The sequence below is a fragment of the Mercenaria mercenaria genome, chromosome 7, assembly GCF_021730395.1.
Source record: "Mercenaria mercenaria strain notata chromosome 7, MADL_Memer_1, whole genome shotgun sequence".
Classification (NCBI taxonomy): domain Eukaryota; kingdom Metazoa; phylum Mollusca; class Bivalvia; order Venerida; family Veneridae; genus Mercenaria; species Mercenaria mercenaria.
In genome coordinates this window covers 29,538,516-29,682,694 of record NC_069367.1, presented here as the reverse complement: position 1 = coordinate 29,682,694, position 144,179 = coordinate 29,538,516, and the positions used below count along the sequence as shown (strand labels likewise).

General features: G+C 34.4%; 5 protein-coding genes and 1 long non-coding RNA gene across 7 annotated transcripts; 4 read left to right on the top strand and 2 right to left on the bottom strand.

Moving 5' to 3' along the window:
* The first annotated feature begins 10,984 nt into the window (after positions 1–10,984).
* Positions 10,985–16,637, top strand: LOC123554656 (uncharacterized). Its single transcript, XM_053547943.1, has 2 exons — positions 10,985–11,115; positions 14,932–16,637. The coding sequence occupies exon 2, from the start codon at positions 15,129–15,131 to the stop codon at positions 16,263–16,265; it is 1,137 nt and encodes a 378-aa protein (XP_053403918.1). The 5' UTR covers positions 10,985–11,115; positions 14,932–15,128; the 3' UTR covers positions 16,266–16,637.
* Positions 16,638–22,298: 5,661 nt separating this feature from the next.
* LOC123551172 (uncharacterized) lies at positions 22,299–31,023 on the top strand. Its single transcript, XR_008371663.1, has 5 exons — positions 22,299–22,437; positions 24,058–24,120; positions 24,759–24,778; positions 25,293–25,346; positions 29,123–31,023. It is a non-coding gene; the product is annotated as an uncharacterized LOC123551172 (long non-coding RNA).
* A 13,549-nt stretch (positions 31,024–44,572) lies between these two features.
* On the bottom strand, positions 44,573–48,658 carry LOC123555535 (hemicentin-1-like). Its single transcript, XM_045346146.2, has 2 exons — positions 48,506–48,658; positions 44,573–46,604 (listed from the first exon to the last, which is right to left on the bottom strand). The coding sequence occupies exons 1-2, from the start codon at positions 48,561–48,563 to the stop codon at positions 45,247–45,249; spliced, it is 1,416 nt and encodes a 471-aa protein (XP_045202081.2). The 5' UTR covers positions 48,564–48,658; the 3' UTR covers positions 44,573–45,246.
* Positions 48,659–68,257: 19,599 nt separating this feature from the next.
* Positions 68,258–112,012, top strand: LOC123555976 (uncharacterized). Its single transcript, XM_053547940.1, has 4 exons — positions 68,258–68,308; positions 71,505–71,840; positions 106,039–106,233; positions 110,806–112,012. Exons 2-4 carry the CDS (start codon positions 71,546–71,548, stop codon positions 111,594–111,596), a joined length of 1,281 nt encoding a protein of 426 aa, XP_053403915.1. The 5' UTR covers positions 68,258–68,308; positions 71,505–71,545; the 3' UTR covers positions 111,597–112,012.
* LOC123557675 (mucin-5AC-like) lies at positions 80,512–89,420 on the top strand. The gene is made up of 4 exons (XM_053547942.1): positions 80,512–80,791; positions 81,885–82,052; positions 82,742–82,931; positions 87,515–89,420. The coding sequence occupies exons 1-4, from the start codon at positions 80,612–80,614 to the stop codon at positions 88,156–88,158; spliced, it is 1,182 nt and encodes a 393-aa protein (XP_053403917.1). The 5' UTR covers positions 80,512–80,611; the 3' UTR covers positions 88,159–89,420.
* Positions 112,013–124,227: 12,215 nt separating the features above from the next.
* LOC123554658 (uncharacterized) lies at positions 124,228–132,657 on the bottom strand. Of its 2 annotated transcripts, none has more exons than XM_053547939.1 (2): positions 132,475–132,657; positions 124,228–128,764 (listed from the first exon to the last, which is right to left on the bottom strand). In XM_053547939.1, exon 2 carries the CDS (start codon positions 128,729–128,731, stop codon positions 127,007–127,009), a length of 1,725 nt encoding a protein of 574 aa, XP_053403914.1. In that variant the 5' UTR covers positions 128,732–128,764; positions 132,475–132,657; the 3' UTR covers positions 124,228–127,006. The 2 variants fall into 2 exon arrangements, with proteins under 2 accessions (XP_053403914.1, XP_053403913.1); XM_053547938.1 differs by having other exon boundaries at positions 132,479–132,656.
* Between the last annotated feature and the right edge of the window lie 11,522 nt (positions 132,658–144,179).

Genomic DNA, 144,179 nt, shown 5'->3' with positions numbered 1-144,179 from the left:
ATAAAATTATAACAACTCATCTTTCAGACATTCCTTTATCCATAATTAATTCAACTGTAAGCTTTTCGTATTCATTAGTGAACATTAAATTTGAATCGAGAAACTTGGCTCGTAAGATTTTCATTACAAGAAGTCAACTCCAAAGTATGTCAACCGCCTCGATAGCCTAGTGGTAGAGCGTCCGCTTCGAGTGCGGGAGGTCGTGGGTTCGATCCCCGGCCGCGTCATACCAAAGACGTGAACAATGGTACCAGTAGCTCCTTGGCTTGGCGCTCAGCATTAAAAGGGAAACTGGCCTCTTCTCTCATACCCTCCTGGCGATGGATTCCATCAGGAATGAGGTGTCGAGAGTGATTAATACTGCCTTCACAATCGGCCTAAAATAAATTATGTATAAACTAAAGTATGTCAGCATAATATGATTTGTCAATGTGTATAAACATGCAATTGTGAAATTTTAACTCTCATATAAAACTAATCAGCATCACATTACTCAAAATTCAATTCTATAAGCTGTTTGTAAATGTTCAACTCCAAGGTATGATGATAAACGTTCAACTTCAAGATATGATAATGATAATTCAACTCCATTCAACTCAAAGATAGCACTATTATAAACAGGATTAAAGTATTGTATAAAAATTATAATATACAGCACGTTTAAGTTCAATTTAACTGTCACTTTTCACTATGTTTAAAAGCTTAACATTTAAATCAAAACTAAAGCATTAAATCCATATAATATCTAGAATGCAGAGTATCAATATTTACTTATCTGTAATTAATAAAGAAAATAACAGTATCATTGCATAAGATGTGTGCAATGGGAGTGGGCACACGGCAAAACATTTGTACTCGGTTAATTTCGAACAGGACTGTTTTATCAATATAAATTATTCTAAAATGTGGATACTGCATGTACTTTCAACTTCCAAACATGCCTTATTAAATTTGCTTTAATTCAATTTTGCCGATTTGTAAATATCAACGTCTTTTCTGGTTCCTTTTCATGATCTGTGTAGTCAAACAATAGCCCCCAGATTAAAGATCAACAATAGCCAGATTATGATTAATTAAGATGAAAGTAGTTTTTAACTGGACAACAATGTGCAGTATGACCAGTGACAGTGTGTATCTAACTCCCCTAACATGTTACAGCAGCATAGATATTCAGCGGCAAATGGTTCGTACAAATTATTCAACCCAATATTCAACTTCAAGGACTTCCCAAGAAATGTCCAGGGTTCAAAAACTTGAATTCAATCTTTTTTTCTGCATTGCCAGTTTATATTCCGTGCAACAGCGACAGAAGTCGTTCAGAGTTCATGCCTTTGAATACTCTTCATTCGTACCAAAAGAGAGTCGTTCTCAGGTGAAAAATGCGATAATTTTATAGTAATATTTTTTTTCGGATTCTTTAGATAACAGCTAAAACATTTCAGCTTCAGAGATGTTAATGTGCTGTTGCGGATTTCTCTAAAGTAAATAGATGCGACCATCAGAAAATAGAAATAGCGCCAGACCAACTTTGCTAAATAAATAAATAAGCACTTCTGTGAAGATAATCAAGAATCTTCCTGAAAATGAAATTCATCTTTTAAAAGATCTGTGCGAAACTTGCAACAGCAACGCACTGCAAATTACGCCCGGTCATATGACAATGCAACAAGTTCAAGCTTCCTTCCAATATGGCGGCTTCCAGTCAATTGATCACATCTTTTTGTCCTGAGACTTAGCATCTGTATTAGTACTTGTTTTATATTTCAAAATAATTAGCTTTTTTTCTTGGCTTATTAAAGCAAACAAAAAACTGTTAAATGCAGTTTATTTTACATAGTTCAGTAAATTTACACATTTTTTTTGTAGTACATTTTTTCGTATTTCAAAAGCGTTCATGGAACTCTTTGTTTAAGTTCTCACCATTTTCACTGTCAGATTGGAGAATCAGGCAATTTTGCCGATTCAATAATATGTTCGTATATCCTTCCATAACAAAAGCGCTTTTGAATATCATGACTTGGAAATTTCATCCAGCCTGTTTATTATTGGAAGAATGGTCGTTGGCTTCTTTCCTACTTTCTTTCTGCTCGTACCACCTTCCCTTGTCAACAAAAATGACAATGTCTGTCTTTCCAACCAAACACCTAAAATGATAAAAATGACAAGTAGTTAATTTAGTTTAACTTTTCATAGGAAATCAGTAACATTATTTGAAACATATTATTATGGAATTCTATATAAGAATGTAAATTTTAATTGAAGTACTGCTCCTTTTGTTCGGTCAAATGGTTCAGTTTTTGACATCAAATAAAAATATATGTACAGGTAACAAGAGCGGTAACAACATTCATTTCGCATTTGTTATTGCCCTCGGAAACTAGTCAAACTAATCCGATGCATACAGTTTGTTTTATATTGTGACGGTCAAGCTGCAAATATCAGAAATTAAAAAGCAGCCAACGTTTCAGCTCAAATACTGAATGCTCATTTATATCACTTGAGCGAAACCTCGCCTCTTGGAACACTGGTTTCCGTTAATTTTATTGAGAATAGTTTTTCAGAAGTTTCTATCGTATTTGTCATACAATTGAGATTGTGTGTATCAAGTGGTACACATAACACGTATTGATGACGTCACTAGCGATTGCAATTACAGGTTAGAAGGGGTTAAATGTCTCCGCTACTATTTTCTATGTAGAAATAACAATTTATAACATAATTTTATCAGCATTTCTAGCCTTTCACTTCCTTCGAGACTACCCTTGCTTTAAGTACTCAAAAAATACCAAACAAAATATGGGATTGACCATAATGCAGTGAAACCATGATCACGTGACTGAGACACGTGATGAAAACGCTAATATTGCGTAGGTAGACATCAGGAAATACCTACTTTCATTTTCATTTTACAAAACACCTTAGACTCAATTTTTGAAGCATATAACGTAGCTTAAAATCATCCGCAGACATTTCTCTTTGCAATCAAGCATCGATAAAGCTTATATCTGGCATGAAAATGGCCTTTACTAGGCGGGAAAATTGCACTATATATTGATACATGTATATGGACTACATTATTTGGTTTCTAAAAATAGCCGTAAATAGGCCATGTTCATGCGCTTTGTTGTGGCTGCACTTATTTTTCAGAGGATGTAGAATCTGGAGGATGTAATTTGCCGTTTTGCACTAAAAAGTGCAGTGAGTTTCATTTTCCTGTCTCTTATTCCATTGGAGGCGGAGCAAAGCCCCGCCCCAAAAATCGATTGGAATTAAATGCATGTAAATGAGAGATATTTCCTGATATATATACGTTTTAAGTTTAAAAGCTGATTATAATAAAATGTAAATGCTGTTCAAATAGTCGAATACGGAAATGAGAGGAAAGAAACAAAACTAGTGAAACAATCCGGAGAACGTTTGCATGTTATTGAATTACGTAGTATATGATTTCCTCAAAAGTGTTTAAAGGCAGCAGCTGCAGTAAATCAAGAACGGTTGCACAAATCAGATTACAATTACGTTAATACACTAATACTGTTTTAAAGCTGTACACATTAGCAATCGCAAATTGTATTATGTTTTGACCTGAAAGTATGTATAGTTGTATAGTACTGTATTCCATTAAATATCGTTTCATTTGTGAAGCCCCTTCAGCATTGTACGGAAAACTTTGATATTTCAGGGATATTTTCCATTGTTCTATACATTTATGAATGGTTTATAATGAAGGCAATGAGTACAGAGGCTTCCATAACCTCAAATCCCCTCTCTAAATTCCAGTTTGTTATGTTCTGCCCACTGTTTTCGTGTTTAGGTCAACCTCATGACCATACGCCGCTTTTCATGGAATTGCAGTCCGTGTATTATTGAAGGTTCCATGTACGCCGCCGTATGAATACACCTGCGGGTGCCTCTAAATTTTGTTTCTGTACTTGCAACATGTGTTAATTTCGAGTTCTGCTCAACCCAGAGCCAGAGGGCGTGGACGTTAGCTTGCATTTCCACTACCGTCCATGAACAGGCTCAATCAAACCTAGTCTGCAACATTTACATTTATGTCGTGTTGGCCAATCTGTGGTTTTGTGCTTTTCCAATTCTTAATATTTAATTGTTTTCAAGTTTTCAATTTTCAAGCCTCCTTGTGCAGAGTCAAGACCATATAAGTAATTCCGTAGGACAAGAATTTTTTTCCAGATCCGGACCTGAAAACCTAGAGTTGAAATATTTAACCTTATTACCTCATTAATTGACTGAGCCACCAGCCCTTGATACATTGAAACAAGCTGCATATTTGAATGAAATATGGATTAAAGTAAGCATTACCTAATCAGGAAACTGAAAGCAATCAAGACATCTGCAGTTGATATTAACCTTCATCCTGCTAAATTCCTAAAATGGACTGGTCCATCATCAATTTGGGCATTACCGTTTATTATTTGAATGGGTGTTCAATTAAAAATTACTGACTGAATAGCGAACAGTGCAGACCATGATCCGTGCAGACTGATCATGGTCTGCGACTGTGCAGGCTGATCATGGGCTGCACTGGTCGCAAAGGCAGAAGGCAGGCTAAAGGTTAAACACTCTATTTGCGACTGGGTTTGCCACTGTCATTTTCAAACAGTGACGTTGCTATCAATATTTCAGAATGTGATGGCTCATAATTATGTACTTTAGTATTGCTGCTATTTCGTCAAACAAGTGTGTTAATTAAAACGAATTTACACACTTAAGTTGAAACCGTTTTGTAACGCTTATTTCGGAATAAAATTAGTTGTAATGAACAGCCTGAGAGGAATCAATTTAAATAACTCATTGCTAGAATTAGAGTGTTTACGGTGTTTCTTCAATACGTTTTTGTGGTTACGTAATTGTACATGATTTACCATACGGTATGGCATACCTTCATTAACTATCTATGTGTTCAAACTAAAACAGACTCTTGTTCAAGTAATAACTGAAGATATAAGTCGAAAATCTTTTTGTGAATTTCCATATAGGCATTTGAAAATTAAAATTTGTACAAAAGATAAGTGTACAATTATGAAAAGTTTCTTCTTGTTATAACGTAAACCTGTTTTGAAACCAACAATTTATTTCTGTGAAAAAAGTGAAAATATTTCCATTCCTCAGTAGAGCCCAAAATACCTGTTCAATATACCAGATGTAAATGTTTGAGGATGCTAAACCGATCGAAATTGAACTAAAAGAATCATTTATAAATGTAGGCACTCAATCTATAATTCCTGACCTGATTCTGTCAGCAAACCTTTTCAAGGTGATATACTTCTTTAGATTTGCATGGTAAAGAAGCGTCATTGATTGCTTCTTCAGGACACATTTGCACTTCTGAGATGAATTAAACCAATATTTTACAGACTGTCACCCTGATGTTAATTTCAGTTTCTACTCAGTGAAAGTCAATGGTATCATTTGATCTATGAACAAGTTAAAACCTAAATCTAAGCATATATATACTATGAGAAATCGTTTTAGATTTATGTTTAAAGACAGTGCAACTAGACACTGTTGCCACAATACAGTCAAATTCTTCACCACCACTCCATGTGCAATAAGTAATTTTTATAAAGTTTTTACTGGTCAATAGCAACGTCTTTGTTTCATGTAAATGAACAAGAATGAAACCATAAGTGAGGTTTCGATTTCAGCTGGACAACATGTAGATACAAATTTACTTGCGATACTGGCTACATAACCTTTCAAAATTATGACACACACAGAGAAGATATATCTGCACAACATGTAGCACGTATTTGATAATATGCAGTATTAACGTAACATAACAATAACTTAGAAGTAGTGATTTATTCAGTAAACTAAATGCAAAAATAGAACATAATGTGGTGTATTTGTACGCCCATTATTGTGTTGTTTCTTCAATCAAATTATTGTTGTAATGTTCACAATAGAGAACTGTAAATTTTCTCACAGCCTAGCAACATGCAAGGGTGACATATATTAAATGTAATATGACAACTATACTTATCCGTTCTCCATCTGCAACGAAATGTCGAACAATTCACAAACAGAGATTATGTTGCTATTGATAGTAGAACTAGTTGTCATAAAAACTTGGGTAAATTGCTTTACAAAGTGGACAACACACATTTTCCTAAATTAGTTCGGTACTTTTTATTATTGTAACTTCAAATGTCATTTAATCTAGATATCATAATACTATTCGTCCACTACAAATATGTAAATGTATATATATAATTTATATTTTGGGCTAGATGGAAGATGTAAGTTAACAAGTCTAACGTACATTTGTGGATTAACCTTAAAACGTCTACAAATGTAAAAGAAAACTAACAATAAACTTACAAACTGGTACACTACACTTGCAGCGTATACCTGATATTTAAACACTCTTTATGAATATAAGCATTTTTACAATAACACCGCTGAAAAACAATAAAATGCGACTTACATAAATAACCATTTGGCGAATAAAACAAATATGACCTTGACATATTGGCCATTGCATAGGATATTTATATTTCAGTGTATTTGATATTCAGCTCGATTTAAATGTTTGCTTCAAATGGCCTTGACATGCTGGCAGCTGCGTGGGCTGTTTCTATTTTGTTGTACTCTACATTCAGCTCGATGTTTTTGTTCGCTTCAGACAAAACAAATAACAATAAAGTGCCTTTTTGTATTAAATAAGATAAGTAAGATAGCTTGGGGGTCTTAGTAATTGTGGAAAGATAATTTGTGCCGAAATTGGCAGTTTGTTAAGCACTTCCAAAAGAATATTATTATTTTCTAAAATACCGGTATTGAACATTGAATACATGCCCGGGAACGATGCTAAATGATGCCATTGGATAAATAAGCAAATTCAGACTTGTCAATGAAACGGTATAACTGAGCAAAACGAATAAAGGGTGTAAGGCTATGAAACTAAATTTAAAGACCAGTCTCAGATCATAGAAAATGTTTTCTCAAAAATAGAGTTGTAGATATTTAATGGAAAAGTAATGCATTAGGCCATTTACAGTCTAAGTACTAAAAAGGCACTTTAAATATCTGCCGTTCCGTAATCCGTTTTTTAATTTAAAAGCTGTTTATAACAAAATGTAAATGCTGTTCAAACGGTCGAACTTAAAAATGAGACGGAAGAAACATAAAACTGGTAAAGTAATCCAGGGAACGTTCGCATGTTATTGAATTACGTAATATATGATTTCCTAAAAAAATGTTTAAAGGCAGCATCTGCTGTATTTCAAGAACGGTAACACAAATTAGATTTACAAATACGTTAATAAACTAATACTGTTTTAAAACTAAATAAATTGCCAATTATAAAACTGTCTCGTGTTTTGACGTGGAAGTATGTACTGTATACCATTAAATGTTGTTTCATTTGTGAAATCATTCAGCGTTGTAATGAAAACTTTGTTGGACATTTCAGGGGTATCTTCCATTTTTCTATGAATTAATGAATGATTTATAGCTCTGAAGAAGTGAAGGCAACGTTTACAGAGGCTTAACCGTTTTCAATCTTCTCGTAAACAAGCTTCCTTGTGCACAGTCAAAACAATAAATTATACTAAATTTCGTAAGATAAGATCATTTTCGAGATCCTGACCACGACACCTTTGATGGGAAATATTTAACACTGTTTAACTCATTAATTGACTGAGCAACCAGCCCTTGATATATTGAAACAAGCTACATATGTGAACGCGATATGGATTAAAATAAGCATTGCTTTATCAGGAAACTGAAAACAAATCCAAATAATTACAGTTGACATTAAAAACCCTACATGCGACTATGTTTTCCACTGGACATCATATTTCAGAATGTGATGGCTCATATGTTCTTTAGTATTACTTATATTTCGTCAAGCATGTGTGGTAATTAAAACAAATTTACACACTTATGTTAAATAGAAAAAGTTGAAACTCCACAGGTCGCTCAACACGACAAAAACGAAAATGTTGCAGGGTCGGTTTGGTTGAGCCTGTTTATGGACGGTAGTGGAAATGCATGCTACCGTCCACGCCCTCTAGCCCCGGGTTGAGCAGAACTCAAAACCTTCTTGTACTGCTTATTTCGGAATAAAATTAGTGGTAATGAACGGCCTTGAGAGGAATCAATTTAAATAACACATTGGTAAAGTTAGAGTGATTCGAAATCCTGAGAAGCAAAGACATAAATACAATTTGACAAATTAACACTTTACGATGTTTGTTCAAGACGTTTTTGTGGTTACGTATTTGTGCATAACGCACCATACCTTCATGATTTATCTTTATGTTCTAGCCAATATAGATTCTTGTTATACCAGTCGAAAATCATTTTGTTCTTTTCATTTAGGAGTTTAAAAATTCAAATTTGTAAAAACGATAAATGTACAGTGATGAAAAAGGTTCTCCTAGTCATAATTTAAACCTGTTCTGAGACCACCAATTTATTTCTGTGAAAAAAAAAGAATATATTTACATTCTCTGAAGAGACCAAAATACGTGTTCAATGCGCCAGATGTAAATGTTTGAAGTAGAGGATTCTAAATTGAACTAAAATAGTAATTTATAATTGTAGGCACTCAATATATAATTCCTGACCTGATTCTGTCAGCAAACCTTCCCAAGGAGACATAACAATTCTTGTAATTTGCTTAGATTTGCATGGTAAAGAAGCGTTATTGATTGCTTCTTCAGGACACGTTTGCACATCTAAGATGAATTAAACCAATATTTTACAGACAGACTGTCACTCTGTATTTCAAGTTCAGTTACTATTCAGTGATAGTCAATGGTATCATTTGATCTATGAACAAGTTAAAGTCTAAATTTAACGTAAATATACTATGAGAAATCGTTAAATCGTTGTGGTCAGTGAAATGAGCCATTGTTGCGACAAGGCAGTGAAAGCCTTAACTGCTCCCTGCGCAGTAACTACTTTATAAAATGTTTTAATGATCATAGGCAAAGTCTTTGTTTCATGTAAAAAATCACATTAAGTGATCAATACCAAGCTTACTTGTGCATGGTGCATGTGACGTTCTTTCAGAAAAATATTCTGCAGAGTTATTTGGCCTGGTTGTTGTTACTACACTATATACATAGAGTCTATTTACATACAGTCCACATAATTATGCCATCTTGTGTGAGTCAAATTGCAATGTATTGTGTCAGTGCTTGCGGGGGGTACACTCTAGTTATTATTACGTCGACTATCGTGAACTGTAAATTTTGCCACAACGTAACAACGTAGAAGTAATATAGATTAAATGTAGCATAAGTATTTGTTGTTGGGAGGTTGTTGTCATGACAATGCGAAAATGTTCATATACATGTATATATTTGTACCTGTTTATACAAATGTTGAAATCGGGAATAAGGTAAGGTCACGCCTTTCCCTTTCATCAATACATGACATTGAGAAGCAAGGTATCACATGACTGATCATGTCAGTCAGATGTGTTATGCAGGATTGCTAAAATAGAACAGTGGGAATTTTCTGCTTGTTTAAATTTAGCACATTGTTGTTTCTGAGAGGGAAATCGTGTCGTTCGGGTTAAATTCATAAAAGCTGTTTGGCGTTTCTTGGCAAACATTTCTCATGAGATTGTATGTATTTCTACCTATCACAAGGTCCTGGAGAACCCCGTACAACAGGGTGTAAAAATGGTCAAGCACGAATGAAATTTGACCGAAAAAAGATCGACAAATGAAATAGGGAGGGTCCTGAAATAAAGCTATATACTGTTATACCGCAAAGTAAATAAGTACTTAATCAAAACGGACAATACTAGAGTTGACATACATATAGCATATAAGTATATAATCATGTATAAGAATTGTCCGTTGTGGGGACTATTCAATGTATCGTTGCTCACCCTTTCAAAGTCAAATTTAAAAAGCCTAAGTATCTTGGGAAAGTGCATGTGATAAGCTATAATATGATACCTGTGAAATGGGGAGGGTCCTGAACTAGAGCTATATACTATCATACCTTAAAGTAAAAAAGTACTTACTCTAAGGGTTGATAAATCCTGATATCAACCTATGAAAAAGTCGATAATTGTGTTATATCCTCACAGTTTTAGACAATATGTGTTCTTTATGGAATAATTATGTTCTTTATGCGAATATTCAGTTTATTGATTTGACCCCTGGCACCAGACCAGAAAGAATATGTCATTGTACATGTTATACCCTTCCCCTTAGAACCATAGTTATGAACGGCAAAATGCACTAACCCGTTTTAACCGTACATTTCTCACTAAAACGCGAAGTTCGATAAATGAGTATCAAGCATATGAATCGGTAATTTGTCTTCCATCGTGCACCAGTCACATTGTCTCGATATTTCATATTGCAGAGATTCTCCACATATTGGATGCTTCCGACAACGTTGCTTTATTAGAGAAGTTCATCCAATATTTTTCTGTAACGTTAATGAAAATATAAACTGCGCGTTTCTTCTTTGAGATAACAAATATTGAAGGTTTGTGACAGGTACACAATGAAAGATAAATTACCACTTATTCAATATTCATAGTACACATACCGAACTACCCTTTTTAGGTTAGAAATGCGCTATTGAAATGGGTTTTCCCGTTCATGACCATGGTTCTTATAGGAATAGGGTATAACATTTGCAGTGGAATTTTCTTTCTAGTATCGTGCCAGTGAACCTAGCCAATGTAATATTTATACTTCGAGGCCTTCGCGCGAAACTATTGTAACTGTAAATAAATAAAGAACATGATTTAATAGCTTTTCGCTGGGCCAACGAATTAAACTTCCTGACGCTACCGTAATCTGATTGGTGGCGTAAGTTCCTGTTTATCATGTGTGGTTTCATGGAATAATAATCCCACTTAGATACTCATAATCACACGTAAATTTCATATTATTTATACATCGTCTTTCGACTTTTAAGTTATACCGGAGTTTTTCCTTATGCTTCGTTTCACCAAATAATGTTTACTACAGAATACCGTATCGTGGATAAACTGAACGATATACTTTGCCAAGGTTACGCAACAAAAATAGTTCAGTGTAATAAAACAAACCATGGATAATTGTTTTCTTAGAGGGATATTGATATATATAAACCTCATTCCAGTTATTGGTATATTTCTATAATTTATATATGTTTTTAATTTGTAATGTATTTATTACTACAATTTCGGTTTTAGAACAATTCTAACGAGCTTCTTTTGCTGGCAGTAAGGATATCATCACTTATTAAGTATGTTCAAAAATAATATATTGCGGTTTCTGATTTATGATTTTAAAATGATATTATATTATAATGTCAGACATTAGTTAAGTAATTGCACTGCCTTGTACGTAAGAACTTTAAAGTTTAATACAAATTGTATATTATATTAAGCAGTACATAACGAGAAAAACAATCAGTATGATTAAAACAACCAGCATCATAAGAGTGCAATAAAATTAAGCCGCATATTTAAGAAAACCGTGTTTTATTATGTTTAAACACGACGAACAGGTTATAGGAATAGTTAGTTGCGGCGCCACACGAATAAATAACTTTTCATGGTATATAACCGATAAGTACTACACATTATTTCGATTTTAATATGAATTTGATGTCAAAACATAGATAGATTTCTCAGTTCACGTATAAAGCCAACTATAGTATGTCGATGTGACGTCAACGTGGCGTCAACGTGACCGTGTTTTAATGTAATTTTTATCACAGCAAAGAGGTTATAATTTCCGTAGAACAATTTAGAAATGCATGACGTCTTGTTAATTCTTCTGTGCGCTTAATTTTACCGATGCAAAGTGTGTGGATTAATTGTAATATTGTATCTATTGTACAAAACCGTAGATCAAATATAGTATTTAGCACTATTTCTCGGTACCAAATGATACGTCAAATTGGCTTCAATTTTGCCTTGTTTTAATTTTGATATAATATCAATAATTTGACTTATTAAAATTGAAAATCTAGCATATTATATATAGTTATCTTCACGAAAAACTATCGACACATCGTAACGTTTTATCATCATTCCAACTTTGATACGACCGACAATGTGATTAACTGACATATTTAATTATGACCTTTAAGGACGTATGCTAGAATTTGGTGCGAAAATTTTCCCAATAACAGAATTTCTTCAAACTTTGGATATTGAAGGACAATCATCTAAGAAACAAAAAAATGCAATAAAAATCATAGGTCACCGGATTCGAAAAAGAGTTATCTGCCCTTGAAAACGGCATTTCCACCAAAAATGACGTTTTCAAGGGCAGATAACTCTTTTTCGAATCCGGTGACCTATGATTTTTATTGCATTTTTTTGTTTCTTAGATGATTGTCCGTCAATATCCAAAGTTTGAAGAAATTCTGTTATTGGGAAAATTTTCGCCCATCTCATATACAGGGAATTCTAGCTAACGCCTTTAAACATATGCTGTTACTAATTAGTTGCAAAACATTTTTGAAGTATTATCATATGACCTTGAGCATTAACCCCGATAATCAAACAATGAGTTTTAGGTTTACAAAAGTGTGTCAGTAAACGAAACGATTTGTCAACAAGTATCAGTAAAATTGAAATTACACTAAAATTAACATTCATTTATTGACTACTCTATCAACTGGCTGACTCATTTTAGGCGGTGTTTTCTCTCAAAAATCCACAAAATGTTTGTACTGTTACACTGACCAGGTACAAACTAATTGACATAATATATATAATTTGTATTTTTGCAAGCTATCTTGACAAATAACATAAAAAGTGGAAAAAGGGGAAAGCGTTGCAACGCTTTTGATACAATAGGGAAAATCAGCATTCTTTTTGCATTTTTATTAACCCTTACCCGGCTAAATTTCTGAAATAAACTTTCAATATGGACAGTACCACTACCTGTTAAAGAAAGTGCTTACCAAAAAGATACTGACTGAATGGCGAACAGTGTAGACCATGATAAACCTGGACGGATGTGCACGCTGATCTTGGTCTGCACTGGTCGTAAAGGCAGAATTACAGCAGGGTAAGGATTTATATCTGACATTTATTTTCCCTAACCTTGTCATGTTTCTGTGTCATACATACACCCTTTACCAAACTTGGTAGAAATGAACGACTATGGGTGAGTAGCTTAGAATATAATGTACATCCAAGTGATCCACTAATGCTTGCTTATTGATGCTCTCCAGATCTAGTGACCGTACAGGGTGATTTTGCGTTAAACATAACAGAACATTGTATTCATCAGGATGGCTAACCCATGTTACTTCTCTATACCGTACACATGGAGAGAACGCCCGAATTCAGGTAACATTTTGCCAATATTTTCCTTACTACTTGTCGGATTTCATAAGATAAAAAGCGTCAAAGATAGCAAAATGAGTGCTTTCCTTCGCACAAAGCGTCTTCCATCAGTTCTCTGTATTTTTCAAAAATACTTCGCCCACAGTCAAAATTGTGTCTGACTACGTTATCTACACAGCTTTTATTTTTTCCTAAACAAACAAACGCAGTTGTTTTAATGGTGACATTATTAGTATCACTTAACCATCTTTAAATCAAAAGTGCAAGATGTTTAATATATTACATAAGGGATAAGATCCATGTTGTACATAACTACTGAACCTTTTACTCTAAACGTTAAATAAAGTAAATTATCACGGCATTAAAGTTCCATAAAGCTTTAAATGCTATGAGATAAACAGGTGAAACAGCTCTAAAATAGTGTATGTTATTATAATATTCAAACCCTAGTATAAATACAAATACTAGAGAAAATAATAATAGGAAGTAGGATTTAACAAGAAAGTATAATTTGATAAGTCCAAAACAAAACATGTCACATTATAAACAAAGTCAATGTGAGCTTTTAACTATTACAGAAATAGCCACTTCCAACGAATATTTTTCCCATATATCTTTAAAGATATCCAATGCCGCTAAATATTTTATCTGCAAATATTTACGTCAACTAGAATTATCTTAATGAATATTTAGATTAATTCAACATGTAAATGTAGAGTTACATTCATGATTAAATGTCACGCTGCAACAGTCGATTTCTTGTCCACATTTATACTGTATTATTATATACATTGTGTATATTGCCGGATGATACTGTGAATACACATTTTTATTATGTTATATTCCAATAACGGTGGTTGCACCTGTATGATATATCAAATCTGATAAGTAGTTTTTATAAGGCGTAAAAAAAAAGATGTTTGTTTCCGGTATCCCGACCTACCCTAAATTTTTGGTCCGACCCTAAATGTGTTTATGGCCTTGGAGAATATCTTTTTGATTTTTTTTCCCTTATTTGTATTTATTTTTGACACAAAAATAATTTCCGAAAAGTCTCCCTTGATAAAAAAAAATCCAAAAAAATATATTTCCGACCTACATACCCTTTTTTTGAGCATGTTACCGGAAACAAAGATTTTTTTAGGCCTAAACATAAACGTAAGATCACTTCCACTTGTTTTATATTTTACGTTATTACGTTTTTGTCAACAAAATCAGGTTATCGGCTTTTCACTATATAAATTATAAATTTGTACTTAGTATACCTTTAACATTTGCAAATACGTGTCAGCTAAGACAACAAACAAATGTTACAAAATACAACTTCAGTCTTTTATGAACAATGAATGCTTGCAAACCTGATTTCTTTTGGCCGCTTAATATTCGCAGAAATTTTAACATTTGGATGTTACAGTTACCAGGTTTGTACATTCAATCCCAGTCTTCGAAAGAGTTTAGTGGTTTAAGTATTTAAATAACTTTGAATTTTGAGAAATTAAACAAATAAACATCTTCTTAACAATCCTACTGACAGATTTTGTCCATAATTGTTTCCTGCAGTAAACACGTGTTGGTCAGTTGATATTATGGAACTAACAGTTATTTTCATTCAATTTACACATCTTATTTTTCAGCAAAGCTGTCAATAACAATGCATAAAGTTGACATTACTCATGTTCTGGAAGAGCCAATTAAAGTATTTGACGGAGATCATCTTCTCCTTATCTGCATTTCTGATATAAGCAACGCGACAATCTCCTTGGTCAGAAAAGACGTTGTTGCAGTAAACAACACTTAAACAATAGATAACGTTCGTCTAGCAGATACAGGAATGTATTTGTGTACAAGTATAATTTCGGATGTAGTTGAGACGCAGAATGTTTCTGTTATAGTCCTTTATCCACCATCTTACCCAGACATCGAAGGGACAACCTCAGGACTCATAGGCGAGGAAGTAACCCTAAAATGCATTTCAAATGCAAATCCACCGCCGACGTATCAATGGAAGCGTTTTAACCAGAATGGCGTTGTTCTGTCAAGAAATCAGACATTGCAAATATCTATTTCAGAAGAAAATTCTCGTGTTGTTTGTGTAGCACAATCTCTTATGGTAACAACACTCGGAAAATCTAAAAGAGCTGACGTAGCTCGAGAAGTGACTATTTTTAGTTACGTTGGGGCCATCATACATGCCATTGATAAAGGTTCCAATCTGAAACTCATTGAAGGTGAAGACATTGACATTCTCTGTGACGCTATTGGAAGACCTGTACCAGATGTATGGTGGACTAAAACAGGGAACAAAAGTTTCAGCTTTTTTGGTAAAAGGCTCATAGGATACGATATTGACAAGCATTTTCCAGGGACTTACGTTTGCCACGCAGGAAACAATATCACATCAGTGAATAAAACAGTCATTGAAACTTACACCACAAAGTTAATTTACGTTAAAGTTACCGAATCTTTGGTTTCTAGATTGGCATGTTCGTCTGTAGAATGTGCAGGGTACTATGAACGAGATTTGTCTACAGACAATACCACCAATGGTAAAACAGACTTCACGTTAGACGATACAATTAACCCTGAGGAAAAAGATAAAGAATTGGTTTTAATAATAACTGATGTAATAGGATGGACAGCTTTAGCAATTAGCATTATCATAAATATTTGGTTTTGCAAGGTCAATAAGAGGAACACTGAAAAGCTTTCGACAATTAAGACTCAAACTGAGCAACCATCGGAAATGTCCGCATACTCGTACGCTCGGAGTTTGCCGGAAAGGCCATCATCTTATATTACAGAGGTCAGACTTCCGGAACACACATATTTCGAACTAAACAGTGGTGATATGATAAATTCTGGACAGAATGACAGCTTTGATATAAATCTCACTGGATCTTATCCGTCAGTTTCGTCAGACTCGTCTTACTTGGAACCGATATACACATCTTCCCACCCAAGCAATTAGTTTTCTTCAAAAGGCGGAATGTAAATTAGTATCATAACTTTTCGAATGAAATCAAATTTCAACAAAGTCATTTTTTAATCAGAGAAAAATTATTTTTATATGAATCATTCGTTTGCAGCGGATGGATCAGAAGTTTGAAAAACATGTTTACATGTATCGAAAAATTGTTTAATCAAACATTACTACTCCCAAAAGCAATTATGTTTAAGTGATTAAATATCATATTCGTGTCATTTTATCACAAATAGCTTATCCGGACCTTTTTATATTTCGTTGTATAAATGTTATCTGCTTGCAAGTTGGACATTTCTTGTGATTCCTATTTGTACATTCATTCTACGCCATTTCTGACTGAATATGTACATATTGATACGCAGCTGAAAAAATAAGTGCTAAAAGACATTCGCTATATAGACTTTTTTTCTTTTGTTTTGTAAATAATAGTATGTAATGTGAGAATATAAAGCCTAAATACCGCAAAATGTTGCCCTCGACTCGAATATTCTACGAGTGTAATTTTTTTTATATTCTATAATCTACGTTTAAACCAAGATTATCCAGTGTATTTTTGTTTGTTTGTTTTTGTACAGGTAATATCCTGAGATTCCCAGCTTTTTACTGAGAAAGATTCCAGGTGGCTCTCTGGGCATTATTTTATCACGAGTGAGCACATGGGTAGAACCAAGTCAGCTGGAACGCTTCGTCATATAAAGAAATCTACACACAAGGCGAATTTTAGAACCCACATACTGACCTTAACCATTAGATCACGAATGCTCCTACAGTGCTTTTATTTTTAACTGAGAGTGGGGTGCATACTCCAGGTGAGATACGATACTTCTTAATCTAAGCAAATCTATATCATTTTTGTCCTGTTGTTTCATGTTCTATTCAGTCCTTTTCTGTTACGATTTATACCTCTCATATCTTAGTGCCTTATTCTGTCTGGAATGTGTTACCATGAGAAAGCGTGTCTTGTAGATATTAACGCTTAACTTGCCTATCCTGAACTTGCGCAAATTTAAGAATAGATTTGCATTAATCTCGCATGCCATAACATGTATATTTTAACTTCAAATATATCACAGGTTCTGCTTAACGTTCCTTGCAATACATACTTTCATTATCCGTCTTGAATCATTGGAGAAATGTGAAAAAAAAACACGTTGCATGTAAAGCGCCTTTGAACGTGTTTATCATGACAAGGGGACTATATAACTCTTGTAGGAGGTATATTTAAAGGCCCGTTCAAAATTTGTACTCAGTGTATTATCGATACTCTCATATGTCTTATAAACAAAAGTCTTATTATTCACCCTTTCCAATTGTGCGGGAAAATGCCGACTTAAAACCTTTTCACAAATTAAAGCTGGTGATCATGAAAATGTAAATAACTATCTTCTGATAGTTATTCTAAATCGCACTTTTGATATCAGAAAAGCTCCACAATGTATTTTAAATGTCGTTTTCAATCATGTGGCCAAATAAAATGTTTAGGTTTGTGAGCTTAAGTTTTCATATTTCGCCAAATATCGATTCGATCTATCTTGATATTATCTTTTAATTGACAGGCAAATTAATTACTAACAGTGTAAAATACTATATTATTGATACAAAATCCCCCGCCGTTACATAACTGAAATACTGTTGAAAAATGCCAAATCTCAACTCTAGACAGCTACAACTACTGTAAATATGCATGTAAAATACCCCAAAAACAGTTAGATTGTATTGATATTTTCGTCTTTTTTGTTTTGTTGTTGTTGTTGTTGCTGTTATTGCTGTCGTTGTTGTTTTTTATCAATTTTGCAATGAACGCTTCTTTTTCTATCAAAATTAGATGGTTCCAACATTGGTAGCATAATGCTTTAAATAGTTGTAATATATTTATTCAACTGCTTTTGTCTCAAGACCATCATGTTAAAGCTCTACTGGAAATTAATCGTACTTTTGGACCATATAACATTTAAGCCGCTTTTTAATTGCTTAAAACACCAAATTCCTAACAACTGATACACGGTTCGAGCGATCAAACATATTGCTTCAGTTTTGCGATAAAGATATTTTCTTCTAATCACTGTTTGAGACGCAATCGGCAATATATATCGCAGCTGGGAATGAGTCATTTGATATTTACATATTGATATTCGCTTTACAGTTTAGTCATACGGATTTACTTTTTCATTCATGTTGAAAATTGTTTCATGTCATTTTGGTTACGCTTTGAATCACTAATTTTAATTTACATAATTTCCCACGATAGTAGTACATCTTATTGTAGTGAAGTGAAAATTTGTTTTGTTTTGTAAAAATAAAAATGAATAATGATGAAATTAAGATGGATACTTGTATTTAAACATTTTCATCTGTTTAACTGAAATCTTTATTTTTTGTAATTTATATTTTTAAGCTATATTGGTGTTATAACAATAAAGGAATTGCTGTAATTATTATTACGTCTGGTATATTCTCTTAGCTATGGACATGCATATACCAACTCAAGCCATATAGAACCTGTAATAAATTACACATATATATAATTATTCTATAGTGGAATTATTAATGTAAAGCCATTTTCGTGACATTGTTTACCTGATCTAAGAACAATTTACTATAGTTCTCATGTTTGTTTTGTTGGAATTTTAGTCAAGCCGTTACAGTACAGGTCACGTGACGGTTTTTCAGCTCTTAACGAAGGGGCAAGTACCCAGGTTTTCCTCCTGGCATTATTTAGGTACGGACTTTGTAAAAAGAAGGCCCTACTGCAAGTCAGCTGAATGGGTTCTTTACATGATTTGATTCCACGGGTATGTAAGGATTCACCTTAATCACTTAGTCACGGAGACTCCTAGTATTACATTTTACTTGTTTCAATATGCATGTCTTTCGTTTTATTCTTTTACCATCAACTGACTGCAATTTCTTGATCAGGTAACTAGTTTATCGTGTCAGTGGTTTGTGCATCAGCCGTTATTGCAGCTTTTAGTTCGTTATTGTTTTGAACGATTTCGTTTTGTTTCTCCTGATGAACGAAGTTTAATGTTTAAAAAGTGCCAGGATGTTTTTAATTAAATAAATCCACGTACCTTTAAAGTTATATTTTAACCTACAGGGAGTCAACTGAGATATAGTTGTTTTAAAGTTATCACAGCCTCACATCGTAAAGCACCTGACTTATGAATTGAAACTACATTTTTGTACAATGACTGCATGGGAAAATTACAGCAAGCAGAGCGTAGCGTAAAACTTCATCTAGATGGCTTGCTTGTCGGTGATTTTACCCCGATACTCTCCCATGTGTGAAACATAACAATTGCATCTCAGAGGCATTTTTATATACACCTAACATTTATTAATCTTATAACATTGTAACATTGAGCATTTCCGGTTTCTCCAGAAATCTTGGACAAGGTACCTTTTAATATTGACATGTGTTTAAAAGGTTTACAAGGGTCCTGCTCTACCATTAAAGTAGAAAGGAGACGTATTACCAAGAAGGTGTAAATGATAGTCTTTTTTGCAAACGTCATTCCAGCTGTGTTTAAAAGTGTAAGTCGGGATGAATATTATAGTTACATATTAATTATTTACGCATTTCTATCGTCATTAACTGCACTTTCTTTAATGTATTAAATGTTTTAAATTATTACTTTTAAGATCTGTTTGTATGTTATCGTTTAAGCCTGTTTGATAACAATAATAAGTAAAATATCAAACTAATTAAAATAGTGGTTTCAACAAAAAATTCGTCTTAAGGCTGTAAGATCAATTCTTTTCTACAGTTAAGAATTTAAGAGCTTGAAGAACATAAGTTTCTAGGACAAATAAGGGTAAAAAAGGCACAGGTCACAGAACTTGTTTTTTTTAGGCCTTTTTCTTCATCCACTATATTTGCATTTCTGAAATTAAGTAAAATTGAAAATATGGGGGTACTTTATAAAACATATAATATCCCACTTAATTTTAAATATATTTCAGGCCTTACAGGTTACTAAGAATACAAGGTGATATCTGTATTATATAAGTCACTATCAAATCTTTTTCGTTTTTACATGTCGGCATAATTACCCCCATCCACTTTTTAATAGAAAAAAACGTACTTAAATCTACAAAAAAAAATCTCCTTTTAAGATTTTAAAAATATTTTGCTACTTTTATGAGACACAAAAATGCTTCAAAATGGAAAGAAAAAATGTTGGGGTCACCGTGCATCTAAGACAAATATTTAGAAAAAGAAACACCTTTAAAAACTGGTGAATTTTGATATACTAGTTCTTTTTGTTTTAATTTATACTTCCTAGATAATATAAAGTGCTATGTTGAGAACTTTTATTTCAGTTGTAGCCAACATGATCAACTTTAATAGATATTTGAAATTACCGACCCCTACCGCACTGTATATCTTACATCAATTTTAGGCAAATACCAGCCAAAAATAAGGGTGAAAAAATATTTTCGCAACAAGTAGAATCTGTTTGGTTAAATGGTACATTATTAGCCATATTTTAATCATTTAACATTAATGTTTGGCATAAATTTTATTTCGAAAGAAATTTTCAAAGAAACATTTTTCAAAATGGCGGATATTCTGAAGAAAAAAGACGCTCGTACATCCCTAAAGTGGTTATCAGTTTTAAGATAGTTCATCATCGAAAGAGGCTTTTGAGTCTTGCGTTTCCAGCAGGTATACAAGTTTTACACCATACAAATGTACCTCCTCTTGTTTTTATTCCGATGTATATGAATGTGATAACAAAACGTTTAGTCCTGTTTGGTGCCGTATAACCTATACTGTGTTAGTGCGCAACAAAACATAAATCAACAAATCAAGGTGTTTCAAATCTACTGCGTATGATTGTTCAGTGCTGTTTTCAGTCTATGTTGTGGTTAACATGTTGTCTTATTTACTTGTATACAAAATGCGGTTTATTTGTTTTTATGCTTTATCAGTTTGCCTAAAAACACACAGTCAACAAAAATTGGAATAAATATTGCCATACTGAGCAATAGACGAATACTTATATATGCTGTTATTCAAGATTATTGTATGCCTTCATTTACGATTCTACTCTTGTCAGATTTATATATGCAGCAGGTAGAATGATTTGCAAATATCACGTACGATGTATTATTCCAAAGTCGTGTTAAAATGGTAAAATTTAAAATCATTTTGTAATAATTTTGTTCATCAGTGATGGGCAGGGCATACATTGAAGAATATACATGTATTCTATCTTAAATACTGCACAGCCGAATCGGCAATTTCGTCACCCCGACCGACTTAGCCCTTAGAGTCAGTTACTGACTTACAAACCCCTTATCAATCAGAGGTTGTTCGAGGAGACACTTGCTACGGACATGGGAAACAACGGTGCCCGTAAAGTGACATGTGGAACTTTTTTTTATTTCGTTTATACGAAATAAGATTTCGTGTTTACGAAGAAAGATTTTGTAAAAACGAAATGTTATTTCGTATAAACGAAATGTTATTTCGTAAAAACGAAATCTTATTTCGGTAAATACGAAATGTTATTTCGTAAAAACGAATTCTTATTTCGTAAATACGAAATGTTATTTCGTAAAAACGAAATGAGATTTCTTAAAAAGGAAATGAGATATCGTAAAAACGAAATCTTATTTCGTAAAAACGAAATGTATTTCGTAAAAACGAAATGTTACGAAATAACATTTTCGTTTTAGTTAAAATAACATTTCGTTTTAACGAAATAACTTTTCTTTTTACGAAATAAAATTTCGTTTTCACGAAATAACATTTCGTTTTTACGAAATACATTTCTTTTTTACGAAATACATTTCGTTTTTACGAAATAAGATTTCTTTTTTACGAAATAAGATTTTGTTTTCACGAAATACATTTCGTTTTTACGAAATAAGATTTCGTTTTTACGAAATAATAATTCGTTTTTACGAAATCGTATTTCGTAAAGACGAAATCTTATTTTGTAAAACCGAAATCTTATTTCGTAAAAACGAAATAAAAAAAGTTTCACATGTCACTTTCGGATTAACATTTGATAGCTATGCAGTTTTCTAGCTTCGGCGCTCCTCGGACAAAATTTACATTCGGATACCCTCGGTAGCACATGGGATATTTTGGCCGCCATATTGCGCCTTTGCCGGCTGCAGAAATTAAGCGTAACTGGCTTTTATTGTAAGTTAAACTGTGTTTGATGCGTAAATGTGGTAAGGAAGTAATAGATTTAAATCACTAATTGATTTTTTAATGAATATGGAAGAAGGTGTTAAATTAATTGCCATTGACGCAATCCAAGAACCTAAATCGTACAATGTACCCCACCCATAATTTTAATGAATAATTTCATATTTGTAACTCTGTTCTTGAAATTATAGGAGTTTTGTGTTGGCTCAAGGTTTTTTTTGTGCAGATATGTCCGCACGGTATTGAACTTCTGTGTTTAGGCTTGTTTTTACAACGAAAAATGTTACAGAGAAACTTGTAAAAACAAGACCCAGTTAACTAGGCTAATTCCAGAAAAATGTATTATTATATCCCCTCAACCGTGTTGAAGCAGTTATTTAAAAGAGAAATCCCCCCCCTAACCCCCTACCTCCTGCAGACATTTAACCCCGCTTCCACACCCTTTTCCGTCTTAATACCTTCTTTCCTGTCCCAAAAATTACCACCCTCCCCATTGGGTTCATTCCTTTACCATTTATCAGTGAAATACCCCGTCCAATCAGTGAAATACCCCGTCCCCTGCTTCGGAACTGCTTACACAGTGCACAGACAAAATTGAAACCCTCCTTCCATATAGACAACCCATTGCTCTATGTACCTGTTAATCCCCTTTTCCACAAAAATAGCTTGTACAAATATGCCCACACATTATTAAATATCTTGTTTTTAGGCTTAAAGTAAACCCTGGGAGATAAAGTACTCGGGTCCCTATAGGGGCTTGAACCCCGGACCTCGAGATCTGTAGGCGGACACTAACGCTGTCCCTAAAGGGTGGCCTATATACCTATTATCACTAAAGGCTTGTTTTCATAATGAAAAATGTTATAGAGACTATAAACAAGACTAAAAGAGAAATCCCCTCCCCCCCACACACACAAACACCTGAAGACATTTAACTCCTCTTCCACACCCGGTTACCTCTAAGTACCTCCTTAACCTTTGTCAAAATAACCACCCTCCCCATTGGGTCCATTCACCATGTATGTCCTGGACAAAGGGTAAAAATTTGGGAAGTTTAGCTCATAATCCCTGAAATATCCTGAAAAATAATGGTATGTATGTATGAGACACCTAGATAGTCTTTGTTTTTATGGGGAAAAATACCAGAAATTTGGCATATGTGTCAGTCCTGAGTTTAGGGTTTGGTTAGTAATATTTTAAATCAGATTTATCTCCCTTTATTTTGTTTAGTGTGCTTCCATGTGCATTGACAATAGGTCAGAATTTTTCCCAAGAAATGCTTCAATTTTATGGGTTATGCTTTGATAATATACCTGTTAATTATCTGGATATCCATGTAAGTGAATACATGTATTGGGTTTTTAAAAAAACAGCTGGATTAATTAATATTGGATTAAATACAGGTTTGTTTAATTCTGTCATTACAGTTTGTAATTACCAATTCAAAGGTCTCGTAAAGTGTTCTGTAATGATTTTATCTCTTATAATTTTGGCACATTCTGTTTATACAGTTTGTTAATATTTTGAGTAGTTACGTCTTTAAAAAATGGCAGTCTTGTATATCACTGTCTCATTCTCTGTTTGCACTTTTAACCGTTTAATCATTTACAGACCTCTAACCAGATCATATTCCTGCTGTGACATATGGACAGGTGTATTTAGGTCCGCAACCTGGTAAGTATAATTTGTATTTGCAACTTGTAATTATTAGCATAACTATGTACGTGTAGTTTACACACTACCTGAAGGATATGTATTTTTGCTGTAATACGCCACTACAAACATAGGTATATGTTTGAGCTTGAAATATACTTGAATAAGAGATATACCTAATATGAATTGCATGGTATTTTGTGCAACAAATTATCTGTCTTATTACATACCTAAAAAATTTTTTTATTGAGTTTCAATGGACTGCCATCATGCAATATTTTTCCATAATGACGCGGAAGGCTTTCATATTGGACATGGAATGTTTACTTAAGTTGTAATGGAAAGAATTGCGTGACATCCATGTATTTTTGTATTTTTCCTATTCTTTAGTTACAGAATTAAAACAATGTAAGCATGTGATGATTTGGTGATGTCTTTTACTATAAAAATAGAATTTTAGGTCATCATATTTCAGCATTGTTATTAATTGAATACAGCTGTGCATACACAGAGAACTGGAAATAAGTTTCAATTGAACGTGTATTATAATTTTAATTCTGTAATGTATCTAGACCTAAAATACATACATAAATGTTTGTTTACCGGTATGAGAATGTATTTTTATAACTTATTTATTGTTGTGGTTTGTTTATTTTCAGGTCAATATCCCAGTAAGCAGGTAATGGTGTACATGTAATGATCTTTACAGATTTTTGTGGTATGGTGACTGCTTGAGGTCAAAATTTAATCTGTCGGTGAAGTACTGAAGGATCAAAGGATGTTGAAGGATATAGGATAGAATTTTATCTTCTAATTAAATAGTCAACTGAAATCCCTTCAGTTTCATATGCAGTAACACATATTTCAGTTTGTTTTACTCCCTGGTACAACCATTAAATAAGCACTAGATTTACATATTATTTTGAGTCACTAGGGATTCAAACCGCATCAGATTGCACTCTGAACAGGAACAGCCATTATATTTCTACAAATATTTTTCATATATATTAAGATGCGACATTTTTTCTAAATTTAATGCTAAATTTGAAGAAATCTGTGTTGATTTTTAAAGAGTAATAAGCTTCAGTCTGTTATTCACTTATTGTCAGTGTACTAGTGGAAGTTGATATGGGTAACTTTAGTTTATATGTCTTCTAATCATTAGTAAATGCCATGTTCCTCTTTTTGAATAGTTTGAGACAGACCAAAGGTCACCTAAAGAAAGAGAAATTTCAAAGGTTGTTAAGGTATGTATGATGCTTGCTAGGTGACATAACAAAAATGTCGTTACATGGTCAGTGTTTGTATGTTATGGAGTCAAGTGTTGTAAGAAATAAATGGCAAACTGTAAATAGTGAGCCTTATTTTTTTCTTGGCACAAATCTACTAACATTATCAGATAATGACCATGTGTTGATACCATTTTCAGAGATGGAATTAAATCCTTTGATGAAATTTAATAGATAGTGCTCATGAATTTTAATTGTAGAAATTGTGACATCTTGTTATTTGTGTGGAAAATTGTGTATTTCCCATGTATCATGGGGTTATTAATGAGCATGAACCTGTTGCTGGGGATTTAAACACTGTTATTGCTAGAAATCACCTTTTTAGCTCGACTATTCGAAGAATAAGTAGAGCTATCCTACTCACCACTGCGTCGGCGTCACACCTTGGTTAAGTTTTTCGTACCAGTCCACATTTTGACAAAGTCTTTTGAGATAAAGCTTTGAAACTTTCAACACTTGTTTACCATCACCATGACCAATTATAGGCAAGAGCACATAACTCCATCAAGGATTTTGGCTGAATTATGGCCCCTTTTGACTTAGAAATCATGGTTAAGTTTTTCGTACCAGTTCATATTTTGACGAAGTCTTTTGAGATAAAGCTTTGAAACTTTCAACACTTGTTTACCATAACCATGTCCAGTTATAGGCAAGAGTACAAAACTCCATCAAGGATTTTGGCTGAATTATGGCACCTTTCGACTTAAAAATCTTGGTTAAGTTTTTCGTACCAGTTCATATTTTGACAAAATCTCTTGAGATAAAGCTTTGAAACTTTCAACACCTGTTTACCATCACCATGTCCAGTTATAGGCAAGAGTACATAACTCCATCGAGGATTTTGGCTGAATTATGGCCCCTTTTGACTTAGAAATCTAGGTTAATTTTTTTCGTACCTTGTGTAAAGTGTTTGACGTATGGCTTTGAAACTTATATCACTTGTTCAGTATAATAATCTCTCTCTGTAGTTCCTGAAAGAGTACATAACTCTGTTATCTATTTTGGCTGAATTATGGCCCTTTTTTGGACTTGGAAATTTGTTCTGTTTTCATAAAAGTCCACGTTTTGTCAAAACTATTTGACATATTGCTTTTAAACTTTGAACACTTGTTTATCATCATGATTTCAACCTGTTGGCAAGAGTATATAACTCTGACAACTATTTTGGCTGAATTATGGCCCTTTTTGGACTTTGAAATTGGTTCACACATTGCCATTTAGTGCAAGACTTATCGAAATCCACAAATACAGGAACATTGTCTAATCTTTTTTTTTCTTTTGTCTGAATATCTTTTGTAATATTTTGACCCCATTCTTGAATCAATTCTTCGAATAGTCGAGCGCGCTGTCATCAGACAGCTCTTGTTTAAAAGGGCAAGTAAAGTTTTAGGGTTTTACAACCTCAAATTGAAACCCATTTTACCTAATTATTTACTTCTGTTGAATTTTAGTTACCTGTTTCCTAGTAGGTTTGTCAATGATAAATGTGTCAGCTAACAATGGTGCAAAGTGCTGATGTTAGCTTTTGTGATCACTCATTCTACGTGTACCACCAGTATAGTTCTTTAAACCTGAAATGGGAATATTATTAGTTGTAACACTGCTTGTTGTGGACTGGACGAAGGCCAGCTTTTGATATGAAATCCATTTCCAAGTCCTTGAATGTAATATGGATTTTTTATCCCTCGACACAGTTGTATGGGTAATAGAGTGGTCTCTTGGGAATTTGGCAGTTACTTGCAGGTTTGTAATGGTACATAATCCAGGAACACTGGTTAGGTTAACTGCCTGCCGTTACATGACTGAAATACTGTTGAAAAACGAAGTTAAAACCCAAAACAAAACAGTAACTTAATTTGAATATCATGATGAATCTTTATCAAACTTGGTAAGTAGCACCACTAGTAGTTTTGTTAAAATGGGCAAGTCTGTGCTGCTCTGGGGGAAAATATAAATACCGTAAAATGACTTGATCTCATGAACCTATTGACGGATGTTCATCAAACCTGGTGTAGAGTGGCATTGTAAAGTCCTCTAATGCAAAATTGACCAAATGGTTACTCTCAGTCACTTTTGGAGGATAACCGAAAAAACAAAAAAAGAAATATTTAATTTACTTCTTATCTTTAAGTCATTCCAATGTTAACTAATGAGCTGTCATGTATAATATATATAAAAAAAACATCTCTAAGTCTAACTGGGTCAGAAGCCATGTCAGATGGTCAATATTAACTTCAGTTAAGCTACTTCAGTGCATTTCTGCCTTCTGTTTTAAACTGTTTGCTCTTAAGATGATTGGTAAGTGCCCTAACTGTGCATATTGCTGTTGTTGGTATTGAACCTAAAGTCTGTGATTTCCTTGTATACCTTGATCCCTTCATTGCTCATGTATGGCCTTAACAAAAACATTAATAATGATGAAAGGATTCCTGTCTTGTGCATATTCAGGTTCTTTGGTTTATAGTTGTACAGACAGATGTTGCACTCAACCATGCATCTGCATCGGATTCTCATTTTAGTTAACTTTTTAGCTTGACTACTGAATATGGAGAGCTATTCTACTCATCCCTGTGTCTGCGTCCAGTTTCGTCACCTTGGTTAAAGTTTTGATGCACTTCCTCCAGACCTTTGTTATTACTTCATTGATTTGCTTCAGTCTTATAATAATTGTTCCTCATCATCACCGACATCATTACGCACATGGGTCATGACTCTTACACCAATATTTCATGAATTATCCCTATTTTCACCTAAAATTTCAAGCTAAAATTTGGATGCACTTCACTTCATTTCTGTTATTATTAAATGGGTTTAATTCAAACAAGAGATATTGTTTGACATCATCACCCACATATGACACAATGTCAATAGCTCCGGTACCAATTTTTCATGAATTATGCCCCCTTTTACTTAGAATTTTATGCTAATTTTGTTTCATTAGTTCATCTGTTTCTTGAAAAAAAATGATGAGTTATTGTCACTTGATCGGCTGGTAAAATTTCACCATCAATAGCTGACCTTGGACTTGGAAAATATCATAAGCTGACTCTGTACATCAACAAACATAACTCTATCCTGCTATTTGCAAGAATTATGGCCCTTTATGGCTTGCATACACTAGAGGCCACGTTTTTGCTCCAATCTTCTTGAGAAATGTCATACTGTTCGCTTTCTGAAAATTTTGGAAAAGTTTGACTCTGGGTCATACAGTAAAAAACCAGGTTACTAGGTCAAATCAAAGAAAATGCTTGTTTACATTCAAGAGGCCACGTTTCTTGGTCCAATCTGAATGAAAATTGGTCATAATATTTGTCTCCATGAAATCGCTAGGTAAAACATGTTTATACTGTTATGGTGTGTTACACATATGAGCGACCTAGGCTGGCATGTCATAAACAACCTGTGGAAATGGTAGATACAGATGTCAATACTCGTGTTTAATTATCTTAACTCTGAATTACTGAGTCTTTTGTGATTATCTTATCAATGATGTCTTTCCTAATTGATATAAATATGGTGGTCATCTACTAGGCTTTTAACTATTTTGATTTCATATTAACATAAATTGCATCAGTTCTTGCAGGGCATAAAAGTTATCATTGGATCGATAGTCTTCAATTATTGTCATTTTATAATATTTTTGTTTATGGTTTACTTACTATTTCGACATTTCTGTTTGACCCAGTGAGTCAAGTAAGCTCAAACTGAAATAATTTCAGAATTTTCTTTTTCAGGATAAACTACTGTCCACTGACCAAAAAATTGAAATTTTAATATATTTTTTTTTGCAAAATATGGCTGAGAGTGTTGAAAGTAGTCGGCTATTTCGTGCCATTGGAAAGTTTCTTGAGTCCAATCCAGGACGGTCCAAGTCACCTAAGTATGAAAGGGTTATAATTCTTTCTGATAGCAAAGGTAAATATTTGCAACATGAGCATGCTGCAGTTTCTTCCTTGTTAAAAATTCCAAAAATTGAATACTGGTACTTCAATGGTAGGTCTACTCATGATGGAGTTCAATATTTGATCAGTAACATTGAACTTCTAAATAAGTCATTGCAGAAAACCATTGTTTTATTCTGGCATTTTACCTGTGATCTCACCCTGATGCCAGATAAACATGGTCATCGTTATATTTTACCCAGGTTTCCTTCCTTTGAAGATATCAAAGTCCATCTTCAACCTGACTTGGACAAACTTGTCGCATTAGGTCATTCCAACAAGTTTGATGTTGGAATTCTTGAAGTACCACCTATTTTCTGCAGCTTGTGGAACAGAAGAATAGGTGATTTGGACAGGCCCGATATAGAAGATAGTTCTTTAAATAATCATGTTATTCTTGTTAATGAATATTTAAGGGACTTGAACAGTTCATTAGGATTTAACTCTCCTAAGTTTGAACAAGATTTTGCTATGTATAGGTCTAAGACTACAGGTAATAATGCATATAAATCAAAGGTAACGTTCACCAGTTCTTTACTTCTGGATGGTGTACATCCTCACCCATTAGTTGCAAGGAAGTGGTTATACCGAATTTGTCAGTCAGTGTCTGAATAGTTTTTTATCTATACCTGAGAATCTGTTCCACAATTATAAATAAAAATTGAGCTACTAAATAGTAAGTCCTGCGATGGAAACCTTCACAATGTACTGGACCTCCATTATGGGGGATGTTACACAGTTATTCACATGTCAATTAAGTAATGTTGCAAAGTAGAACAGTAACTTAGTTTTAAGTATTGTCTGATCCAAATGTGTAGTTTTTAATGACAGGTCAGATACTTTTGATGAAGTGTACAAACCTGGAAATGGTGCTTTAATATGTACTGCGTTGTGTAGTCTGAAAAACAGGCACTGTTTTTTTCCTGTATTTATACAAGCAAGTCATCACACCGGTAATAATTAGTTGAAAAAAAAACTTCTTTATTTGAGAAGCATGAACTTTTTCAAAATTGTATTTGTTATATATTACTTAGTGCAAGTTACATACCTGTTGTCATGATAAATTTTTGTTTGCTTTGTATTTTATTTTTCAAAATGGCACTGTCTTGCTTACCGACTAAACATTATTGTCATAATTAAGAAGTGAACTTTTTCTAACAAACCCGATAACATGATGAAAATGAATCATGACCCTCGTACCATTCGTGCATAAATTAACATTTCTCCATTAAATAATAAGTACTGTTTTTGGAGAAGATTGTTGTTTAAATACAATCTCCAGCGTTTTACTTAGACTTAGATTATGCATTTCAAATGTAAAAAGAATAATCTTATATTCTGTTTATGTTATGTTATTAAATGTATTTATATCAGTTGCGATGTACCATTATTTGGTTGACATGTGAATTTTTTTGTAACTATGTCCTAATGAAATGGCCCATAGCTTTCAACACTCTTATCCGCTAATAACTTTTTATTTTTAAACAAAAATTCAGATTTATTTTATTTGTGAAAAGAGACGAAACTTTAACAAATCTCAAAAAACAAAACCAGCTCTCAATACCTAGAAGGTCGTTATTGGACAGTAGTTGAACTGGAGTTGTCCATGTGGGAACCAAGAAATAGCCGCATTGTTGTGGAAGTACACTGATGTCATCCTTCTGCAAAGTTCCAAATGGTAAACACTTCTAACATCACATCTTCTTTCCTACCAAGCTAGGAACAATAATGATATAACTGGAGTTGAATGCCTGGGCCCGTATTCATAAAACTCCTGAGGAGAAAACTTAGGAAAATCCTTAACTTTGTAAAATTTCCTAAACAACACAGCACAAAGAAAAGTGTAAACTTTATAAGATTTATTGATAATCTTCATTACTATGCTAGACTCTATGAGACAATATTGTTAGACATTCCAAATATCTCGACGATTGTCCACAAAATGCTTTGGAACTTTTCCCTAACTTAGTCCCTTAGGGAAAATTTTCCCTTAGGAGCTTTATAAATACGGGCCCTGATCTTTTGCAGGCCTGGGATTTTTCAAGACTGGTCCTGATTTCAGGCTTTTATTGGCAATAATTTAACTATAACTATTGAAAATGTGGAATTCAGGCTAGAGAATGTAGTTTTTCAGGCTTTCAGTTTGGACTGAATCCCAGGCCTGCTTTTGCTTCTTTTAAATATATCAGCACAACCCATGCGACTTTTTAAAGTACAGTGTCATGGTAGGAAAATGATGTTACATGTCTGTATGCAAACAGATGTTTACACAACCTTCTTGATACTATGAGTTCATATATCTCATTTTTATATGCCCGTTTGAAAAATGGGACGTATTACGGGAACGCCCCTGGCGGGCGGATGGGTGGGGGGCATCCACAGACTTTGTCTGGAGCATATCTTCTTCATGCATAGAGGGATTTTGATGAAACTTGGCACAATTGTTCACCATCATGAGACCGAGTGTCATGCGCAAGAACCAGGTCCGAAGCATTTCTTCTTCATGCATGACTTTGATGTTGTTTAAAGGGCCACATAAAAATTGATGTGTTATGGACATTATTTCACCTGTGCCAAGGTGACCGTTTGTGAACGCCCTTCGTCCGTTGTTATCCGTACAGAATCTCTTGAGATCACATAACAGACCACATCTGCAATCAATTTTAATCCAGTTAAACCACATTTTGCAATCATTTTCTATCAGATTTGCCTACATGTTGTAAAGGCGTAATATTTCTGATCCTTTTGAAAACTGACAATTTGACCATTGTGCTGTTGACTGGTATGAAAACTTTCTTGCATGTATAGGGATTTAAAATAATTATTGAGACTTTATTTTTCACAACACATTATTTTTTATTTCTTCAAAAAAATATACTTCTTATACCAAGAGTTATAATGGTAGTATTTGGTTACCACTAAATTAAAATACTTTTGCATAATTATGAAATTTTTGATACCATCCAAATTAAAGCAATACAGTGCCAATAGGAAGTAATATTTGTGACTTTCTACCTAGGTTAAAGTATATTTTAGAATATATATATATAAATATTGAATGAAAATAAAACTATTTAATCCGGTACAGTCTAACAACAGTGTTACGGAAGGCCATTGTATATAGTAATACAAAGCTTTCTCAAAACTAACTGATAAGTTATTCAGTACTACATTACCCACCAACTTTAGTGCGTTATAAGTGAAAATGCATGTTTTTGACACATACATTTAACTTCATTCTTTGATATCAATAATATATATGATTGGCCAAATTTTACTCTAAAGTTAAAATTCAAATGATCATCATATATACAGCGATTAGTGAAAAAAAACTAACTGCAATTAACTTTTTAAGAAAATACATTGGTTTTAACACCTTTCTCATGACACTTCAGTGGGTAATCTAGTATAGAATTACAATATAAATAAGAAACTTCCTTTTCTTCTTGCAATGGTTTCCATAGTCCATAAACTGTTTACACATGGTTATGGTAAACAAGTGTTGAAAGTTTCAAAGCTTTATCTCAAAAGACTTGGTCAAAATGTAGACTGGTACAAAAAACTTAACCAAGATTTCTAAGTAAAAAATGGCCCTAATTCAACCAAAATACTTCATGGAGTTATGTACTCTTGCCTACAAATGGACATGGTGATAGTAAACAAGTGTTGACAGTTTCAAAGCTTTATCTTAATAGACTTTGTCAAAAAAATGAACTGGTACGAAAAACTTAACCAAGATTTCTAAGTCAAAAGGGGCCCTAATTCAGTCAAAATGCTTGACAGAGTTATGTACTCTTGCCTATAACTGGACATGGTGATGGTAAACAAGTGTTGAAAGTTTCAAAGCTTTTTCTCAAAAGACTTTGTCAAAATGTGGACTGGTACGAAAAACTTAACCAGGGTGTGACACCGACGCCGTGGTGAGTAGGATAGCTCTACTTACTCTTCGAATAGTCGAGCTAAAAACAAAGTCCTGATCACTTGTGTAAAGTTTCATTAATTTGTATGCAAGGGTTCGGAAGATTAGGCACGCACAAGATTGCATATGCAGACTGTATGTACATAGTATGTTAACAAGAAACAAAGTCCCATAACTCTGCACATTTTATCATTGAAAGAACCTAACATGCCGCATGCACAACTACTGTTGATACTAATCACTTGTTTGAAGTTTCATTAAATTGAATCAAGGGGATGAGGAGAGATGGTGTGCACAAGATTGTGTCTATGTATATAGTAAAGTAACAAACAAGAGCTGTCCATAAGACAGCCAAGCTCGACTATTCGAAATATTGTCCCAGAAGCAGGAAAATACTACCCAAAGAGGTTAAATTTCAAAAGAGTTTTTAGTTCAAAAGGGAGAATAATTTGACCAAAATGCATATCAGTTATGGGACTTGCTGCTACCAACTACTAGTTTTATAACCCCGAAGACACATGTGAAGTTTCAAATTAATATGTGCGTTAGTTTTGGAGATAATAACTTGCATGTAAAACTTTAATCAAAATTTTCTAAGTCTAAAAGGGGGCATAATTTGCTCAAAAAAAATGTCAGAGTTATGGGACTTGACCCAGTGAGGTTGGTAATTGATCTAGAAAAAGAAAAAATAAGTTTCAAATCTATATGCCTTTTAGTAACAGCTGTATGTACTTGCATGCAAAACTTTAACCAGAATTTTCTAAGTCCAAAAGGGGGCATAATTTGGCCAAAATGAAGGTCAGAGTTATGGAACTTGCTGCTATCAACTAGTTTTATAACCCCGAAGACACATGTGAAGTTTCAAATCAATATCTGCATTAGTTTTGGAGATAGTAACTTGCATGTAAAACTTTAACCAAAATTTTCTAAGTCTAAAAGGGGCATAATTTGCTCAAAATACATGTCAGAGTTAATAGTCTTAACCCAGTGAGGTTGGTAATTGATCTAGAAAAAGAAAAAATAAGTTTCAAATCTATATGCCATTTAGAAATAGCTGTATGTACTTGCACGCAAAACTTTAACCAGAATTTTCTAAGTCCAAAAGGGGGCATAATTTGCCCAAAATGAAAGTCAGAGTTATGGGACTTGCTGCTATCAACTAGTTTTATAACCCCGAAAACACATGTGAAGTTTCAAATCAATATCTGCATTAGTTTTGGAGATAGTAACTTGCATGTAAAACTTTAACCAAAATTTTCTAAGTCCAAAAGGGGGCATAATTTGCTCAAAATACATGTCAGAGTTATGGGACTTGACCCAGAGAGGTTGGTTATTGACCTAGAAAAAGTAAAAATAAGTTTCAAAGCTATATGCCTTTAACTGATGGCTGTATGTACTTGCATGCAAAAACTTAACCAAGGTGTGACGCCGATGCCGACGCCAGGGTGAGTAGAATAGCTAGACTATTCTTCGAATATTCGAGCTAAAAACAAAATTATGAATACCGGGGACCATAATGATGATGACGTTGTTAAAATGACCTGATTTGCGTTATGCTTTCTGTGACCTTTTCCGCGATTTTCGACATTCTATAAATTATGCCACAAAATAAGAGTTTTACACGTGAAATAAAAAGAAAATTTGTTTGTGACAGTGACATATCAATCTTATTTCACTTGTGAGCACCAAAACAAGTCATTTTCACTCATGTCTATGCCACTCGTGTAAAATATCAGTTTTTGATGCTCACTTGTGAAATGAAATTGATATTTCACTGAAACAAACAAATATCCTATATACGAAAGATGAGCAATCACAACACCTCACCTGTGAGAGGTTGGCTCAGGTGAGGTAAATTTAATAAAAAAAAACATTTCATGGCGATTCTTGAAATTTCTTCATCATGTCTTCGTTACAGCACCAACAACAGCACCTGTAACACAAAATTTATATTCTTTACAACATACATGTAAAATAAAGTGTAATCAAAATGTCAATACATTTTATGGTATCAATTCAATAAATTAAATGTACTGACATTGCACACTGACTAAGCAGAGCAATAAATTCCACATTTTGTACTTTGAGTAAACCAGTTCACACAATACACTGCTTTGTATATATTCAAGCACATGCTAAGTGGGCACAGAAAAACTGTTAAATATAATTATGAATTCTAAGAAAATAGTTTAGAAGACTTACAAATAATAACTACCAACTTCTGCAAAGCAAATGCTCTGGTAAAATTTCAAACTGAAATCAACAAACTAGAATAGAATAAAAAATTTACAAACTGTCAATTGCTGGTTTGCCAAGGTTGCATATTAAAACTTTAGAAGACATCTGATTTAAATCTTAACAGATGCCATAATAAAGTCAAACAGCAGCTTCAGCTCAACGTTCTCCTCATTTGCAAACTTAGATTTCAGGAACAATCTAAGAAAACAAATCAGTGTTTGTCCTTTATGGTATCCATCTTCATTGCAGGTACCTTCTACAAAATAGGATTCACCCTCATGAGTCATGTTGTAATAATAAATTAAACACTAAATATAATTAATTTTACTAGCAAAAGACGTAGCATTTCCAACATTTAATGATTTGCTGGCATTAGACAAAGTGAATAGACAGTAATTTGATAATATAATTTGTGAACAATGCTTACAAGTTTAAATTAATATTATACATATTACAAGTATTTAAGTTCAAGTTAACTTCTGGATAAAAAAGAACATGAAACTTTAAATTGCAAAATGCTTTTCATCTGTAATGCTTTTGCTATTTAGTCTGAATACCTATCTCAAGTCATGGCCATGTGGAAATGTATTACCTCTTCAGCTAAAATTATTCAACATATTCACCCTTACAGCATACTTATCTCTTACCTGCATATTCTGCAAAATGAAGCATGCATATACAGTCATCTAGTAAAAACTTTTAAAAGGACAATTCTACCACGATCTGATTCATTTTCCTATTAAACAAAGAAGGCAGAAAACAGTGAATTATTATACAACAAATTACTGCTCTGACGTCAAAATTATTACATAATGGCATCAAACGGCATAGCGGCACGCTGAAAAGAAACCGATTGAAAATAAATAGCATCGAGGATGTATTTAAAAATCCTTGATAACGTGTTAGAATCAAAATAATATATCTCATTTATTGATTTGTTGTTGAATAAATCATTGTCGTTCAGATGCGTATTATCATATCACTCGTGCTGCGCCATCGTGATATAATTCCTTCGCATCAGAACTCCAAACAATGATTTATTCAACAACAAATCACTGGAAGAGATATACTATTTCTTAAGCAATTCTTACATTTGAAAAATGAAATAAATAAATAACATTAATCTTACATTACTTTAACATTAAAGTTATATTTAGTATGAAGTAACTCAATGAAATAAATAATTAATACATTCATTACAACAATAGTGTCAATATAAGTGCTGCATACCATCTGCAGTGAATTTTCCATCACTGTCCTCAGTTGGGCATCCTGTAATATTATACAAATGAAATTCAAACCTTAAATATAATATTTTGATACATTTATTGGCATATACAGTGTTTCCACTGGCATTTAAATTTGGGTGTAAAAACTGAGTTTTTCTTGCACTTTTGCACCCCCTCACTATGAGATATATAACAGCTGTCTCTAAAAGTGGGGGTGCAAAGTACCATTCTGCGGGTGAAAAACCCCCATATGGGGGTTTCTGGGAACACCGATATAATATAAACACAACAGTAACATTTAAATACTGTGGCGTCTTTCGTATGGAATGAGCACATACATTTAAAGGAAAGCATTTTGAGCACATGATATTTTGTGGTTTCAGTGCATATTTCATTTGTCCAGTAAGATCCAATGATTTGCCTTCAGCAATTTGGGATATCAATAAGACGCTTACATACCTGTTATTTTTGAAAAAATTACATGTAAAGTAAGCCGAGACATTTATATCATATTATACATTGAATTAACTGAATCCAGTAAACAGGAAAAAAGCAATATATTATTTCAACAAACTTACTAGCATGCCTGGCAGAACAGCCTCTTCAATAGTACAGCTTGCCGGTCCGGCAATGAAAGCAGCTACCATCTGCAAGAGAACAATGTCCAATTTTATGTCAACTACACAGTAACTCTGTATAATTTTTTATCCTGTCACTTGCAGTATTTTCGACCCGATATCAGGGTGCCGTATATCTTTCTTGATATACCGTCAGTTGATCATGTGACCAGTGATATACGGTCAGTTGATCATGTGACCTTATGATCAATATTGTTGTCATAAGAAATTTTGCAACGAAACCATCATCATTGTGTTGGAAATGTCCGAACTAAGAAAATGAGTGGTCAAATAATGAGTTTCTATTCAAAAACGAAGAAGTTATTGCGATTTTGCCGGTAATCACGTCATTATATAAGTGACGTCATTACGAATATGACGTCATTAAAGCGGTTGTCGCACACTTATTTTTGTAAAATAAATTGCCAAATATCGGAAAATGAAGTAATGACAAGATAAATAGAATAATAGGTTAGTGCCTAAGATGGAGAAAGTTTATCTGGCTCGGCTCCGGACGTTATCAGGTTCGCCTTCGGCTCGCCCGATAACCTCCTCCACCTCGCCAGATAAACTTTCTCATCTACGGCACTAACCTATTATTCTCTATATAACCTGATAAGAATATTATATGCAAAAGGTGTCTATGTCATGTTGTAGAGATTGACGACAACATAGGTGGTATACACCCGGGTATCCGTGACAAGAGTGGTTACAGATGCTGACTCACATGCCATTCATTGATTAAGTTTGAACCTCACTTGGCCTTTGATGATTTATTTTATTTATTTTGTTGGGTTTAACGTCGCACCGACACAATTTTAGGTCATATGGCGACTTTCCAGCTTTAATGGTGGAGGAAGACCCCAGGTGCCCCTCCGTGCACTATTTCATCACGAGCGGGCACCTGGGTAGAACCACCGACCTTCCGTAAGCCAGCTGGATGGCTGGCCTTTGATGAAGCCATCCAACTGCCTTACTAAAGGTCTGTGGTTCTATGTAGGGGCCCAATGGAGTGGTAACTAGAGATCGTCGCCTGATTCTTATAGTGCTCTATCTCCATTTTTTGAAAAAATGAGATTTTTACATCATTTTGTTTGTCTCGCCGAGCTCTATCGTTCTGGAGCAAGAAAACGTAACTTTTGACGTCATAGAGAAAGATCCTGCGTAATACTTTGCTCTATGTCCTCTGTTTGAATGTAACAGTAACGATTAAAGTACTCCATCTCCAGGACTTAAAGCACTGTAATGTTTAAAATTATTCTGACCAATCATACACATAAATTAACATCATGTGATCATCATTAGACTTTGTAAAGGAGTGCTCTATCTCCATTTAACTTAATCCAGAATTGCTCTAACTCCATTTTAACCAATATAATGCACAGTTACATGCATGTGATCACAACAAAGTATGGCGGATAGGCATAGTTGTAGCATATTTGAAATATACTTAGAATGCCTATCTACACGACATGCATAGGTGAGATTGCTTATACAGGTTATTTTATCATTTTATTACTTTTACGAACATATAGCATTGTCAATTAAGCTATAGAAGAAAATACATGCAAGATTTGCAACAGACCTGTATTGATGTGTATTTCGGATAGAAACTATTTTCGTCATTCTGAAGCTGTATCTTAAGAAATACCACTGAATATAACAATGGTATTTGAAAACATGTTTCCGAGAAGCAAATTTGCGATAATAAGTTATTGTCTATTAAGAGCAATAGAAATAAAACCAAAAAACAGAACATATTTTACTTTACAAAGTTACAGTAAGGCTCCAACTAATTTTCTTGTTGATCACTTTTTTTAGCTATGCAAATTTTGCTGAATGCAGTATTCGTATGACAACAAGAACTGGCAGTACAATATCCCTACTTCCAGATGCAAAAATTCTATCGTTAAACTTGCAACCCTTGACAAAAGAGAAAATTGAAAATTAAATACTTAAAAAACAAGGACAAATATCAAACAAGGAATACAATGCTGAAATTCAAGTCACTAAATGAAAGTACGTATATGAAGAAACTGTGATGATTATAAATAACGATTGTGTTTGTGAGAGAAAATATATATATATATATATATATATATATATATATATATATATATATATATATATATATTTCTTAGAATTTTAAGTAGTCAATACTTATTACAAATGGTTGGTGTGAATCAAAATCATTCGAAAACTAATTAAGTATCACATGATGTAACTTACCGAATATGAAACATGTGTGTTGTGACTGCAACTGTTTAGTTGCAAAATAAATGCTATGAATTCTTGTTATGATACTCAGTATTAAGTTGAAATGTATGCCACCAGATTTGAGAACGACATGCAGAAACTAAATGGAATATATACAGTAAGATTAGTATGAAAGGTATGATCGGGACATATTATTTACGATGTAATATTTTTGAGCCTTAAATTAATTGTCAGAATTATGTGAAAAGTTAACAAGAGGGCTAAATGGGCCTTAGTCCTTCAACTGAAGAAAGTCTAAACTATCTGACTTTGCTTCTAGCTACGTTTGGTGAAAATCCTTTAGCCTGTTCATTATTTTTATTATCATTTTGCTGTCACGCATCAAAGCAAATAACCTTCGAAAGAAATCATCTAAAGTTATTTCTTTTTCAACACAAGTGGCCCCTAAAAGGGCCAAAGTGTCCCTATTTGAATAGATTTGATATAAGACATAACATGGTAAAGGACCTTATAATGATGCTCCGGACAAGGTTTTATGAAGACCCATTCAGGAGTTAGAGAGGAATTTAGTAAGAAAGTATCTCTATTTTGCAACTCTAGCAGCCCCTAAAAGAGGCCACACTAACTGAATAGATTAGTTAAATAACCTAATAAAAGTTTGATGAAGATCCATCAAGCGGTTGAGGAGTAGTCATTTAAAGGCATTTGTAGCTTTAGGTCTAGTGCCCTTAATCCAACAAATTTGAGAAAGGACTTTATACTGGTCTCTAGACCAAGTTTGGTGAATATCCATCAAATGGTTCATGAGTAGTCGTTTAAAGGTATTTCTATTTTGAACTCTAACAGCCCCTGAAAGGGACCAAGCGCCCCTAACAGAACAATTTTGGTGACGATTCTTATAATGATGCTATAAATCAGGTTTGAAGAAGATCCATTGAGTGGTTCATGAGATAAAATCATTTAAGGGAATTTCTAATTTTAGCTCTGATAATCCCTCAAAGGGGCCAATCGTCCCGATCTGAACCAGTTTGGGAGAGGATGTTATAATGATACTACAGACTATGTTTGATAAAGATCCATCAAGCGGTTCATGAGAAGTTCCTTAAATGTTTTTCCTATTTTGTTTGCTCTATCTGGCAGTAGCTGCCCTCAAAGGGGCCAAGATTAACCATTTGTTCAACCTTTATAGAGATCTATCCCAAAATTCTACTGACCAAGTTTTGGTATAAATGTAACAAGTAGTTTCAGAAGAGAAAATTTTAAGTACAATGTTGACGCAGGAAGACAGACGATGGACGCCGTACAATCCACCTAAAAAGAGACATGAATATAACATTGATTGTGTTGTGTAAAAGAGAACTGGTATGACTGACAAGAACAGTTAAATGCAAAAATTGAACATAATATAAAAACTGTTGTTTTGTGAAATAATACAGTTATTAATGAAAAAATTTAGTTGCAAAGACAATGTCATTAGGTATTATTATAATGCTTAGTATTATGTATTATGTATAACTTAATGCCAACTAATAACTAAACACGGGAAATCTTACTCAGTGTAATGAAAAGCTAGTTGTATTTGGCAAATAGAATAGTTACGACTAAAAATATTTTAGATCTTTGTTCATTGCTGACAATAATTATTGCGGTTACTGAGTAATTAAACTTCAAAATCTTTTTGTTGCTGTTTAACACAATACTACGATATGGTTTACGAATACCCATCTGCAAATAAGTAGGACCAATGTGCCTAGTTTAATAGCCAATTATGTCTATAGCGTAGCAGTTCAGTTAACCCTGAACAATACGGACAGCATGGTAAAACCGTTGGCAAATCAGTTCAAATCTTCTGACTTTGAACACCTGCCACTCAACACTGTTTGAAACCGCAGTTTTTTCATGTGAGGAAACCATCCAGTTGACACAAAGAAAGTCATATACCCAGATATCCGTGCGTGCCAAAAATAATGCAACTGGAGTCCTCCTCCTCAAAGAAAATCTTGAAAGTTGCAATATGGCCTATGATAGTGTGTCAGTTTGATGATACTAAAGCCAAAGCCATTCCTACTTTAATTTCAAAATGAGAACTGTGACTGTCTTTACTGTTTAAGAGCTCTCGCACTATTTTCAATATACAATTTAAATAAAATATTGTCTTGCTCTATGTCCAATTTTGTAAATTCACAGTGCTCTATCTCCCGATAGAGCAATACACCTTTAACATTTTTTTCTATTTTTGTCAGATTTGCTCTATCTCCAAAGTGAAAAATGTATAATTGCAGAAAAGTAAAAACGAAATGTATTTAAAAGCATTTACAGTCTGACAGAACTAAGCGCAAGGAACAAGTAGATATATTTATCATCATTTTCGCCCAGAAATAAAGAAAGTAGACGAGAGTTAAACTTTGGAAGCGAATTTCGCCACGTTTAAAAAATGGTAGATAGAGCATCGTTCCACTCACGCGACGAGATGATAATTTCAACTTTTATTGCCCATACAACTGGGAATTTAAATTAAAGATGAGCACATTCTTCACTAAAAAACTAAACAATATAAATAGAATCTTTACTTTATTGAATATTCCATTATCCTTTGTTTGTGTCTTCTCCTTAGTCAGTAATGTCTGTTGTGCTGATTGCATTTTGAATGTGTGACATTAGAGTGCCGAGTGTTTCAGCTGAGTAAAACATGTTTAAGGCACCACTACATTTTCACAAGGAATGTATAATGTCATATATTCTTGGGTCTTTTTATCAGCACAGACTGAACCGAAAGATAGTGTCTGTAGTGCTGGCTAAGGATGCATGACACCTTATTTTGCTTTATTTTTGTTTCCTATTCAATTAATACTTTAAAAATATATGAAACTCACTGCCTTAGGACTGCTACTTTAAATATTACTTTCAATACTTTAAATATATGCAGATCGCTGTAGGTAAACCCCCACCTTTATAATTTTATAAATTTTGAATATTATATTGAATACTGAATTGATGGAACTGTTAATTCTGAATTAATTACATATTGTAACATTATCGGATTGTGGTGGTATTTGATGCTTTAGAATGGTTGTGCTAAATTATTGTATTAAACTATTTCAGTATCTAGTCGGAATTAACCAAAATGTTCTTATACAGTTGGACACGGCTAGTTGTGTTTGCATTTTCATGTGGAATATTTGAATGGCACTTTTCTGTGTGCTAGTTCATTCATTTCATTATTACAACTTGTTGCACGACTCATAGGTACAGTGGTGAAGAGCACATACTTTATGTGTCAAGCCGCCCTATACATAAACATAGATTGTGGGGGATTAGTTAGATGGACCCGACAAGGAATTTTAAGGGGGTGGGAGGGCGGGTAATTGGAGGTTAACAGGGTGTGAAAGGGGTCAATTGTTTGGAAGGAGGGGATTTATATACAGGTGTGACCAGGGCTCGACACTAACACTGGTCCGCTGGTCCGAGGCCAGTGAAAAGCAACAAGGACCAGTAAAATATTAGTGGAAACTGCTCTTCGGACCAGTCGCCCAAAATGGTTAGTGTCTGGCCCTAGTGTGTGGGTTACAATAATCAATATTGATTACTTGCCCCATGGGGAGCTACTTACAATTACAGATAATTGATCAATGGAGGCTCCAGAGGGGGTGGGATACTGGATAGTGGACCAGAAGGAGGAGGTGGGGGGTGGATTTGAACGTTAATGGGATGTGCAAGGGGATCAATTTTGTGTTGGTGTGGTTATGTAGGGGGGATATTTGCTAAAAAAATGTTTCCAAATGGGGGATTGGGGGAGCATATCTAGATCTTTTTAAGGAATTTCAGTTTTATAGTGGGAGGAGAGGGGATGGGGCTGTAAATTGGGGGATGGGGACGGTTCCCATTGTGATGGGGAGATCTGAGGTAGGGGAGGGGGTATTTTACATGGTAGGGGATGGGAGAGGATATGATGTGGATTCTGTTGAGATGGGGGGTTCTGAGGTAGGGGAGGGGTATTTTACATAGATGGGTGTTGGGAGAGGATATGCGGCGGTTCCCGTTGTGATGGGGGTATTCTGAGGTAGGGAGGGGGTATTCTGCATGGGTGGGGTGGGGGAGGGGAGCCAGGCCTTTGGTGGGTGGGGAGTGTAAACAAGCTAGCTGCACTGGGAATTTATTTGAAGTTTTTGCTTAACTACTCGTTTAATTTGATTAAATGATAACTAAACAGTAGAAAAGAAATAAATAACCAAAAATATACACTTTTAGGCAGATAATATGACAATACTTTGAATATATCTGTAAATTGATCGTGTTTACCAGTATAAACGTCATTTTGACCTCCATTTTGGGCGGTAGATGTCAAATATATCAAAAGCATTCCGAATGCGGAGTTTTACCGCAGTCACGTGATTATTGCATAGCTATAATTTGCCACACGCTGTCACTTTACGGGCACAGTAGGAAACACGGTTCGGCACAAGATATTCGCGAGAACAGAGTACCTATATTTTGGCAAACCGGAGAGTACTTTTCCCTACAAATGGAACTGTTTAACGTTGTACATCCCTGCTTCAGGTTAAAAACATTGCTTAAGATACAGAATTCTTTCATATGAGAAAGCTATTTAGCTAGTTGGAGGAGGGACTATGGACCAAGTAGACCGGCCGGTCCGAAAATGATATTCAGAAGGTCAGCTATAAGGAGTTTCTGCAGGCTCCTATTTAGACCTATGAATGCTAGGTTTCTTCAAATTTGCCAGTGAAATCATATAATGGTATGCTTTGATCTTACGGAAAACATCTCCGACTTAATTCATTTCAGGCAGTTTTTTGGACCTTATGAACAATATCATTGTAACTGACGGACTTTTGTTCAGTCGGTCTTGCATTCTGCGATATTCTTAGGAAATATAACACGATAAGAATGATTAAAATAAAATAATGAAAATTAAGTACAAAATGTCAAATGCAATAATATTCATAAGAAGGGCATTTGGAAGCATCGAACTGCATAAGAGCAGACTCGTTTAGATCTGTTCATGAGAGGTTATTTAAAGTGCAATGCAGCACATGTCTTCTAGCTGTTCATTCTATTCCATTTAGAAATATTTCTATGCGATGACGTTAGCTATTTAAAACTTATTATTGGTTTCAGAAACAGTTCGTCTTTTGATGAAGAGGATAAAGTTGCGCAAACAGATAAATGGGGAAAAGCAGCCGGTTTAACTAATGCGAAATTTAACAATTTCAAATTCATCATTGTATTTGTCATCAAGATGAATATAAATATACCACTACATTCAATCACTCATTACAAATAAATAACTTTTTTTACAACGTGTGAATATATTGACAGATAAGCGGTGCATAACGACCATCCTGACCAGGATGTAACATGCAGCAACTATTTATAATTATATACCTGCTTTCCGCTCATTTGAATTATCACCTTATAGGATGGAATGCATATCATACATAAAAATATAACTGTTTTCAAAACAATCCATTGTCTTTAAATTTGACTATATTTGATTTATCAGTAAAAATGCAAATACAACTGAAACTCGGTATCTCGAATTCCAGGGAATCGCGCATTTGAATTTGAGATAAGCGAAATTCGACTTAAAATGATATTTTGTGCACTTGACTTGAAAATGTCTTCAAGATAGCAGTAATTTTGAGAAAAGCGAGTTCAAGATATCGAGTTTCAACAGTACTACAGTCTACTTGTAGATAGATAATTATTTGTATGAATGGATGTGAATATCGGTTTCAAAAAAGTAGATTCTGACGAAATTGTCTGGTAAGATTCTACCGGACTAATATTTGTGTCATCAATCTGTCCCGTACTTAACATATCACAATTATTTATATCCAAGTATATGCTCTCTGGAAATCTGACCTCTGTAATGTAAGATGATGGTGTTTCCGGCAAACTTCGAGCGTATGTGTATCCAAACATCTCTAATGTCTCATCAGTTTGAGTCTCAGACTCCTTTTCTTCATCAGTCTTCTTTCTCTTCTTGAAAACGCAACATAAAATATTTATGAAGAGAGCGATTGTTAAAGCTGCCCATCCTATACCAGCGGTGATCATTATAATTAAATCTTTTTCATTTTTGTCTGGGATATTTGTGCCGTCCCAAGTCAAGTTTTTATATCTACCGGTGTTACCGAAGGCAGATGAGTTTCTTCTACAGTAGTTTTTACATTCTGCAGCTGAAAAGACGTCTCCATGCGCTAAAGTTTTAGCCATTTTCAAGTGAATTGTTTTCGTGTCATATGTAGACACAACAGTTTTATTCACCGATATGCCTGTGTTGTCTACATTGCATGCATAAACACCTGCAAAATCTTGGCCTATGTCATATCCAATGAGTCTGTTACCTTCAAAGTAAAAAGTTTCATTTCCGACTTTAGTCCACCACACATCCGGCGCAGGTTGTCCAACAGTTGCACAGAGAATGTTAATGTCTTCACCTTCTTTTACTTCCCAACTTGGACCATTTTCTATGTTTAGTACATTGGCCTCAACATAACTATCTACACTTATTGCTCGATAAATTTGAATACTCCTAGATCGTCCAAGTGTTGTAACCATTAGTGACTGTGCTACACAAACAATATGCTGATTTTCCTCAAGAATGGTCATTTGAAATGTCTGATTCCTTGATAATAGGGGTCCATTTTGGTTGGAAGCTCTCCACTGATACGTCGGTGGCGGATTGGCATTAGAGATGCATTTCAATGTAACTTGCTCTCCAACGAAACCAGTAACTGTCCCCTCAATTATTGGGAAAGATGGGGGATATAAAACGTCAATAATAACATTCTGCATCTCATCTTCTTCTGAACCTGTTCCTGTACATACGTATGTGCCTGCATCTGCTAGTCGTACATTTTTTATTGCTAAAGAATTATTAATAGTGATAAAATAGTTCCTGTTCCATGAAATTGTCACGTTGTTTCTGTCAGACATACATTCTAGAACAAGACTATCACCTTCAAACATCTTAACTGGATCTATTAGCACATCAGTTACGTCAATGTTATCCATTAAAATCGATAATTTTCCTGAAAGATATATCAAATTAATTCAATCTTTGCTGAAAGATAAAATAATAAACATTGAACTCAATTCAATTGCTGTAAAGTGATTTTTACACTTAGAAAGTTAGGTAATTTGAAGGATCTACTAGCTTATCAAGCATGACTTCATTTTGGATTCACTGACAACTCATAAACGTGATTTACAAATCTTGTAGAAACTAGTATGACAATGGGATCTTTGTAAGTGAGTGGTCAAGGTCGTTGATTGTATATAACTAGTCTCTCAACGGCGCGTGTTTGAAACATCGCTTAGGCTGCAGAACTCTTCCTGTGAGAAAGCCATTAGACTAGCTTACGGAAGGTTGGTGCTTCTACCAAGGTGCCCGTCCATGCCTGAAATAAGCCCGGAGAAGTATCTGGGCTCTTCCTATAAAAAAACTTGGACACGTTACTAAATGACCTTAATTAAATCGATGTGACTCCAAACCTAACAAAAGCAACGGGAATTATGACAATGCTTTTTTGAAAATTGTTCTCAGACATCTAAGTTCTTTAAGTTGTATATACATAGTATTTTGGTATATGACAACAATAGTACATGTATCAAAAACGAAATCAAAGATGCACATCAGACATACATTGTATATATGTGGTGTTAATCTGAGATGAAAAAATCAACGATAGAGAAACACACATCAGCATGAAGGAAATGAGAAAATCAAAAGGAAGTCCATACTGTATGAATAAGAACATTATGTTTTGGGATTTTTATCATTATACAATATTTATTACATGTTATGAGATGATTTGAGGTAAGTCTGTTGAAATAGTTAATTGCAAATACTTTATCACGACTTGTTATTTTTGTGTTTGGTGAAACAATAATGATCCGGACATTCATCACCTCTGTTAAAATTTATCATTTTGTTGTTTCCGTTTAAAGATGAAAAACTGGTATACCACATAAACTGATGTCCAAGTATGTAACTATATATGGACAGTCTGTAAATTATACGAACGATAAGATTTCAAAAATTATAAGGACCTTTATTATAACTGTCCACAGAACAGATCCTTTCCTAGTAGATATCTACCACATTTATGTGTAATATTATAGAAGTGTGCACAATAAATATAAGCACCTCTTTTACAAAAAAGGTAAGGGCCGGAAACCCGTGGCAAGTGTTGTAATCATGCTGCAATGTTATTCTCGAATTGAGGAATCAGTATCAAATGCTAGTGACAATTAAAAGCTTGTGGTGACAAACGTGTGTGACATTTGATATTCTTACAACACATACGGTTGTCCATATGGATTATACACAAAAACGTAACTTTGCGTGGTATTTGAAAGTGTAATTGCATCTCAATTTCTAAGTTAATTACTACAAGTTTTAAATAGTTTGTATTGCGTTATAACATTTTTGTAGACTAATACGATTCGAATCTCCACATGTATTATCTATTTACATAAGCCGTTCAGTGAATATGTTGATGTGTAACATGTTCACATTTGAACTTTATATTGGCATCTGCAAGATACGCTTTCACGCTGAACTAATCTATTTATTTTCAAACAACATTTTCAGTAGTATTTCAGTCATGTAACGGCGGACAGTTAACCTCAAGGGCGTTCCTGGATCCTGTACCAGTACAAACCTGGTCTCTGCAAGTAACATTCAATTTTCTAACCTGCGTCAGAGGCAAAGGACGAATGATTTCAGATACGTCGTTTATCAAGCCGTCAAAGAGAACAATGCGCCTTGCCCGGGAATCGAGCTAAATACCCTGTGGTCCGTACAAATGCACACTCCATATTGAGCTTAGCAAATTTTAAATGAAAATACATTGTTCCACAGCTAATAACAAATTATTGAAAAAAAAAAGAATAAAAATGAAAGCATATAAAAGCTGTAAAATATTACCAATAACTGGAAAAAGTCTAATATTTATAAATATCCATCTGAGCAGATTCACATTCATTGTTTACTTTATTATTTATTAATGTTATGCTGTTTACGTTTTCTTAGTTTGAATATTCATTCATTTGTAATGTCTATCTTTAAATAAATGATGACATTTTGTGGTAAAATGTACATGATTTAGTGAAACAAAGCATAACTAAAACATGTAACAACAAGATCCGGCATGCATCAAATGTTGGCGGACAAAAACAAAATTCAAGCTAATTATATCACAGCTCAGTGATAACACTGTAATTTGAATATATACACTAAATTGTAAAGATGGCTCGAATTAAGCAGTCTTAATTAGATCTCATCACCCGCTTATTAGATACGCTCTGCAAAACAGGTCGACGCGTGTGCATATTACAATTATCATTTATAGTATATTGATAGTATGGCTTAATCTATGTTGTAAGTAAAACCTTACAAACTTTCGAAGGTGATCAAGTATATTACACAATCATCATGTTCTCATCACGTATAAAATACATGTTCTAATCAAGTATAATACCCATCATGCACACATTTTTTTTCAAATATTTTCCAATCAGATTGCTTGTACTACTGATACTAGTACCGAAACGATGCCATGTTTCTGTCCGGGGGCCTGCAGAAATGGTTCTTAATGAGACAAGTTTTGTATACCGCTGTTTTTTCTTATTTAAATTTACTTTTTTTACATTCCATTCACCGGAGTCAATTTTGTCTCATCTTATCGTTTATCAATGTTAAATACCAGATGAATTGCTATGTGACGACGTTTTAATCTTGATCCTCAGGAAATTTCTTGATGTGAGCCTTATATCCTTACTGTAAAAACTAAAAGATTAAAATTAGGAGAATGCTCTGTCTCACTGAGCAACCCAATCTAATTCCTTTGTTTTCTATCCTGGGTGAACAAAAAACATATTTTATATTCTACATTTCAAAAAGTAATCATTGTGCAGTCACTCTTTTGGAGTTCTTGTGTACGTCTGATATCAGTGATCACAATTACTTGCAACCTTTTCAGCTCTAAAAAACAACAACCGTTATGTTATGATTCATCGCTCGACCAAGCTACACTTAATCATTTTCTTTAAAACATAATTTAGTAGTGATGGTACACTCTTGCTGCTACCATTCAGAAAATGACTAAGGTCATATATTTTAAGAAAATGAATATAACGAGAATACAGTCGGGATAGAATTTTGTTGAGTTGAGAAATTTTTGGCTCATCCGATTTGTTGTTTGCTATGCGTTGTTGGGTGCTGATGTCTTGAATGATTTAGATACACTTGTTAACACTCTTATTTACTTCTCATAATAATAAAAATTTCTATCACCTTCATCTACAAGTAAAACAATTTTGTTTCTTATGAGCACATCGAATGCTTAAAATTAGAATTGTACACTACGAGATTTAAATGAAGATTCTTCCTTAACATAATCTCAAGCTTCCATGAGACGAGAACACTAATTTTGTCAAAGAACTTGCATTAGATATGCAGTAAGTTTAATTCATTCAATCACATGGCATTTTTAATATTGACACAATATTCTAGTTCAACGAATGATCTATATCCTGGTGTGGTTGAGTCTTTAAGGACATACTGTTTTGTCATTTTACAACTTTGTTATTTCAAGAAATATTACAAACACAGTCTCACCGTTAATACGAAATATTACTTTATTAAATGATAAGATATTTGGCATTTGATCCTTATTCAATCATATCTTTGTACTATGAACTGTAGATATTGTTCTTTATATCGAGCATATAGAAAATATGTAAAATTCATTCAAAAGTAAAAATTCGAATTTACACGCCGTTGTTAAGTTTAATATCACGCTATATAATATAAGTTTGATACTTTTACGCTATACTGTTATTCTGAACGTCTTATTCCTATTTCTGTTCTTTTATTGGTAGTTCATATCAAATATGGTGTTATCACAAATTGTTTTACTCATTCCAGGAAGGCGCCGTTAGTAATGAGTATATTGACCTTTATTCTTTTCAGATTGACATTTTCTGACATTGTCATACTGTTTCTTATTATAGAAATAAAAGCATTACATTTGCTTCGTCTAAAAGGACACTTAAAGTTTAACTTAAGCAGACAAAGCCAAATGAAGTAATATTGATTCTGTGATAATTCTGATACAAGACTATTATTAAGCAGTACTTTTATTCTGAATTGTGCTGTTTAAAGTAGATCTACAAAGTATAAAACGACCTTAATTATTGACTTGAAGAACAACAACAATACATTTCATCTCAGCAAATTCGTCCAAACAATAATTTCCTTCTTAGTCAACTTTAAGAGAATTCTCTTAAGTACGAGTAAATGGGGTGATATATAAATTAATCATATAAGGGTTTATAATGAAATAGCAAAACTGGCGTGACGAATTCATCATTTTGTTTTTGCGGTTCGCCAGACGTGTCTGACTAGGCAAGAAATATGGCAGCTACGATCTTCTTGTCTTTAAAGCTGGAACAACTTCCTGTATCCTTTGCTGTGTCCGTGTAACTAAAATAGCCATCACGGAGAAGAAAATGCTATTTATGTAAACAGGACTTGATATCAAGCCGATATGTGATGTTAACAATTAAGCAAAATAAAAAAAACACGCTAAACTACCTTCAAATCACTGTTTTTGCACTTTACGGGGATTCGTTTTAAATTGTCTTTCATCACGATATGTTTTGTTCGTAATTGTATTGCGTCTGGCGAAATATAGGTTCAAGTTAAGTTATATATTTCAGAAGACTAAAATTATTTCCTAAGAAAAATTCTAGTTTTTTCTTTAATTTTAATCAAGATTGTGATACTTTTCTGTCTATCTAGATATGTAAAATGTCACTGGCGATAAAACCATATCCATTCGCAATGGTTCTCATACATGTGTGTATGTAAGTAAATGGACAAATATAATGCAATGAATGTTTGTGTAATTATTTACAATTTCTAAATGTGTAACAGACACAGTTGATTAAAGAGAGCAATATGTGTATTGTTTTAATCGACATTAACTGTACAAATTTAGAAATACACAGCGTGCCTTTAATGAACGTGCGTATGTACATGTGTGTTTGTCGGGTTTAGTGTCTTTTTCAATATCTTTTCCGTCATACTCGTATAAATAACGGTGTCTGCCTATTGTAACAGTGAGCACAATTCCCAGCTTTAGAGTGCTGCCTCACTAGACTATCATGCCTCAGACACATGACAAGATTCCCCACCCAGGGGCATTATACTGACACCGGGCTGACCAGTCTTAGAGCTATATTCTTAATACAGACTACCAAGCTACATTATGATAGTACCATTTTTACATCTTTTGTTACTATGTAACGACCTCCCGCACTCAAAGCGGCAGCTTGCCTTTAAATATCTAAAATGTTGGTCATAGTGACGTACGTAAACATTTATTGTCCCTAAGATTAGCTACAACGATTTAATGAAACCCTATCATTCGTTTTCGTTATTGCCTTTCCTGTTGTTTCTTTCTATAGTCACGTTGCAAAATAGAAAGTCAATGACATTTTGTTCCATTAGCTGTCAAAAACAAACGTATTCCTAGTTGAAGTATAAAGTTTCTAATACATCAGAGCACATTTTATTCAATTTATTTCCTCCAGCCTTTAAATCAGTTTTTAGGATTCCAGCGAGTGCAATGTAACAAGATTTAGATTGAACTTGGCAAGTTTCTGGCTTACATTTATTTTTGATTGAAGTGGTAGTAATTTTTAAAATCGTAAATGCATTTTAACAGGTACACTATAAGCACGGTCTGCAAAATGTTGTATTAGAATGTTATTATGTATATAATGCATACATGTTGGAAAATATGGTTTTAGTTTTACACTGCACATGTATACAAACCAAAAAAAAAATTAAAGTTCTCGAAACGGGATTCTTAATTGGTATGACACACAAATATGTCAATATTTCATTCGAAAGATAATAGGTAAGGGTACATTTCTCGGAAGCACAGAGCACCTAAAACATAGCCTCAGAGTCACGCATTAGCAAAGTAGGCCCACAACAAAAAGAAGCTGTAATGGAAACATATTACAGACGGATTGCTTCAACATCTAACAAGTACATATTACTTTATGTAAAATATAGATAGAGGGGGGAGTGGTAAAATGGTGGGGTGGTGGGGGGGGTTGAAGGAGAAAGAAGAACAAGGATGAAAATACAAAGAGAATGCTACGTTCCTTAATAACAGTCACACTACAACAAAAGCGCAGACACTCATGTACCAAAATCAAACACACAACCATACCCAACTAAATAACATCGAAAACAGTAGGACACCGTCTTAGACTCCAAATCACACAAACGCACCCATATAAGCAGGAAAAAACAATTGTGTACCCTCTTAGAATTCCGTCAGTCTGAATAAAGGGGAGCCACGAAAACTAACTCGAAGTAAAGGGGAGGGATGCAAAAAGAAGCGCAAATGCAAGGGGAAAGGGGGGAGGGGCAATAAGGGGAGTAAGAGGAGGAAAAACCGCATACAACAAACAAGAAAACATACGCAACAAACAATACAAGACAGACAGGAAACCAGTTGAAAATAGGGGCACCGCCTTGGAACGATCAGTAACCTATATAAAGGAAACTGGGGATTATGCCAACCTCGAACTTACCCTATTTTCAACAAGTTAGACAACACAATGTAAATAAAATCCCCGCTGAGAAAGGCTCTAACATTAGCGCAAAAATAACAGATTAATAAAGTAAAATATAAAATGAAGGTAAATTTAAGGTATAATTACACCAATGTACTCAACAATTTGTCTGAAGTCATAGCGCAATTTAAACGATTACGTGTCACATCAAGTAACATTTGTCCTTTTGTTGAATTTATTTACTGGATGTCTTTTAGATTGTAAATAAGCATCAAACAAGCATAATCAAGAATAATATGTCTCAGCAGGCCTGTTTATAACATTCAGATAAAGTAGTAAAAAACGAGTTATGGTACCTGCTTTATAAACTTGTCCTAAAAACATGCTTTGATGGTTATAGAGATATTTGGGGACAGCACGGGACGGACAATATTGAGCCCTATATAGCTTCCACCTTCCAAACAAAAAGAAAACAACAAAGTTTGATTGACTGTGCTATGACAAAAAGATTATTTACATCAGTGTTGCATTTGGATGCTCAGGCCAAGAAGATGTTAAACAGTATGGTATGGCCAATGATGACTGATACCTTCCCGACACAAACTTAAAATTTCATTGTGCTATAACTAAAAGGTTATTTACATTACTGTTGTATTTAGTAGTAGTCCAAGGCATAAATGAATGTTGTTGGCAGGTTGAACAGTACATGCTCATTGAGTAGTTGTTCGAGTCATAAATGAGTGTTGCTGATAGAACTTTGATGCAGGTTACACATTGTTCTTTTACATCGTAAATCATGATATACTTATTTTTCATGGATTTGAACCTACGTTAACATGGGTTTTTTGTGTTATGAAAAACAGATTATTTAAATCACAGTTGCATTTGAATACTAAGGCCAAGAAGAGGTTGAACAGCACGGTACGGACATTGGTGACCGCCTTCCCAACATAAACATCAAGTTTGATTGTGTTATTTATATCACTCTTGCATTTGAATGCTCATTCAGCAGTAAATCGAGGCATAAATGAGTGTTGCTGACAGAAGTTTGATGCAGGCAACTCATTGTTCTTATCTTATACTAAATCATGATATTCTTATCTTTTTTAAAATTGTTGATTCATGGATTCGAACCTACGTTAACATGGTATTACAAAACGAAGCGTTATTGGCGGTAAAACCTTGTCGTCTTACAACGCTGCTCTTATTGAGGCCAAAAGTTTCATATGATAAAATGATGAATAAAAGTGTGCTTATTTAGGATCTTCACAATGCTTGAGAGGTGAAATAATCGAATAAAGAAAAACACTTCATTGTTATGAGAAGCAAGACTACAGTAACAATATTCATTGTCTGACTTGCAACTTAAATTTCGGTGCCAGTTCTATTGATAAAATACATACTGTCTAAAATGTCAGTCTAAGCCAAGCACGCAATATTTTATTTCATTGATGTTGTCTTTTATATAATTGCGATCGTGACACGCTAATGCTTCTCGTGCACTTTTCATGCTATGATTTTTCTCTTTTCTGACATTTCGTTCTACAGTCACGTTGCCAGTCCGTGTGTCGTTGACATTTTATTTTGATTAGTGTTTGGAAACGTATATACCCCAGAGGAAAATAGAATGTTTCCAATATTCCCATCTACGATTTATTGTAATTGCTTGTGGCTTGCTTATTTAGCAACACGTCTAAATTTGGAATTCCGGAATACGCAACAGCAAAATAACTTAATTGAACTTTGTAATTTTCGTATCTATAAAACTGACTGTTGATTGAAATAGCAGTTATTTGACGTCTCGTATTGACTCGTATTACCAATAAATGTATGGTCTGGATATCAAAATAATCAAATGTCTTAGTTCAACTGGCTTCATTTACTTCGAAGTCAAGCACATGCGTTTTGTATTTTCAATTTTTGAAACAAAACCTCTCAGTAGATTAGACTACAAATATATAGAAATATTACTTAAGAGGTGACAGGTGCAGGGTCACTAAGAATGTTAAAACGTACGGTTGATCTTATACTTTAATGTTATATTAGATACATAAGGGCTATGATGACCTTATATCGCTCACCTGAGTACCATTGCTCTTAATGATAAGATCAAGTTTTGACATAGATCACATAGGCATGCACTTTAAATATCATCAGGATAAATATTTTCTTGCAACAGTCCCTTTTGACCTATGGGTCTACTAGTCAGGGCCAATCTCCATACCAAGTTTGAGGGTCCTAGGCTCAAATGCTGCATTTTTCTACTAGCATGACTATTCCTTACTCTTGAAGACTTAAATAACATCTAAAACCAATCTCATTTATTTAGATGCTGCTCAGGTATATTCATTTACATAAAATAAAGGGAGGTAATTTGTCATAAATTCAGTCAAAGTTATGTACCCTGATTGTCCGAGTCCATCTGATGGCATAAATGACATTTCAAATCAGTATCTTTATTGGTTACTGAGATACACCCATTTTAATTTGAAACAAAGGGAGGTAACTTGACATAAAATCAGTCCATAGTTATCTACCCTGATTGTCTCAGTCCAACTAATGACAATAATGAAATTTCAAATGAGTCCTATGAATTCTTACTGGGATAAATCCATTTTTATTATAATCAGGGGAGGTAATCATGCATTGATATATGCATGTAGAAGATACAGAGTACAAGCCTTACAACATTATATTGGAAAAGTAAGTAAAAGTAGAAATTTCTTACCATGGAAGACATAAATAACGTTTCAAACCAATCTAATTAGAAGCTGCTATGTATATTCATTTACACAAAAGGTAAAAGGAGGTAATTTGTCATAAATTCAGTCAATATGTATAATTACTGATTGCCCAAGTCCATCTGATGCCATAAATAAAATTTCAGATCAGTATCTTCATTAGTTATGGAGATATACACATTTTAATTTGAAATAAAGGGAGGTAATTTGACATAAAATCAGTCCATAGTTATCTACCCTGATTGTTTGAGTCCAACTAATGACAATAATGAAATTTCAAATGAGTCCTATAAGTACTTACTGATATAAATCCATTTTGATTAAAATCAGGGGAGGTAATCAGATATAAAAAATCTCCAGAACCTATGGTTGGATCTAACAGATTCATCATGGAATCTAAGAGTTCTTGTTGTCGGAGATCTTTTCCAAGTTTGAATCAAACCATAAATAAGCCTCTATTGGCTGCAATCGCAAAAATCGCAAATTTTGGACCTTTAAGGGGCCATAACTCTGAAACACGCGACGGGATCTGGCAAATTTTCGAAAGGAACTAAGATATTATGCAAATACAAGTTGTGTGCAAGTTTGATTAAAATTGATTGCAAAATGTTGTCTCTATCGTGTTCACAAGAAAAATAATTAGCAAATTTTGGCCCTTTAAGGGGCCATAACTCTAAAACCCATGATGGGATCTGGCCAGTTTTCGAAAGGAACCGAGATATTAATATGCCAATACAAGTTGTGTGCAAGTTTGATTAAAGTGGATTGCAAAATGTTGTCTCTATCGTGTTCACAAGCCAAAAATAGCAAATTTTGGCCTTTTAAGGGGCCATAACTCTGGAACCAATGATGGGATCTGGCCAGTTTTCGAAAGGAACCGAGATATTATGCTCATACAATTTTGATTAAAATCAAATACAAAATGTGGTCTCTATCGTGTTCACAAGGAAATTGTAGACGGACGACGGACGGACGGACGGACGACGGACGAAGGGTGATCCCAAAAGCTCACCCTGTGACAGGTGAGCTAAAAATGTAAATATTTTCTGTTATAAAGACAACTGCGTACTGTACAATGGATAATATTACGATGGTTTTATTTTGTGACAATACATACTATAGTCTTTGTTCTGAAACGAACTTCGACCTACTGCACCTTAGACCTAAATCTAATTTCTTAAACGCTCGTTTTCTTTAATGGCCGTAGAAATTTTTGAAAGACATCCCTATGCTAGCAACCCTTATCATGCTAGACACGACTGATTCTGCCTTTTCGACCAGTGTGGATCTTGATCAGCCTGCACCCGTGTATTGTTCGCCATTCAGTCAGTATTGTTTGGGTAAGCACCCCTTTTAACAATCAGTGGTACTGTCATAGATGAAAGATGGGCAAGTTCATTATAGAAATTTAGCAGAGTAAGGATTAAAACACTTACTTACATTGAAGAGATTCACTATGTATACGTCTGCTTAATTACAGCTCTGCCACGAAATAAAGCATACCCAAAATTACCTATCATGTGACATGGTGATATCCAGACTAAAGATATATATGACCAAATGGACGGACAGGAGCAATGTTTGTTACGAAACTTACAAGATAATATTGATTCATAATATTCATAGACATTTAGAATTGAATGTGATTCTGGTCATATGCTTGTATGCACTATAAATATTTTAAATCGTTTGGTTTAATCTTTCGGTTCGGATGATAAAATTTCTGTCGCATTAACTAGTATTGATTTCTGCACTAACATTTTCGTTAAGGCCGAACATAAAATAAAAATTGTTTCAAATAACATGACCCAGATGTTCAGGGGTGGGTCTAAGGCGATTCTTTTCATATGAATTATTTCCTCTATTACTTAGTTGCATGGTATACCAAATATCAACGTGAGAATTTTAAACATGGAAATTTGAAGTATCGCCTTCAAATTACTATTTTTATCCTACAAATAGCAGCACTACGTTCTAAGGTATAAATTTCTATTAAATGAAAAGCGAAAGTATATATTTTAATATAAATTATTCCTCTCCAAACGCATTCCAGAACATTCACCTAAGAGGCAAAACCATTTTATTCTAAATTTGGGCAGTTTTCTTCAGTTTGAAATATAAATGTCTCTTGTATTATCTCTGGGAAAATTCTTAATTACTTAATTTTAATGTGTCTGCATTAAGAAGGCTCAAAATAAGAACGGTTTGCAGTAACAAATCTATTATCTCGGGCGTTTAATTCGTTTAAGCTTTTTGGAGACCACATTTTCTAGGGTATTAAGATGGAGCTATAAAATTCTTTCAGCCAATTCTCAGAGCTAATTTCTCAAGATTACTTGTCAGATTCGTCAATAGATTTCTTTTTCTGTGCAAATGTACTAGGATAATTTGTAATCAAAACGTAATTCTGATTTCTCTCAGAAAAAAAAACATGTTATACAAATGTATTTCCATTGAACTGACGTAGTTCTGTATCTCACTGAAAGTTTTCATGATATTTGGTGTCACATTTCCTGCTAGTATATTTCTTCCGTAAAATATCTCCTGCTTTTGTTCGGAATTCTCTTTATGGTTCTAAAGCCAGACCTGAAAATAATTTTTAAACGCAGTGCGTTTGATAACACTTTCTCGTATATCAAGGTGACTTTCGATATTGCAATTAGTTTTGTTTTTACAATTTTAAGTTTTGCTTATATTTCCATGAATAAATGGAATGACTCGTAAAGCGATGAGTCTAAAGACATGGACTCTGGGGTTTATAGTTTATGAAAAAGGTCCTAGTATAAAAAGGCATTAAGACTCCAAAATGTCACAAAATATGTCACCTGTCATCAAATAAAATAGTGGAGACCAATAGGTTGCAAAACACGATAAAAATTAATATGCTTCAGGCTCGATGTGATTGAGACTGTTCGTAGACGGTAGTGGAAATGTATGCGATTGCTCCCGCCCTCTAGCCCTTAATTGAGTAGAAATCAACATTTACACATGTCACAAGTACAAAGATACAATTTAGAGACATCCGCAGTTGTGTTCATATACAGCGTTGCACAAGTAACCATCGGTGTCATTTTAAACGTCTGATTCGGAGCAATTACACGAACTTGGCAACATTCGCACACATCGTAAATGAAGTGAAACTTTTTCATAATTTATTACAGCTTTCTAAAAAAATCACGATCAATGTGCGAAAAATTACAGATGATGTTTATTATGCGTCATAAATATTTTTGTTGCGACAGTTTCAAATACCTTATATATAATACTTATATTTAATCTGTACGATACGCCTTGTAGCTCTTTAACTGTGTCTGTTCATGCTGAACCTGTTTACTTACTACTTAACCCTTACCTAAATTTCTATAATGAACTTGTCCATCTTTCAATTTTGACAGTACCATTAACTGTTAAAAAGGGTGCATACCAAAATGATACTGGCTGAATGGCGAAAAGCGCAGTGGCCGCAAAGGCAGAATCAATCGTATTCGGCATGATAAGATATGTACTAGTATATCATGAGTTTTGAACGTTTGCATTGGGAAATTATAGGTACATACATGGAGGTTCGATAACTTCAAAAGGAGCGTTTATTTATAAAACAAACTGTGCTATGTAGTAGCATATATAAAAGACGTCTGCAAATTTAGTCTGCTACTGGTTGGAAACAAGTTTCAGGGACTATATGATTTCATTTTTCTCTCCGTCCGTCCGTCATTTCCTCCGTACGTCCGCAATTTCGTGTCACAAGTATGTCATTCATCAAGGGATTTTAATACTACTTGCCACATAACGCGGACCCCTAGCTCAAAGCTCAAGGTCACACTTGAAGGTCAAAGGTCTACAGGGATTTTTCCTGTCCGGTCTGTAGCTCAACAAGCAACGAAGGGATTTTAATATGAGTTGGAAGCCTGCCAATGCTCCTAAAAAGAACCAAAGTTTTTATATGAAAACGTTCATTTAATGTGAAGAAGGCTGTAAAAAAGCTATCAAAAAGCCTGGTCTGATGCAATATAGTAATATGACTGTGCTTCATATACGACTACTTAAGTAATATCTGTGCAATATTTTTTATGTCGCATTGTTAACAGTTAATACAGTTTTCAACGTGCATCAGGAGGCATGCTCTTTTAGTAAAATGGGTAGGCTTTCCTAGCAGTATCAAATGAAGCACAGTACTGAAGTGCAGTTTAAAAAAGAATTATTGTCTCGCTCGGTAGTACTTATTCATCAAATGGAATGTCAAATATTGAAATAAAAAAAAAAACAATATTATCTGAAATAACGTGAAAATTTAGTGAAGAAGAATTCGACAGTTATAGAAACATGTATAATGTTCATTATTACACTTTTAACTTTCATTTCTAAAGAACACTATTTAAACAGACAGGCACTTATTTTAACAGTTACATACGCAGTATTTCATTATAGACCTATGACTATTGTCGTCGACCGGAAACGCTATAGCGATTCCGTGACATTCTAATGATGTAAAAGTTCTTTTAATCGTTACTTTATTTCCAATCATTATTTTTATATACTCGTGTTTTGTTTCCATTAGTTTCTGCAAACATATTTACTCCCTGGGGAAATATAAAGTTTCTAGTTATTTGAGTACACACTTTTAACAAAATTGATTTTCTTCAGCCTATAATCATAATTCTGCATTTGGGATTGCAGAAAATGCAATTTGAGAAGATTTTTATTGAACTGTGTAATTTTCGTGTCTATAAAACTCACAATTTATTGAAAAAACAGTAATTTTAAATTCACATTTAAACAGTTGTAAAAACACGCTCCATAAAATGTCGGGGTTAAGTTTTATTTTCTGTGCTATTTGAGATGTTAATCGTGTGTTATATAGTACTTTTAATATGGAAAATGCATTTCAGTTGGAATATATAAATTAGTTCACACTCATTTGCCTCAAAGATAATGAAACAGTGATCATTTGTGTTGCTATTCTTAATAATTCAGTAAATTTTAAGTCATTTATTTAAGTAAAGTCTATAATCATTTTATTGTCAAAATATGTTTAATGTCTTTCTATATCAGACCAACCATTACAGGAAGTTTTGTTTTTGTTGGGTTTAACGTCGCACCGACACAATTATAGGTCATATGGCGACTTTCCATCTTTGATGGTAGAGGAAGACTCCAGGTGCCCCTCCGTGCATTATTTCATCACCTGGGTAGAACCATCGATTTTCCGTAAGCCAGCTGGATGGCTTCCTTACATGAAGAATTCAACGCCCCGAGTGGGGCTCGAACCCAAATCGGTGATGGGAAAGTGATTTGATGATTTGGAGTCAGCAACCTTAACATCTCGGCCACGGAGGCCTCAACCATAACAGGAAGCATATAGAAATAAAAGATAAAATTTCCTTTTTATGTCGCAGGTGTATTAAGCTCCGTTTGGTTTGTTTGGAAAAAAAAGATAATGATTTACAGTTATTCATCAGGGGTGCTTTTTGCATTTACATTGGCCATTATGTAAATTAAATATGGTAGCGCTTTCAATGCTTGAGCACTGGCGGCATATTGAAATCAGTGATGTCACGCTCGATTTATAGCCTAAAGCATCTAACGTATAATTGTCATTATATAACAGAGACCCGTATATCTAAGTCCTTAGGAACGTTACCTATTATACAAATACCCGTGTATCAAAACAAAAGAACAGTTTTCTTCAAATTTCAAATGATTTTAGTCTGTCTTCAAATTTCAAATGTTTTTTACAGTCTGCAGTTGGTAAACAATCAAACAAATATAAATCCCGCACGATAACTCAAACGATAACATGTTTTATAATAACGATTTTTCTTTATTAAAACGTTTGAATACAGAGGACATTTTTGCACTTAACTTCTATCATTGACAACATATTTAAGTTCAACGCTGCATGAGAACCATAACTTACAATCAAACGATAATAGAAGCATGTTGTCGTATAAATTATCGTGCAGGTCCGATGTCCCTGAAGCACGAATAGTATAGGATCGGCTCATACCGGCAATCGATCTTCCCTTTCGAATTGGTTCAATAAGATGTTCTGTCAAATTAGATATTATTTTCAGTTCAGTGGGGGAGGATTACGACGCCCTTCATGTTACTACTCACTATGAGCAATGTACATTTCATATATATGAAGTCGAACCTGTGCCGTGAATAAAATATAAGATACAAAAAGAGTGAAAGCAAGTTCAACTGAAAGTGAAAGCAAGTTACTCTCGAAAACAAATACTGTTTAAAACGCCATTGATATTGCAATAACATGGTGGATGCCTACTAGTCAAGTGTTATGATACGTAATTAAGATCTTATTTATCTTTTTATATGCATATCAGTAACTTGTGTTCTGACATATATTTTCTGTGGTCATGCTTAAACTTTTATAGAAAAATAATATTTTAGAAACAGTTTAATTTTAACTTATATTCTGTGTTTGTGTTACAATTTCAGAAAAGCACAAAACGTTTAAGGATTATGCCTAAAGATTAACAACACGTATTTTTGCAAAAGCAGCCCTCAATAAAATACAAAGTATGACTTCTAGGCAGTATTTGTTATACAAAATAACTTCTAGGTAGTGTTAAACGATACAAGAACATTCAATAAGTGTGTACAGGTGTAGACAAACTATCAAAAGCATTAGTAATACACTTAAAATTTATTCAAATGTTAAAGAAATTCGACTGATCCAACTTCGATAATATCTCTTTATAGTTTTTGACATTATATAGTTTCATTTGCATAAACATTCTGATATTGCTTTATGTAATGGAGTCATTCATTAGTATTTTATTTTGCATTCTTTTGGTAGCCATGCAAATTCGACTATCAAATGAAACGTAGTACAATGCAGAAGAAACGAAATTATCAGTAAAATGTTATGTCAAATAAAGAACAAACATTATTCTTAGACAGAAGTTACAACAGTAAAATAGCATGAGCACATAAACAAAGAAAAGATTTTTCTCATACTCAATTGTGTACTTTCTCGGGTTCTTAACATTTATTATTTCCTTTTCTGTCGAATCGCCAATTTGAAAAGTATTGACATTTCTGTTCTATCAGCGTTTGAAAACATATATATCATCTGAAGAGATATGAAGTTTCTCATATTTCAAAACACATTGTCTAAAAATGCATTGTCTCCTTACTGTTGCCATAATTCCAGTTAAAGAATTCCAGGACACGTAATTCGAGAAGAGTAATATTTTATAACTGCTAATGATAGCTTCCGCTTTTTAACAATCACAATAAAGCGTGGGCTCTGGAAATAATAAAAGGCTGTACTTTATTAACAAGGCAATTTAGTTGTCAAACTATTGCAGCGTGTTTTAGGAAAAAATAACATTCTTATATTCATTTGAAATATCACTTATTCGCTATGGGTGATTTAGACGAATCTCAAGTTATATATTGTTGCGCCGTATATGTTGCGCCGCTGTCATGTATCGGTGTCGAAGCTGTTCGTGTCGTGTGCAAAAACTGATCAAATGGAGTCGATTTCTTCGATTCAACCCGTTTCGGAGGATTTGTCAGCAAGGTAAATCGGTTTTATCTTCATTTTATATCAAATGTAAATGTTCAACCAAAGACAATCGAACTTGTTCTTTCCATATATGTGCCGCGCCATGAGAAAACCAACATAGTGGCTTTGCGACCAGCATGGATCCAGACCAGCCTGCGCATCCGCGCAGTCTGCTCAGGATCCATGCTGTTCGCTTTCAAAGCCTATTGCAATTAAAGAAGCCTTTAGCGAACAGCATGGATCCTGACCAGACTGCGCGGATGCGCAGGCTGGTCTGGATCCATGCTGGTCACAAGGTCACTATGTAGGGATAATACACGTTTTTTTGTGTATTAACGTCTGCAGAAGCCCGCGGGATTGTTTGTGACCGAGACCGAAGGTCGAGGTCGCAAACATATCCCAAGGGCTTCTGCAGGCGTTAATACACAAAACAAACGTGTATTGTCGCCATTCTTGCATAAAAACATTACACGACGACTAAATGCATTGTTTTCATATGTCATGACTTGACGATTCCGGTACATTTTTTATTTACCATTCTTGTTGTTCTTGGAAACGGTAAACATGTTTTAAATATCCATAACCGGGGCACACATAACAATAACACTACTAAAAGCGTGATTTGAAGGTTTTTGAGCATCTTATTTTTATTTTTAGTTACTACAAACGTTACATTATACATAATTTTGCATATAACTTAAAAGTTTGATAAACAGGAACACAATTATTTTAAGAGTCCCAACTTTACATTCGAATTATTTTGAGTACGAACAAACAGAGTACGGATGAGTACGAAGCTAGTGACTAGCTTTCGAGGTTTATTATATGAATTCTGCGAACAATCAGGTAAAAACAAACCGACTGATACTAACAAAATCATTAATATAATACCTAAAAACGGGCAATAGCACAAGTTACACGCGATACTTATTTATTCACAGTTATTTACAATAACTGAACAGACGCTTTGTAAAGGGAGTAAACTCTAAGAGAAGCTAGTGCGTACATTGATGGGGGCAGTACGTTTGGGGTTGGAAACTGATACAGCTAAACATACTATGGATTGCATTGTATCTTTAATGCTACAAGAAGAGGTTATTATGGAAGAAACAAGATGCAGATGCCAAATATCAGTCTGCGCAGAAATACATACATACGTCCCTGGCAAAGCATTTCAAAAATAAAAATCATGTATTAACAGCACGTGAATTGCCTTGTTTGCACACGATTTTTCTCCCGTTTATACATGGGCGGATCCAGTGAAAAAAGTAGTTTTTATGCAAGAATGTTGGTTTTCTCATGGCACGGCTCATATGTGCCTATGTATTTTGTCAATTTATTTCGTGATTGCAATGAACAAAGCACATGCCGATGCATGTTTGTTCTCTATGAAATCTACATGAACTAAGTTACTGTGTGCGCAACCCAAGCTATAGGCAGACAAATGGTTATATAAAACTACTATCACATGTTGTTACTAACCACTGGTACCAGACCAGAAAGAAAATGCCTCTGTACATGTTATACCTTACCCCTATGTATACTATGGTCATGAACGGGAAAATATACTAACCCATTTCAATCGCGCATTTCATACCTAAAAGTTCGGTAAATGTGTACTATGTTGTTGTTCCTCATGGGTTGTGCCGCTGTCATACACCGGACTTAAATAAAATCTCAATAATATTTTTCGTCAAGTTAAAAGCTCTTATTTCATGGAAGTTGACAACTATACGCATGCGTGAAATAATAGCAACCGGGGATCTATTCACAATGTCTGTATTTTTAAGACACCCCTAGTATAAGCATATAAGGGTAGAATAATTAATTTGTTTGGGAAAAAAGCGTTTGAAGTTAAGAACTTAGGAATGCATTTCAATTCATTTTAGAGACTTGCCAAAAGTAACCCGCGTCGTTATTTCATCGTTTCCGTTCAAAAACGTACACAGGAAACAGCTGACAAATCTCGAGAAAGTTTAACCTTTGCGCTTGAAACTATCAAACTTCTCCACATTTAACTCATTTTCAAGTGCACTGTAATATTGCTCTCATTTTTAACTTCTTTTAGAATAACTACAAATGTTCACGCGGGAAATATCAGAATATTATTTTTTAATTTATAGTGATGTGGTACCGGATCTCTGGCAAATCCATCCTACGATCAGGAACCGTATCTCAGAATTTGTCCTCACGTAGACTCGTTTTTATTCATTATGATATACAAAATGTAAAAATAAATTTAAAACCACACTGACCATTGTGTTAAATAACATGGAATGACATGCTGCAAATTATTTTGCCGTTAAAAGCTAGATTATAAGTGAGTAAGACCATCCGATCTTTAAAGTTATGCGCATCTTACTGCACATAGTGTGTTTTTGGTGAATGTTTTATAAAAGCATTTTTTGATTGCTGTGCATTTAAATGTGTTAAATTAACGATAACGCCACTTAAGTATTTGAAGTTGATGCTTTAGAAATAAAGAAATCGGACTAATAAAATAAATGAAATTATTCTCGGTACGATTATAACAGTCTTTACAGTATCGCTAATTTAACAGCCTCTACAGTAGTTCAGGTTGGCGGGAATAGTCTCGTGCTTATCGTGCATTTGTGTATTGGGAATATACCTTTACAACGTAACTTTGATTCATCTTGAGGTTAAATATTTGGCAGTGAGGTTTAAAATAGTGAATGCCCTACCCACCCTTCCCATATGCTTAAGCGGTTTGAAGCATTCTTATCAATCGATCTGTAATAGTTCAGATTTTTATAAAAGATTTTGTTGTTGTCTGCATATTTATGGACAATAAGCGAGAAAGAAAGTATTCTTATTAAAGTATTATTGAATTTTCTTTTTATTTCCACATACAGTTATTTCACAGGCGGAGTTACTCAGGAGGATATGACGCTGATGGTTTTACATTTAATTGTCTCTAAAAATAGTTCTTTTTCAGTTAAAGCAGAGCAAGGCTTCATGTTACTTATCTTTTAGTTTAATTTGAAATTTTGTTCAATTCTAAGTTAGTTTCGTTTCAGTTTTCCATTCCATTCCAACGACACTACGACAACCGGAACACCACAACCGGAACACCACTACGACATTCGGAACAGATGAACACTTAATTAAACGTGCATTGTGTTGATATATCTTGTAAACCGATACTTACCGCCAAATATTAGCCTTATTCCTACTTTCTGTGTTTGTTTTCATTCTTACTGTTATGAAAGTTTAGAGAATAATTAATTTACTCTCGAATTTTATAGAGAGTAATAATACTTTTCTTCAGTCTTCTACGCAGTGATCTCCCTTACCTATAGGTAGAGATTTCTGAAGTTGAAGGGAAGCAACTCCTGCGTGCAGTTTCTTAAAAAGACTGACCTAGTCAAAATAAGGAAAGTCATATTTGGAAAGTTATTTTTTCGTACTGGTAACAGGAAGAGTTTGGTATATTGGGTTAAAAGACCCTTTTTACACACACATCTATTTCAGCTGGATTTTACATGATTTCTCACACGAAGAGGTGTAAACGTTAAACGATGTTCTGATCCCACAATGATGGGGCAAGTGATTTAAAATCGACGATCTTAAAAACTCGAGCACGCAGGCTCCCACAGTGATGGGCCCACTTTTATTCTTGTGTCATATAAATGACTTACCACAATCAGTGCAATCTCAAGTTAGACTATTTGCAGATGTGCATTCGTGTAGAGTTTGTTACATCCTCTTTTTTGCGGGAGCCTGCACAGACACTTGGGGTTCGGACCCCCATCCACCCCATTTTACTCCGCCCATGTTTAAGTTTAGCCAATATTTTTTAGCATTTTACCATGTATTGAGCATAGGTGACGATCATAAAACGCATTTTGTAACATTTCGGTGTGCTTTAAAAATTGTATTTTACCATCACAAGATTTGAAACTTCGCACAAACAATAGGGGAACAATTGCCAATTAAACTTTTAAATGAACCCCTACCAATGAATGACTGGTATCAATCGACGGGTCTGTTACCATTCTATCAAATGATACCGGTCCCGACAACTGTCATTTGTATTCCGACGAGAAATCAATAAATATTATAAATCAATCTATCTAAATTTCATGGAACACTTCCTTGCGAATTGATCCCTGCTTTGAATTGCGCATATCGTTGCCGGGTACCAAAATTAATACCGTGACGACAACATTATACCGGATTATCGCTTCAGCTAGTGTTATACACGAGGTTTGTTTACATAAAGAAGTGATGATCTGGTTTAAATATAGTTGTAAGAGTATATATTTTGGTACCCGGTTTTGGTACCCGGTTTATGACATGCGCTACACAAAGCTCCAGCGCAAGCAAGTGTTCCCATTGTTTGTGCGAAGTTTCAAATCTTGTTATATTGAGAGCATTGATGGTAAAAAATACATGTTTTAAAACACACCGAAATGTTACAAAATGCGTTTTATGATCCATGGCCCATCACTGTACCCTGGGGCACACCCGATTCTACTGTAGATTTCTGGGAGCATTCACCGTCGACAACTACACCTGCATGTGTCTAGTGGTTAGAAAGTTCTTTATCCATGTGTGTATAGGGCCTTCGATGCCAAAATTATTAAAGACATGCTAATACAGTTAATGTAACAGTTTATGATTCAGAAAAAGAAATGATCACCTAAAACATTGAAATATGTTGTTATTTTGACATTTTAATACTAAACAATAGGATAATTATTGTTGTTTAGGTGTCTTGGGGTGTCTTTGGGTGTTTTGGGGTGTCTTGGGGTGAAAAGACCCTCCCCAAATTTTGCCAGAGTTAGTTCCCTTTGATTTTGTTGCGCCGTTTTCATGTCAGCATAATTAGCTGAAAGTAAGTTCTTTTCATTTAAATTCTTGTAATTTAGGTTCATTTCAATTAGTCTTTTTATAGAATTTAGAACTTGTATGTTAAATAAGTTAAAACGATGCTATGGATAGTATGGTGGATACTTTCGAAATACTTAAAATAGGAAGTGTCTAGCCGTCCGGTAACCGGACTAGGGAGACGGGTCAAAACGGCCCAAAACCATGACGGTCCGTCACCAAAACGGCCCAAAACCAAGACGGCCCATACCATGACGGACCAGTTTTCATTAATAACCAAGAATAACCAAGAATTTCAAATAGTTCTTTTTATTTATGTTTTATTTATTTACATAGCAAAAATGAGAACAAATTTTATTATACATATAATTGGACAACAGGGCAGGCAGGACACGAAAAAAACATCTATAAAATGAACATTAATTATTTTTTTTAAAGCAATTAAATGCCCATAAAAGATAAGTAAATCGTTATATAGATACGATCATTAGACACTTAAAAAGCAAAAATAAATTATTTTATACTAGCAATTAAGAAGTGAATAGCGATTATTAAATCAGAAAAAATAATTGTCCCTTAATATAATTTTATTCTAAATCAACTATGATCTTACAAAATAGCATCTTTAATTTGTTATAACGGTATCTATTACGGTATATTTAACATATTTGGGCCATCCTGGACTGGGCCGTCTTGGTATGGGCCGTTTTGGATTTGGGCCGTCCTGACCCGCATTCACGACTAGCCTGTACCCAAACCAGTCGACGAATGTACAAAAACAACGGTAAATTGTTCACTGTAGCTAAGCCTGTCCTCTAAAAAAAGTATCACCCTTTGTGTTGCAGCGTCAGTTTGAGGTTATGATTTTGGAACTGCCTTTCCCTAATGATCAGGTCAGAAACTTCACCTGGATTAAGAGACATAATTTCTCTTGATCTAAACACTGTCTAAAGACTCAAATTAGCTTAAGCAATGGAAATCAATGAAAGAATAATTAAAGGCAGTGGCTAGTGAACCCTCACTGGTGCAGCAGACGGTGTCTAGTGCACTGTCACCGGTGCAGCAGACCTGAGGTCATTTTTGTTATATATAAAATATAGCCTTTCTTTGAACTATAATAGGAGAGATCGTGTTTGTATACAAATCCGTTGTATATTCTATTTTTAGAACTGATAAGACAAAGATCGGGTGGTCAGACGCCGAGCGTCCATGTTTTTCTGTTAACAGTGATGTTTTTCTAACGGCTTAAACTTTCTTAAAACACAAATGATATCAATAATTTTTTGATCAATGGAAAGAATATAAAACAAGCAATTTATTGATAACTTTTAAATATTATTTTGATATAAAATGGATTAATTATGAACGCTTAACTTACAGTGTTTTTTCTAAAAGTTTGGAGCATCGCTACGCCGCTATTAAAATCAAATGTCATTTAAAACGGTTATTCATTTTCAAAATTACAAGTTGTTTAAATTAATTAATAATATAACTGTAATGAAATGATCATTTTAATAGAGATTTCATGGTTTTTCAACACTTAAGCTAAATCCAGTCTCTCAGAGACAGTGTTTAGATCGAGAGAATGTCTCTTAATCCAAGTGAAGTCTCTGACCTGATGATAGTATGTAAGGGTAAAAAAGTCCTATGTAGGACGGATTACACCAAACCGGAAGTGACTACTCAGTGTTACATGTGAAGTAGTCCAAAATGTAGTTCCATGCTATGGATGAAATCTGGTGTAATGAGTGACACGAGGAGGTGACAGTTAAATTTTTGGCTTATGTTTATTGCTTATAGTATTGAGAATAGATCTAGACCATATTCATTGTAAATTTCTTGGAATAAGTTTTATTCTTTGCGAAAATGTCTACCTACGCGTAACTGCTAAACGGCTGTTTTCATGGGGGCATTTTAAGAGGGTAATGTTTCTCAGATCAGATTATTTTTCTTATATTCAACATAACATGTCAATATTTTTCTATTTTTGATAAGAAGACATGTTATGCTAAATGACCATATATAATGGTTTTCATATCATTGAAATGCTCTAAAGTGCTAAAATTGAGGTCTGAATGTTTTGTTATTAATATGAAATAAATAAGGAATTGAATTGGTAGAATGTAACCTATAAGTTGTGCAGGGGTAAAAATTGAAACTTGTTTAGATGTGACTGTAAATAGGCTAGTTTGGCCAGATTATGATAGAAAATGACAATTTCAGTGCAATTTAGCAGAGAAAAAGAAGAAAAACTAAAAATATTTCAAAATCACTGTTTTGGGTGTATTTTTTTTTCAAAAAATGCATATTTATTGACTAAATATTGGTAAGTTTTAGGTGTCAGGGGTGAGTTTGGGTATATTTTACAGTAACAGTGTGTGATTTGAGTGCAGTTTATGGTAAAACTTGATAAAATATGGCAAAAATAAGCTGAAGCAAGGATAAGTGGTCAAAAATGATGTCGCGACAGCTTTTTTCCAGGAAATTTGGGGCGCTGGCATACGTTACTGAAAAAGCCATAAAACCTTGAAAATTGATTGTATCAAATTGAAACTGGTATTTTTTTCATGCATTTAGGTTACTGGTACAATTTAAGTGAAAATAACACATTTTGAGTATGAAAAAAAATTCCTTTAAGGACGGATTACACCAAAAAGGAAGTGACTACTCAGTGTTACATGTGAAGTAGGCCTACATGTGTATAAAATATTTCCACAATTACACATACCAAAAATGCTATTATTATTACAGTATGTCCAAAGAAATCCTTCGCTTATTGTAACCATAATATTTCGAAATGCATTCTCCTGTGTAGGTAGTCCTATAGATAAGACCTGATATAACATATTTTTACATTTTGAAGTCTATTGGTTATGTCAGGTCTTATCAGATCGCCATGCATAAGATTTAATGAGTGATTATTAATATTTTCAAGTGTTTTAAAATTTGCGTGTTGCTCTGTTAGCAAATATTAGCGAAAATCAAACCATTGCATGTATCACCCAATTAACAGTAATTGTGAAGTTCTCAGTAAAATGTGAGAATTATTGTTTCTGTAATAATGAGTTTTGTTCAGTGTTCCACTGGTTTAGTCCTATAAACTGATGGTTACTGTGGTAGCATTTTGTCAACATTGTTGGGTATCAATCATATGTTTTAATTATTGTGGTATGTTTGTATCATTTTTTTTTTCAATTTTCTAGGGGCTGCAGTGTCCAAACCCCTAAGTAACACTGAAGAAAAGATGGCGTCCAGCTCAGAGCAGGATTGTCCACTTCAAGAAATTCTGTTTAATCGACCTTTTGATGAAAACTATCCATTGGTTTCTAGCAAATTTATTTGTCCTGTGGAAATTCTCACCTGTAACGGAGTCACTCCAACTGAATTTAGCCAGGCTCGGTTCCAGCTGCAGTACAACAGAGCAGGTCTATTATGTGGGCTATATCGAGTAGAGTGGATGTCGCTTTACATGATGCTTGCAAATGAAGTTGAAGATAAAGCTGATACCACAGACAACTTAAAAAACTTCTTTATGAACAGTATGTTGCTTTTTTATAATTGTAGAGCAAACGTTTGTCTTTCATAGCTGTCATGGCCTTAAGGTGTGTAGGAGTGAGATGGGGTTCCAAGAGGCGGTTGCCCCTAGTTCGTGGGGTCTGAGGGACGAAAGTTATAAAGAATAGAACTACATTTGGACTACTATTTATTTCAGGATGCAAACATTTAGGCCAACATTTTTTTATTTTCTGGTTTACGGGAGAATTTTCAAAAAATTAGGGTTGGGGGGGACAAATAAAAATAAAAATAAAAGTCCCAATTTTGAGCAGTCGACCAAATGAATAAAAATAAAACATCCAAAAGGATACAATTTTTTTATTTTTTGAAAACGAAAGCTTGCAAGCTTAAATTGCATACACACTCACAAATGACCTATTCTGAACTGGTTTATATCTCATCATCTCAGTATACTGTTGTTTTCTTCATGTGTAGCTTGTATGAATAATGCCATTTTCAAAGTCACCAAGGATATGCACTATTTGTGTTTTTGTATGTATCTATTTTGAAGTAAAAATAGACTTTTGGAAACATTTTTCATTATTAAATATACATATACCACAGTTGACATTATCATATCATAAGACCACTGCATAATGTTAATTATTTAAACATGAATAAAAACTGCTTTAAAATGGGTATATGCAATGACTACATTAGGTCTGCATCCTGCATATATGCATATTGATTGGCTGGAGATGGAGTCTTAAAAGACAGGCATTGTCATACTAGAAATGAAAAATTATGAATTGATAAATATTATGCACACTCAGTGACACTGGCTTTAAAATTAAATTGCTTTGGTTAAGTTTCAGTGGCTTGAATATTGTTTTATATTTTGCTGACTGTCAGTGCCACCTATATTGTACGACAAGTCAAAACAATCTGAATTTTGGTTCAGCTAAAATGTGTACAAAATAACAACCTTATCAGCCGATGTTCAGACAACATTATTGGAGATTTATAAGACTCTTCACTGAGATGGGACTTGGAATTAATAAGTTATGAGTTCGTAAAAAACATTTATTACTGGATATGTCATTATGTGTTCCTCAGTGTCAAAGGCACATGTGGCATATAGTGTCTCAATGTTTGTCCCAAACATACTTTCAAAGGGTCTTCTTACAGATTTTGTTGGTATACTTTATTAAGTGAACATGACAATATATTGCCTGGAGTTTCATTTTCATAATTATCTTTTGAGTTATAGTACTAGGGCTGTCATCGATAGAAACGATATCGATGTATCAACGATATTTTTTGGTCGATCGATTATCGATTCCCATTTTCAAAAATCGATATTTTACAGAGAGAAAAAAACAACTGTCTAGATAAACACTCAGACCCTCTAAAACAACTTTTTCTGCCTGCAAAAATGTGCCGTAAGTAACGGATGTTGTCAAAAAAGGTCATGTCTAAACTTGTACCGTAGCAGTCTTTTCCCACTAGCCGGCACTACCTATATGGGTAGAAGTAAATAGGGCTCAACTTCAGAATCTATTTGCAAACAGTTACGTTGTCCTGTCTTGAAAGGTCGCTTCGTTGTTTGTGCATGTAAAAACATAGTGTATATACTGTTTCTACGTCAATCTCGGCTTTTTACTTGTTCGCGTATAGCTGATCACTCAGTAGAAAGGTACAGAATTTTAGCTAGTGTCCGTAACAATAACAATCAAAAATGGCCGAAGAGGAAGCCGTCGCTGGCTTAAATAGTGGAAAAAGAGTCGAAAGACGGAAAGAAAAGCTTTGTTTGGGTTCGTAGAAACACAAGGTGTTGCTTAAACATGTCTTTCAGTACAACAAACAAACAGCCAAACACTACACATTTGAGGCCCATCGAAAACGTGGGCAAAAGTTAAAAAAGAAAACCAAAAAAAAAAAAAAACAAAAAAAAACAAAAACACGCGATGCCAGTACCGAATGTAAGTGCAAGGTAAAAATTAGACAGGGTATGAATCAGGCTAAAAATAAATAAAAACATGGTAAATAAATTAATTAATTAATTTAATAAATAAATAGATATCTGTGGAAGAAAAATGCAGAATTTTAGCTGTTTGAAACCCGACTCCAGTGCCTGGTATTATAGTTCACTAGGTTGTAAAGTAGGATAAATGCAAAAGAGGAGTGAAGGCACAATGAAGATCTATAAAAGATTTCATTAATTTTCATTTATTTTATTTATTTCACAGATACAAATACAACACAATCAAACAGTAATATAAAAAGTAGGCAATAAAACTAAACATAACATTAACAAGAAGGTATATAGCATGCCCATGAACAAACAGGTTTTTAATCTAACTTAATAATCGATATATCGATGTATCGTCGATATTTGTCTTCCGATATATCGGTATCGTCGATATGTCAAAGACCCAATCAATGACAGCCCTATATAGTACATATATGGCCCAAAATGTGCACCTCTGCACAAGTGTGTCCATTTGTAACCTACTATATACATTTGGTTACTGGGGTTACTTTGGTTACTGCAATATTGAAGAATGATTTTGTCCTTTTTTCATAGAAATGTATTGGGTTTTTCATCGTTTTAAGTGTAGGAGGAATGAGTTTATACAACTGTTTTATGCTTGATCACATGACTTTTACCCCCCCCCCCCCCCCACAAACCGTCGTATTTTTGCCGCATTTACACTGCTTGGACGTTTTCTTTGGTGCATATTTCACTAGTTTAAAAGAGTCTTAGTAAGGTGAGTGGCTTTTTGTTATTTCTGTTGTACTTTTCTTGCTTCCCTAATATTATGACTGAAAATTAAGAATCAGTTGACATTGCCTGAGTGAATTTATATATAGGAATTCTTCAAAGACTTGTAATTTTCTTAAAACATTTTCTCCAAATAGAAATTTCTTTTGAACCAGTGCTTTTGTATACTAACTAATTAGTAGATCCTAATTAATTACATAAGTAATTACATAATCTTATGTCATATTGCCCTTATCAGTCAGAACATTGTGATTTATGGATCTTTGATCTGCAGCTGCACTGCCTAAGGGCGGACTTTGGTGCTTTATGACTGATTGGTCCTAGCTAACAGCCAATCAAAATAGACTACAGCATCAAAATTTATGTGAGATATCATAACTGCATCTTATCATTAAATGATAATTTACTGTTTCAGTCAGAACTGTTTTTCTTTTGCTTGTTTTAAACTTATATTTTAAGAACTGGGTTACAAGTGTGAGTTTTACTGGCATGAGTTAGAAATATACAGTCAACATCTTTTAAGGTATGTACATGTTACCATTAATTAATTTGTGATAACCATTCGGTCATCATCTGATTATTCAAATAGGAATATTAAAAGTATAACAGGATACTCTATTGGGTAGATAATGATGAATTTGTATTAATTAAAGTATCTTTAATGTGTATTTTTTAAGGGTGAAGAGCATCACTATTACACATTTTCTGATTATTATATTGTTCTGGCATCTTTCTAGACATTTAATTATGATACATTTAGATTGCGTATTAATGGATTTCATGACAACAGTTTGAATCTATTATAAATATTATAATGTTTTAGATTATTTTTAGGTTTAAAGTAACTACTACTATACTGAAAAACAAGCTAACCTGCCATTTATAATTTTGATAATACCTTAAAAGTTACAGATATATAGTGTTTTTTTTGTAATTGAGAACACAATATGGTTTCAAATTTTTGACAAAATCAGACAATGACATTATTATTTAATTTAATTAATATCATATAACATTTAACCTGTTTCTAGTAAATTATCAAAATCAACACATCTATTCTTATTGATTGTATTCATCCATTTTCTTTGAAAAACACTTTTATGAGGATTTTTGCAAGATTTCATAGTTAAAGGAATCCAATTTAATACATCTTTGTGTGTTCTGAAATTTTGGCATGTTATTAACAACAAGTTGATGTAAATGTAAGTATGATTTTACAAACACTTTAGGCAAATTATGGAACTGACTTTAATCACTACAAATCCAGAAAAGTTAATATGTTTAAATTACGTAAAGAAGAATTATGAACACAATCAATTGGTTAATAATACGATATTTACAAAAATATGAAAACAAGTGCTAGTTTTAGTATAAGTTTAGTAGATGAATGCCCTAATGTGTGAACCTACGGTGCTTCACATCTGATCTAGACTCCTATATGTATACTTATGTCATCAATGACATCCTGTTTTTATTTTTATAACAAGCTGTATATATTAGGTCTGCTCTTACTCTGTATTATTTTGCCAAAGCATTTTTGTGGAATAGAAGACATCATTATTATACGACTTGATAATCTACAAATGATAATTATGCCTTATTGGTGATACTTTCAGTTATAAGACCATAAGAAATTAAATAAATATATCTTAGTTTGCTGTCTGATTCTGTGCTACTTTATCTTAAATCATCAAATTCTATATGACAGGCTGTTTCATTATTTAATTCTGTTAAATTAAATAAATATATGTAAATTTTCTTATATATAAGTTAGTTATATTGTCTGAAAAGTCATTGCGAATGTATATTCATTAATTAAATTCTTTAAAGACTGATAGCCTTAAAATCAAATAAGAAATTTCTTTTGAACATGTGCTTTTGTATACTAACTAATTAGTAGATCCTAAGTAATTACATAATCTTATGTCATATTGCCCTTATCAATCAGAACATTGTGATTTATGGATCTTTGATCAGCTGTTGCACTGCCTTGGGGCAGACTTAAATTTGGTGCTTGGTGCTTTATGACTGATTGGTTAACAGACAATCAAAATAAAGCATTAATTTTGTTCCTTATGACTTTTAGATAACAACTTTCAAGAAAGAAACGCTATATGGAATTTTGGCAAAATGTTAGCATTCAAAACATAGATTACAATTAAATATGCTCTATGATTATATTCTTTTACTTGGGTGTACAGACATTGATTTGAATGGTCAAACACAAAGAAAATAAAAGTTAAATGTATTTTATGAAAAATTCATATTCTGGTAGGAAAATTAATATTTTTGCACATTTTTTGTTGCTGAAAACTTTTTTAACTCCAAAATTAGGTACAATATGATAGACACATGAGTAATGAATTGTTGGTGAAATTTTTATGAAAAGATAAAACTTTTGTAGAAAATGATAAGAAAAACAATGACATATTGAAAAAAAACCCAAAAAACTTGTGCCAAATGTATCAGAAACAGATAAAAACAAGAGCACCGCCAAGCGGGGCAATATACGCCCGAAGGCTTACATCATAGGATTGGAGCAAAATTTTAAGAACTTGACTGTTGTAGCCCCAAAGGACTGGAACAACAAAAGGAAAACTTCAAAAAACAAATCTAAGTCCACAAAAAAAAATCAAAGTCTACAAAAAAATCCTTATCAGGTATAGGTATGTAAAAATACACCTTAAAATTGGAGGTACCATCCATGTTGTACCACAGAAAAGTGGTCTCGGTTTTTCCCTACGGCCAATAATAAAAAAGTTTCAAAATAAGCTATTTATAGTAACATAAAAGGGAAGTAATTCAAAAAAAAAAATTATTGTAAGTACAAAAAAAAGATCTGCCAAATAAAAACAAGACCACTGCAATGCAGAGCAATATACACAAAGCAAAGTCATATATGACCTTTGACCCTTAAGTGTGACCTTGACCTTGAAGCGAGTCATCCGGAACATGCGCTCTGCACGTCGTCTTGGTGTGGTGAACATTTGTGTCAAGTTTCTTTGAAATCCTTCAAGGGGTTCAAGAGTTACAGAGCGGACACGAAACAAACTGATATGACCTTTGACTCCTAAGTGTGACCCTGACCTTGAAGTGAGACATCCAAAACATGCGGTCTGCACATCGTCACGGTGTGGTGAACATTTGTGTAAAATTTCCTTGAAATCCTTCAAGGGGTTCAAGAGTTACAGAGCGGACACGAAATTGCTAACGGACAGACGGACACCAGCGTCATAACATAATACGTCCCTTCGGGCATATAAAAAGTATAAAAAGACAACCTAAAATATTTACTTAAATAGAGGTGTAGATATTAATTTAAGTGGTCAAAAACAATACAGAATTTAAAATTGATAGAATTAATGTTTTATGAAGAATATTAAAGTAGAGTAAACTTGGGGTGTTCAGACGTGAAGATTTTAGTTTTGGTGTCCAGAATGTTTCTAGGGGGGAATAAGTTTTGGAGATAGTAACTTGCATGTAATTTTAACTTTTAAGCAGAATTTTCTAAGTCCAAAAGGGGGCATAACTTGCTCAAAAATACATGTCAGAGTTATGGGACTTTACCCAGTGAGGCTGGTAATTGACCTAGAAAAAGAAAAATAAGTTTCAAAGCTATATGCCTTTGAATGATAGATGTGTGTCTTTGTATGCAAAAACTTAACCAAGGTGTGACGCCAACGCCAGGGTGAGCAGAATAGCTAGACTATTCTTTGAATAGTCGAGCTAAGCCGAGCTAAAAATTGAATGTGACATGCATGATGTACCACAGAAAACTGGTATTGATTGTTCCCTTCGGCCAGAAATAAAAAAAAATACAATAAAAGCTATTTATAAAAACAAAAAGGGATGTAATTGTAAAAAAATCTTTATTTCACATTTTATCTGTGTCTTGTTGCTGTAAATTGTACGTTAAACTTATTGCTAAATTTAAAAGATCTTATATGACCTTATATAAGGTATATATTACCTAAGTGATGCCTTGACCTATACTTGAGTTTGCCTATAAGTCATGATACTCTTAGTCATTGCTGCATAGGCTAATATTTGTTTCAAATAAAAATAAGGTTTCTAAAAAAATAGTCAGAAAAATGTTTGGAGCAGAAAATGTCAGTTTTTGCAAACTTGACCAATTTAAGAGCTATAACTCTGGAGATACTCAGGCAAGAACTGGCATGTAATTGAAATTTGCCTAGATTTTAAACAGTTACACATTTGTTATAACTAACAGATGATAACTTATAAGTTATGTTTAGCTCTTATACAAAAATTGCAATAGTTATCAAGGGGATACTGTCAACCTGGACAAATTTGACCAGTTCAAGGGCCATAACTCTAAAGATACTGATCCAAACTGACTGGTTATTGAACTTAGCCTTGATTTCATACACTCACCCATACTGTAAAAGTTATGTTTAGTTCTGATACCAAATAAATTCCTATACTAAATTTAATATATTCTTAGCCTGGACGTGAGAACATTTTGTGCACTTCTAGCATTTTTCATGACAAGCAATCTCCAGTAATGATCAACTTGGTATTAAACAAGAGCTGTCTGTAAGACAGCGTGCTCCACTATTCGGCAGTTTGACAGTAAAATGAATATAAGTCTCAATCAGAGACCTCTACTTTAAAAGGAAGATACACCAAGGGACATAATTCTGTCAATAACACAAACTAGAGTTATTGGGATTGTTACCACACACATGCAGATGATGATGGTAAAATATATATTTTGAGTTTCACGTCATAACCTTATATAGTATCAAAGTTATATCCAGAAAAAAATTAAATATTAAAGGGTCATAATTTGGTCATAAATACTATAAGATTCTTTCACTGGTTGTAGGTGCAGGTGGGAATATCCGGCCTCGACGGTAACTGTTTAGGCGGTAACGATGTTCCCAGCCGAGTTACCGCCTAAACAGTTACCCGAGAGCCAGATATTTCCATCTGCACCTATAACTAGTGACAGAATCTTTTTCTTGCATACCGATTTCAAGAAATATTAATAAAAATAAAATCAATCGAACGGCTTTTGTTTTAGAACTATTTCTTATGGCAGTGTATTTAAACAAAGCACGGGGAACCAACGTCCGTATACTTCCATGCAGTCTGATTAAGATCTGCACTGTTCAATATTCATATAGTATCTTCTTTGTAAATTCCTCTTTTAACAGTTCTATCCGAACAAAAGATGGACAAACGCATCAGGATTCAGGAATATTGAATACATAATTTTTCTAAATATCTACTGAATTATTTAAGCTTCTCAGCCAAAGTTTGTTTAGGATTATCACTATGTTCATGTATGTCAAGATTGTCACAATGTATAATGTGACAGAGAAAAAAGAAGAAATTGTTAGACACTTGTAGAATATTAACTCTCTTCATTATTATTTTAAAATGCAATTAATGATAAATTCGAAGAATGAGCAAAATAGTAATATAGAGTAATATAATTAATTGCTTTATTTCACAATTTTTTTGTAACCAAAGACTAAAATTGCCATACATTATTACATAATAATACTTATACTAATACATAATTACATAATTCTGTAAAATAATGCAATTGGACTGTCGTAAAAGCCAGCCATGCAAGGTCAATATAAACACACAGTATGTCTGTTAGTTTGAACCACCACTCAGTTTTACAGTACTTAATACATCTTATCAATTTTTGATAGGGAAGTAATTCACTTGAAATATTTGGACCAGTTGCTTAAAAAATCCAAAATATGGTAAACTAAAATAATTTGTGAAATTAAATTTACTGGGCATTCATTACAAGGCTAGAGAAAGTAACACTGTTTTATGTCAACATATTAATAGGTGTAATTGGTGATTCACACAGCAATATTTACAATCAACACTTTTTCATCCTGTGCTCCTTAGGCATGTGTTCTGTCAGAATTTAATAGGAAATATCAGTATGCTAAAACCTGTATCTTTTTTAACAGGTACTTCAGTCGCCTGGTTGTTCTGTATGTTGAAAAAAGTACAAAAACTAAAGTAGGAGGTGATGCAATGGTTTTGGAGGAACACGCTAAGGCAGCTTCTGCAGCACTCCCAATGGTTATGCAGGTCTTGACCACCAAGCTCGACATTGAAGATGTACACAATGAATGCAGACGGTTAAAGGTGATGCTACCAGTCGAAATGCGTATACTTGAGGGTATAGCCCTGAACGTGTACGTCACTAGACAGGTATGGAAACAGTTCTTGTTACATTTTTTGCCGTTTCTGATTTATCACAGATGATGTTGCCTATAATATGTTGCAATGAAATGGAAATGTTTATCTGACTGGTTGACTTCTTTTGTTTTTAGCTCACCTGAGCACAAAGTGCTTGGGGTGAGTTATTGTGATCGCTCACCGTCCGTCGTCCGTCAGTCCACACTTTCCTTTAAACAACATCTCCTCCTAAACCGCTGGGCAAATTTCATCCAAACTTCACAGAAATGTTCCTTGGGTGAAGCTCTACAAAAATTGTTCAAAGAATTGAATTCCATGCAGAACTCTGGTTGCCGTGGCAACCGAAAGGAAAAACTTAAAAAAAATTTCTAAAAATAAACCAGAAGGCCTAGGTCTTAGATATTTGACATGTAGCATTGCCTAGTAGACTTCTACAAAATTTCTTAAAATCATGACCCCCGGGTTCAAATTGACCCCGCTCCATGGGGTTACTTGATTATACATAGAAAAATCTTCAAAATTTTCTAAAAATAAACCAGAAGGCCTAGAGTTTAGATATTTGACATGTAGCATTGCCTAGTGGACCTCTACAAAATTTGTTCACATCTTGACCCTCCAGGGTCAAATTGACCCAGCCCCAGGGGTTACTTGATAGTACATAAGGAAATCTTCATAAATTTGCTAAAAATAAACCAGAAGGCCGAGATCTTAGATATTTGATATGAAACATTGCCTAGTAGACTTCTACAAACTTTGTTCAAATCATTAACCCGGGGTAAAACTGGCCCTGCCCCAGGGATTACTTGATTGAACAATGGAAAATCTTCCAAACAATTTCTAAAAATCATCAGTTTTACATTTGAAACATGTAGCTCATATTACTCAGGTGAGCAATCCAGGGTCATCATGACCCTCTTGTTTATGGTTATTTACAGACATCTTTCCGCTAGCAAAACTTCCAATTATTATTAGTAAATCCAAGTATTCATTTCCAATGAAGATAAATACTGACTCTTCTTCAAAAAGTTCTAATGAGTAAAGACAGAGTGAGACAATATTATTTATTTTTTCTTTGATGACATATTACAAGTACCCTTTATTCTAGATCTTAAACCTTGCTGGGCGCTATGGTTATATGAAGTTGGTGAATGAGTACGTTCATGAAATGATGGTTCCATATTACAAACGCCAGTTGTCTAGTGCCGCACTACCGAGAGAGCCAAATGTACAAGCCCCAACAAACAATGATGTGCAGTCTGTGGTTTATGTAGAGGTATGTAATCAATACAAATTTGCCTAAACATATGAATAAAAATTATTCATATATTTATCCAACAGAAATTTAAATGTTAAAATGTTTAGTGAAAATAAAATAGTTTGTTCGATTACTTAACCCTTAGCCTGCTAAATTTCTAATATAGACTGGTCCATCATTCAATATGGACAATACCATTTATTATTCAAAGGGGTGTTCACTGAAAATTTACTGACTGAATAGCGAACAGTGCAGACCATGATCAGCCTGCACTGGTTGCAAAGGCAGATTCAGTTGCCGCCAGCAGGCTAAAGGTTAAATGCACTGATCTCTTAATTTTGACTAAAATGACTTCTCTTTAAAGCTGAAGTTTATATTATGAAAATTAGAATTCAATTTTTGGTTTCTAATAATAGCTATCTTAAAGTGTCAAATCAACAAAAGAAAAGATGCTGGTTTGGGAAGCAAACCTGAATTATAACTTTCCAGCAATATCGGGAAACTATGCCACTATGAAGGATTACTTGTTAAACATGTTACATATAGATGAATCTGAAGTTTAGTGTTACTGAGATAAATCTGAAGTTTACTGAAAAAAAAAGGAATAAACAAAACTTTAATTTTCTCATGCGATTTCACAGCATATAGACTAAAGTTGAATATTGAAGGAATTTTATGATAATAATGGTTGTTATTTCTCTAAATAGAAAATCACCACAAACACAGCTGCAATCATCAAAGGTGGATCTGTTCTGGCAGTGGATCAGTCTATAATAAGGGAGATAGATACCATCGGCAACTATGGGGCAGTCCGAAACAAGCCGACAAAGGTTAATGGAAGGACCAGAAAAATGGTACATATCCCTACCAGGAACCTTCATCCAGACCTTGTCAGAGGTAATAATCAAAATTCATTACCTTAAAGAACTCATACTTTACTAAGTTTTAAAGACAATACTGCAGGCCTTAGGTCATTATCTCTTTTAATAACAGTGAAAGTAAGCAGAATGACTGATTAAGGCAAATGGCTGCTAAAAATAGACATTTACGGATTAAGTCTACGTGGACTGTGAACACCTAGGACGATCGATTTTTCAAGGGGACCGTCTCAACATAATAATTTTAATTTATGTTTGGTAGGAAAACATTTCTATAATGATGGTAAGGTCTGGCTTAATATGTCACTGCACAGGATAATACTTGGATTTGTCTGTCCGTCCGTCTGTTCGCCAGAGAAATGTTTTGTTATACATATCGCAAAAAGTATTTGATCTAGCGTCATAACACTTTCCTGAAATGTTCTTCAATATTATAAGTTGCGCATCTGCGACAAAGTTGAAAAGATGAGCTAGTCTGATCGCAAGGTATCCGTATTCCATCGTCGTCGTCGTCCAACATACAAAAATCTAAACTGGGTCAGTTGGGATCAAAATGTAGGTCAGCAGATAAAACATTGTGAAAACTGTAGAAAACGTAATATCTTGCGTCTCCATTCCTTTGTTGTTATTATACGCCCGAAGGGACGTATTTTGGGATACCACAGGTGTTCATTTGGCTGTCTGTCTGTTTGTCTGTCTGTCCGTCTGTCTGTTAACAATTTCGTGTCGACTCCGCTCCTTGAAGGATTTTAAACAAATTTGAAACAAATGTTATCCACATCAAGAGGACGTGCAGAGCGCCTGTATCAGGTGGATTGCTTTAAGGCCAAGGTCACACTTAGGGGTCAAGGTCATATGACTTTGTTTCGTGTCCGCTCTGTAACGCTTGATCTGTATGAGGGATTTTAAAGAAACATTGCACAAATGTCCACCACATCGAGTCGACGTGCAGAGCGCATGTTTTGGATGGCTAGATACAAGGCCAAGGTCACACTAAGGGGTCAAAAGTCATATAACTTTGTTTCGAGTGCGATGTGTAACTGTTGAACTGCTTGAAGGATTTTAAAGAAACTTGGCACAAATGTTCACCACATTGAGACGACGTGCAGAGCGCATGGCTCGCTTCAAGGTCAAGGTCACACTTAGGGGTCAATGGTCACATGACTTTGTTTTGTGTTTATGTTGCTTTGCATTGCGGTGCTCTTGGTTTTATTTGGCATACCCATTTTTTGTTCACTTACAATATTTTTTTATTGAATTACTTCCCTTTTATGTTACTATAAATAGGTTATTTTGTAACATTTTTATTATTGGCCGTAGGGAAAAAACCGATACCACTTTTCTGTGGTACAACATGGATGGTACCTGCAAAGTTAAGGTGTATTTTAACATATCTGTACCTGGTAATGATTTTAGTGGACTTAGAGTTTTTCGGGGAATTTCTTCCCTTTGTTGTCCTTTTAAATTTTGCTCCCATCCCCTGATATAATCCTTCGGGCGTATATTGCCCCGCTTGGCGGAGCACTTGTTATTTCTGTATTATCCGCGTTAAAGACTTTGTATTCGTATAACTTTATTGTTTTAATTCGTCAGTAGTGGATGGACGAAGAGATGGACAGCTTTTTTACTAGATAAATGAACGGAAGATAGGAAAATAATCAAAATAAAAAATGTTCCGATTTATACTGTATTATGGCATAAACATGAATTAAATGAAATTCATTTCTTGTTGACAGTTTTCACTTTATACACTCAATCCGTTATGTTTACTTCTACACATAAGGGATGCACAGACATGTACGTAGAAACTAGGCCTTCAGACTGTTGAAAAGGTATTTCTATGATATGACCTATCGACTGACTTTTATATCCCAGATAACTGTATTTTAATTTTTTATACAATTAAAAAGAGAAATGTTTGGTCTTTGGACTAAATTTCGTAAAGAAAATGTGGCATCTAGAGTAAGTATAAAGTTTTCAAAAAAGGTAGATAATTAAAAAATGGGACGACCTAGATTATGGTTCCTTGTCCCTACACTCCTTCTCACTGACTTCTATCAGTTTGTAAAATATGAAATCTATCTTGCATAGTATTCGAGTTATGCCCCAAAGAAGGTTTAAAAATGGAGATTATTAAAAATGGGACCAACTACAGTTATGGTTCCTTGTCACTGCACTTCCGTTCAATGAGGTCTAACATTGTATAAAGTTACGACTTGGTATTTTCAATACTTATTTAGTTTATCATCCGGTCAAGAAGTGTCAAAAGGGAGATAATTCAAAGGTGCGACCACATAGAGTTATAATTTCTTGTCAGATCAGAGTTATGGGGGTTGATTTTCCTTGTGTAGACTTCGATAGTAAATAACTATTTTAAGTTTCAAGTCAAAAGCTTTAATAGTAACAGAGATATTTGAAATTATCAAACATTTTAACAAAATGATCTAAGTTAAAAAAGGGCATAATTCTGTCAAAATCCAAACCAGAGTTATGGGGATTGCTTTCCTTGGTGTAGATTTCGATAGTAAATAACTATTTTAAGTTTCAAGTCAATAGCTTCGATAGTAACAGAGATATTTGCCTTTATCAAAAACTTTAACCAAAAATTCTCAGTTAAAAAGGGACATAATTCTAACAAAATTCAAATCAGAGTTGTGGGGATTGTTTCTACGCGTGTAGACTTAAAAAGTAAATTAGTATTTTAAGATTCAAGTCAATAGCTTTGATAGTAACAAAGATATTTGACTTGATCAAAAAAAAATAACAGAAAATTCTTAATTAAAAAGGGGCATAATTCTGTCAAAATCCAAATCAGAGTTATGGGGATTGCTTTTCTTGTTGTAGATTTCGATAGTAAATAACTATTTTAAGTTTCAAGTCAATAGCTTTGATAGTAACAGAGATATTTGACTTTATCAAAAACTTCAACCAAAAATTCTAAGTTAAAAAGGGGCATAATTCTATCAAAATTCAATCAGAGTTATGCGGATAGTTTCTCCTGGTGAAGCCTTTGATGGGAAATAACTATTTTAAGTTTCAAGTCAATAGCTTCGATAGTAACAGAGATATTTGCCTTTATCAAAAACTTGAACCAAAAATTCTCAGTTAAAAAGGGACATAATTCTAACAAAATTCAAATCAGAGTTATGGGGATTGTTTCTACGCATGTAGACTTAAATAGTAAATTAGTATTTTAAGATTCAAGTCAATAGCTTTGATAATAACAAAGATATTTGACTTGATCAAAAAAATTAACAGAAAATTCTTAATTAAAAAGGGGCATAATTCTGTAAAAATTCAATCAGAGTTATGGGGATTGATTTTCCTTGTGTAGACTTCGATAGTAAATAAGTATTTTAAGTTTCAAGTCAATTGCTTTGATAGTAACAGAGATATTTGACTTTATCAAAAAAATTAACCAAAAATTCTAAGTTAAAAAGGGACATAATTCTATCAAAATTCAAATCAGAGTAACGCAGAATGTTTTTCCTGGTGTAGACTTCGATAGTAAATCATTATTTTAAGTTTCAAGTCAGTAGCTTTGATAGTAACAGAGATATTTGACTTTATAATAAAATTTAACAGAAAATTCTTAATTAAAAAGGGGCATAATTTTGTAAAAGTTCAAATCAGAGTTATGGGGATTGTTCTTCCTTGTGTAGACTTTTATAGTAAATAACTATTTTAAGTTTCAAGTCAATAGCTTTGATAGTAACAGAGATATTTGACTTTATCACAAACTTTAATCAAAAATTCTAAGTTAAAAGGGGCATAATTCTATCAAAATTCAATCAGAGTTATGGGGATTATTTCTCCTGGTGTAGACTTCGATAGTAAATAAATATTATAAGTTTCAAATCAATAGCTTTGATAGTAACAGAGATATTTGACTTTATCAAAAACTATAACCAAAAAATGCTAAATTAAAAAGGGGCATAATTCTGTAAAAATTCAATCAGAGTTATGGGGATTGTTCTTCCTTGTGTAGACTTTGATAGTAAATAAGTATTTTAAGTTTCAAGTCAACAGCTTTGACAGTAACAGAAATATTTGACTTTATCAAAAATTTTAACCCAACGGAGACGCCGACGCCGGAGAGAGTGCAATAGCTCTACTTTTTCTTCGAAAAGTCGAGCTAAAAACAGGCACATCCAAATTAATATCACCTACCGCATAGTGATGATATAATAACTCAAACCCTATTACCGTTATAAACACTTTTTCATATCGCGCATAATATAACTGAACTATGTTGAGACGGTCCCCTTGAAAAATCTATCGCCTTAGGTGTCCACAGTCCACGTAGACTTAATCCGTAAATGTCTAATAGGTGGTTGCTGAGTTTGACTTTAATGAGACACTTCATGCACATTTACAGTTTAAAGGGCATTGCTTTTTGCCAGTTTTAGTGTATTGCAATGAGAAGTATGTTAGTTATGAAATGCATACACCATGTTTAATTGGTAAATTTTCATTGAATAAAAAAATAACTATGAAAAAATGGTTATTTAATGATGACCTGTAATGTCTAGCAAGTTGACAGCGAAATCATTCTCTTTAACATAGGTTTACAATGACAAAAATGATCTTTTGTTATTTCAGAGGTAGAGAAATGCCTGGGACCCACTGAAACTACAGCACCTTCAACTCCTACCGCATCTGCAACAACATCTACAAGAACAACTCCTGAAATCCTGACAACCTCACATACACCTAGATCTACCTCTGAACCTCAAGATTCACCACCTACCACATCTGCAACAACATCTACAAGAACAACTCCTGAAGTCAAGACAACCTCACATACACCTAGATCTACCTCTGAACCTCAAGATTCACCACCTACCACATCTGCAACAACATCTACACCAACAACTCCTGAAATCAAGACAACCTCACATACACCTAGATCTACATCTGAAACTCAAGAATCACCTGTATCCACTTCACTGACTGATCAAAGACATACACCACCAGCTGCAACTCCATTACAGACAGTCAGCACTCACTCAAATAAAGCCCCAGTGCAGCTGGTTAAGGGGAAAAGGAAATTAGACATGTTATTGCTGCCCACTGAAGTGTCGGCCGACGAATTATGTAAAAAGTGCTTTAAGCGAGGGAGAAGTGGCATGCGGTGGGTTGAGTGCGAGATATGTGAACAGTGGTATCATGCAACATGCATGGAGATAGGAAGGACACAATATATGAAAATTCAAAGGAACGAAACGACTTGGGAATGTTGTTGATACTATTATAAATAGTTCAGTGTTAGGTTCTCTGATCATTGCAAATTTTGCACCAGTTTACTGAATATATTGCTGATTAATCTTCTATATGAATAAAAATTGAAATATTTGGTATACAAAAAAATGACCTTTTCAAAATATCTGAAAGCAAAATGGACAACTCTTATATTGACAGTGTTTCAATGATTTTAGGAATTCCCCAATGATAGTTTATGATTCAAACGTTTCCACAGCTTAATAACTTCAATACAGTATTGTATATCTTTCTTCTACTGTCAACATTTTGAAAGAGGCTATACTGAACTTTCTTGAAAATTCAAAACCCAAGACTAGCCAGGAGTCCAAAAGAAAATGACATGCTTTTCATTATGCTTTACATGCTTTACAGACCATTTCAAAAACTGACCTGAAAGAAATTTTTAACTAACTCCTTTAAAATTTTACCATCAATATTTTCACTCAATTTAGGTGATAAATGTAAATGAGAAGTTGAGAAGGCCCAACAAAAAACAGTTTATATATATCTGAAGTTATAAACCCCACACAATAACTCGAACAATAACTAATTATGATTTTTCATCATTGAAACATTTCAATACCTAAACATTTTTGTATAATATTACTGACAATTTTTTGGAGCATGAGGACCATGACAATTAAACAATCAAAGGCCTGAAGGGCCCGAGTCGGCTAATGATTGATGTACTGACAGTATAGTCTACCAGTTTCAGTTTGTTTTTAGTTTTTTTCTTAAAATTTCATAACACAGCTCGATATTTACCCAAAATATTATATCCGGATACGATTACACTTTTCTCCAGTTTCAACAATATATTTTACAAATTGTGATGATACGAAGACATTTAGCAGCAATTGGCAGTATCTGACATTGAAGTTTACGGTTAAATTACCTCTTATTTAAATCTTTTCATAAAAAAGTTGTTTCGTTTCGTGAAAGCAGCCAAACATAGACGATCTACTTTCGATTTCAAAAACTACAGGAAAATACAATTTAATGTTTCGCCGATTTGTTTATTTCTCGAAAAATAAGAATTAAAATCATTTTTAATATCAGTAGTAACTAAACAAACCAGTAAGAGCTTCTTCTTCTGATAATTTATCCGTTTACTGACTGCAAAATTCAACCCACGCAAAGTTTATAGAAATCATACAATGCGTGTTTACGTTCAATGTGGGAGAATTAAGGCTGATCGGCTATGTTACCTAACGCATCCAGATGATTCAGATTTTGTTTTTAAAAAAGCATTGTGTGCGTTTCTGTAATTTTATATACGTTTTTATACGCTTAGAAATTATTAGACATGCGTATTTGCATTATTTCTATATGTAATTTACGCTAATACGCATCTTATCTGGAGCCCTGTGGAACTATTTTTTGTCTTTCGCTGGATGTTACCCAAGCTTTGTAAGCCTGCGCAATTCTTAAAATGCACATTTATGCTTAATGAGTTACATTCGAGTATTGCACAATTACAAGTCATAAATATGACAGATTACATCGTATATTGGTCATAGCAAAGGGAATTGACACAACTTAACTTCATTCATGCAGTGAACTGTTTGAAGTTTGAGAAATCTAATGGAACTACATCTCTTCATGTGTTAATCGGTTCATTTAGAGAATCGCTGAACAGCAAGGACTCGTCAAAAGGCTTTCAGCCTTTAGCCGACTCAATAAAATAAACATGCTGTTGTTTGAATACCAAGTGGGGAGTAATACCCATTTACTTTGTTTACCACAATAAATAAAACATCTTATAGTTAGTTTGCGGTAGTGTTTAGAAATCATGAAATAACATGCTAAGTTAGTTACGCTAAGTATTTATTAATTTTTCATGGAAAGCAATGATTGTGATAGTTCAATCCAGAGAATGTTAAATTGCTCCCAAATACATGATTACATGGAAATTGCAGAAAGCCAATTACTTATACCTTAAAAATGTTGTAATTACATTTGATGACAATGACTGTGTTTCATTATTTACAGTAAGGTACTCCTGAACAGTCAGGGAAGAGCTTCATAATGAGTAAAACATAAGAAACACTTTCAGAATACAGTCTACCTATTATTAGGCATAAAAAATTGTTTGTTTCCGGTATCCCGACCTACCTTAAATTTTTAGGCCCGACCCTAAATGTTTTTATGGCCTTGGAGAATATTTTTTTCAACTTTTTGACAAGTTGCCAAACTGCACTTTTTATGCTATTAAAATGGTCAGTGATGTTAGAAATCAACTTCCTAATGCTCTAAAGGCATAACCCCCATATATGTGTTCATCTTGACACAAAAATAAAATGTCTCGGTTCAACTTCAGAAAAAAAAATTCCCCCAAACAATTTTCCAGCCTACCTACCCTTGGGCATTTTACCGGAAACAAAGAATTTTTTCAGGCCTTATGTAAAACCACTTTAATATTTATTTGTAATTTCTCATTGCTGTATATATGTATATATACCCTTTACATTTTAATACATATATTTAAATTTTTTGTGTATATTGAGGTATAATCATTGAGGCCAATAAACACCTTTGGATAAAAAGCCAACAATTTCTTTAAAAGAAATTTATACATTTTTTAGCTCACCAGTCACAAAGTGACAAGGTGAGCTTTTGTGATCGCGCAGCGTCCGTCGTCCGTGCGTGCGTCTGTCCGTCCGTAAACTTTTCCTTGTGACATCTCTAGAGGTCACAGTTTTCATGGGATCTTTATGAAAATTGGTCAGAATGTTCATCTTGGTAAATTCTAGGTCAAGTTCGAAACTGGGTCACGTGCCATCAAAAACTAGGTCAGTAGGTCTAAAAATAGAAAAACCATGTGACCTCTCTAGAGGCCATATTTTTCATAAGATCTTCATGAAAATTGGTCAGAATGTTCATCTTGATGATATCTAGGTCAAGTTTGAAACTGGGTCACGGGCCTTCAAAAACTAGGTCAGTAGGTCTAAAAATAGAAAAACCTTGTGACCTCTCTAGAGGCCATATATTTCAAAAGATCTTCATGAAAATTGGTCAGAACGTTCACCTTGATGATATCTAGGTCAAGTTCGAAACTGGGTCATGTGCCTTCAAAAACTAGGTCAGGAGGTCTAAAAATAGAAAAACCTTGTGACCTCTCTAGAGGCCATATATTTCACAAGATCTTCATGAAAATTGGTCAGAATGTTCACCTTGATGATATCTAGGTCAAGTTCGAAACTGGGTCACGTGGGGTCAAAAACTAGGTCAGTAGGTCTAAAAATAGAAAAACCTTGTGACCTCTCTAGAGGCCATATATTTCACAAGATCTTCATGAAAATTGGTCAGAACATTCACCTTGATGATATCTAGGTCAAGTTCGAAACTGGGTCACGTGCCCTCAAAAACTAGGTCAGTAGGTCAAATAATAGAAAAACCTTGTGACCTCTCTAAAGGCCATATTTTTCATGGGATCTGTATGAAAGTTGGTCTGAATGTTCATCTTGATGATATCTAGGTCAAGTTCGAAACTGGGTCACGTGCGGTCAAAAACTAGGTCAGTAGGTCTAAAAATAGAAAAACCTTGTGACCTCTCTAGAGGCCATATATTTCATGAAATCTTCATGGAAATTAGTCAGAATGTTCTCCTTGATGATATCTAAGTCAAGTTCGAAAGTGGGTCACGTGCCATCAAAAACTAGGTCAGTAGGTCAAATAATAGAAAAACCTTGTGACCTCTCTAGAGGCCATATTTTCCATGGGATCTGTATGAAAGTTGGTCTGAATGTTCATCTTGATGATATCTAGGTCAAGTTCGAAAGTGGGTCACGTGCCCTCAAAAACTAGGTCAGTAGGTCAAATAATAGAAAAACCTTGTGACCTCTCTAAAGGCCATATATTTCAATGGATCTTCATGAAAGTTGGTCTGAATGTTCATCTTGATGATATCTAGGTCAAGTTCGAAACAGGGTCATGTGCGGTCAAAAACTAGGTCAGTAGGTCTAAAAATAGAAAAACCTTGTGACCTCTTTAGAGGCCATACTTGTGAATGGATCTCCATAAAAATTGGTCAGAATGTTCATCTTGATGATATCTAGGTCAAGTTTGAAACTGGGTCAACTGCGATCTAAAACTAGGTCAGTAGGTCTAAAATTATTTAAATCTTTTGACCTCTCTAGAGGCCATTTTTTTCAATGGATCTTCATGAAAATTGATCTGAATGTTCACCTTGATGATATTTAGGTCAGTTTCGAAACTGGGTCACGTGCGGTCAAAAACTAGGCCAGTAGGTATAAAAATAGAAAAACCTTGTGACCTCTCTAGAGGCCATATTTTTCATGAGATCTTCATGAAAATTAGTGAGAATGTTCACCTTGATGATATCTAGGTCAGTTTCAAATCAGGGTCACGTACCTTCGAAAACTAGGTCAATAGGTCAAATAATAGAAAAACCTTGTGACCTCTCTAGAGACCATATTTTTCAATGGATCTTCATGAAAATTGGTCAGAATTTTTATCTTGATAATATCTAGGTCAAGTTCAAAACTGGGTCACATGAGCTCAAAAACTAGGTCACTATGTCAAATAATAGAAAAAACGACGTCATACTCAAAACTGGGTCATGTGGGAAGAGGTGAGCGATTCAGGACCATCATGGTCCTCTTGTTTACTTATTTTGATGCACTGCCTAACTTAATAGCAGGACAGTACAACTGAACAACTTAAAACATTGTATGCACCTTTTTTGACTTGACAGTTTTTGGTTAAGCTTTTGTATGTTACAGGTGGTATCTTAGTACCCATGAAGAAGGTAATGGCACTTGTTCACTGTTCCATAACGAATTATGCCTAGCAGTTTTTGGTTAAGCTGGTATCTTAGTACTCGGTAATGGGAATGCATTGAAACTTCACACACTTGTGCACTGCAGTGATTTGACATGCAGTGCACAGGTTTGCATTTTTACAAAATTATGTCCCTTTCTTGACTTAGCAAATTCTAGTTAAGATTTTGTATGTAAGCTGGTATCTCAATAACCACTAATGAAAATGGATTGAAAATTGACACAGTTATCCATTTTCACGTACAGATATGCATTTACAGGTTCCTCTTTTGCAACTTTACAAATTATCCCCCATTTTTGATATTTGTATTTATTTAATTGAAAAAGCTATTGAATAATCAAGCGTTGCTGTCCTACGACAGCTATTGTTTTCTATGTTGTTTGTAATATGTACCGTAATTATAAAATTCTAACGTAATAAACTGAAATAAAGATTATATCATTTTGTTTTTGTCACTTAAAAAATTGTCAGATAATACTATAATCTGATTGGTTTTGTGTGCTTGGTTATTCAGACATTTTGAACAGAATGTAGGAGAGGGGGAAAATACCAAGATACATATATAAATGCATATACGTTTTTGAAAGGTACAATGTTTGAATTGTTACATACAACCAGAATACTTAATGAAACAAAATGAAGAGAATATTTGGTGTCATGTATTGAATACAATTAAAAAATGGGTAAAAGACCACTTAATTCTGTGACCTGGTTTTGCTTCTTACACAAGTTCATTTTACTTTCCAGTATTTTCAATTGCCCTATTCTTTTTTATTGGCAGTAGGCACGTAGGAAGCATTTTGTTGTGCGTGCTTAGCCCATCAAAAACAATAATTACAGAACTGCAGGGCACAGCACAGCTAAAACTGACTCAGAAATTTCCATATGATAATTACCTTAATCGGTCAAATTATTGGGGGTGGGGATGGGGGTTTATGCCCCCCAACCCTCCCCCTAATTCCTGTCACCCTGAGAGGGAAAGTTACGTCAATGATACTTATTTAAAATTGGGCCCGTGTTTTGATGATGTTGTATATTCAGGAAGAATGTTCAGAGGCGTAGCTGGCCTGAAAATCACCTTTCGCACATGAGAATTCTGTATATTTCTAGGAGGTGGGGAGTCCGGGCTTGCTCCCCCAAAAACTTTATGAATTCTGGATCAAATTAGGTGCATTCTGGAGTACTTTGAGACAAAATTTTAACTAAATAATTTTGAACAAGTTTCAAGGTTTTTGTTACACATAAGTTAACTTTGAAATATTTCTGAGATAAAACATGGTGTAGGTCTACATTAAAAGTATGATATATTTCCTGATGAAATTCACAATATTTGGTCAGACCCTTAAATCATAGCTTTACTGCATGTATACCTAGAAGGGAACCTGTACACTCCTTGTAACAGTTTCAACATCTGAAGCTTATTACTTGATGCTTACTTGTCAAAGACATCTTTGAAGTTTCCCGGTTGTAAATCATCATTCAGATACTAATTGAAAACAATGATAAAACAAAAACTGTCATGCAATAATTGTTTCTCACTGTACTGTATAGTTTATACCAAGTGAATAATAGAAAACATTTTATTCAGGTTAATACAAGAAGTAACAAGAGGTTTTTTTTTAATAAAAACTCATTCTTTAACTTTTTGATTTGCAGCGTTTTCTAGTTTTTGTGCCTAATCCAGTATAGGCATCAATATTTATTGCATTTTGGGGGCTATTTTATTTATACGTTTACGCATATTTGCGTATACCTGTCTACGCTCCTGGCAGCTTTTCTAGCAACAAAATTTAAAATATAATCTTGTTTACAAATGGAGAGGAAATGAAATGTCAATAAATGAAATGAAAGTTTTTTGGATGTTCATGCAAAATGAACAACAGAATAGGACTGGCACATTATACATAAATTATTAGCGTGATTCACGGTTTGCCGATTCTATTCTGCCGTTCATTTCCCATGGACACCAAAAATGAAAGATGTTTCATTTCTTAAAAATACAAGTATCCTCCTCAGTTTGTACATCCAATATAAAGAACCACTGAGTATGATTTCCCCTTTCAAAACTTGCCCATATTACTTTAATCTAAGTTCAGATGACCACTGCACTGTTTCCTTAAATATAACTAGGATTAGGATGCAGACATGTTCTTGTCTTTTGCAAAACACTTATAATCTTATACAACAAGAGCTGTCCGTAAGACAGCCAAGCTCGACTATTCGAAATATTGTCACAGAAGCAGGAAATTATTACCCAAAATGTTAAATATCAAAAGAGTTTTAAGTTCGAAACGGGACATAATTTGACCAAAATGCATATCAGAGTTATGGGACTTGATGCTATCAACTAGTTTAATAACCCCGAAGAAACATGTTAAGTTTCAATTCCATATCTGCATTAGTTTTGGAGATAGTAACTTGCATGTAAAACTTTAACCAGAATTTTCTAAGTCCAAAAGGGGGCATAATTTGCTCAAAATACATGTTAAGAGTTATGGAACTTGACCCAGTGAGGTTGGTAACTGACCTAGAAAAAGAATAAATAAGTTTCAAAGCTATATGCCTTTTGGTAATAGCTGTATGTACTTGCACGCAAAACTTTAACCAGGATTTTCTAAGTCCAAAAGGGGGCATAATTTGCCCAAAATACATGTCAGAGTTATGGGACTTGATTCTATCAACTAGTTTTATAACCCGAAGACACATGTGAAGTTTCAATTCAATATCTGCATTAGTTTGGAGATAGTAACTTGCATGTAAAACTTTAACCAGGATTTTCTAAGTCCAAAAGGGGGCATAATTTGCTCAAAATACATGTCAGAGTTATGGGACTTGGCCCAGTGAGGTAGGTAATTGATCTAGAAAAAGAAAAAATAAGTTTCAAATCAATATGCCTTTTAGTAATAGCTGTATGTACTTGCACGCAAAACTTTAACCAGAATTTTCTAAGTCCAAAAGGGGGCATAATTTGGCCAAAATACATGTCAGAGTTATGGGACTTGACCCAGTGAGGTAGGTAATTGATCTAGAAAAAGAAAAAATAAGTTTCAAATCTATATGCCTTTTAGTAATAGCTGTATGTACTTGCACGCAAAACTTTAACCAAAATTTTCTAAGTACAAAAGGGGGCATAATTTGGCCAAAATTAAGGTCAGAGTTATGGGACTTGGTGCTATCAACTAGTTTTATAACCCCGAAGACACATGTGAAGTTTCAATTCAATATCTGCATTAGTTTTGGAGATAGTAACTTGCATGTAAAACTTTAACCAGAATTTTCTAAGTCCAAAAGGGGGCATAATTTGCTCAAAATACATGTTAGAGTTATGGAACTTGACCCAGTGAGGTTGGTAATTGACCTAGAAAAAGAATAAATAAGTTTCAAAGCTATATGCCTTTAAATGATAGCTGTATGTACTTGCATGCAAAAACTTAACCAAGGTGTGACGCCGACGCCGACGCCAGGGTGAGTAGAATAGCTAGACTATTCTTCGAATAGTCGAGCTAAAAAGTATATATATGCTTGGATTATCACAAGTTATAGTGAGTATGCTAAAGAATTTATAAACAGAAATGATGACCAGTTTTTTCTTGTAATAATAAATGTAAATGAATGTATATACAAGTATTTACCAAGTACACATGCTTACCAAAGTAATACAGAAGTGTAACACATTCACCATAATATATACTGTTCATTTTCATCAAAATATAGAGGTATTTGCTCTAGTAACTGAACATAACCTGGAGTAACCGCAAGTAACCAGAAGTTACCAAAGAAAAGAAGTGTAACCCCGTAACTAGAAAAAGAGACATGTTTTTTTTTTTTTCAGTACATAGGTTTATGCTCTAGTAACCACCAGTAACCAAAGAAAAGAAGGGTAACCCAGTAACCAGAAAAAAGAGACATGTTTTTTTCTGAAATTATTTTCAATACATGTTTCATAGGTATATGCTCTAGTAACCAAAAGTAACCAGGAGTAACCAAAGAAAAGAAGGGTAACCCAGTAACCAGAAAAAGAGACATGTTTTTTTCTGAAATTATTTTCAATACATGTTTCATAAGTATATACTCTAGTAACCACCAGTAACCAGAAGTAACTAAAGAAAAGAAGGGTAACCCAGTAACCAGAAAAAGAGACATGTTTTTTTTCTCAAATTATTTTCAATACATGTTTCATAAGTATAATGCCCTAGTAACTGCAAGTAACCAAAAGTAACCAAAGAAAAGAAGGGTAACCCAGTAACCAGAAAAAGAGACATGTTTTTTTCTGAAATTATTTTCAATACATGTTTCATAAGTATAATGCCCTAGTAACCGCAAGTAACCAAAAGTAACCAAAGAAAAGAAGGGTAACCCAGTAACCAGAAAAAGAGACATGTTTTTTTCTGAAATTATTTTCAATACATGTTTCATAAGTATAATGCCCTAGTAACCGCAAGTAACCAAAAGTAACCAAAGAAAAGAAGGGTAACCCAGTAACCAGAAAAAAGAGACATGTTTTTTTCTGAAATTATTTTCAATACATGTTTCATAAGTATAATGCTTTGGTAACCAAAAGTAACCAGGAGTAACCAAAGAAAAGAAGGGTAACCCAGTAACCAGAAAAAGAGACATGTTTTTTTTCTGAAATTATTTTCAATACATGTTTCATAAGTATAATGTCCTAGTAACCGCAAGTAACCACCAGTAAGCAAAGAAAAGAAGGGTAACCCAGTAACCAGAAAAAGAGACATGTTTTTTTCTGAAATTATTTTCAATACATGTTTCATAAGTATATACTCTAGTAACCAAAAGTAACCAGAAGTAACCAAAGAAAAGAAGGGTAACCCAGTAACCAGAAAAAAGAGACATGTTTTTTTCCTCAAATTATCTTCAATTCATGTTTCATAAGTATATACTCTAGTAACCACCAGTAACCAGAAGTAACCAAAGAAAAGAAGGGTAACCCAGTAACCAGAAAAAGAGACATGTATTTTTCTGAAATTATTTTCAATACATGTTTCATAAGTATATACTCTAGTAACCAAAAGTAACCAGGAGTAACCAAAGAAAAGAAGGGTAACCCAGTAACCAGAAAAAGAGACACGTTTTTTTCTGAAATTATTTTCAATACATGTTTCATAAGTATAATGCTTTGGTAACCAAAAGTAACCCAGAGTAACCAAAGAAAAGAAGGTTAACCCAGTAACCAGAAAGAGACATGTTTTTTTCTGAAATTATTTTCAATACATGATTCATAAGTATATACTCTAGTAACCAAAAGTAACCAGGAGTAACCAAAGAAAAGAAGGGTAACCCAGTAACCAGAAAAAGAGACACGTTTTTTTCTGAAATTATTTTCAATACATGTTTCATAAGTATAATGCTTTGGTAACCAAAAGTAACCAGGAGTAACCAAAGAAAAGAAGGGTAACCCAGTAACCAGAAAAAGAGACATGTTTTTTTCTGAAATTATTTTCAATACATGATTCATAAGTATATACTCTAGTAACCACCAGTAACCAGAAGTAACCAAAGAAAAGAAGGGTAACCCAGTAACCAGAAAAAGAGACATGTTTTTTTTCTCAAATTATTTTCAATACATGTTTCATACGTATATGCTCTAGTAACCAAAAGTAACCAGAAGTAACCAAAGAAAAGAAGGGTAACCCAGTAACCAGAAAAAAGACATGTTTTTTTCCCCTCAAATTATCTTCAATTTATGTTTCGTAAGTATATACTCTAGTAACCACCAGTAACCAGAAGTAACCAAAGAAAAGACGGGTAACCCAGTAACCAGAAAAAGAGACACGTTTTTTTCTGAAATTATTTTCAATACATGTTTCATAAGTATATACTCTAGTAACCAAAAGTAACCAGGAGTAACCAAAGAAAAGAAGGGTAACCCAGTAACCAGAAAAAGAGACATGTTTTTTTCTGAAATTATTTTCAATACATGTTTCATAAGTATAATGCTTTGGTAACCGCAAGTAACCAGAAGTAACCAAAGAAAAGAAGGGTAACCCAGTAGCCAGAAAAATAGACATGTTTTTTTCTGAAATTATTTTCAGAACATGATTCCTAAGTATATACTCTAGTAACCAAAAGTAACCAGGAGTAACCAAAGAAAAGAAGGGTAACCCAGTAACCAGAAAAAAAAGACATGTTTTTTTCTCAAATTATTTTCAATACATGTTTCATAAGTATAATGCTTTGGTAACCGCAAGTAACCAGAAGTAACCAAAGAAAAGAAGGGTAACCTGGTAACCAGAAAAGAGACATGATTTTTTCTCAACAAAATCTTATAAAAGTCATTGGTTATGTGTATTGCCACACATTTAGAAGAGTAACCAAAGCAATATAGTAAGTAACCCCAGTAACCAAATGTATATAGTAGGTTACAAATGGACACACTTGTGCAGAGGTGCACATTTTGTGCCATATCTAATATAGTACCTGGCTAGAACTTGATCCTAGGAATTTATATTAAATCTCCGTTATAAGGTCACTTACTGTTTTTGTTGTTCTACTTTGCTGTGCTTGTCCATAAGCCTAGGTCCCAACAGCAACTGAGTATAGTCTAGAGGTTCACTGAGTGTATCCGGTATATTTCCATTGTGAATATAGGTGAATATCCATAACCATAAAAGCCTTGCGTACGGACAAGACGAATCACACAACAAAAACTAGTTCTGTATAACTACGCATATTGAGATAATCTTTTATATATGGCCAATATCTCCACTGGATTAGATTGCCTGTCACAAATATTAAACAACCATTAATCTGACGGTCCAATTATTTTGACTAGTTTGAATCTTTTATCACATGTATCATTGTCGAGCATTTGCAGGGACATGTCATTTTACATTGAAATTGCACTTTGTTTTGAACAGAACTACTGAAAATTGTGGAATTAGTTAGTTTTTCTTCTCTAACCCTCAAGACTTCAAAGTAAAAAAAAATATGTTAAGCAAGCTGATACTCACTTTTGCTCTTCCATTTTGCCATTTCTTCGGTTTCTTTCCTTTTTATCAATTGTGGTATTTTTCTGACAGTCCCACATGAATTCGATCGTTGTCCAATTATAATATACAGACAACAAATCTTGTACATGTGATACGCCAGATTTTTCAACATCTGGACAGCTTTGATACCGATAGTGAAGGCCATTTTTCGTAGGTGATTACTCCTAATGTTGAGCTTTAGGTGCCGTAATTTCTACTCAGATCCAATTTCTTTACAACACTTGTTATCTCTGCCAACTCATTCCAAAGATTATTGTCTGTAAACTTGTATATTTTTCCAATTTAATTTCACACAATTTATAGGCTGATCACTACCAAATAGAATGTAAGCCTCCGCAGGTCTAGTCACAAGTAGTCCAAATATAAATAGTACTAATCTTTTTTCCTTTCCTAGTGCATTTTCTCGGCAGCAACGTGCTTACTTTTACCCTACCGCGTTTCAGTATGTATCACTTTGCATTCTAATGAAATCGGCATGTTCCTATCGCATGCTAGATAAAAATGGCGGCGTAAGAATTTAATGTCACGAAAAGAGAAATTGAAAGAAGCGAAAAGTAGTAAATTCAGCGGGTTGTATTTAACGAACTGTAGTTTTCTTATATAAAAGTTAACACCACCTTTTCTTTTTGTTTTTCTAAAGTAGCGATCTAGTTCTTTATGGGAATAAAAGTCTCTGAAAATCTGATATGCTAGAAAATGTCGAAACACCGTTATGAAGTGAGTGGATTTTATATGAATAAAGACAGCTGGATTAGTGGTGTTCGCTATAAGGGCAATACATGTTATTTAGATGTGGAAATTATATCTTAACCTTCAATGACGAAACTAATTTGTGTTGAATTAATGAATTTTCATCATATGTTACTATGTCTTTACTGCATTTTAGCACAAATTACGTTTGCTAAATATTGAAATTGTATGTTTCTTTGAATGTAAAATTCAGACAAACATGTAACGATTATGATGTAAAATGTTTTCCATCGATTTTAAGCTTTTCTAATTATTGAATTTGTTGTTCACAGTGAATGAATAATCGTTTCATATTTATAATGTGAATGGTGAGATGTCAAATCTGAATTTATCATGAATTGTGCATTTTTCTGGTTACCTAATGTTGCTTTGTCTAATTTTCTCAATATTTTGCACCAAAACAAGCAGATCATGTGAAATAGGTGTACTTTGAGAATGAATGCAAATTCATGGAAAAATCAATCTAAAATTTTCTTTATAGGCTGATCACTACCAAATAGAATGTAAGCCTCCGCAGGTCTAGTCACAAGTAGTCCAAATATAAATAGTACTAATCTTTTTTCCTTTCCTAGTGCATTTTCTCGGCAGCAACGTGCTTACTTTTACCCTACCGCGTTTCAGTATGTATCACTTTGCATTCTAATGAAATCGGCATGTTCCTATCGCATGCTAGATAAAAATGGCGGCGTAAGAATTTAATGTCACGAAAAGAGAAATTGAAAGAAGCGGAAAGTAGTAAATTCAGCGGGTTGTATTTAACGAACTGTAGTTTTCTTATATAAAAGTTAACACCCCTTTTCTTTTTGTTTTTCTAAAGTAGCGATCTAGTTCTTTATGGGAATAAAAGTCTCTGAAAATCTGATATGCTAGAAAATGTCGAAACACCGTTATGAAGTGAGTGGATTTTATATGAAATAAAGAACAGCTGGATTTAGTGGTGTTCAGCCTATAAGGGGCAATACATGTTATTTTCTGAAACCCTCGAAAATGAATGGAAATGCCATTAATCTATTCTTTATGATGTAAAACGGTAACAAATGACTGAAAACGCTTAAATTTCTTGTGTTTTTGGAATTTAGATCGAATTTCGACCAGGTGGCACTATTTGGTTCGTTTTAGGACCTAGTAAATGTCTTTTCTCGCATTTTAGCACTTCAGTTGTCTAAATAATATTGAAATTAGTATGTTTCTGAATGAAAATGACAAACATCGTAACGATTCAATGGATGTAAAATGTAAATTCCACGAATAAGGTAAAATTAATTGAAATATTGCTTGCACAGGGCTAAATTTTGCATATTTTTGGGGATGGGGGTGACCTGTAATGAATTGTCATTTCTCTATATTTTCTCAATATTTTGCACCAAAACAAAGCAGAATCATTGTGAAATAGGTGTACTTTGAGAATGAATGCAAATTCATGGAAAAATCAAACAAAAATTTTCTCTTATAGGCTGATCACTACCAAATAGAATGTAAGCCTCCGCAGGTCTAGTCACAAGTAGTCCAAATATAAATAGTACTAATCTTTTTTCCTTTCCTAGTGCATTTTCTCGGCAGCAACGTGCTTACTTTTACCCTACCGCGTTTCAGTATGTATCACTTTGCATTCTAATGAAATCGGCATGTTCCTATCGCATGCTAGATAAAAATGGCGGCGTAAGAATTTAATGTCACGAAAAGAGAAATTGAAAGAAGCGGAAAGTAGTAAATTCAGCGGGTTGTATTTAACGAACTGTAGTTTTCTTATATAAAAGTTAACACCCCCTTTTCTTTTTGTTTTTCTAAAGTAGCGATCTAGTTCTTTATGGGAATAAAAGTCTCTGAAATCTGATATGCTAGAAAATGTCGAAACACCGTTATGAGTGAGTGGATTTTATATGAAATAAAGAACAGCTGGATTTAGTGGTGTTCAGCCTATAAGGGGCAATACATGTTATTTTCTGAAACCCCTCGAAAATGAATGGAAATGCCATTAATCTATTCTTTATGATGTAAAACGTAACAAATGACTGAAAACGCTTAAATTTCTTGTGTTTTTGGAATTTAGATCGAATTTTCGACCAGGTGGCACTATTTTGGTTCGTTTTAGGACCTAGTAAATGTCTTTTCTCGCATTTTAGCACTTCAGTTGTCTAAATAATATTGAAATTAGATGTTTCTGAATGAAAATGACAAACATCGTAACGATTCAATGGATGTAAAATGTAAATTCCACGAATAAGGTAAAATTAATTGAAATATTGCTTGCACAGGGCTAAATTTTGCATATTTTTGGGGATGGGGGTGACCTGTAATGAATTGTCATTTCTCTATATTTTCTCAATATTTTGCACCAAAACAAAGCAGAATCATTGTGAAATAGGTGTACTTTGAGAATGAATGCAAATTCATGGAAAAATCAAACAAAAATTTTCTCTTATAGGCTGATCACTACCAAATAGAATGTAAGCCTCCGCAGGTCTAGTCACAAGTAGTCCAAATATAAATAGTACTAATCTTTTTTCCTTTCCTATGCATTTTCTCGGCAGCAACGTGCTTACTTTTACCCTACCGCGTTTCAGTATGTATCACTTTGCATTCTAATGAAATCGGCATGTTCCTATCGCATGCTAGATAAAAATGGCGGCGTAAGAATTTAATGTCACGAAAAGAGAAATTGAAGAAGCGGAAAGTAGTAAATTCAGCGGGTTGTATTTAACGAACTGTAGTTTTCTTATATAAAAGTTAACACCCCCTTTTCTTTTTGTTTTTCTAAAGTAGCGATCTAGTTCTTTATGGGAATAAAAGTCTCTGAAAATCTGATATGCTAGAAAATGTCGAAACACCGTTATGAAGTGAGTGGATTTTATATGAAATAAAGAACAGCTGGATTTAGTGGTGTTCAGCCTATAAGGGCAATACATGTTATTTTCTGAAACCCCTCGAAAATGAATGGAAATGCCATTAATCTATTCTTATGATGTAAAACGGTAACAAATGACTGAAAACGCTTAAATTTCTTGTGTTTTTGGAATTTAGATCGAATTTTCGACCAGGTGGCACTATTTTGGTTCGTTTTAGGACCTAGTAAATGTCTTTTCTCGCATTTTGCACTTTATTGTCTAAATAATATTAAATTAGTTGTCTGATGAAAATGACACATCGAACGATCAATGGAGTAAATGTAATTCACGAATAGTAAAATAATTGAAATATTGCTTGCACAGGCAATTTTGCATATTGGGATGGGTGACTGTAAAATTGTAAATTCTCTATATTTTCTCAATATTTGCACCAAAACAAGCGAATCATTGTGAAATAGTTGTACTTTGAGATGATGCAAATTCATGAAATCAAACAAAATTTTCTGTATGGCTGATCACTACCAAATAGAATGTAAGCTCGCAGTTAGTCACAGTAGTCCAATATAAATATACTAATTTTTCCTCTAGTGCATTTCTCGGAGCAAACGTGCTTACTTTTACCCTACCGCGTTCAGGTATGTAACAAACTTTTGCTTCTATGAAAATCGGCATGTTCCTATCGCATGCTAGATAAAAATGGCGCGTATAAATATTAATGTCACGAAAAGGAAATTGAAAGAAGCGAAAGTAGTAAATCAGCGGTTGTAACTTTAACGAACTGTAGTTTTGCTATATAAAAGTTAACACCCCCTTTTCTTTTTGTTTTTCTAAAGTAGCGATCTAGTTCTTTATGGGAATAAAAGTCTCTGAAAATCTGATATGCTAGAAAATGTCGAAACACCGTTATGAAGTGAGTGGATTTTATATGAAATAAAGAACAGCTGGATTTAGTGGTGTTCAGCCTTTACATTTGATGCAGGCCGCCATTTTTCATGCGTCTACTGATCTATTCTAGATTAAAAACCTCTACCATACAGTTAAACTTTTATTTTTGACAGCAGCAATTACGGACGGTCGGCGGGTAAAATGAAAATAAAAGTACTGAAAATGACTTTTATTTTTATTTTGTTTTGTCAAAAAATAGGGTCGGCGCTCCCGTAAACCAGAAAAATAAAAAATGCTGGCCTTAGAGAACAAACAATCAAAGACAACCATTCCTTTAATAGATCATATAGCCTTCAAAACGATTTAAAACTTAAAAATTTAGATCAATTTTGATCATTTCACGTACAGCGCTCTTAACTGAATAATTTTTCTTTCTGATTTGTTGAAAGTGTGTGAGAAAATTTAATATGTGCATGAGAGCGTGATTCGGACCGGAAATGTGTGACTCCCACGCCCATTGCATGAGACTTGACAAGTATGGTCTTTCATCAGTCCAGAAGTTGTCTGTTTTGCACAAGGCTGTTTAATTTGTAACAGTACAGTATAAGTGACGGTACAAGTGACCAATAATAAGACATACTTGTATATATGCCTAGGCCTTATGAATAGGGCTGTCATTGCTTATCAGTTTAAATGTGTTTAACACTAATATGAAATGAATGTTTACCTAAAACTAAGTAAAAGCTGACAGAGCAGGTACAAAAATGGTAATTTATCAAGATGAGGATATATATATATAGGCTACTTATGATCAGATTTTGATAGAAAATTATCATAATAGTTCAGTTTTGCAGAAAAAAATGAAGATAAAAAACAAACAACATTTTAACTGTCACGGTGACCAGGAGACTGAAAGTGTTTTCAGAAGTAACTTAGCACTACTTAGGGAGGATCCGAATTGTTTTAGGTCAAAGTTCAATGCCACAGTGACCTGGAGACTGAGAATGGTCTCAGGATTAAACAGCTAAATTTAAGGATCAGTGGCGCAAAGATAAAGGTCACAGGGAACTGACTTAATTTCTGAAGTCATTTGTTTGCAGATTTGAGTAGATAAAATTGGGCAAAGATAGTCCCGCAGCAGGAAATATTTTTAAAAGTTTACACAAAATAGGATATGACTTCTCAGTGTTACATTCAAAGAAGTCAAATAGCTGATACAAATATGGCATAATGAATCATTATCATATAACAACTGTTACATGTATTTGGCTTAGTGTTTTTGATGATGGTATTTAGAAAAAATCTAGTCTAAGACAACTTCCATTGTACATTTCCACGACATTGAGTTAATGTATACATTATGCTCAATTATTGCACAGGGGAACATTTTTAGAGTGTGTTGTTTTTTTTCTAAAAAAAATCTGTTGGGTTTAAAGTCACACCAGCTCAGTTATAAATGAATTACTGTAGTATATAGGTAATGTGAAAAAAGTAAAAATCATAGAATTTTATCGGCTCAAGTCTACAGGTATGAACCATGAAAAAAGTCTTATTGCTTCATTTCTTTCAGAAAAACATGAAACGTGTCTGAAAAAATTGCCAAATATGAAGACAAAAGCAAATATACAAGCAATTTTGGCAGTACATTTGTTTGGACCTCTGGCTGACGATGGTTCCTGCTTGGTTGATAAGAATCAGTTTGGCAAGGGTCCAAAGACATGTCCTGGATGTAATGAAAAGATCAATCTAGGAGACACATCATTTGGTGAGTTGGTAGAAGATTTGATTGTCATTTGTAAATAATCTGTGAACATGGCTCATTAAATATATCCAATGCCCTTCTTTCACTAAAATATTTTATCTTGATATATTTACTTCAAATGCATAAAATACTAAAATACTCACCAAGGGCCACTGGAGTTAAGAATAAGAAAAAAAAAACTTCAACTTTTAGCACTGCTGGGGGCAAATGATTTTGCCTTTGCGGCCAGTGCAGACAAAGATTCGGTGCAGGTTGATCATGGTCTGCACTGTTTGCTATTCAGCGAACACCCCTTCAAATAATAAGTGGTACGGCCCAAATTATATGCTGGACCAGTCCAATTTAGAAATATAGCAAGGTAAAGATTACAGAAATTCTACTCATGAGCCTCTTGATGGGTCTTAACTACTTTTTTAGCTCAATTGAACATTGTTCAGGGTGAGCTATTAGTATAGCTATTAGCCGCAATCAGCATTTTTACTTAAACATCTACTTTTCAAAAACTACTAGTCAGAATTACACCAAACTTGGGTCATGGGTCAGTAGCATCCTAGCATGGACCTCTGTCAAACTTATTCAAATGGTCAAGCTAAGACCCTTAAAGGGGCTTCAAGAACTAAAAATAATAAAACATTAAAATGACCTCATGAACCGCTTAATGAATCTTCATCAAACCTGGGGTCTGTAGCATCATTATAATTAACATCTTTTCCAAACTTAATCAGACGGAAGCGCTTGGTCCATTTTAGGGTGTACTTGTTCCCTTGTAAGGCTGCTAGAGCTAAATATAGAAAGACAGACTTTTAAACAATTTCTTCCCATGAACTACTGGATGGATCAAACTTGCTCTGTAGCATCATGATAAGGTCCACCCCGACACTTGTTCAAGTAGGTACACTAAAGCTGAAATAGAAATACCTTTAAATGACTTCTCATGACCTTCTTTAATCTTGGTTTGTAGCATCATTGTGAGGTCCTCTACCAAATTATATTCAAATGTTAGTCCTTTTAAGGGCTGCTACAGTTATTTATAGGGAAAAACACTTTAAACAACGTCTTCTTTTGAACTACTTGGTGGATTTTCATCAAACTTAGTCTGCAACATTATTGAAAGGTTCTCTTCCATATTAGTTCAAAGGGATGTACTTGGTCCCTTTTAGGAGCAACTAGAGCTGAAAATAGAATTCTAATATGCTTGTCTCTGTTAAAACACTCTTACGCTAGAATGACGTCACGTTTACGTGCAGTGACGTCAAAGTTTTTGTTGCGACCTAGAAAGAGCGCTTCTATATTTTATCTAGTGTTTGAGATTAAGGGCATATAAGAATCGAAATAGTTTATAGCACAAGCGTGCTTTAACACTGTTTATACACTCGGGTGGTAATATGTCGTTCAAATAATCACTCATGAAATTATTACGCCCAACGTATAACCACCCATCGTGCGTAAATACTTTTGCTATAAATTATTTCTTAAATAAAATAAAAACCTTTAAACAACTTCTCTTGAAGTGCTTCGTCATACTTATTGTGCAGTATCATTGTCATTTCATGTCCTAAATTTTTAGCTCACCAGAGCACATAGTGCTCAAGGTGAGCTATTGTGACCGGTCATTGTCCGGCGTCCGTCGACGTGCGTCATCCATTGTCCGTCAACATTTGCTTTGTGAACACTCTAGAGACCACATTTTTGACCCAATCTTTATGAAGCTTGATCAGAATGTTTGTATTGATAACCTCTAGGTCAAGTTTGACACTGGGTCATGTAGGGTGAAAAACTAGGTCAGTAGGTCAAATCAAAGGAAAAGCTTGCGAACATTCTAGAGACCACATTTGTGACCCAATCTTTATGAAACTCTGTCAGACTGTAAGTCTTGATGATCTCTAGGTGAAATTTGAAACTGGGTCATGTGGGGGTCAAAAACTAGGTCAGTAGGTCAGATCAGTGGAAAAGCTTGTGAACACTCTAGGGACCACATTTTTGACCTAATCTTTATGAAACTGGGTCAGAATGTTAGTCTTGATGATCTCTAGGTCAAGTTCGAAACTGGGTTATGTGGGGTTAAAAATTAGGCCAGTAGGTCAGATCAATGGAAAAGCTTGTGGACACTCTGGAGACCACATTAGTGGCGCAATCTTTATGAAACTCGATCAGTATGTAAGTATTGATGATCTCTAGGTCAAATTTGAATCTGGGTCATGTTGGGTCAAAAACTAGGTCAGTAGGTCAGATCAGTGGAAAAGCTTGTGAACACTCTAGACCTAATATTTCTGAAACTTAGTCAGAAAGTTTAGCTTGATTATTTCTAGGTCAAGTTTCAATCTGGACCATGTGGGGTCAAAACTAGGTCACCAGGTCAAATCAAAGGAAAAGCTTGTGAACACTTTAGAGGCCACATTTGTGACTCAATCTTTATGAAACTTGGTCAAAATGTTTGTCTTAATCATTTCTAGGTCAAGTATGAATCTGGGTCATGTGGGTTCAAAAACTAGGTCACTAGGCCATATCCAAGAAAATCTTTTCAACACTATAGAGACCACAATTTAAGTTTGAAACTTATAGGAAATAGTCAGAATGTTTGTTTTGATAATCTATAGGTCAAGTTCGAATCTGGGTCATGTGGGGTCAAAAACTAGGTCACCGGTCAAATCAAAGGAAAAGCTTGTGAACACTCTAGAGGCCACAGTTGTAAACAAATCTTTATGAAATTTAGTCAGAATGTTTGTCTTGATGATTTTTATGTCAAGTTCAACTCTTGGTCATGTGAGTCAAAAACTAGGTCAGTAGGCCAGATCAACTCTGGTGAGCGATGTATTGGGCCATCATGGCCCTCTTGTTTTCTAATTGAGGCACTTAATTTGTCGCTTTCAGGGGCCACTACAGTTGAAAAAAAGAAATAGATTGTCACCAAACTCTACAGTTTGTTTAAATGGTTAGGCATTTTGGGGCCATCAAAGCAAGAAAAGGAAATACCTTGAATTGATTTTTATCTTGACTATTCAAGAATAGGGAGAGCTATACTACTCACCTCGGCGTCGGCATCGGCGTTGGTTAAAGTTTTTTTATAATGTCAAATATCTTGAATACTATCAAAGATATTTAACTGAGACTTGAAATACTTGCATATAGTGACAGTGTACACATGCATGACAAGGGACATTACTCTGTCAGCAATATTTTCAGAGTTATGACCTTTTAAACTTAAAAATTTTGGTTAATGTTTTTGATAAAGTCAGATATCTTGAACACTATCAAAGATATTGAACTGAGACTTGGAATACTTGTATATAGTGCCATTATGCACATGTATGACAAGGGACATTACTCTATCAGCAATATCTTTTAGAGTTATGCCCCTTGTTAACTTAAAAGTTTTGGTTAAAGGTTTTGATAAAGTCAAATATCTTGAACACTATAATTAAAGATATTCAACTGAGACTTGGAATATTTGCATATAGTGACAGTGTGCACATGTATGACAAGATATTAATGATAACTATCTCTGCAATGCATTGATACATTGAATTCAAACTTCACACAGTCATGGTCAGTAAATATAGTCACAGGTCCAGGTCTTAGAAGTATAACTTGTTTTTTAACAAAATTGTGTGCCTTTTTATACTGAGAAACTTGATGTGTTAGAACTGAGTACAATTTTCTGCCTTTGTAAGTATTTGGGGGCTTCAAACATGTCTTGGGGTCATTGCATACTGTCTCTGTGCCAAGTCCAATAACTCTGAATTGTATTTTAACAGAATTATACCCCTTTGTCTGCTTAGTTTATATTGAGGTTTTGCATGCAACTAAAAATCTTTCTAAGTACTAGGACCATTGGATTGAGACTACAAAGCTATGTTAAGGGTCAGTGTATAAGGTCACATATCTTTGACTTGTATTTTAACAGAATTATGCCTATTTTGTATTTAATGTGTAAATACTGCATACAAACTTCTGCCATTGTAAGTAACTTGTAAATTACAGCAGGTTTTATAATTTTGAAACTTACTGTGACACAGTTGTAACAGTACTATTATCATATCCATTTTATTGGCAAGCCTTTGAATAGTCGAGCGCGCTGTCATCAGACAGCTCTTGTTAATGAACTGTTTAAAGGATGCTCACCAAAGTTGGTCAGAGCAAGCTCCAATGGTCAAGGTCCTCCTCAGGTGAGCAACTTAGGCTCTATCGTCTTCTTTTAGTATATTGTGTTACATGATACTGTATTTTATTATCACGTCATCATTCCCTTCCAACCCCTATCTGCATACATCACCCTAAATAATTATTTTATTATTTCTTAATATTGTCCCATATCCCATGTCATCATTAAATTTTGCCTCCCCCACCCCAATCCACACACATACACACACATACTATTCCTCAGTATTTAGCAGGAACTTTAAATGTCATCATGTCAGAAAACACTGGCCCTTTTTCAAAATAATTTCATAAATATTTTCCTTCCGTGAACCTATACCAACACTGTTCAAGGTAGTTGGGAAACTCACGTCAGTAATCTAGGGCCATCATGGCTGTTTTGTTTTCAGCTTTTAGCCTTATTTGTTTTAACTACAGGAAATAGAGAAGTATGGCACGGATATGCAGATATAATTGTTGAAAACAGTGTTGTAAAAGTGGAAGCATCCAAAAACTGCCAAGATGAAAGTAATGAACAGAATGATTGTGATCCTGGGAATAGGTACGTCAAACGGGTTGAAAGTGGCGAGCCAGTCCAGAAAAGACAAAAAACTAGTAGCATAGATATACCTAGTAATGCCAGTGATTGCAGTCTTTCATCTGATAAAGACTTGGACTATGAAAGCAGTCAGAATATTGTTGAAGTTGAACAAGCACCTTCTGGTAAACTGCCGTTTTATCAAGCTTTAGCACAAACCATTACAAATGCTTTTCTGCGGGTGAATGAATTACCAGGTTGTGAGGTTGAAGATTTGCTAATACCTTCATTTTTGGCAACTGAAAAGTTTGTACGTATACAGATGTACTGTTGTTCAAAAGATTTACTTCTCATCAGTGAAGATTTGCCTTTGTTTGACCCAGCTACAGGTGATCTTGATATTTCTTCTGTAATTTATCTTTCGTTGGCAATGAATAGTCATTTTCCTGCAAAAGACTTAGGCCTTATGGGTGAGAAACCATCCAAATTTAGGGAATATGTTACCAAGTTTGACAAATACAGCTGTTTTAGTGATGGCATATCACAGCCGTTAACCATTCATGGCGATGAGACACAGAAACCAGTTTTTCAATATTCACCCCTTTTCGAATTTCCAGATTTTAGTAAGTATTTGACCGCAGCAAAGAAGATTTACAGCAAAGCAAACAGAACCTTCTATGGCGGGCAGTAAATCATAATGTTACAGTTATTTGCAGAAACATCTTTTGATAACATTTGAGCCACGCCATGGGAAAACCAACATAGTGCGTTTGTGACCAGCATGGATCCAGACCAGCCTGCGCATCTGTGCAGTCTGGTCAGGATCTATACTGTTCGCTTTCAAAGCCTATTGCAATTAGAGAAACTGTTAGCAAACAGCATGGATCCTGACCAGACCGCGTTGATGTGCAGGCTGGTCTGGATCCATGCTTGTCACTGAAATGCACTATGTTGGTTTTCTCATAACATGGCTCATTTATGGTTGCTCTTTGCGCTTTCTGTTTACTATTTTATGTGGAGGTTTATTAAGACTTGTTATAGAGTTTTACTAAGTGTAATTAAAACTGAAGTTAGTTCTTACCGGAATAAATATCAAAATATGAAGGATATATGTTTCAGTGTTAAATCGAAATATCAAAGTGAACAATAGATGCGTTCACAGATCTAGTGTTTGTGATAGAATGTGAGTCCAGTGTTTGTACAGACATAGAAAAGTCTGTAAAGTCTATTGAATTGATGCTAGTTCTTGAAAATGCCTTGAACATTATAAAAACACGAAAAAACATGAAAAAGTACTCGAATGTTTGAATTTTATCTATGACTATTTGAAAAATGTTATATCAGCAAAATACTTTGTGAAAAGAATAACTTCGAAATGGTGATAATAAAAATGAAGGTAATTTGAAAGAAGATGCTATTCCGATATACAACCAGTAGCAAGTCTATGACTAATTTTTTTGCAATTTCACAGAATGCAATTTCTTAGAAAAAGCTGACAAAAGTTAAGTAAGGTACCATGATGTGGTAATGAGAAAAATAGTCCAAATAAAAAGAAAACAAGTATCAATTGAAAAATCCTTGAAAAGTGAATTTCGTTCCACATATTTAGTATGAGCGTATTATTTTTCCAATGGTTTATGAACTCTGCCTATTTTGTATTTGATTTTTTCCCCTTTGAAATAACCCCATGTTAATCACTTCTAGTTTGCAATTAAAATTCATTGAAAGATAATGAGATGAGTAAATCACTTAGCTCATGTCTACTGTGTTTGCTTATGCCTACAGCAGTCAAACTTCATAGAATGATTTCCTGTGGTCAGCAGATAACTATGTCTCCCCCACATATTGTTTTTGTCTTCGCCTTCCGTCCATCCGCATTAAGCTTTTCCGGCTTTCACAGGTCAAACTGTTGGCCAGATTTCAATGAAACTTCACAGGAGTAATTATTTCCAAGCCTAGTTTTGCATTATTTCCAGCACATTCCCCTTCGCTACACAAAATGGCTGCAAGAGCTAAAGATAGAAAAATCTTGCCCAGTTTTCACAAATAAAACGGCTTGAAAGATTTCAACGAAACTTCACAGGGGTGATCAGTACTAAGCTTAGTTGTGCGTATCGCTGACACGTTCCGCTTCGCTGCACAAAATGGCTGCCAGAGATCGAAAAAGAAATACCTTTTCCAGCTTTCACAGGTCAAACTGCTGGCTGGATTTCGATGAAACTTTACAGAAGTGATCAGTACTTAGCCCAGTTCTGCATATTGCTAACACTGTACAAATGGCCACCAGAAAAAAAATAGAAAAATCTTTTTGTTTTGTTTTTAGCTCATCTGATTTTTTGAAAAAAAATGATGAGTTATTGTCATCACTTGAGCGGTTGTCGGCGTCGGCGTCGGCGTTGCCTGGTTAAGTTTTATGTTTAGGTCAGCTTTTCTCCTAAACTATCAAAGCTATTGCTTTGAAACTTGGAATACTTGTTCACCATCATAAGCTGACCCTGTATAGCAGGAAACATAACTCCATCTTGCTTTTTGCAAGATTTATGGCCCCTTTTGTACTTAGAAAATATCAGATTTCTTGGTTAAGTTTTATGTTTAGGTCAAACTTTTTCCTAACTATCAAAGCAATTGCTTTGAAACTTGGAATACTTGTTCACCATCCATATGCAACCCTGTACAATCAAGAAAAAACTAACATCTTTGTTTTGCAAGATTTATTTGCCCCTTTGATTAGAAAATAGTTACTAGGTTAGCTTTTTGTTAGGTCGCTTTTACTCCTAACCATCAATAGCTTTGCTTTATAAAACTTGCAACACTTTTTATCACCATCAAATAGCTGAACCCGTATTTAGCAAGAACCTCAAACTCCATCATGCTTTTGCAGATTTATGGCCCCTTTTACTAGGAAAATTGCTATTTTTGCGTCAAGTTTTTGTTAGTCAATTTTCTTCCTAAATTCAAGTATTGTTTGAAACTTGCAACACTTGTTCACCATCATAAGCTGACCTGTAAGCATGCCAACATACTACATTGATTTTGCAATAATTATTGCCCCTTTGAGACTAGAAAATCATTTTCCTTGTTGAGTATTAAGTTTTAAGTCAACTTTTCTACCAAACTTCAAAGCTATGCTTTAACTATCACAAGTTTTTCACCATCATAAGGGACACAGTACATTTAGAAACCATAACTCTATTTTGCTTTTGCAAGAATGATGCCTTATTTAGATTAGAAATCATGGTAGACAAATTCTATCACAAACAATGTATCACACCCAATGCTGGTGCTCTTCTTTAAGCCACTTCCCATGTACAGGTGCCTAGTGTTATCGCCCTTCGTGTCGACCGTACATATTTACTTGTCGCACAAATAGAGCACATTTTGCAGCAATTTTGATCAAACTGTACAAAACTTGTATTGCATATATCTCAGTTCCTTTCGAAACTGGCCAGATCCATTATGGGTTCTAGAGTTATTGCCCCTTGAAAGGGCCAGAATTTAGCTTTTTTGTGCTACAATTTCTTGTCTGCACGATAGTGGTTTCATTTTTGATTTATTTGAACCAAACTTGACAGCAATTGTATCACCATAAGATCTTGGTTTCCTTTCTTAAACTGGCCAGATCCATTATGGTTCCAGAGTTATGGCCCCTGAAGGACCAAAATGAGCTATTTTGACTTGTCTGCACAATAGCAGCTTTATTTATGATTTGATTTTACCAAACTTGCACACAACTTGTATCACCATAAGATCTTGTTCCTTTCTGAATCTGGCCAGGATTCTGGTTTCCTGGAGGGCCAGAATTAGCTATTTTAACTTTCGCACAATACTCTTCTTTGAATTGATTTAACCAAACTTGCACACAATTGTATCACCACAAATTCTTGGTTTCTGTCTTCAACTAGGCCAAATTCCATGATTAGTTTCCAGGGTTATTTGGCCCTATATAGCCGAATTAGCTATTTGGACCTTTCTGCACAATTAAGCTCCTTCATTTATGATTTGAATTTAATCAAAACTTGCAACAAACTTATGTCACATAAGGTTGGTTCTCTTCTTGAACAGAATTCTTTATGGTTTAATTTATTGCCCTTAGGTACCAATAGCTTTTTGACCTTGTCTGCACATAGGCAGCTTCATTTATATTTGATTTGAACCAAACTTGCACACATTTGTATCACCACAAATCTTGGTTCTTTCTTCACTGCAGATTCCATTAGGTCAGATATGGCCTGATAGACCAGAATTAGACATTTTGAACTTTGTTGCACAGTACATGCTTTCGATTTATGATTTGATTTTTTAACCAACTTGCAATCTAAACTTGTATACGATATAGGATCTTGATTCCTTTTTATTCGCCCGAAGGGACAATTTTGTTTATGCCTCGGTGTCCCGCTTCTGTATGCCTGTGGTTAACAAATTTCCCTCCGCTCGTAACTCTTGAATCCCTTGAAGGATTTCAAAAAACCTACACAAATGTTCACCTCATCGAAACAATGGTGCCAGAGTCAAGGTACACATAGGGATCAAAGGTCTATGACTTTGTTTTGTGTGTATATGCTCTGCATTTAGCGTCGATTGCAGTGTTCTTGTTTTAATTTGGCAGATCCTTTTTTAATAATTTTTTTTATTACTTCCCTTTTATGGTTCTATAAATGCTTTATTAAGAAACTTTTTATTATTAGCCGTATGGAAAAACTGAGACACTTTTCTGTGGTACAACATGGATGGTACCTCCAATTTATTTAGTGTATTTTGACATACTGTAACCTTGTAAGAATTTTTTTTTTTGGGTAAATTCTTCCCTTGTTGTTCCTGGTTCCTTTGACAAGTTGTATTTTTCTGAGACTTAGATTTATTTTTAAGTTCTCCCTTGTTGATTATTCCTTTGGCTTATCCATTCAAAAAATGTGCTTCCTAATCTCCTCTGATTAATCCTTCAGGCATGAAACTACTGGCTATTTGCGTAACTTTAAGACAATTTCAACTATTTTTCTCAATAATTCTTTTGATTATCTTGATTATGATTTCTTGACCTTCTGTCCTAAGTGCCAGTGTACAGTGAGCGTATAAGGGCCATTTTGGCCTCTTGTTTTGTCAGCTTTCACAGCCAAATTGCTGGCTTGATTCTCGATGAAACTTCAACAGGATGGATCATACCGACCCTACGACAACATGTCGCTGCAGTTCTGCCAAATGGCCACCAAGAGCTAAAGTAAAGATACTGTCGGCTTTGACATATCAAACTACTGGACAGATTTCCACAAAACTTCACAGGAGTGATCAGTACCAGGCCAGTTTGCTGGCACATTCCGCTTTACAGCACAAAATGGCTGCCAGAGCTAAAGGTAAAAATAGGTGAAATGGAGACGTATGTTTTTGTCACCTTCTAGTTCCTAGTGTTTTTAAGGACAGGATTTCAAGATCACCGTGACTTCAAGACTAAAATAGTTCCAGTCAATAACTGGAGAATACGTAGGCCTAGATGATCTCCTGTGGGATGATCTCCTGTGGTCAGTAGATAATTTTATTAGTTTTTAGCTCGCCTGTCACATAGTGGCAAGGAGAGCTTTTGTGATGGCCCTCTGTCCGTACGTCCACAATTTCTTGTGAATAGTATAGAGACCACATTTTGCAATCAATTTTAACCAAACTTGCACACAACTTGTATTGGCATAATATCTCGCTTCCTTTCAAAACCTGGCCAGAACCCATCATGTGTTCCAGAGTTATGGCCCCTTAAATGGCCAAAATTTGAGATTTTGAATTTTAATCAAACTTGCTCATAACTTGTATTGGCATAATATCTCGGTTCCTTTTTGAAAACCTTGCAGATTCCTTTATAGGTTCCAGAGTTATGGCCCCTTAAAGAGCCAAAGTTTGCTATTTTTGGCATGTAAACACAATAGGGACCAAATTTTGCAATCAACTTTAATCAAACGTACACACAACTTGTACTGGAATAATATCTTGGTTCCTTTCAAAAACTGGCTAGATCTCATAATGGGTTCTAGTGTTATGGCCCCTTAAAAGGCCAAAATTTGCTATTTTTGGCTTGTGAACATGATAGAGACCACATTTTGCAATCAGCTTTATTCTAACATGCACATAACTCGTATTGGCATAATATCTTGGTTCCTTACAAAAACTGGTCAGATCCCATCATGGGTTCCAGTGTCATGACTCCTTAAAGGGCAAAAAATTGCTATTTTGGCTTTTGCAGCCATATATAGACTTCATTTATGATTTGATTTGATACAAACTTGCATAATAGCTTTAACAACAATAAATCTTGGATTTCATGATGAATCTGTCAGATCCAATCATAGGTTCCGGAGTTACTGCCCCTGATTGACCCCTGAAAGATCCAAATTTTGGTAATTTTTACCTTTTGATCACGATTGAAGTGACATTTATATTTGATTTTAACCACACTTACACACAACTTAAGTCACAATAAGATCTCGGATCCTTTTGAAAACCGTCTAGATTCCATCATGCGTTTTAGAGTTACTGTCCCTGAAAGGGGCTACATTTTCTATTTTGGCCCTTTCAGGCATATAGAAGTTTCATTTATGCTTTGATTTGACACAGACTTGCACAGAATGATTATCTTGATGATCTCTAGATTGAAACTGGGTCATGTTGGGTCAAAAACTAGGTCATCAGGTCCTATCAGAGGAAATGATTCCAAGGTAAATCCTGACCTAATGACCTACTTTCGTATTTTCAAAGCTGCAGCAAAGAGATTTGGACCACCTGTATAATTATTAGCTTATTCAGAGAATAGGTAGAGCTATTGGACTTGCTGGTGTCCGCGTCGGGTTTGGCGTCCTGATTTGGATCAGTTTTGTATGTAATCTGGTATCTCAGTAACCATTTGTGGGAATGGATTGAAACTTCACACACTTATTTACTATGGTAAATATACTAACATTGCACAGGTTCCATAACTTTTATTTTGCTTTTTTTACAAAATTAAGCCCATTTTTCGAATTTTTAGCTCACAAGTCAAAGTGACAAGGTGGACTTTTGTGATCGCACGGCGTCCGTCATCCGTGTGTGCGTGTGTGCGTAAACGTTTGCTTGTGACCACTTTAGAGGTCACATTTTTCATTAGATCTTTATGAAAGTCCATACTTTTCAATGGATCTTCATGAAAACTGGTCTAATGTTCACCTTGATCATATCTAGGTCAGGTTTGAAACTGGGTTACGTGCGGTCAAAAACTAGGTCAGTAGGTCTAAAAATAGAAAAACCTTGTGACCTCTCTAGAGTCCATTTTCAATGGATCTTCATGAAAATTGGTCAGAATGTTCACTTTGATGATACCTAGTTCAGCTTCGAAACTGGGTCAACTGCCATCAAAAACTAGGTCATAGGTCAAATAATAGAAAAACCTTACGGCCTCTCTAGATGGGATACTTTTCATGGGGTCTGTATGAAATTTGGTCTGAATATTCATCTTGATGATATCTAGGTCTGTTTAGAAACTGGGTCACGTGCGGTCAAAAACTAGGTCAGTAGGTCAAATGATAAAAAATTTATGACCTCCCTAGAGGCCATATTTTTCAATGGATCTTGATGAAAATTGGTCAGAATGTTTATCTTAATGATATCTAGGTCAAGTTCGAAACTGGGTTATGTGCGGTCAAAAACTAGGTCAGTAGGTCTAAAACTAGAGAAACCTTGTGACCTCTCTAGAGGTCATACTTTTCATGGATCTTCATGAAATTTGGTCAGAATGTTCACCTTGATAATATCTAGGTCAAGTTTGAAACTGGGTCACGTGCGGTCAAAAACTAGGTCAGTAGGTCAAGTAATATAAAACCCTAGTGACATCCCTAGAGGTCATATTTTTCAATGGATCTTGATGAAAATTGGTCAGAATGTTTGTCTTAATGATATCTAGGTCAAGTTTGAAACTGGGTTATGTGCGATCAAAAACTAGGTCAGTAGGTCTAACACTAGGGAAAACTTGTGACCTCTCTAGAGGCCATACTTTTCATGGATCTTCATGAAAATTGGTCATAATGTTCAACTTGATATCTGGGTCAAGTTCTAAACTGGGTCACGTGCGGTCAAAAACTAGGTCAGTAGGTCTAAAAATAGAAAAACCTTGTGACCTCTCCTTTTCAATGGCTCTTTATGAAAATTAGTCAGAATGTTCACCTTGATGATATCTAGGTCAAGTTTGAAACTGGGTGACGTGCCGTCAAAATCTAGGTCAGTATGTCAAATAATAGAAAAACCTTTTGACCTCCCTATAGGCCATTTTTTTCAATGGATCTTCATGAAAATTGAACATAATGTTCATCTTGATGATATCTAAGCCAGGTTCGAAACTGGGTCACGTGCGATCAAAATCTAGGTCAGTAGGTCAAATAATATAGAAACGTTGTGACCTCCCTAGAGGCCATATTTTTCAATGGATCTTCATAAAAATAGGTCATTATGTTTACCTTGATCATATCTAGTTCAAGTTTATAACAGGGTCACGTGCGGTCAAAAACTAGGTCAATAGGTCTAAAAATAGAAAAACCTTGTGACCTCTCTTGAGTCAATAATTTTCAAAGGATCTTCATGAAAATTGGTCAGAATGTTCACTTTGATGATACCTAGTTCAGCTTCGAAACTGTGTCAGCTGCCATCAAGAGATTTGGATGACATGTACAGTTTTGCACACCAATCTTTAAACTGTCTTTCAGTGACCATAAATGTGACCTACTGATCTACTTTCTAATATTTTAGCATTAGTTTGCCATTTGAAACATGTGGTTCAATATACTCAGGTGAGCGATTAAGGGTCATCATGACCCTCTTGTTCGTTAAGGTTTTGTATGTAAGCTAGTATCTCAGTACCAACTAATGGGAATGGATTGAATCTTCAAACACTTTGTCACTGTCATGATCTGACATGCACTGTGCAGGTCTCGTAACTCTACTCTGCAACCCTGAGGTTGAAAATGATTTCCAGTCAACAACTGGAGACAATTTGGATATAGGACTGTCATACTTCATAGAATGGGGAAGTATCGGGCCTTAATTCGTCAGCGGTTTTTTTCTGATTTTAAAAGACCCCTAAGCAAAAGAGGGAGAGGGTAGATAAAGCTTCCGCTCTGTTCGTCAAATATAAAGCATATCAAAGAAATTGCTACAGGTGAAGAGACATGGCTGTACTTTTTTGAGCCTGACTATAAAGAAAACAAGAGGTTCATTGACCCTAAAGCGCTCACCTGTGTGCAAGGCTTCAAGTCAGTGTGTTTGTGTAAGTACAGTGTTAGGTTTCTTTTATGTTAGCCTATATTATATACATGTCACACACTGTTTTGAACCTAGGGCAATATTTTGAACAAGAGTGGTAGACATTACAAATCTGATAGCGCACGCCAAATATCAAGGCTCTAGCTATTATTGGTGCAGGGTAGAAAAGTGACCACGCCCCCTGGCAGCCATGCTTTTTGACGAATCAGAATAATTTGAACACGCTTGGTAGAAGGTCACACGAAAGCCATTTTTGCAAAATTATTTTAAATTCGGGCTAGCAGTTTCACACGAAAAAGATTTTTAAAGTTAAAAATCTACTATATACATATAGGGAAAAGTGACCACGCCCGCTGGCGGCCATGTTGTTTGACGAATCGGTATAATTTGAACAATCTTTGTAGAGGGTCACACAAGGACCATTTATGTAAAATTATTCTAAAATCTGGCAAGCAGTTTCACAAGAAGATTTTTAAATTTCAAATATATAAATATACGTAAGAGTGACCACGCCCTCTGGCGGCCATGTGTTTTGACAAATCAAAATAATCTGAACAATCTTGGTAGAGGGTGACATAAGGACCATTTGTGTGAAATTATAAAATCGGACCATCGGTTTAGGAGATGTCGTTTGAAGTTTTTTTCTATTTCTAGATATGGCAGCACCTGTGTGCAACCAAGCGGAGCCGTTTGAACAACTTTGATAGAGGACCACTCAAGGAATATCATGGCCAAGTTTCATCATAATCCATTCTGTGGTTTTCGAGGAGATGTTGTTTAAACACAAATGTTGACAACAGACGACTTGACGCACGCACGCACGGACGACGGCAAAGCGTGATCACAATACCTCACCATGCGCACTTTGCGCTTAGGGGAGCTAATAATAAAATGTGGGTAGGTGAAAATATCGAGAGACCCGTTATTGCTTGGCAGAGCAGAAGCGTCAGGCGGGTTATGTAAGCCCCTGTTCTTTTACTCCAATGGAACTGTAGCTCAAAACCCTGTCCCTGAACACAATAGTGTTATAGTGTTACTGATACATTTTTACCTCCACTATTTCGAATCCGCCCGCTTAGCTCGGTCTACGGATCGCGGGGTCGTGATTTGGATCCTCGGGCTGGGCGTATATTCTCCGTGATTATTTGATAAACGACATTGTGTCTGAAATCATTAGTCCTCCACCCCTGATTCATGTGGGGAAGTTGGCAGTTACTTGCGGAGAACAGGTTTGTACTGGTACAGTATCCAGGAACACTGGTAAGGTTAATTGCCTGTCGTTACATGACTGAAATACTGTTGAAAAACTGCCTTAAACCCAAAACAAACAAAATCCACTGTTCGATAAAAGGGGTGCTATTCTACTCGCCCCGGCGTCGGCGTGGGCTTTCTTTGTAAAGTTTCCCAGCAATCTTTGTTTTTCTGTCATATCTTTGTTACTATTGCTTATATCTTATTGTAACTTCACATAAATATTTTCCAGCATACAAACAAAGTATGTGCAGGTACTGGACCCATTATGCATAATGTCAAGGTCACCAAGGTGTTATTCTTAGGTTATTTTTAAGGTTAAAGTTTTTCGGCAACCTTTGTTTTTCTGTCATATCTTTGTTACTATTGCTTACATCTTACTGTAATTTCACATAAACATTGTTCAGCATACAAAGTATTTGCAGGAGATGGGCCCATAATACCCAAGGTCAAGGTCACCAAGTTGTTATACTTGGAATTATTTTTATGTTAATTCTTTTTCGAAAGCTTAAATTTCTTTATAGACATATTTTTATGCCCCCGAAGGGAGGCATATTAGTTTTCAACTGTCCGTCCGTTAGTTAGTTCGTTCGTTCGTTAGTCACAACGTTAACTTTTTGCATGAAGGCACTTTACTCGTGAACCACTGCACCCAGGACCATCAAACTTCACATGCTGATAGTACTTATTAACTACACAACCCCTACTGATATTGGGATCACCAGGTCAAAGGTCAAGGTCACAGGGGCCAACGTTAACTTTTTGCATGAAGGCACTTTACTAGCGAACCACTGCACTCAGGACCTTCAAACTTCACGTGCTGATAGTACTTATTGAGTACACCACCCCTACTGACTTTGGGGTCACCAGGTCAAAGGTCAAGGTCACAGGGGCCAACGTTAACTTTTTGCATGAAGGCACTTTACTCGCGAACCACTGCATCCAGGAACTTCAAACTTCACATGCTGATAGTACTTATTGAGTACACCACCCCTACTGACTTTAGGGTCACCAGGTCAAAGGTCAAGGTCACAGGGACCAACGTTAACTTTTTGCATGAAGGCACTTTACTCGCGAACCACTGCACCCAGGACCTTCAAACTTCACATGCTGATAGTACTTATTGAGTACACCACCCCTACTGACTTTGGGGTCACCAGGTCAAAGGTCAAGGTGCTGCGGGGGCATTTGTCACCATTAGTGACAGCTCTTGTTGGTACATTAAAAGATAATGACTTGAATTCATAATCATCATCTGCATGTGTGGTTACAATCCCCATATATCTAATTGTATTTTTGAAGGTCTGATATAGTCATATCTTGGAAAATGACTGCTACTGTTGCCACTACTTTTCAAGCGCTCCTCGTAATATGGACAGGATTAGGATTCATAAACAGGGTTCTCTCCATAATTTCACACTATAAACAGATTGTTTCCCTTGTGTAAACAGTGCTCAGGGCAAATACAGTGTACATTACGTATCGGGTCCTCGGCAGCGAAAGGGTTAATATATGTAATATATGTGTAATGATCATTGTGTAATTTTCCCAATCCCTGAGATTGTATACGTGTATTGACAAGGCTGTCTGAAAGACAGCTAAATCCCCCGCCACTGGTATGGATAGTGAAAGGGTAAAACTTTGACCTTGAGCTGTGACCTTGACCTTGAACTGACATGACTGACACATGAATTCTGCACATAGTCTAGATGAGGTGATCATTTGACCCAAGTTTCATGAAAATCCTAAAAGGAGTTTAGGAGATACAGAGCTCAAACCTTTGACCTTGAGTTGTGACCTTGACCTTGAGTTGACATGGCTGACTCATGAGTTTTTGATGAGGTGATCATTTGACCCAAGTTTAATGTAAATCCTTTCAGGGGTTTAGGAGATACAGAATGGACACAAAATGGAAGACTCAAACTTTGACTCTAAATTGTGACCTTGACCTTGAGCTGACATGGCTGATTCATGGGTTCTGCTCATTGTCTTGATGAGGTGATCATTTAGTCAAAGTTTCATAATTATCCTTCAAGAGGTTTAAGAGATACAGAGCGGACACGAAATGGTAGGCTCAAACCTTTGACATTGAGTTTTGACCTTGACCTTAAGCCGACATGTCTGACTCATGGGTTCTGCACATCGTCTTGATGAGGTGATCATTTGATTCAAGTTTCATGAGTATCCTTCAAGGGGTTTAGGAGATGCAGAGCTGACACGAAATGGAAGGCTCAAACCATTGACCTTGAGTTGTGACCTTGACCTTGAACCGACATGGCTGACTCATGGGTTCTGCACATCGTCTTGATGAGATGATTTTGACCCAAGTTTCATGAAAATCCTTCAAGGAGTTTAGGAGATACAGAGCTTGCAATTGTTTTTCCTTCTATTTTTAGCCATGGCAAATGTCGAGATATATTTGCATAAGAAACATTTTCAGTCCGGCTAGCAGTTTTCTGAAAGTATTTTCAAATTTTCCAAATGTATACAGGGAAAGGTGATCATGCACTCTGGTGGACATGTGTGTTGACAAGTCGGAATTATTTTAATCTTCTTAGTAGAGGAACTCCTTAAGAAGAGTTCTGTCAAATAATATTAAAATCAGATTAGCGAAAAAGTGAATGCACCAAAAGCGGCCATGTTTTACGAAGAATCCGAGCAATTTGAATAATCTTGGAAAAGAGTCATTCATTGGATAGTTTTGTGAATTAAAAAAATCCACAGTTGTTTCAAGAGTTATAACCCAAATAATACTATGAAACTGTTGTTCTCCTACCTTACACATCTCAGAAATACCAAACAACAAATACTGTAATAGTATTTATTAAATTGCATAGTAGCGTTTGGACATTGGTTAGACATTTCATTGACAATATATACTTATACATTCCTTCTATCATCATACATATATAAATTATATATTCATCAATACAATTCATTTGCAAATTTATAAAATCATCATGTATTGTATCGAACAGTTTGATAATGTTAACCTGTCTAAATTATTTCTATATAAGAGTCAATAATGTCTTTGACTTAATCACCTATAGTCATCATATTCACAATCCTTGTAGTTAATTCATATATACTTCTGAGTACCAACTGCAAATCCAATTAGTGATTAATCTATAAGACGAAGATCTATTGTTATCAGGTGAAAACTATCAAAAGATCTTAATAAACAGTGAACTGTTCAACATAGTTCATAATATCTAGTTAATTACTGTATCATATTGCCCCATAAATGAAAACACAAGTACTATCAGAATATAACAGTATTAATCCACGGAATATAGTTCCGTGATATATTCTAAATACATACTTAAAACCTAGTATACATAAGTTAAGTTTGAGTATTCCTAAATTGTGTATTCACATCTTAAACAGAAGTTGTCAGATTTTAACATAAAATTTATTTTAAAATTAAAAATAACCAAGTTGTGTCCACGTAATGCCCAACGCTAAATGATTTGAATTATCTGTACATCGATTGTATCGACCACTAAACATGTGACCATATAAACAACTGAGATTGACCAATCAGGAGAAATTATTTTCTGCTTTCAAACGTCGGAAAATATATTTACTTTGTCTTAAGATTAGTAGTCCTTTCAATTTTAAGAGTTACAATAAGTTTTTGGTCTCGATAAGCACTGTTTTTGAGCAGATCAGCTCAATTGTTAACAAAAATCTCCTTCCCATTGGACAAAATGCAACACACTGGAATAAATAAACATGCGCTATGAAACAGACTAATTTGCGCTCCAGTTTCTCCGGTAGAAATGTCTTTTATAAATGATATTTTATTCCTGTTTATCCACTCCTGTGTAAAATTCACCGCTTAAACAACTTAAGAACCATCTTTAATGAAGCTACATGGCTAGTGTTGTTACTAGTACATTGATACCAAATTAAGCACGATAAATAGATAAAGCCGACAAAAAATAAAATAATTTAACCATTTTCTTACAAACAATGCTCTATAGCTACTATATATAACAATACTATATTACAACACAAGCTCAACATGCACATGTGACAAAGGTCATGCATAGAGTATCACAAAAACAGATAGATGTATGTTCATTTTTCTTGAATGTATTAACAATGTGTTAGTCAAAAAAATACATGCATTCAAACAAAAATGGAACAAACTGTTTATTACTGTTACACAGTAGTTAATACGATGTTGTTCTTAAAACATGTCTATCACAAACATTTCTTATCTGTTATTTTACTTTTTTTTTTTTCTTCTTTTTTTTTGTTGCTTTTTAAACTTGATAATATTGTTTTCTAAACAAATAGTCAAACCGAGTATGAAAGTTAAGTCATATGCAGGCAAAATGATTTTCGTTCAGAGACAAACAACTAAAATGTTTATTAAATGTATTAACAATGCGTTAGTCAAAAAATGTATGCATACAAACAAAAAAATGGAACAAACCGTTTATTACTGTAGTTAATACGATGTTGTTCTTAAAACATGTCTGTCACAGACATTTCTTATCTGTTATTTTATTTTTTGCTTTTTAAACTTGATAATTGTTTTCTAAACAAGTAGTCAAACCGAGTATGAAAGTTAAGTCGTATGCAGGCAAAATAATTTTCGTTCAGAGACAAACAACTATTAATGTTTATTAAAGCTGAAGGCCTCCAGATTTATTTTTTTTTTCGAAATTTAGAAAATGCTTTCATTAATAAGTAATTGCAATACAAAGAAAATATGAAATAATTCAATGTATTTTAGAGGTTTTTGTCTATTTATATAAGACAATCATTTTATCAAAAAATATAAAGAAAACTGTTGAAATTGTTAGTCACGCTTAATTGAACCTTGATGCAAAATAGAAGAAGGCTGTATTTTATATAATACACATACTGGTTTATTATTTTCGGCATCTAAAATCAATAATTATCTGTTTTAAAAAATGGAATTTTAATGTTCACCTGCAGCATGTCCCTTTAAAATACCATTTACTTAAACATTGCCAAGGAGGATCATTGAATGATGTAACGTTCCATACTTTCAGCTGAAAATCAGAATTCAAACTCAAATCTCAACTTGCAAATTAATTTTGGTATTATCTGAATTAAAATATGTTTATAACAATTCCCAGATCGAGTGTAGCTGAACTATAACAAAGAAAAAGTCTGTTGGTTTCATCGCAGAATGAAACGCACCACGGACAACTAATGTGATCATTATACTTCAAAACTGCTTTGATCTTCTTGCTGTCTGGTTAAATCATATGAATACTTCCACCATCTTCCCAGTTATATACAAGAACTGTACCATTTCTTGTTACAAATGTCTGAGAGATCCTTATCCTTTTATGTTGCTATGAGATTGCCTTAAAAATCAAATCTGAAAACACTCCTTCTTGTAAGCCTACTGTTTTTATCTGTTTTGAAAGAATGAATTTTTATCTGCAGACATGCCCCCTTTAAATACCTATGTGTCGGTAAATTAATTGCCATCAGCATTTTCAAATTTACTGAATGATCAAAATTTTCATATTTTCTGACAGTTTCAGCTAAAAAAACAAATTTCAATTTCAAATCTTAACTTACTAATTAATTTTGGTATTATTTTAACTGGAATATTTTCATAACATTTTTCAGTTTTGGATCAAGTGAAAATGAATAGTTACAAAGAAAAAGTCTGTTGGTTTCATCGCAGAACGAAACGCACCAGGGACAAATAACATGATCATTATGATTCAAAATGTCTTTGATTTTCTTGCACTCTGGTGAAATCATATGAATACTTCCATCATCTTTCCAGTCACATACAAGAACTGTACCATCTCTTGTTACACAGAGTCCTCTTACATGTATAAGATCCGTATCATTGTATGTTGCAATAAGATTGCCTTCATAATCAAATCTGAAAACACTCGTTCCTCTATACGAACTATCAGAAACATAAAGAGATTTAGAGTCAAGAGCGAAATCACGCACAATTCCTACATTCGAAACGGATATAGTTTGTTTCTCTTTCCCATCCATATTGAGAATAACAACATGATCAGTGTATAACATCATTATCTTATTTTCCTGACAAGCGATTCTGTCATACCTGCCTTTCACTTTTATGGCGTTGCTTTCTGTGATTTTGTCAGACTGCGTGAGTGTCAGAAACTGTATTTTCTCTTCACGAGGAAGTGAAACAGCAAAACGATCCTTAGTAATAACTGCCAGTCCACACGGTACACTTTTAAGTTTGTATTTTTTTGCAATTTTTGTGTTTTTGATATCAACAATTTTCAAGCATTTGTTACTACTGTCTGCTAATATAATCCGATTGTACAAAATAACAGCACAGGCATTAATGAAACAATCTTCCGTGTCATCCGATACTTTTATTTCAATTTCACTGTCAAAGTTCGGTTCCATTTCTGCAATATTTTTTTTCTTTACCAATAGCTCACCTAGCTTAAACTGCGATGCAACCATTTCTTTGACGTTTTTAGAACAAACAAACTCATACTGCCTGAACTGGCAGTTTTGTTGCAAGTCCTTTATACTGTCACCTATGTACGTAATTCTTTCCTTCATTTCTTTTGCGGGTACAAATAATTCATTTGCCTGATTTAACTGCAGTTGTAGTTTCTCATGTAACTCTTGGATCTTACTTCTCAAGGTCTTTTCGTGCTCTTTTAGATCTGATATCAGCTTTTCGTCACTCTTTTTCCTTTTGTTCAATTCCGCCAGCATGTCCGCCTCTGCCTTATCCAGATATTCCAGTATTTCTTTTTTGAATGATTTTACATCATTTACTGCTTTGATGTATGTTTGTTGAATGTTTTTGTCATTGGTTTGTATCTCTCTCTTTACTTGTTCTATGTTATGTAGGAACTGGTCTACCTTGTGTTGCTGTTCTTGATGTTCAGCGCCATTGAAATAGCTCATTGATATATCTTGTATACGATCGACTTTACACGATTTATGATCCAAAACCATGCAATCACCGCACCCCACCACATCATGTGCTGAGCAATAGAATTTCACTATCTCATTTGTATGTTTGGCACACAACTCAGAACAAGCATTAAGTGTCACAGATGACATACGGGCCTTTGGCATGTTTTCACCTTCAAGGACTTTATGATTTCTGGACACAGCTTGTCTACGATGAACCTTCAAACAAGTAGCACACAAGTATTCGTTGCAGTTTTCACAGTATCCCATGGCAACCATCCAGTCTCCGTCACTGCTACATGGCTGACAGAAGACTTCACCATCTTCAGCAGACGATTTACCTACAGTGTCCTTGAATGACCTTCCAGGCTTTCGGCCAGAAACTTCCATTTTCTTCTATATTTCAAAACACTCAGCCTTCATCTGAAACAAAAAATGAAAATAATCTCTTCTTTAGTAATTTTCCTAATATTCTTCACTATATAAAATATGGAATTTCTGCATTATACCATTGCATTATGAGATTGGTGTCCGGTCTACCTTGGGGTTCTTTATCAATACATGTACAAGATACTAGTAGTCTTTTCAAGAACATACTGCATGTACATATCGTTCAAAATACAATTAATTTATTATCTTCTAAAACATTGGTGGTCATTTATGACACGGCCAATCTGGGGAAGAACAATATATTATTATAAATTGCAATAATAAAAACTGCCAATTAACCTGAAGAAAAATTTTGGCATTTACAAGATATGCAAAGAGTATAAAGTTCGATACTTAAGCTTGAAAATAAAGGTCTCTCACGGTGATAGTATTATCCTGATAAGCATGATAAGTCTTACTTTTCTTAATAATGAAGATATTCCATGATTCCAAAGGACATTCTTACAGATGTTATTAGTGTAAATTAAACTTGATCAGTTGAATAGACATAGCTAAATTTTTGTTCCGCGATTATGTTCACATTACACCATGATCGATCAGTCGTTGTAAACATGTTTACTTAAGTCACTCTTCTGAGTGTTATATAGAGTCACGGAGTCCATTCAATACATGTATAACAGAGATCCGTGCATGTATAACAGAGATCCGCTTAAGTCGGTGCTAGGGGGCGTGAGGGGTGTCGCACTTTACCTCTCGTGAACAGACTCAATCAAACCGAGTCTGCTATTGTTTTGCTTGGTTGCATCCTATGCTTTCAAATAATCTTCTTACAGATTATATAATATTTGATATTCAGCCAAATTAAATACACTTGAAAAGAATTAAGAATTTACAATGTTTAAACTTAATATCTAATGAGGAAATATTATAGTACATTGTGTAAAGCAATGGTCACATTTACGTTCACGCACGTAGTTGGTCGTAGTTCGTTTTAAACGTAGTTTGTCGTAGTAATACTACGATTAACTGGGTTGAAGTACGCTCGAACTAGGTTTAAAATATGAAATATGGAAAGTCTTAGTACGTTGAAGAAGGTGTAAGTACGAACAACTACGTTCAGCTACGAGTAAATCGGGTAGGGTTAACTAGGGTATCACTACGTCTAACCACGAGTTACTACGTTACACTACGAATATACTACGATCGAAGTACGAACAACTACGACAAATTACGATCAACTACGTTGAGCTACGGAAAAGCGTTGTGGTTGCGCCTGCGCAGGACGGGAAAGCTACAGTCATTTTGCTCTAGGAAGTTGACGAGACAGCATCATTTAAGCTTCAGTATGCCGCCTAGGAAAAAACGATGTTATAAAACAGAATGGCCGAAAAACTGAATTTAAAAGTAAAATGCATAAAAATGCGCAATTTATACCACAGATTTGCTAACTAATGCAAAGAAAATATAATTTAAATGCAATATATAAAATGGATTTTCCCGGTCTTCATGGTAAATGCACAGTTGATTGCTAGCGCGATTCATGTACATATATTTGCCGATCCAAATCTGTTGTTCATTTCGCATGAATACCGAAAACAATTCTATTTAGTTTTTAAGTATTTATAATTAGCGATATTATCATACTAGAATTGAAATTCATTTATATAACAGTAAAGTTTTTGTGTAATCGGCTCTCGTTTCATATCATGTTTGTACTTGTACTACGATCAAAAACGATACACACTACTGTTAAGTACGATCAAGTACGACAAATTACGATCAACTACGTTGAGCTACGGAAAAGCGTTGTGATTGCGCCTGCGCAGGACGGGAAAGCTACAGTCATTTTGCTCTAGGAAGTTGACGAGACAGCATCATTTAAGCTTCAGTATGCCGCCTAGGAAAAAACGATGTTATAAAACAGAATGGCCGAAAAACTGAATTTAAAAGTAAAATGCATAAAAATGCGCAATTTATACCACAGATTTGCTAACTAATGCAAAGAAAATATAATTTAAATGCAATATATAAAATGGATTTTCCCGGTCTTCATGGTAAATGCACAGTTGATTGCTAGCGCGATTCATGTACATATATTTGCCGATCCAAATCTGTTGTTCATTTCGCATGAATACCGAAAACAATTCTATTTAGTTTTTAAGTATTTATAATTAGCGATATTATCATACTAGAATTGAAATTCATTTATATAACAGTAAAGTTTTTGTGTAATCGGCTCTCGTTTCATATCATGTTTGTACTTGTACTACGATCAAAAACGATACACACTACTGTTAAGTACGATCAAGTACGTTTAACTAAGATCAACTACATGTACGTTCAAACTACGGTCGCAGTAGGGTCAAAACATCGTAGTTAATTGTAGTCAGATTTTGAACATGTCGAAAAATTATTTGCTTACTACGGACAAATCATAAGTTCGAACTACGATCATTACTACGTTTGACCACGATTATCTACGTGTAACTACGCTTAGTACGATCAACTACGATCAACTACGATCATTCCTTACTACGATTAACTACGTGTAGTGTGACCACGCCATAAAAATAAACAAAGAATATCTTAAACTTGCGCATAGTGATAAATATTGGCCGAGTACACAAAGAGAAATCTCTTTTCTGTTTTATAGGTGTAATCGATCCAAAATTTTACAACGCTTCCTAAACTTAGCCTTACTTTACAGTTTAGATAACAAAGCTGTTATCTATTGATCACATAATTCACAGTTTAAAACCATATCAAATATTGAAATATTTACGATCTATGTATTTTATTCAAATTCTTTCGTTGTCTGTCATTACTTGGGATTTTGTTTGTTTGAGGGTGACATGGGGGAGGGTTGTTGTTGTTTGTTTTGTATTTTTAGATTATATGCAATATATAAAAACCTGAAATATCAGGCAACAAAGCAGAACAAATCAATTTAAAATGCAGAATGATCATTTTTTTTTTTTTTGTTCAAAAGCGTTGTTTCAATTTTAGTTGTAAAATGACAAAACATAAATTATACAATACCAGTTTTATTTTACAAGATTTATACAATGTATAACTTTTTTGTATGTGAACTTGTCGTTTTAGAAACATGTACTTCGTTATACATGTATTTACTTTATGTAAAGACTGGTAGCCATTTCTAGTTTTTGTGGTAAAGCATCTTGTTTTTATCTTTTTTTATGCCCCCGAACTGAGGCATATTAGTTTTCAACCATTCGTCCGTTCGTTAGTTCGTTCCTTCCTTCGTTCGTTCGTCACAATTCTAACTTTTTTCATGCAGGCACTTTACTCGTGAACCACTGCACCCAGGACCTTCAAACTTCACATGCTGATAGTACTTATTGAGTACATGACCCCTACTGACTTTGGGATCACCAGGTCAAAGGTCAAGGGGCTGCGGGGGCATTTGTCACCATGAGTATATCTAAATAAATGTTCTTAAAACAATATTTGTTTCAGTTTGGATATCATTATGCATCCATAGATCTTTTGGAGTATAGCCTACATACATGTTATCAATTTTTGTATAGGAAATATATAGGAAATCCTATAATTTGTTTTAGTTAATTAACATATATATTTCCTATAAAATACCTCAGCTTTTAAAACTGTAGGCATTGGAATTTAGAGCACGGCTAACCTAGGCGATACCAGAATTTAGTAAACATAAAACTTCAAAGGAAAACGCCGTAGTCATGCTATAACAAATGGTCAAAATAACTTACGTACTTGTACGTTTTATAACGATTCCAATCAAATGCTAATATCACTATTATTTACGTTTGACTGTAACGAAAACTGTGTTTATTGATATTCAAATGCGCTGTTTATTGAAAACGCAGTTAACTGATTTCGTTGAAGAATGTCAAATTTTACTTCCTTGTTCAACTGGGGCTTGGTCTAATATACTGTCGATCTATTAACAAAGTCGTTATAATCTCGGCGATACCATGAAACACTATAATATATAAATGTTCAACTGGTCCTTTTGAACCTTTCATGGGTTTCTGCTTGTTAGAATCACAGAATTAATAAATACGGATTCTAAGTATTTAAAAATTATTTGATAATGTAAAGCAGGGCCGGACCGAGGGGGCCCGTGCCCCGTCCCATTTGGCTAAGAAGTGACCTATCCTCATCAAACAGCAAAGTATTTTTTTCTCTAAATTTAGACCTAGAAACCAAAGGTCACCATGTCTTAACTGTAATTCAAAATTTTTCAGGGAGAGGACCCCCTTCCCTCCATTACCTCAAACGTTAGATCTAAAAATGCACCAGACGCCACCATTTTATGTCTGTAATTCAAATATTCCAGGGGAGAGCACCCTGACCCCCACATATGAGAGGAATTCACCCACCAATAAATGAACCCGAAGACACCATTTCATAATTGTAGTTTAAAAAGAAAATCTAGGGGGAGATCCCCTGACACCCCTAACATGGGCAAAAGCACCTCTCCAATACCTCGCTATGCGCCTTGGCGGTTACGTCTTCGTTCAAGACTAATGCCCACCGTCATAAACTTCTGGCTCCGGGCCTGCACAAGATACAAAATGCAGTTGTAAAAGAGTACTTAGGAGTTTAGTACAACAAAGTACAAATGCAGTTGTAACAGGGCACTAAGGAGTTTAGTACAAAAAGTACAAATGCTGTTGTAATAGAGTATTTAGGTGTTTGAAACACAAAGTACAAATGCAGTTGTAATAGAGTAATTAGGAGTTTGGTACACAAGGAACAAATGCAGTTGTGATAAAGTACTAATGAGTTTAGGGCAACAAAGTACAAATGCAGTTGTAATAAAGAACTTAGGAGTTAAGTACAACAAAGTACAAATGCAGTTGTAACGGAGCCTTTAGGAGTTTAGTACACAAGAAACAAAGGCAATTAACGTTGTAATGGAGTACTTACTAATAGGAGCTTTGTAAAAAGGTACTAATGCAGTTGTAATAGAGTACTTTGTAGTTTGGTACACGAGGTACAAATGCAGTTAACGTTGTAATAGAGTACTTAGGAGTTTGGTACACAAGAAACAAATAGAGTTCTAATTAGGTACTTTGGAGTTTAGTACACAAGGCACAAATGCAGTCGTGATAGAGTACTTATGAGTTTAGTACAAAAAAGTACAAATACAGTTGTAACAGGGCACTTAGGATTCTTGTACACAAGCGACAAATGCAGTTGTTATAGGGTACTTAGGAGTTTGGTATATAAAGTATAAATGCAGGTGTATTCGAGTACTAAGGAGTATAATACAAATTAGTAGGGTGACTTTCTGGCTTTAAAAATATGAACCTGGACCCCCTTGTACAACAATATAAGTTATATACCAAAATGTTCGTAGAAGTCTGAAGTTTATGAAACTACCGACATAAATCGGCCTAAATGGTGGCGTTCTGAGAAATCCAAGATGGCGTCCAAGATGGCCGCCAAAAATGAAAAATATCATTTTTTTCAGCTTTGTGGACCAAAGTGTTGCACTTAATGATTTTAATTATGTTTTATGTCTTTATATGCACGGATACATATTGGAATTACATTATTTAGTTGTTTTTTTATATATATATATTTCTGTAAATTTTGCAAAAAAGTAGAAAATTGTTCCCTCTGAATTTGTTAAATTTAGGGTTGGGTGTTATTTTTAACAGCAGGTAAAAGGATATGACAAAATGTACATGTATTTGTGCTCAGATATGAAATGTAACATTCAGATAATAAAAATATATACACAGAGTTAGAAAAAAAAAGATTTTTTTAATTCATAAGCTTTTATAAGTGGGTGGGGTAATTTGACATGAATTTTAGAAATAAATGTAAATGGTTAATATGACTAGAAACTGACATTTCCTATCAACTCCAAGCACTGCTTGTATATATAATGTTAAAAACATGTTATATTTGAACAAGAAGAATGTGTAGACTGATATGTAGAATCCAAGGTGGCTTTCAAAATGGCCACATCTTTCACTGAAAATAGCCAGACTTAAGAGCACTGAGCATATTATGTATGATCTTTTCTTACTTAAGTCACCTTTTCTTAAACTACACATGTTTTTTATTGTAAAAAACACATTCAGCGTTTAATAAGAGCTTACATCAGTTTTACTTCAAATATTTACCTACCAGTATTTATGGAACAAACTAGGCTGTGCCTTGTTTGATCAAGAGTAACTCATTTGGTTGTCGTCTATAAAATAACACGAAGAATAGCTGATCATTGGGAATGGAAGAAACTAGTAAGTAGGATTGATCTTATATGTCCATATCTGTTTCACGTACTATCATTTTAACACTTATTTTGTTGCTGCAACAAATTTGTTGGCTACCAATAGTATTTTGGGGTAGGACCAAATTGTTGAGGTACAAATAGCCATATCACTGGTAAATTGAAGCGGGAACATTCAAATGAATAAATGTTAACAATGTAGAAATACATAAAATTACATACTAATAAAGCCTAAAAAGGGTAAATCTAGAAGAAAATATTTTACAATTATTGTTCCTGATAGATTTTATATAATGATACACAATGTCAATGTAATAAAATATTGAAACCCAGAATGCAAATAGTGCATGACCATGTCAAATTTATAAATAAACAAAAATCAATTAAATTATGGGGTAAAAACGAGTCGAGTAGACAAGTACAAAAAATTTCCATGAGCTATTTGTACAACTGAATAATTTGTTCAGGACAATGATTTTGTTAATTCAAAGGCTGTCAGTATCAATGGAGAGGAAATGTATTTAAGACTGTTGGCCATCAGTGCCCCCAAGAAAGTACCACTTGAACGAGTCCTTTCATTTGAAAATGCTCCTGTACCACTTAGTTTGTTTTCTGATGATGGAGACATGATGTCAACGAAGAAGTCTGATTTTGGTGAGAAGCTAGAGAAACTTGCTGGTTCTAATTTCATTATCTCAAGTGTTTCTGAGCCTGACTGTATTGTTTTTGAAGCTATGGCTATTGTTCAAATGCTACAACCTCCTAAAGATCAAAAACAGACATACATTCAGATGGCCTCTGGGTTTTGGAGCTATATCTTTAAAAGCAGTTTGCATTGTAAACAGATTCATGTTGTCTTTGACCGATATTTGACAGATAGCTTGAAGTCCAAGACACGCAGGAAACGTGGTAACACTAGTACCACTGCGCCAGTTGCTATGCTTATGAACATGTTGATTCCTGACTGGAAGAAAGTCTTGACTAGGAGCAAAAGCAAGGATGAGTTAATAGAGCTGTATACAAGATATTTGACAGAAACTTGTCATAATCTGTTTGAGACAGATAAAGTTATTTTTTGTTTCAGGTGGTATGGATGAAAAAATCCTACGAGTCTGTTGTAGGTAGTGCTGTTTCTTTTGTTTATCAAATGGAATCAAATCAAGAAGAAGCTGATGGTAGGATGATATTACACTTGGCATATACATCCAGTCTTGGTACCAGGAAAGCCGTTGTTAAGACGTGTTGCACATTTCATTACCTCTCATGAACAGACTCAGTCAAACCGAGTCTGCTATTATTATTCTTGGTTGCATTCTTTGGTTCCAAAGGATCTTTTTACAGATTTTATTAGTCCAGAAACAGACGTTTTGGTTCTGTTAACTCTTCACACCAGTAGTCTTGTTATTGACACAAGCTTTCTCAAAACTGGTCGAAGATCTACACACACTGACCTTACCAGATATATACCAATCCATATAGTGGTTGCGAAGTTGTCGCCAGCCCAACAGGATATCTCGTTATCTGTATACTGTGTTATAGGATGTGACACTTGTTCCTCAATGTATGGTATGGGTGAAAATAAGGCATTCTAGGTTCTGCTAAAATATGCAGAACAACTTCATGATCTCTCCAGTCTTGGTAGTGCACCATATTTGTCTTTCAAGTCTAGGTCTGCAGCCACTGCTTTTGTGTGGTACCTTTATGGGTCGTCAAATTGTCTTTTTTTTTTAATTCCTTGCGTTCAAGTATCTTTCTCGAAAAGAAGCGTGTGAAACCAAGAAAGCTACCACCAACTGACGACAGCTTTATGTTGCATTTACTCCGCTGTACGTATCAGATACTAATTTAGAGAAATGAAGCAAATAAAGATTTCAGTTTGCTAATCCAAGCCGATTTTGGTTTCATGCTTGATTCAGATACTGGTCTATAGAGTCCACACATCATGTCTCAGCCTGCAGCAGCAGCACCTGAACTCCAAAGTGACCTAGTGTGTCTCTGTAAAGATTTTTGCTCTGGTAACTGCATTTGCACAAGAAATGAGCAGCCATGTACACATGCCTGTGAATGTAAAGGCTGCATTGACAACACAGATACATGCCAAAACGTGTTTACAATATTAGCTTTTGGTGCAACTAATGACTATTAGACTTATAAAATAAAACTAACCCTTGCAGTCTTATCCTACTGTTTACAGTTAAAGCAAACTTTAAGTTTGCCATTTATCTAACTTTGTGTTATTCAGTTACACTACATTACATGTAGTCATCAATACATTTCTACAGAACTGAAGTATATCCAAACTTCGATGAATTCATTTTGTTTTAAGCAAATATAGATTTGTCGCGATTGTTTTGGATTAAAGAAAGGTTACATAAATTTTATAACCTTAGAAATACCACAAGGGGCGTGTACCAATTAATCGATACACCAGAAGGGTACTGTAAAGTTACAAGAGGGTCATGACGGCCCTATATCGTTCACCAGAGTTAATCTGGCCTACTGACCTAGTTTTTGACCCCAAAAGACCCAGTTTCGGACATAATCTAAAGATCATCAAGACAAACATTCTGACTAAGTTTCATGTAGATTAAGTCAAAACTGTTGCCTTTAGAGTGTTCACAAATTTTTCCTTTGATTTGTCCATGTGACCTAGTTTTTGACCTCAAATGACTCAAATTAAAACTAGACCTAGAAATCATCAAGACAAACATTCTGACCAAGTTTCATAAAGATTGAGTTACAACTGTGGTCTATAGAGTGTTCACAAACTTTTCCTTTAATCTGGCCTACTGACCTAGTTTTTGACCCCACACGACCCAGAATCGAACTTGACCTAGAAATTATTAAGAGAAACATTCTGATCAAGTTTCACAAGCTGGATCTGACTCAATATGACCAAGATTCGAACGTGACCAAGAAATCATCAAGACCAAGTTTCATAAAGATTGGGTCACAACTTTGGCCTCTAGAGTGTTCTAGCTTTTCCTTTGATCTGGCCTAGTGACCTAGTTTTTGACCCCACATAACCCAGTTTCAAACTTGACCTAAAAACTATCAAGACAAACATTCTGACCAAGTTTCATAAAGATTGAATCAAAATTGTGGCCTCTAAAGTGTTCACAAACTTTTCCTTTTATTTGACCAGGTGACCTAGTTTTAACCCCACATTACCCTGATTCGAATATGACCTAGACATCATCAAGACAAACATTCTGACTAAGTTTCAAAAAGATTGAATCGCAACTGTGGCCTCCAGAGTGTTCCCAAGCTTTTCCTTTGATCTTGCCTACTGACCTAGTTTTTGACCCCACATGACCCAGATTCAAACTTGGCCTAGAAATTATCAAGACAAACATTCTGATCAAGTTTCATAAATATTGGGTCACAACTGTGGCCTCTAGTGTTCACAAGCTTTTCCTTTGATCTGGCCTACTGACCTAGTTTAGACCCCACATGACCCAGTTTCGAACTTGACTTAGAAATCGTCAAGACTAACATTCTGACCAAGTTTCATAAAGACTGGGTCACAACTGTGGCCTCTAGAGTGTTCACAAGGCAAATGTTGTCGGACGACGCAAGACGGATGCCGACGGACGCCGGACAATGACCGCTCACAATAGAGTACTTTGAGCACTTTTTTCTGGTTCTTTGCGTTCTGGTGAGCTAAGAAACGCATGTCAGAGTACCCCATTCGTTTATAAAAGCTTTTAAAAGTATATTTAATATCTGTTTTCTACCCAAAATGAATAAATATGAATAAATTCTGTTTAATACAATATGCTTTGTTACTTTTATGTCATTAAGTCCAATTGCCACTCATATGAATGAAATTTAGCCTTATATTGGACAATTTTCAGTGTAAGTGGCAGCCATTTTGGAAGCCATCTTGATTTTCGCTATCAGATAGTACATTCCATTAGCCTAAATGTAGCATGATTGTAATATACTATGCACACAGAGCAATCAAAGCTAAAGGTAAAGTTTAATAAATAGTTTAAAAATATAAAATGTAACGATGTACGCATTTATATCTAAAACGCGTGCAAAATTACCCCACCCACTTATGAAAGCTTATGGATTCAAGTATTTAACCTCTTTTCTTATGTCATGTAACTATTTTTATTACCTTAAGGCTACAGTTGATTTCCATGCACAAATCTATTCAAATTTCGTAAACAGACCTTTGTTCTGCTGTTAAAAACGTCACCCTGTACCATAAATTTAACCATTTTATGGGAACATTTTGTCTATTTTTTGGCAATATTAATGGAAAATTTATGAAATTTACCAATAAATGGTCATATCAATGTGTATTCTTGTATATTTAAGACATAAAAATTAATTAGAATCATTATGTGCAATATAGGGGTCCACAAAATGGCAAAAAATGATATTTTTAATTTTTGGCGGCCATCTTGGACGCCATCTTGGATTTCTCAGAATGCAATCACTTATGCCAATTTATGCCGGTAGTTTCTGATACTTCAGTCTATTACGAACATTTTGGTATATAACTTATCTTGTTGTACAGGGGGATCCGGGTAACTTTAAAAATAGAGCCCTTTTGACTCGATTGTCACCCTACTAAATGGTACATATGCAGTTTTAACAGATTAGTTAGGAGTTTAGTACACAAAATGCAAATGTTATTGTTACAGGGCTCATAAGGGTTTGGTAAACAAAGTACAAACACAGTTGTAACAGGGCATTTAGAAGTTTGGTACAAAAAGTACAAATGCTTTTGTAATAGAGAATCTAGAAGTTCGGTACACAAAGTACAAATGTACTTGTAATAGATTACTTAAGAGTTTGGTACACAAGGTACAAATGTAGTTGTAATAGAGTACTTAGAAGTTTAGTACACAAGGCACAAATTCAGTTGTAATAGAGTATTTTATGATTAAGTCCAAACGTGACATAACTAAAAATAATTGATAGGAGGACATGTAAGTCCTAACATGAATGTCTAATTCATTTAGGAAAAATATACAACTTCATTTGAATTGTATGTGAACTGTAGGAGTTGAAAGCAGAAAGTACAGATGTAGTTGTAATATGACTAAGTTAAAAAATAATGGGCGTAACTCAAAGAAGAAACATATTTTTAAAAGATGGAAGGCCCAGAATGGTTGGAAAATAGGTTATGTATAAATATGGAAAGTGTCTGCACTTGAAAAACTTGACTTAGAATGTATGTTATTATGAAAGGAATCAATAAAGAAATTAAAAAAGTTTGTCCAAAATTAGAAAATATTGTAAACGTTCGAAGGTCAAGGTGAAATTTCTATGAATCAGTGTGAATAAATTGTGCGTGCGAATTTATTGGAATTAAAGTCATTTGAGGTAATTCCTTTCTACAACTGAACAGAAAAAGACAAATATCAATAAAAATATAAGAACAATAAAAATGCATATTTCGAACATGTTGAGAACAACTGATCACATGGTACACCAGGTTAGCTTTTGTGATCAGCCACTGTCTGTCCTCTTGCTGTCAGCGTTTGCCTTGTGAACAGGGATATGGCTATATTCAATAATCATCATTTCATTTGGTGAGGGTAGTTTCAGTTCAAGTTTAAAAGGGCTGAGTTTGAGATCCGGGTCAATGCACTTTATTTGAAATCCAGTGTTTTTTTAACTGTGCAAGGTATAAAACTGAAAAAATCCGCACTTAATTTGTTGCAAGAAATGTAAATAGTCAAAAGAGATCACGTGGCCAGAGTTTATTCTTCGATAATGTCCGAGTGAAAAACAGTCGCAATATCTCTATGACAACGGCTGATTTCTGTTCTGAAAATGCATATTTCTACTTAAAAAATGTAAATCTGTCAGGTTAACAAAATCGAATTTGGATGAAAAATAATCGCAAATTGCTCTGTCAAAAGTATTTAAAAATATGCATGTCCGTGTTTTCTGTTGAAATGTTTATAAATTTTACGTTTAAATTTAACAAGAAATTCAGACACTTTCTGAAATGTTTGATGCCGAGAGTCAAAAATATTGAAAACGTTAAAAACGGACTTGAAAAGTGTTTTACTGGAATTGGAATTTAGGAGTCATTTCAGTATTTTCTGACCGTCAAACCGTATAACGGCGTTATACAATATTTGCGAAAAATCGAAAGTAATTTTGAAAATATTTTACATTCAAACAAAAAAAAAAACAAAAAAACAAAAAAAACAACAGAAATAAAATGACTTTTGTTTGAAGTTCATGAGTGGTTTTATTCGTAATTGATTTTAAGCAAGTACAATAAATATCAAGATTTCAATGTAGAAGTATTATTATTGTACGCTTTCGATCACTTAAGTTGCTGAATTACGACGACTGTCACATTTTTATATGCGTTCAACGCATTTTCATTCAGACTTGTCCGCCTACATTTATCACAAGGTTATTAATAAAACCCGGCCCAGCCCGGCCCAGCCCAAACCACTGAAATAGGTCACAATAGCCTAAATAGTTTTCCCTATCTATTCTATATAAAACTGACCTTTTTCAAAGAGCTACCAAACATAGCTAGACCCATTTCAGAGAACAAATCCTTACCTCATTTTAAAGAGTTATGATAAAACTGATTAAAAATGAAGAGAAAAGTAGGGGTCATGTATCTTCTAAGAGAGATTTCTCTGGTCACATTTACTTACTGTAAACTGACATCAAAATCACACTGCTGTGACCTGGAAGTACTACTCATACTAAAATTGAGCTTGACTTCACCAAATACAACCTGCTCTCCGATTTTTCCTACCAAAATATCAACAATACATCCACAATGAAATTTAAACAAAAACTAGCCTCAATTTAGACCTCTGTTGCCATGCCAAGTGAAAAATTAGTGTTCAAATACCTGGCAGCCATTATGCGACTAGACCAGATGGCTCCCACGCTGGTTCCTTTAGTTTAGTTAGGCCAATAGCCGGAAACCACCGGAAACTTACGGACGGAAGGCTAATATAATTACGAATGGTGATACCGTCATCTTAATCAAGGCAAGTTTATGTGTATTTTTTTTTCATTGTTACAAAAGTAGAAGCAAAGTATTTAATATTGATGATACGTATGTTTGATGAAGTATTGCACTTGACATAAGCAAAGACCTAAAATTACAAGATATTTGAATCACACTTAATCAAAGAAGTAATACGTTTGGCAGTCGATGTGTCATTTTGTGTACCGGACAGACACGAGATAGCAGTTTGCAGGATACTTTCAACAGAACTGGACAGGCTAGTTAATGGTACGTCGTTATTTCACACCTAACGACGTGACATTAGGTTGTGTAGTACGGCGAAGGGGTCTATACCGTGCACTGGAAGTATTTATAAAATTTGGTTGCCCGACCAAGATAGCGTTTTGGCACATTAAGTATTAATTTAATGAAAATATCTTGCCTTAGGGAACATATGAATATAAACACTCTTATATTAAGGTTGTCAAAAATTTGCATTGATAAGTACACATTTTGCGAAAATTAACTAGAAATGTAAATTTATGAAATTATTATAATACTCCTTTTGCCTACCTCGGTTGCGCAACCAAGATAGATCGAAAATAGATGAACTTCGAAGCTATGCGCTGTTTTCATACTTGCCATTTGTTTTAGGTTGTTGAAGTATTCAAATTTGAATATAAAACTAATTAAACTAATAAATTATATCAAAAGCTAAAAAAAATAGTCCGCTTTTTACATTTTTTTTTCATATTAAAGGGAGGCAGTTACAAAATTTCATAAAAAATATCAAAGTAAAGATTTCCAGAAGAGGTATAACTCTATGTTATAGGTCTTTGTTCCTGAAATACAAGAAAACTGAAAAAAAAAATATCATAGAATGTTTCTCAAATGATAAATCATATGATTTAGCTTTAAACAAAACCGGGTGATATGTATGGAGATGATACCCGGAGTTACAGTAAGTTGTAAAAATGAATGAACTGGAGTATAAAATATGAAAGATCGGTCGCAAAGTTTCGAACCCGGACCCCCCCCCCCCCCCCCCCCCCCCCCCCCACCACTCCCGAAACATGCCCGCTCAGTCTGTTTAAAACAAAACAATAAAAAAACGGTAAATATCTAATATGAATAAATGGGAGGGTAGTGATAGCAATGAACTTTCGTGTTTTAACAATTTACTGCTAACGTTATTTTTGTTTTTAGATTATTTAATTTTTGATTTCTCTTTCTTTCATATTTGAAATAATACTAGCATATCTTTTTAACACAGAATTAAAAAAAACGGTCCGGTCGGACTACGAACTATACTTATGCAATGCTTATACAACTATTCACACAATGTTAACTTTTTTGTTTTTAAAATGAACATTTTAAAGCATGGATTACAAATGTGTGCAATTCAGATGTTAAATTATTATACTCCACACAATGTCCAATGCAATTTTCCCATTAGTTTAATTTGAATCATATATCATAAGCGTTTTTATATCTCGTGCGCAAAATCGTTATTTTCAATTTCTGCGCATGTGATATTATACAATAATTGCCTTTTGGTGAAGTCGATATGAGCCGCGCCATGACAAAACCAACATCCGCGCAGTCTGGTCAGGATCCATGCTGTTTGCTAACGGTTTCTCTAATCGCAATAGACAATATTGGTTTTCTCATGGCGTGGCTCATATGTGGATTTATCGGCCTGATAAAAGCAATATCAACCTCGGGCGAATTTATCGACTTGATATCGCTTTAACAGGTCGATAAATCCACATATCGACCACACATGAAAGGCGACAGTTGTTTTATTATTAAATCCAGCCTACTCATAAGTATAAACATTAGATACAAATGTTTGCAGCCTTAGGTCATCTTCCGTGGTTAATTGTATACGACGTCGCATTGTTTTAACGTAATAACGTGTGGACGTCACAGCTGGAGGTCAATATGTGTGTTTGGCTCCGCCTTCGATAAAATACGACTTTTTATCGTTGAGCGTGTGACTACATCTAGAACAATGGAAAGGACTATAAATATAGATTTAATGATAAAAACAATAATTTCATATTACATGCGCAACAACGCTATTTTGTTTTTCTGCGCATGTGATATTACATTTTCATGTCTCCCTATGAGATATCGATACTTTCGTACTGATTAAAAGACGATGCGCTTATTTATACATAGGATTAAATTACTTTATCTTGTGTTCATACATGTGTGAATCCGGCCTATTTTTCTTTTCTGCTTTTGAATGA

What these genes read in the sequence shown, in the direction of transcription:
- LOC123555535 (XM_045346146.2), bottom strand. Translation starts at nt 48,563, where the DNA reads ATGAATGTGAATCTGCTCAGATGGATATTTATAAATATTAGACTTTTT. An exon ending in TAGACTTTTTCCAGTTATTG is followed by an intron (nt 46,605 to 48,505) that starts GTAATATTTTAC and finishes TATATCTTTCAG; the next exon opens with GAAAATTATCGATTTTAATG.
- LOC123555976 (XM_053547940.1), top strand. Translation starts at nt 71,546, where the DNA reads ATGGCGTCCAGCTCAGAGCAGGATTGTCCACTTCAAGAAATTCTGTTT. An exon ending in AAAAAACTTCTTTATGAACA is followed by an intron (nt 71,841 to 106,038) that starts GTATGTTGCTTT and finishes CATTTCTTTCAG; the next exon opens with AAAAACATGAAACGTGTCTG. An exon ending in TCTAGGAGACACATCATTTG is followed by an intron (nt 106,234 to 110,805) that starts GTGAGTTGGTAG and finishes TTTTAACTACAG; the next exon opens with GAAATAGAGAAGTATGGCAC.
- LOC123557675 (XM_053547942.1), top strand. Translation starts at nt 80,612, where the DNA reads ATGGTTTTGGAGGAACACGCTAAGGCAGCTTCTGCAGCACTCCCAATG. An exon ending in AGTCTGTGGTTTATGTAGAG is followed by an intron (nt 82,053 to 82,741) that starts GTATGTAATCAA and finishes TTCTCTAAATAG; the next exon opens with AAAATCACCACAAACACAGC. An exon ending in TCATCCAGACCTTGTCAGAG is followed by an intron (nt 82,932 to 87,514) that starts GTAATAATCAAA and finishes TTGTTATTTCAG; the next exon opens with AGGTAGAGAAATGCCTGGGA.
- LOC123554658 (XM_053547939.1), bottom strand. Translation starts at nt 128,731, where the DNA reads ATGGAAGTTTCTGGCCGAAAGCCTGGAAGGTCATTCAAGGACACTGTA.
- LOC123554656 (XM_053547943.1), top strand. Translation starts at nt 15,129, where the DNA reads ATGTATTTGTGTACAAGTATAATTTCGGATGTAGTTGAGACGCAGAAT.